The sequence below is a fragment of the Mya arenaria genome, chromosome 4, assembly GCF_026914265.1.
Source record: "Mya arenaria isolate MELC-2E11 chromosome 4, ASM2691426v1".
In the NCBI taxonomy this organism is placed as follows: Eukaryota; Metazoa; Mollusca; class Bivalvia; order Myida; family Myidae; genus Mya; species Mya arenaria.
In genome coordinates this window covers 70,481,587-70,603,659 of record NC_069125.1, presented here as the reverse complement: position 1 = coordinate 70,603,659, position 122,073 = coordinate 70,481,587, and the positions used below count along the sequence as shown (strand labels likewise).

The 122,073-nt window shown below is 36.4% G+C and overlaps 6 protein-coding genes across 9 annotated transcripts; 3 read left to right on the top strand and 3 right to left on the bottom strand.

Moving 5' to 3' along the window:
• Nucleotides 1–24,278: 24,278 nt before the first annotated feature.
• On the bottom strand, nucleotides 24,279–55,964 carry LOC128231051 (DNA-binding protein RFX6-like). The gene is made up of 19 exons (XM_052943471.1): nucleotides 55,724–55,964; nucleotides 42,166–42,259; nucleotides 37,022–37,145; nucleotides 36,729–36,790; nucleotides 36,138–36,215; nucleotides 35,899–35,926; nucleotides 34,461–34,565; nucleotides 34,251–34,328; nucleotides 32,793–32,906; nucleotides 32,593–32,642; nucleotides 31,164–31,264; nucleotides 30,792–30,850; nucleotides 29,693–29,837; nucleotides 28,494–28,588; nucleotides 27,670–27,787; nucleotides 26,614–26,736; nucleotides 26,249–26,360; nucleotides 25,391–25,977; nucleotides 24,279–24,468 (listed from the first exon to the last, which is right to left on the bottom strand). Exons 1-19 carry the CDS (start codon nucleotides 55,962–55,964, stop codon nucleotides 24,323–24,325), a joined length of 2,460 nt encoding a protein of 819 aa, XP_052799431.1. The 3' UTR covers nucleotides 24,279–24,322.
• A 1,149-nt stretch (nucleotides 55,965–57,113) lies between these two features.
• Nucleotides 57,114–78,989, top strand: LOC128231587 (oxysterol-binding protein-related protein 11-like). 4 transcript variants are annotated; one of them, XM_052944601.1, is made up of 23 exons: nucleotides 57,114–57,209; nucleotides 61,769–61,803; nucleotides 62,079–62,187; nucleotides 63,835–63,882; nucleotides 64,278–64,359; nucleotides 64,509–64,588; nucleotides 64,982–65,103; nucleotides 65,446–65,569; nucleotides 65,941–65,982; nucleotides 66,408–66,488; nucleotides 67,907–67,921; nucleotides 69,616–69,671; nucleotides 70,127–70,239; nucleotides 70,581–70,717; nucleotides 70,922–71,007; nucleotides 72,120–72,201; nucleotides 72,382–72,538; nucleotides 72,895–73,005; nucleotides 73,341–73,501; nucleotides 74,374–74,493; nucleotides 74,678–74,839; nucleotides 75,153–75,218; nucleotides 75,634–78,989. In XM_052944601.1, the coding sequence occupies exons 1-23, from the start codon at nucleotides 57,114–57,116 to the stop codon at nucleotides 75,679–75,681; spliced, it is 2,133 nt and encodes a 710-aa protein (XP_052800561.1). In that variant the 3' UTR covers nucleotides 75,682–78,989. The 4 variants fall into 4 exon arrangements, with proteins under 4 accessions (XP_052800561.1, XP_052800560.1, XP_052800562.1 ...); XM_052944600.1 differs by having other exon boundaries at nucleotides 64,979–65,103; XM_052944603.1 differs by lacking the exon at nucleotides 57,114–57,209 and adding an exon at nucleotides 57,216–57,357 and having other exon boundaries at nucleotides 64,979–65,103.
• Nucleotides 78,990–82,334: 3,345 nt separating this feature from the next.
• LOC128229838 (uncharacterized) lies at nucleotides 82,335–83,612 on the top strand. The gene has a single exon (XM_052941667.1). The coding sequence runs from the start codon at nucleotides 82,416–82,418 to the stop codon at nucleotides 83,526–83,528; it is 1,113 nt and encodes a 370-aa protein (XP_052797627.1). The 5' UTR covers nucleotides 82,335–82,415; the 3' UTR covers nucleotides 83,529–83,612.
• Nucleotides 83,613–88,589: 4,977 nt separating this feature from the next.
• LOC128232680 (fatty acid-binding protein 10-A, liver basic-like) lies at nucleotides 88,590–92,967 on the bottom strand. The gene is made up of 4 exons (XM_052946379.1): nucleotides 92,810–92,967; nucleotides 89,999–90,171; nucleotides 89,535–89,636; nucleotides 88,590–88,781 (listed from the first exon to the last, which is right to left on the bottom strand). Exons 1-4 carry the CDS (start codon nucleotides 92,874–92,876, stop codon nucleotides 88,731–88,733), a joined length of 393 nt encoding a protein of 130 aa, XP_052802339.1. The 5' UTR covers nucleotides 92,877–92,967; the 3' UTR covers nucleotides 88,590–88,730.
• Nucleotides 92,968–107,797: 14,830 nt separating this feature from the next.
• LOC128230401 (fatty acid-binding protein, adipocyte-like) lies at nucleotides 107,798–111,811 on the bottom strand. Its single transcript, XM_052942629.1, has 4 exons — nucleotides 111,651–111,811; nucleotides 109,251–109,423; nucleotides 108,683–108,784; nucleotides 107,798–107,960 (listed from the first exon to the last, which is right to left on the bottom strand). The coding sequence occupies exons 1-4, from the start codon at nucleotides 111,715–111,717 to the stop codon at nucleotides 107,910–107,912; spliced, it is 393 nt and encodes a 130-aa protein (XP_052798589.1). The 5' UTR covers nucleotides 111,718–111,811; the 3' UTR covers nucleotides 107,798–107,909.
• Nucleotides 111,812–115,337: 3,526 nt separating this feature from the next.
• Nucleotides 115,338–121,166, top strand: LOC128230204 (trichohyalin-like). The gene is made up of 8 exons (XM_052942272.1): nucleotides 115,338–115,870; nucleotides 116,262–116,320; nucleotides 117,238–117,356; nucleotides 117,625–117,718; nucleotides 117,961–118,071; nucleotides 118,565–118,660; nucleotides 119,327–119,562; nucleotides 119,728–121,166. Exons 1-8 carry the CDS (start codon nucleotides 115,417–115,419, stop codon nucleotides 120,041–120,043), a joined length of 1,485 nt encoding a protein of 494 aa, XP_052798232.1. The 5' UTR covers nucleotides 115,338–115,416; the 3' UTR covers nucleotides 120,044–121,166.
• Nucleotides 121,167–122,073: the final 907 nt, after the last annotated feature.

Sequence of the window (122,073 nt, the reverse complement as noted above, 5' to 3'; positions counted from 1 at the left end):
ATAATTTACCTTTTGTTTTAATAATGCCGGAAATCACCCCTACCAAGCCGGACCTACATTGTCTAGTTTCCTTTCCTTACGCATCTGCTCTTACAGAAATGGCAAGATAATCCAATAATTAGATAAAGGGTATGAAATGAAGCAGTTTCGGGACGTTTTTGTCAATACGTATACTAAATGGTATCCCGGATGCCAGTGCAGTTTTCCGGATTCCAAGTCGGGAGAGGTTGGTTGTTACCTTCATGCATACGTTAATTTTTACCACTGACTGTAATTGTGTTAAATATGAGCCTGTTGTCCTGTATATGTCCTGCCGTAGCGTCTGTTTTATGTGTAATCATATGTTATTCAGACGGTAATTCTTTAAACAAATATATTGTTAATGCTTTGCTTGTGGTGAGCTATCCGGTTTGCGACCCTCATCCCCAAGAACTGGGGATAAGACCAATATAAGAACGTTCAGTATAGTGGAAGTGCCGTATTAAGGACTAATTGTCTTGGATATCGCCGTGCGTTCTAGGCAATAACAATGGTCTTTGTTATTGTGAGCACTGAATAAACTCCTCTAGAGCCCACAACATTAATTTGATATTGTCGGAAACTGTGTCTTTGTCTAGTGTGTTTCTTTTTTAGTGAATGTCCTGCCTTACGAATTGATCATTGTACAATTAAGCAAACACATTCTGAAAGACAGCTCTTTTCGGAGCAATTGTTTAATTCTATACCTAATTTATATGTTCAATCGTAAACTCTTCTTTTCAACACGTAACCGTACATTATATGTCCGTATCGGGCCGGACGTGCGTACAAAGAATCCTGTATTTTTCCGTATTGTTCGATTTATTAATCAGACGTTCTAAAGTTAGGGCGACGTAATTCGACACTAGAATACAAGTATACCAATTGTTATTTCTCTGCGAAACACCGTAAGTTATTTGTTGCAATTTTAATATTTTTAGAAAAAAATATAACTTAATGCTGATCACGCAATCTTACAACGAAACAAACAAGTATTCTTAATATCTAATTTTAATAGCCTGCATAAAAACAAAATACGAAGTCCCTACATACACGAGGATACAACCGGTCATTAGAAATGGTGGCAAAAGGGCGCTATGTACTGAGAATTTTCTGCCTTAAAAACACACCAAACTAATGGTATGAAATACATGAATACTTATTTGTTATCAGTAATTTGATTTTTCCAATAATGCATTATTTAGCCATTTGTTAAAGCTATCACTTAAAATTTAGGTTTGTTATACATGTGTATGTATTGATATTAGAAACGAGTGTCAACGCAAGCTGTGTTTGGGGGAGTACTATTGATGTCAATACAAACGGTGCTTGGGGCATTACCATTTATGTTAAAACAAACGGTGCTTGGGGCATTACCATTGATGTCAAAACAAACGGTGCTTGGGTGATTTACATTAATGTCAACGCAAACTGTGCTAGGGGGATTACCACTGATGTCAATGCATACTGTGCTTGTGGAATTAACATTGATGTCAATGTATACTGTGCTAGGGGCATTACTACAGATGTTAATGCATACTGTGGTTTAGGGATTAACATTATTGTTAATGCATACTGTGCTTGGAGGATTAACATTGATGTCAACGCAAACTGTGCTAGGGGCATTACTACTGATGTCAATGCATACTGTGCTTGAGGCAATAACATTAATGTCAAAGCAAACGGTGCTTGGGGGATTCAGATTGATGTAAACGCAAACTGTGCTAGGGGGATAATCACTGATGTCAATGCATACTGTGCTTGGAGGATTAACATTGATGTCAAGGCAAACTGTGCTAGGGTATTACCACTGATATCAATACATACTGTGCATGGGGGATTAACATTGATGTCAAGGCAAACTGTGCTAGGGTATTACCACTGATGTCAATGCATACTGTGCTAGGGGGATTAACAGTGATGTCAACGCAAACTGTGCTAGGGTATTACCACTGATGTCAATGCATACTGCGTTAGGGGAATTAACATTGATATCAACGCAATCTGTGCAAGGGGGATTTCCACTGATTTCAATGCATACTGTGCTAGGGGCATAAACAGTGATTTCAATGTATACTGTGCTTTGGGCATTAACATCGATGTCAAGGCAAACTGTGCTAGGGAATTACCACTGATGTCAATGCATACTGTCCTTGGGGGATTACCACTGATGCCAATGCATACTGTGCTTGAGGGATTACCACTGATGTCAATGCATACAGTGCTTGGGGGATTAACATTGATGTTAATGCATGCAGTGCTTGGTGGATTACCACTGTTATCAATGCATACAGTGATTGGGGGATTAACATTGATGTGAATGCATACTGTGCTAGGGGGATTACCACTGATATCAATGCATTCTTTGCATGGGCTATTACCACTGATGTCAATGCATACTATGCTTGGGGGATTAACATTGATGTCAACGCAAACTGTGCAAGGGGGATTACCACTGATTTCAATGCATACTCTGCTAGGGCCATTATTATTGATGTCAACGCAAACTGTGCTAGGGGGATTACCACTGATGCCAATGCATACTGTGCTTGGAGGATTAACATTGATGTCAATGCTAACTGTGCAATGGGGATTACCACTGATGTCAATGCATACTGTGCTTGGGGAATTACCACTGATGTCAAAGCATGCTGTGCGTGGGGGAATAACAGTGATGTCAACGCATACAGTGCTTGGGGAATTAACATTGATGTCAACGCAAACTGTGCTAGTGTATTATCACTGATGTCAATGCATACTGTGCTAGGGGCATTAAAATTTATGTCAACGCAACTGTGCTAGTGTATTACCACTGATGTCAATGCATACTGTGCTTGGGGGATTACCACTGATGTCAAAGCATGCTATGCGTGGGGGATTAACATTGATGTTAATGCATACAGTGCTTGGGGGATTAACATTGATGTCAATGTATACTGTGCTTGGGGGATTAAGATTGATGTTAAACAGTCCCTGTGGCCTAGTGGTTAAAGGATCCGCCTACTGAGCGGGAGGTCGTGGGTTTGATTTCTGGCCGTGTCATACAGAAAGACGTTGGTATAAGTAGCTACCTTGCCTGACGCTAGGCATTTTAAGGGTAGTGCTTGGAAAAGTGGTGTACTCAGTACTGGTTTAACCCAGGAACTTTGTACCCCGTGTATCGGTGCTTCACATCGAGCACGTAAAAGAACCAAGGGGTCTCTTCGAAAAAGAGCCCGGTCAAATCCGTATGAATGAATGGAAACACATGACATTAAATGAAAAGTGTACATTTCTTTGAAAGCAATAAAATAGTGTAATCCAATTTAATGATATAATTTTTTTATAGAAAAATGTGTTTATCAATGTCCCGAAATTGATACATGGTTGAACATATCCGACAAGACGTGAATCAGCCGCCTGCCAGAAACACTGCATTAAAATCGAACCATAGAGTAACAACTCGTGCTTCTAAACGTTCAAAACACTCACATACTCGTTAAAAACGTAGTAACGCATACCTTAATGTACAAACAGCTTTCAATATCGTACATTTCCGCATCAAATACAATCGAAGAGGTATCGTCCTCTTCTCGAACAAACCATTTTATAATGTCTATGTTGGCTGCTAAAATGTCAACAACAAAAAATAGCGTCGAACATCCATGCACCCATATCTTGTGAACATTCTTGGCGATTTCAGACAGATGTCGCCTTGGCTATTAATTTATAATCATGGATAATATCACCGAAGTTCTTTATGTCACTGTTAGCCGCCTTGAAACGAGAAAACATTTGAATTATAAAGCTCGAGAAAGAACGTTTTAATCCGGTGAAATTTCATTAAAGCCAAAATCCCGTTTAACAGATGCATTGTCGTTTCAAGTCATTCAAAATATAATGGTGGGTTGTGATGACTGAAGAAAATACTTCAAATAAACCTATGCACATATGATTATGTACGACAAATAGAACACTGCTGATCAGCTATAAAAAGCAAAGTGTCGCGAAATGCAATCGGACTGGGAAAAAATGAAGACAAATATTATTCAAAGCAGTCAATTATTGTGATCGAGCTTGTGTCGCCAGAGCCGCTGCCCCGCAGGTTAAGCTGTCAAACTGTATCACAAGGGCGAAGCTGCTGTCAGATTTGGCATGCGGTTTACGTAGTTGACTGACGTAAGCTTAACTGAATATAGAACGTGTGTAGTTAGTAATGGTGCGACTAAAGCCTCCTTTATAAGTGAAATGATGTCTATTTATTTAAACTGTAGCTTTGATGTACTTAAACCCATCATTTCCAAGTATGTCAGATTTTGTACGACTTATACCCATTGTCATTAATTCAACTGGAACTTTAAACGGTATATAATTATAGTCGAACGAATTCGTCTTCAATCCAACTGAACCAATATAACAATGCAACTAACAAGGACCAACCCTTCGGACTTAAGTTTCTTTACTAAATCCCGTTGAAATGCACTAGGATCAAGGCTAAGCACTAGACGAATGACACACAACAACAAGAGGACAACAAACATTACACAAACATCAACATATCGTGATTGGTTTGTTTAACTGCCTTGTGACGGTCAATATCTGACATATATAGCACATAGTGTATATCAACGTTCTGAACAAGCAAAGGTTCCTACATCCTGGTTGGTGATGATTGAAACAGTCTCACTGCTTTCTGAATAATTCATAGGTTTTCTCCGAAGCAATAAAATGTTTTCTTCATGAAATTGCGCCGCAGTAATGAAACATAAAAGCTCCTTGCCGAAGGACATTTAGTTTTGTTTAAATGACATTAAGTTGGCTTAAAATACAAAACAAAAGTTGCAAAACCAAACAAATAACTTTCTACATAAATAACAGTTTGTCGTTAAGCAATATATCACATTAATAATGTAATAATATAATACGTATATATGATAAAACGCTCTTGTCATAAACACGTCATATGTGTTCTTATGAATTGGAAATAATTGTTTAATAAAAAGAACACTTGAAATTTAAACCCGCACACCATTAATTTTAGTAATTGAATTGGGTGATTGATAAGTTCATTACATACTTGTCCTTAATGTTTTCCTTAACAAAAGAATAACTTGAACAGGATTAAACCATGATTGAGAGGACTTTCATACATTTGATACCGCTGCTATTACTGAATATAAATTATTTTGAAAACAATGTCTAAAGGGAACTTTTTCCGTTATTTATTTTCTGAATAAGTATTATATATTTACTCTAAATATTCAAGTTTTTCAATATCGAGATTGCCCGTCTTTTATCATCCTTGCTTGCAGTAAACGAACTATTCATACATTTTAATGATGCTTTCAATTGACGTCAATAGTCGAATTCTAGTTGTAAAGATACAAGAAATAACGTTACACATAAAAGGTCAGCTTATTTAATTTAAGTTTTACTGAAAACAAAACGTACAATTATAATTAAAACTTATTTTACACAAAAGGATTTCAAAAGGCAATTAAAAAAATAAAAACGCTAATATATTTACCTTATATTAACAATTGACAAGAGAGCCTCCAGGATCCGTATAGCTTTTTATTGAAAAATCACAAATGTATAGCACGTCAAATGCATCGTCTGTAATTCCAGTTCAAACTAATTTCTATGTCACAACTTATTCCCAGGGCAAGTCCTTTGTAAATGCGACACCGTATTGTGTGGAGAAAGAGATTTCTATGGCACTCTCTGATGACCAGGGCGCGCATAGAAAGAAAATTCCAATATCAAAGGTAGAAACCCTCTTGGCGCCACAATACATCGCTGGGGAATATATCGAAACATGTACGCTTCATATTGGTCATTAACGTCATTTGCAATTTGATTGTCCTAGACATGTTGTTTAAGTTCTAACAGCATTGTGCCTCTACAAGGCATTACTGGGAAAATATCAGCAAATCTGAAAATACACTGAGGGCAAGCAATTTCGATTGTGCTTTATGGTGTAACAGATCAAAAGAGATTGTCAACAACACAGTTACATTGCTGAAAACGATACTTTGTCGGAGTCTGTTTGTTCTAGTTCCATCACTTTTGATGTCAACAAGGAAATTGTTCTGTTTTAAGTAAATAATGAAAAATTGTTTTAGTTTTATAGAGATCCTAAGTTAAATAGCTTTTAAATGCAAACAAATGCGCATTGGTTTCTTAAATGCGCAATGCAGTAAGCGCGTAAGTCATTTAATAAAAAGAAGTCCAATTGCAATGTCAAAAGTTTGTCATTTAATTAGGCGTAAGTTCGTGTCCATATAACTGCCGTTCATTTTTTTATTTGACAGTTTACATAAAATTAGTTTTTTGAGTCAACATTGATTAGATCCTTTTACCATTTTTATTAATATATTTTTGGTACTTTAATTACACGATCAGTCAAGCGTATTACAGTGTCAAAGGTCAGGAATGGCATAGAGAGGGGCAGTCCCAATTGATATGAAGAAATTGACAAATGACAATACAAGTTTTAACAAATATATTATTTACATAAATTACAATAAATAGAGATCTTCTTATGTACTATGGTTGAATGTCACTACTGCCACACTGTTACGCTGTTACCAGTCTACCACTCCACTATCTCAATCTCCTGCTAACGTAAACGTCACACAGACGTTACCCGGATGTCGACAATGGCGTCACACAGACACCACATAGACGCATCGACGTCACACAGACGCCGACCACAGGAAATACAGGCGTCACTTAGACGTCAACACTGACGTCACTCAGCCAATCCAATACACGTCCCGACTCTCGACGTCCACGATAGGATATATCAACGCCAACCAAGACGTATCCGTCCTCAGCATCAGCCTGCGTTACCGGTACAAACACGAGGTCCACTGACATCCCGCCCTGTTAGTGTCCGGAAGCCCAACTACGTTGAAAACGTCCCCTGACGTCATGAGCCCCAAAACGTCAATGTAACCGTAACGTGGCAACCATAGCAAACGATGTTCTGCTGTTTACGTATAACCTGACATTCAAAATTACGACATAAGTCATACTATTTAATATATCATTGCTTATCTAAATTATATTTAACAAGCATGATTATACACTTTTACTCTCAACAATCATGCAAAGCAAAACAATAAAATGTCGGTTCATTCCCCGTCAAGGCAAAACTGTGAGAATCTAAACAATTATGGTTTAACACGAATGAAAATAGCTCTCTAGATAATTATATGAGCAAATAATGCTTACAACGCTTACTTGTAATATAAAAACCTGACAATTGCAAAGTACATGTACAAGAGACAATATTTAACTGTATTTACAAACCTAAATTGTAATGCAAGAATGTCTATAAAACAATTATAATGTAATGGCACTTACCCTGGTATCAGGTGTTAATAATACTTAGTATTAATGCACATTCATTCCCCAACAGCTTTTCGGCTGCATAACTGCAGACGTGGCAGTTCCGTCCGTCCACCCAGAGAATGTTACACGTCTGTCTTGGTCAAAAACCTGTTCCCAACTAACTAGAGAATTACACACCCAAAACATGTACAAATTATGATGACGTAAAAATGGTCAGAGCAGTGAAAATTGGTCAAGTGTTACCGTATCGTGTCGATACAATACTACCTAATGATTGATTTTAAACCAATGTTTAAACTAGTACAAGCAAATTGTATTAAATAATAATACCATAATATAAATGTTAAAAGAGATTTGTGACATACAGTTAAGATTAATTTCGATTTTTTCCCTTAAATAACAACGGTTCCAAGGTTTCGGATTTATTCATTATCATTCTACGAATAAAAATAAATGAAAATTATATACTGGATACGATACTCTAAAACTGCAGGTCCTAAGAATTCATGGAAATATCGAGGACTATTAAAACTCTCAAAATTGATTACACGATTGTGACCAAAGCTACATCCTTATATCAATACGTTTGTTTCCTTGGTAAAAACCTGTACCGGTACCCGGTGTCCATTTTGAAAGGTCATAAGAAAGTGCCCAACAGGGCTCGAAGTCCCAACCTCCTGCTTGGGAAGCAAACAGCCATACCAGTAGACCATGTTCAAAAGGAAAGTGTAACAAGGTGGTAAGTTTAAACTTGACTGATTACACGTACAGTAAAACACAAATATGAGATAAAAAGGATATAAATATGATACGATGCTTTTCTGATGTCCTGTATCACGTAGAGCTGATGTAAAATTAATGCAAAGAATGAGACGTTATACCGATCGTCTGAAAGGCGTTATATCGTAACATTCCTTTTATTATATGGCGTGAGACCACAGTTATTTTTACTATATGTTTCATATAGACACTAACCTGGCTTTTGACTTTATACACATCCCAATTGAAAAACAAGGACATGGCATCTCTAGAACAATTCAAGACACAAAATATAATCACAAGAAAACACCATGTTGACCATTGACCCGACTGTCAAAATTGAGTTCAAATACATAACCCTTCCGCCAAGGAGTCAATCGGCTACAAACAACTAATTTTCAGACTTCCACAAGCTATGATTTTTCCAGTATTTACACTGAAAACTATCAATTTCTGCAATAGAGTGTCAAATTCAGTCAAGTTCTCTGCAAAATGAACATTTTTTGCTTCTTTTTCATTCAATTTTAATAAAATATTGATACTTGAACACAAGCACTCTTTTTTCTGTACTCACATCCACATCAACGGGGGGCAGATAACTGTGGTCTTGAGCCATATGCCTCATTTGATGATTTATATTTTAATGCACTGTATTAACCAACGAGATTGCACTTAGTCGGTCAACAACGTTTGAATTTTGTTCCTGAAAATATCACCACTCGCAATAGTCATTAAATGCATTTTCATGAACAAAAAGGCAAATCAGCTTTCAGTATTCTTTAGGGAATATAGTAAAGTATGTTCCTTACAAAATTGTCATGGATTCAAAATAGATATAAAGCTCTTCTGTAGAAGAAGAAGATGCTTTATTAACTTTAAGCTTACAGCCCATGAACATTGAGTATAACTAGATGTAGCCTTATATGGTATGTAGGCGTGGGCTGCTTTTAGAAAACAATCAGGCTATAAGAAAAGTTTCATAATAATCATCAAACGGTATGTAGGCTTCTGGAATTCTGAGAAAAGTCTAGGATGTCTGCGACTGAAGTGTATAATTATGATTCTAATGCAATAAAAACATAATTGACTCAATAATTTAGGGTGTGATAGTCACACACTACATTCGTTTTTTCCAAATGTTTATTGTTAGAACAAATCATTAAGAATTAGCATTATTTGTTTCTCGTTATTTATTGAAAAATCAATATGAATATTTGCTTACCATAGCTAATAGTTCAGGTTAATCATCCCAAACCATAATTTACCTTTTGTTTTAATAATGCCGGAAATCACCCCTACCAAGCCGGACCTACATTGTCTAGTTTCCTTTCCTTACGCATCTGCTCTTACAGAAATGGCAAGATAATCCAATAATTAGATAAAGGGTATGAAATGAAGCAGTTTCGGGACGTTTTTGTCAATACGTATACTAAATGGTATCCCGGATGCCAGTGCAGTTTTCCGGATTCCAAGTCGGGAGAGGTTGGTTGTTACCTTCATGCATACGTTAATTTTTACCACTGACTGTAATTGTGTTAAATATGAGCCTGTTGTCCTGTATATGTCCTGCCGTAGCGTCTGTTTTATTTGTAATCATATGTTATTCAGACGGTAATACTTTAAACAAATATATTGTTAATGCTTTGCTTGTGGTGAGCTATCCGGTTTGCGACCCTCATCCCCAAGAACTGGGGATAAGACGTCTGTACAAACAGACCAATATAAGAACGTTCAGTATAGTGGAGGTGTCGTATTAAGGACTAATTGTCTTGGATATCGCCGTGCGTTCTAGGCAATAACAATGGTCTTTGTTATTGTGAGCACTGAATAAACTCCTCTATAGCCCACAACATTAATTTGATATTGTCGGAAACTGTGTCTTTGTCTAGTGTGTTTCTTTTTTAGTGAATGTCCTGCCTTACGAATTGATCATTGTACAATTAAGCAAACACATTCTGAAAGACAGCTCTTTTCGGAGCAATTTTTTAATTCTATACCTAATTTATATGTTCAATCGTAAACTCTTCTTTTCAACACGTAACCGTACATTATATGTCCGTATCGGGCCGGACGTGGGTACAAAGAATCCTGTATTTTTCCGTATTGTTCGATTTATTAGTCAGACGTTCTAAAGTTAGGGCGACGTAATTCGACACTAGAATACAAGTATACCAATTGTTATTTCTCTGCGAAACACCGTAAGTTATTTGTTGCAATTTTAATATTTTTAGAAAAAAAATATAACTTAATGCTGATCACGCAATCTTACAACGAAACAAACAAGTATTCTTAATATCTAATTTTAATAGCCTGCATAAAAACAAAATACGAAGTCCCTACATACACGAGGATACAACCGGTCATTAGAAATGGTGGCAAAAGGGCGCTATGTACTGAGAATTTTCTGCCTTAAAAACACATCAAATTAATGGTATGAAATACATGAATACATATTTGTTATCAGTAATTTGTTTTTTCCAATAATGCATTATTTCGTCATTTGTTAAAGCTATCACTTAAAATTTAGGTTTGTTATACATGTGTATGTATTGATATTAGAAACGAGTGTCAACGCAAGCTGTGTTTGGGGGAGTACTATTGATGTCAATGCAAACGGTGCTTGGGGCATTACCATTGATGTCAAAACAAACGGTGCTTGGGGCATTACCATTGATGTCAAAACAAACGGTGCTTGGGGCATTACCATTGATGTCAAAACAAACGGTGCTTGGGGGATTAACATTGATGTCAACGCAAACTGTGCTAGGGGGATTACCACTGATGCCAATGCATACTGTGCTTGTGGAATTAACATTGATGTCAATGTATACTGTGCTAGGGGCATTACTACAGATGTTAATGCATACTGTGGTTTAGGGATTAACATTGATGTTAATGCATACTGTGCTTGGGGGATAAACATTGATGTCAACACAAACTGTGCTAGGGGCATTACTACTGGTGTCAATGCATACTGTGTTTGAGGCAATAACATTAATGTCAAAGCAAACGGTGCTTGGGGGATTAATATTGATGTCAACGCAAACTGTGCTAGGGGGATAATCACTGATGTCAATGCATACTGTGCTTGGAGGATTAACATTGATGTCAAGGCAAACTGTGCTAGGGTATTACCACTGATATCAATGCATACTTTGCATGGGGTATTACCACTGATATCAATGCATACTTTGCATGGGGTATTACCACTGATGTCAATGCATACTGTGCTTGGGGGATTAACATTGATGTCAAGGCAAACTGTGCTAGGGTATTACCACTGATGTCAATGCATACTGTGCTAGGGGGATTAACAGTGATGTCAACGCAAACTGTGCTAGGGTATTACCACTGATGTCAATGCATACTGTGTTAGGGGGATTAACATTGATATCTACGCAAACTGTGCAAGGGGGATTTCCACTGATTTCAATGCATACTGTGCTAAGGGCATAAACATTGATTTCAATGTATACTGTGCTTTGGGCATTAACATCGATGTCAAGGCAAACTGTGCTAGGGGATTACCACTGATGTTAATGCATACTGTCCTTGGGGGATTACCACTGATACCAATGCATATTGTGCTTGAGGGATTACCACTGATGTCAATGCATACTGTGCTTTGGGGATTAACATTGATGTCAATGCATACTGTGCTTGGGGGATTAACATTGATGTCAAGGCAAACTGTGCTAGGGGCATTACTACAGATGTTAATGCATACTATCCTTGGGGGATTACCACTGATGCCAATGCATACTGTGCTTGAGGGATTACCACTGATGTCAATGCATACTCTGCTTGAGGGATTACCACTGATGTCAATGCATACAGTGATTGGGGGATTACCACTGTTATCAATGGATACAGTGATTGGGGGATTAACATTGATGTGAATGCATACTGTGCTAGGGGGGTTACCACTGATATCAATGCATTCTTTGCATGGGGTATTACCACTGATGTCAATGCAAACTGTGCTTGGGGGATTAACATTGATGTCAACGCAAACTGTGCAAGGGGGATTACCACTGATTTCAATGCATACTCTGCTAGGGGCATTATTATTGATGTCAACGCAAGCTGTGCTAGGGGGATTACCACTGATGCCAATGCATACTGTGCTTGGAGGATTAACATTGATGTCAATGCAAACTGTGCAAGGGGGATAACCAATGATGTCAATGCATACTGTGCTTGGGGGATTACCACTGATGTCAAAGCATGCTATGCGTGGGGGATTAACATTGATGTTAATGCATACAGTGCTTGGGGAATTAACATTGATGTCAATGTATACTGTGCTTGGGGGATTAAGATTGATGTTAAACAGTCCCTGTGGCCTAGTTGTTAAAGGGTCCGCCTACGGAGCGGGAGGTCGTGGGTTCGATCTCTGGCCGCGTCATACAGAAAAACGTTTGTACAAGTAGCTACCTTGCCTGACGCTAGGCATTTTAAGGGTAGTGCTTGGAAAAGTGGTGTACTCAGTACTGGTTTAACCCAGGAACGTTGTACCCCGTGTATCGGTGCTTCACATCGAGCACGTAAAAGAACCAAGGGGTCTCTTCGAAAAAGAGTTAGGGAATCGCACCCCGACTTCCTTGTATCCCACCACTGTCTTTTCCGCATGCTGTTCCTTCAGCAAAAACAAAGGACCCCGTTGGAAATAAATGCTTGCACTTTCACGGGTTATCTTTGACCGCAAGGTCTAAAGAAATACATACATACATACAATGCATACTTTGCTTTGGGTTTAACATTGATGTCATAGCACACTTAGCTTAAGGATTGCTATTAGGCCACACCAAATTGATATTTCGTTCCTCGGATTTACCGCTCCTATTTTTTTGAAAATGTAAAAAAAATATTTTTTATTTTTTTTTGTGCGCCCGCACCTCCATTTTGATCGCCAAGCAGATTTTTTTAGGTAATAATTTATTAAAAGGCTAAAAATAATCAAGTATAATTTTTCTACGCTAGTTTTTGTGTTTTTGTAAAGGGAAGTTACCGATGCGTAGTGTTTTTATACTGTATCTCGATCGGTTTAGCATGGGTTTCAATAAATTCAATCAAAATGGCGGCTTCCGATATAAACAATGTGGCTCGAAGTTTGGAAATTAAATCTTATTTTTGACAATAAATATGTTTTGAGCATGCTTGAAGTCATTGTTGATCGTCTCATGCACTAAAGGATCATTATTTAAAGAAATCATTATGCAATAAAGCATGTGTATCAGAGACTGGTAGCGATTATATTGCGTAATTAGCGACTCGTTTGGAATGGAAATCGGAATGATCAACTTAGTACTGTACTATTTTATTCAAGTCATAATACAAGGGACCAAAATTTTACCTCGTTACGACGATGCTGAAGATGATATGGAACATGAGTCATTGTTTGGTCCAAATTGATGTATCAAGCTTATTTTTGATCAAATTCTGACAAAACAACAGTTTTGAACAAGTATCTTTTCACAAATAGCGATATAAACACTGGTCTGGATATTACTCAACATAAGTAAGCGTAAGTTTATCACCTTATATTTTGTTTTTATTTGCAGCATAATCCGGGATTGTAATGCACTTGTCAATTGTAACCACTGCCCCGCCCACCCCTCGCCCTTGTTCCAGGGGTATACCGGGGACAGCAGAGGCAATGGGCTGTGTTTTTACCTTACAGGTGGCCCCCAGTGCCTAGTGAATGTGGATTTGTCCTCATATTGAAAATAGTCGGGAATGGGCCTCACATAGGTATTCGGGGTTGCGGGGTCATTTGGCATGGATTTTACCAGCAGTGTGTCCTTGCAGGTCGTGTATTTTACCCGGGTTTTGAGAGACCGGGAGTCAAAGTCCCCGCTATTCCGGACTTAGGGGGGTGTAGGGGTCATATAAAATTGGCTGGTGCATAAAAAACATCTAAATAACCAAAAAAAGTACTCTAAAAAATATCCTTCTGTTTGTTTTAATAAGCACATGTCATTGCATTTCCTGTGATAATAAAAACAAAATTTAGTCTAAAATTGATTCTGATGTTTGATGATGCCTGTGTAAGTGATATTTTTTACAAATACAAAATCAATCCTAAGTTATGTCTAAATACAGTTGCATATGAAGTTAAACTGATTCAGGTAGATTTATATAAGTCGTTTCAAACTTTTTACTAAAAGCAGGGTTATTAAGTATTATGAATGATCGTCATATTAAAGTACGTTTTAATTATATAAGAAATTAGATTTATTCATATAATGTTTGTACTAAACACGGATGAATAAATAGTGTGTATTCCGACATTTTCCTAATGTCCATTAGAGGTTCAGTTTAAGATGGCATTAAAATGGGTTTAAGGGCAATTATTTTGAACAATCATTCTTATTTATATTGAATATAAGGAAAAATATATTTTTCGCTCTTCGCTAACTTCGGTTTTAATGAAAACTGACAAAATTTTATTTTTATTTTTATTTCGCTTGCTCGCTCCAATTTTTTTTTTGGCAAAAATCCGAGGAACTAAACATTAATTTGGTGTGGCCTTAATATAGAAAAAAACATGCTTTATCAAATCAAAGATTCCTATTTCATATATTTTAATTTTCTCCGCTATCGGAGGACTGAGTAACAATTATTTTCATACATTTTACAAGAATTTTTTTCAGGAGCATATCTGTCTCAATACAGTTCTCGATTTTAATAAAGCATCTAGCCAATAAATAACGTAATATACAGAATCTTAAATTGTGACTTTCTTGTAACGGAAAGGATCAGATAAGAATGTTCTAGAATCCTCTCAATTATCAAAAAGCAGATTGCCAGAGACGGGGGTCAAAATAAAGGATAATACATTTTCCAATATTACAAAGCTACAAAACAGAATTGGTCAACACAGTGTGACTAGCTGTTTTTGTTGTTGATACTATTTTTGTGCAGTAAAGAACATTCTGTGAAAAATTAGAAAAAGCATTTTTGTTCGCCAGATCGATGTCCATACTCCATAAAGTTGGCACCATACGAACATATTTGATAGGATGGACTGACTGGAAAAAAACATTCATTTACTTTAAAAGTTGCGTGACTGAAGTGTCATTATTATAATCAATCAGTATGTAGGCTTGTGCAATTCTGAGAAAATGATCAGGCCGTGACTGAAGTGTCATTATTATAATCAAACAGTATGTAGGCGTGTGCAATTCTGAGAAAATGATCTGGCCGTGACTGAAGTGTCATTATTATAATCAAACAGTATGTAGGCTTCTGCAATTCTGAGAAAATGATCTGGCCGTGACTGAAGTGTCATTATTATAATCAAACAGTATGTAGGCTTCTGCAATTCTGAGAAAATGTCTAATATGTCTGTGGATAAAGTGAATAATAACAGTAATTATAAGGCAAATATAATTGGCTTAATGTTTCAGGATATGAATGTCTGTTCGCGCTCTTCATTTTTATAATGTATCAATTCGAATTTTCATTATTTATTGTTCGATATCTTATTACAAATTCAATATCATTTTTGCTAATGCTAGCTTATAGTTTAACCTAAGCATCAAAGATCAGGAATTAACTTTTTGTTTTAATAACGCCGGAAATCACCCCTACACGTCTATTTATTTCCTTATCATCAACCAACAATTGGGGACTAGACGACGGTACAGATATATGTAAGAAGGAGCTGTCAACATAGAGGACGTAATGTTCTATTAAGGAATGATTGCATTGGATATCGTTGTGCGTTCTATTATATGCAATAGCAATGCTCTTTGTCACAATAAGCACCGAATATACCCACTATAAATACCACAACATTAATTCAAAAATGATGTAAACTACGTTTTATCTAGTTAGTTTTAACCTACATCGTGTTTAATGTGATTGTTTATGGACACACATGGTAAGTATCAATGCCACTTTATAGCACGGTACTTGTTTGGTTGCTGGGCTTGTCCATGTAGCTTCTAGCGATTAAACGACACGGGTTTTACCACGAGGCATCATTTAAATGAAGTTAACACGTCGTTAACTATTTGAGGAGGTGGAGATGGGATCACCAGTACCAAGAAGCGTTCAGTTATTGTTGTTGTTGTTGTTGTTGTTGTTGTTGTTGTTGTTGTTGTTGTTGTTGTTGTTGATGTTATGTTCTTAGACCTTAAAAACTGGTTGAAATTGGAGAATGTTAACTTGCTTTTTCAAAAGAGCTGAAACACTAAAATCTAAAAAATATCACTTGCTGTGGAAAGCTGTAATTTAATTGTGCCCTTTTTAACATATCTAGCATCATCATCTAGCCGATCATTTAAGTATAAGATGTAATAAATCATTAAACTCGAAAATAATACATTGAAGATGTTTCACGGATAATTCGTCCATCGTGAGACATTCATGAGTTCAAGTATTCTTAATATCTCATCAAGAACTAAACGCATGCATAACATAAATTACCGGAATGAAAACATTAGTCCCTACATTTAAATAAATGATGATACCGCCATAGCCAATAAATGGTCTTCAGTTTTTCTGGAAATGCTGGCTGTTACAATTATGAAGCATTGTACTGACACCTTTTGGTTAAGGTTATCACACTTTATTAACAATATTTAATAAAAGACGGAAAAACACTCTATAAGGAGAAGTTTATTTCCTGGTTCTCAAGGTTAAGTCTGTTCGGGTATTACCATTAATGTCCATGCACACTGTGCTTGAGGGATTAACTTTAAGTTCAAAGAAAATGCTCAACCAAATAAATATTCCTATTACAATTCATTTCTCCTTCTTCGTACTTTCACAGGATTTCTCTTCCAGACTGATTAACAAACATTTCTCACTTGAAAATGTTATGAATGTTTTACAAGATGGCCTTTTCAAGAGTATAATTATCTCTATCAATGCAGTTTTCTATTTTAATACAGTGTCTAGCCGATATAAAACATACTATACAGTATTTTATATTGCCTCTTCTTTCTTGTAATGAAAATGATGAGATCATAATAATCTAGAATTTTCTCATTTATTTAAAAGACAAATTTCCAGACTCGTCATATCAAATAATAACACATTTTCCAACATTTCGAGGAAAAAAACAGTAATGGTCAAGACAGTGTGTGTCTGTCTGTTTTCTGTTGCTGTTGTTCTTGTGTGCAGTCAGAAACATTATTTGCATTATTATTATACTTGTGTAAATAAATATTTTCTGATCGCCAGTTAGCGCTTAACTGTTTATCGCAAATTATCGGAAAGGTCCAGAGAAAGGAGGCGACCGAGTCGGTAAACTGGTCCTCCTTGTGACAGTATTGTCCGCCAGGTGGAGCGATGTCCATAAAGTTGGCACCGTACGAGCTCATCTGTAAGGACGGTACGACTGAAAAGTAATTCATTCATTTTGAATACCAAACAACAGTAAATGACAAATCAATCTCTGTAATAAAGGGGTCAAACACCAGGGGCTCTATTCAATATGCAACTTAGATTGAACTTGAATTAAAGATTAGAAATTAAGTGTTTTGATTGGCCTGTATATTTAGCTGACCAATAGGCTGAATTGAATCACTGAGGCATGTCTTAGAATAAGGATAAGATCAATATTGAATACTGGCCCAGATGGTCAAAACACTCGGCAAATACAGTGTTTGCATATTAGAATTGCCAATGCGAGCTTGTAGGAGGCCGATAACACATCACTTTAAAAAAAACGCAACAATCATGGTGCTTTTTCATCTGTTTTTCCCCGTTTAAAAAATAGCGCATAAATACCTTATTTAAAAAATGTGGTATTAAGAAAATGTTTAATGATATCAAATATATTGTAATAGGATATAAGATACACCAAAAAGAATACAACTGTGTTAATATTGTTTTAAGTCAAATATGTTACTGTATTTATAAAACATACTTCATATGCGACCGGAGAATGAAGCCCATAAACATATTGTCTTATTTATATTACGATCTGGTTGCTTTAGAAACATACCTACGAATAAAAAATGTCAATTACCGATTCCTAAATGACTTTATGAAAAACCTTAAGTACATTCAATAGATACTTTGAGTGTATATATATATTTTTTTAATCTTTGTCTATGTATTACTTTATTACCTGTGACATTGTTGCTTTTATGATCTAATAAACGGACTGTTATACTTTAGCAGTTCCAAAAAGAAAGAAAAAATAGCGCATAATGTTTTCCCTGTTAAATGTTTTCAACAATTTACTTTTTTTCTTGCATTTTTATCATCTGGTGTCTAGCCCTTTTAATCAAATAAAAGCTACGCAATATAATGAGTGCATAGCTCATTCCTCAAATAATGTTTATCATCTTTTTGTCAAGTTTTTATTTCGAAAATTTATCCTTTTATATTGAAGATTATTCTGCTAAAGTACAAATTGTTTTAAGCATATCATAAGAACAATGTGAACGTTACCCACGTTAAATTTATCTCTGCAATTGTACTCTATTTTGAAAGTAGACAGTTAGTCGCTCCACACATTCAAGGAAATTTTTTCTTCCAATTGCAGGAAACGTCATTTACTTGCATCAATATGAGACAGTAAATTGAAAATATATACTGACAGGAGAAATTGGATTGCACACGAGTCTGCAGATAAGATAAGATAAACATATTGGCACACTGTATTGTCTGCTTGGCTTGAAATATGTCATAACATGTTGTTTGGGCGCTAATAAAGCATCAGGATTTAACAAGACACTGAGTGTATTCTGTGTATAATCATTAAATAATACATAAAAAATGTACACTATAATTTGTCAATGGTCTTCGATTATAATGTTATTCCAATCATAAACAGACTTAATAACTATGCCAGCTCAAGCAAATTTACTGAACTATTTGTTGAGGGGTTTGATGACGGGTTCGATGGAAAAGATGTTGTCGAAAACGGCCGAGTGTAAGAATCAGTGTAATTTATTATTCGCCAAATTCTGAATGCCACGCCGTGGCCGATATAGTCAGGATAGCCTATACAAAACTCAGATAGATACGCAGGCCGTTCAAATGTATTTTCATACGGTTGATACGGTCTGAGCACTGATATATCTTCGTGTTTGATGTCCTGACTGGCACTTAATTCCGAAAAAAATCAAAGAATACCACATGCTCAATGTTATTACAGGGGAAGAACATGAACTCTTTGCCATACTATGTAATTAGTATTTGTATGGTGTGTTCCCTATCAAAAGACCACTCGTCTTTCTGAATTTCTAAAAATGTAGTGATTACGTTGAAAATGTAAGCGTTATGTTCAGTTTGTTTATTGATAAATATCTACAACTTCTTCTTGCACATAAATAAAAATACTCTTAGAATACGTCGTAATAATTCTTGAAAATAGAATCGCGCTTTACGGGAACGTTGACAGTGTTGCACTTATAAAGAATGTCAATAAAAAGTTTCAAATCTCGACAGTTTTTATAAACCTTCAGTAAAACTTTATACATTTTTCATATTTTGTGAAGAAAGCTATAATAACTTATACTTAGTCACTCTCATTGGTGCGATTTATCGCGAGAGTGTTGTGTTGTTTGGAAAACCGGAGTACCCGAAGATAACCGACTTGTCCGGCTTGGTGCCCACTTACAAAACCCACATGCGCTCAGGCTGGGTTCGAACCCGGGACTGTTGAGCAGCATTTTGAAAGGTTTACCAGGATCAAATAGTGATCGTCAATATACCGTGCTTCTAACAGTTACAGCAAAAGGTTTTAAGGGTCGTATAAAATATTTAATATGAACAGTTGCTATTCCTTTGTTTTTCAATTTCCACAGCAAAATCAGTTTCAATAATCTAAATTAAATCTTCAATCTCCTGGAATATATTATACATATAAATATTATTTTCCTACAATACAAACAGTTTCCGTTACCCCGATGTAAACAAATATAACCAATGCAATATTGCGGAAATTTTATCATTATTGCAAAATCCGCATTTCCTTTAAGCAGTTATTGATTTGAATAATAGAATGTCTAGTGAAATGTTTGAAAACATGGAAACAATTACATTAGAACCCATTTATATATCAAACATTGACGTATGTTAACATTTAACAACACTTTGCATAACTTCCATATGAAGGAGTGTTTATTTGTTGTAGAAATGTGATGTATCCTCTGTGTACTTCTCCATACAAATCCACCAAGAATTGAAAACGTTTGTTTTTAAATCATGGCTATAAGAAAGAAATCAAAATATCTGGCTGTAAGAAAAATGATGCCCACCTTCTTATGTAAATTATGAACAAAATATTTGTTTTGCATGGCAGTTCCTCTATGATTAAAGCCACTTACTAAGGGAATGCGTCAACGTTTCAAGGCCCACTCTTTCAAGTCTAAACCTATATTGAGCACGTTTAATGACGTCAGAAATCACCCTTAACATGCCGGGTCTACATGTCAATTTTCTTTTCCTGGTGTTCTCTAATAGAAATGGCAAGAAAACCGAAGATGTAAATTAAATGTAACAAATCAAGCCCGATAGTGCCGTCTTATTCAATACGTATGCTAAATGGAATTCCGGGTTCCAGTGCATTGTTAACAGCGGTTTTCCGGATTCCCGTCAGAAAATAAGCGGTATTCCGTATTATGTAGGAAGGGCTTGGGATTGAACCCTCATGCATAAGCTTATTTAGACCATGGATTGTAATTGTGCTTGATGTCAGTATATTGTACTGTATATTTCCTTTCGTGGCATCTGTTGTATGTGTACTCATACGTTATATAGATGGTAATACTTTGAACCCATATATAGGCAGTGCTCAACAAAGAACTGGGGACTAATCGATTGTACAAACATAGCTAAGAATGGACTGTCAATATAGTGGACTTATTGTTTTATAAAGAAATAGATTCCATGGATATCGTCGTGCGTCCTAGGCAATAGCAATGTTCTTTGTCATTATGAGCACCGAATAAGCTCTCTATAGCCCACAGCATTAATTTAAACTGTTTTTGTCTAGCATGTTTCTTGCTGAGTGTATGTCTTTCCGTGGGGATTGATCCTTGTACAATTAAAAAATATGATCTGAGCTCTTTTGAAAGCGAAACAAATGCATCATACTTAAAATTATTAAAACAGACGTCTCAGTTTAATGCGAGTGTTTATCGGCAAAACAAAGGTAAAACTGTAAATGCCACATTATGACATAATACTTGTTCAGCTGTTGGGCTTTTCCCTGTAGTTTTCCCAGGAATTCATAAACAGAGGTTTTACCACAAGGCATGATGTAAAATGCATGTCATCGTCGTCAACTATTCCATTGATATCTATGTATTGTTGGAGGTGGACACATCACATGGTCTCTAAACGCCAGCTCCACCACTTTACGGTGGTGCAAAGAAAAAAAGCTGTCGACACTTCCGTGGTGGAGCTGTGCCCTATGTTTACATGAACAAACGTGAGTATAATTTATATTTTATTTGATAATTTCATTTAACGGACATTTTTCAAAAAATCGGAGAATCTGGTATCGTGGAAGAACACTTTTACTGTAGGCTGGTTACTATTTCGTTTCAATATTGTGCATATTACATGGTGGTGTATGATACGTTTTTCCAGCACTGGTAAATTGACCGGAAACACACGTCCGGTATGCAAAAACCGGACACACATGATAGATACTTATAGTTCTATGGTAATATTAACACCACTTAGCCGTTTTTTTCGATATAGGTTTCATATAGGTTAAGGTAGTTCGCGTAGAGTTTTGTTTCCGCAATAAGTATGCATAACCAGCATAACAATAAATGATAAACATAGCAACCTTTGTATTCATTCCAAAAGCGTTAACTTTTTTTATATTACTTCAAGCGCAAAACATACGCGACAGCGCCACCACTAGAGCATCAGCGCCACCACTTTTATAAATATGTGCATTTTTCTTTTTAAGAAGTGCTTATCGGTTTCGTTGTGTTCCGGCATAGGTACTATACATAACAGTTATGTTTGCATGCGGGAGAATGTTCTTACGGGGTGTTAGCACCGAAATGTACTTGCTATGCAATCAGATCTCAAAATATGCACACGTCCAATTCGGGAGAAAAGCTCCTGGCACCACAGTTTGCACAATATTGAAACGAAATAGTAACCAGCCTACAGTAGAAGTGTTCTTACACAGTACCACATTCTCCAATTTTCGAAATATGTCCGTTAATTGAAATTATCAAATAAAATAAATAAATCATACTCACGTTTGTTCATGTAAACATAGGGCACAGCTCCACCACGGAAGTGTCGACAGCTCTTTTTCTTTGCACCACCGTAATGGTGGAGCTGGCGTTTAGAGGCCGTGCATTAATACCAAATAGAGTCTGGTTGTTGTGTTTTATCTTTGTTCTAAGGTCTTAAACTGGGATGAAATAATGCAAAATGGTGATGCATTGGATAATGATTAGTTCAAAGGAGTCGAAACACAAAAATATAAGCATATCAATTGATGCTCCCCTTTGAAAAGCCGTTAGTTATAAGTTGCCATTTAAACTTATTATAGAATAAAGTAATAGCCGATTATTGTGTTTTTAGATCATTTAATATTATTTAACTCGAGTACACCAAAATTAAAGATTTTTCACGGAATACTTGTCCATCGTAAGGCATTCTTAAAATATAACTTTCAGTGCTTTCAAGTGGAAATATACTACAATCTGACTCCGAAACAACAAGTATTCCTAATATCTCGATTTTTTATATCAAAAACAAAACGCCTGCATCACAATTATAAACTGTATGAAAACAATGGTTCTTTTTATTATTTAAATAAACGATGAGCCACCATGGCAAAAAACAGGTCATCAGTTTTACGGGGAATGCCGGCTCTATAAATTATGGAGGAATGAACTGAGTATACTCGGTTAAAATAATCACACCATATAAATAACATTAAATAGAAGATGGCTAAACATTCTTATATGATTTAGTTTATTTCCTGGTACTTAAGGATCAAGTCTGTTCTTCGGAGATCACCATTGATGTCAAAACACACTGTGCTTGGGGCTTACCATTGATATAAAAGCACACTGTGCTTGGGGGATTACCATTGATGTGAACGATAACTGTGTTTGGGGATTACCATTGATATCAAAACAAATTGTACTTTGGAGATTAACATTAATGTCGAAGCACATTGTGCTTGCGGAATTACCATTGATGTCAAAGCACCTGTGCTTGGTGGATTACTATAAATGTCAAAGCAAACTGTGCTTTGGGGATTACTATTGATGTCAAAGCACAATGTACTTGGAAGATTACTATAAATGTCAAAGCACACTTTACTTGGTTGATTACCATTGACGTCAAAGCCCAACGTGCTTGGGGGATTACCATTGAAGACAAAGCAAACTGTGCCTTGGGGATTATCATTGATGTCAAAACACACTGTGGTTTGGGATTACCATTGATAACAATAAATACTGTGCTTGGGGATAACCATTAATGACAGCGAACACTATGCTTGGAGGATAACTATTGATGTCTAAGCACACTGTGCTTGGGGATTACCATTTATGACAACGAACACTGTGCTTGAGGGATAACTGTTGATGTCAAAGCACACTGTGCTTGAGGGATTACCATTAATGACAACGAACACTGTGCTTCGGGGATACCTATTGATGTCAAAGCACACTGTGCTTGGGGATTACCATTGATGACAACGAACACTGTGCTTGGTTTGATTTGCTCTGTTCTGTCAGCATCAATGATGAATTGATGCTGACAGAACAGATCACTATTTTTTATATATTTCACCATTTTCGTTCTTTCGAAGTGCTGATCTTCCAGACTGAATAACAAGGGTTCGCAGATGAAATAGTATGAATATTTTATAAGATTACTATAAGAGCATATCTGTATCAATGCAGTTCACGAGTTTAATATAGCGTCTAGCCGATGAATAATGTAATACGTATATAGTATCTAATATTGTTTCCTACTTGTAATAAAAGGGATCAGATCTGAGTTTTCTAGAATCTTCTCAGTTATAAAAAACCCAGATTGCCAGACATGTCAGGGGAGGGGGTCACATGAAAGATAACACAGTTTCCAATATGTCAAAGCTACAAAACAGTTATGGCCAAGACAGTGCATGTCTAGCTGTTTTTGTTGTGTGTTTTTTGTGCAGAAAGAAACATTCTTTGCATGATATTTATACTTTAGTGCATATTATTGTCTGATTGCCAGGCAGTGCTAAACTAAATATAACAGTTTATCGGAAAGGTCCAGAGAGAAAGGGTTTGGCGAAGGAGGCGACTGAGCCGGTAAACAGGTCCTCCTGGTAACAGTATTGTCCGCCAGATGGAGCGATGTCCATAAAGTTAGCACCGTACGAGCTCATCTGTAAGGACGGGCCGACTGAAAAATGATGCATTTAATTTTAATACCAAACAAAAGTAAATAATGAAAGAAAATCTCTTGAACTACCCTATCAATACTTATGTGAAAAACTACAGAAACAAGCTCAGTAGCGAAAGGTTTAAACCTAAACCCCGTTTATGGCACTAGGTAAACGCCAAAGACATGGAACACAAAAACATAAAATCACAAACAAGAAACATGGAAGAGCAGCACAAAACTCCAAACACAGCACAGTGCATATATACTATATAAAAAAACTAGGTATGTTTATCAAGGATTGTTAGGTACCACGTGTGAACGGTCAGTAAAACATTATAAACATGTAATGTTGCGTGCATATGTCATTTCTCAAACAATTAATGACGTCATAGTTTGTTTTTTCGCAAATTTATCATTTTATATTGAATATCATTCTACTATAATAAAACTTGTTTTAAGCGTATCAAACGTACAATTTATGCGTAACCTACGTAATATTTATTTAAACAAATGTTCTCTATTTTAATAGTAGATTCTCTCCACACATTCAATAAAAAAATCTTCCAGTCGCAGGAAAAGTAATTTACTTGCATCAATTGCATACAGTATATTGAAAATAAATATTAACAGGAGATATTGAATTGGAAATGAGTCTGACGATGAGATACGATAAGCATTTTGACCCAATATATTGTCAGCTTGGCTTGAAATGTGTCATGGCGTGCAAATAAAACATCAGGCTTACAAAACAGTGAATGTAGTCTGTGTTAAGTACTCATCGCATACATAACAACTGCAATAACAATAATTATGGACAATTTATAACTAAGCCACCTAGTCCCGTTCTAACTATTACAAAAGCCGGGTGTATACTGGTACATAGCATTATTTGATCAGTCTGTAAGGAAGAACACACACCTAAATGAAAGGCTTGCCTCACCTTGGAAATTGTCATGTGGACTTCTATAGTAAGGTCTGGGAGGTTCGAATGTAGATCTGGCGATTGTGTCTTGGTAGGCATTATTTCTTAAAAGTGAAGTTTTGTTGAAGGTATCGTATGTGGGATTTAGCTTATTGTAGTGTTGATAAGGGTCGTTGAAACTGTGTGTCGGTCTCCCGTCGGTCCAGTAACTTCCACTCACTGATGAAAGGTTGGAAGACAGGTTAGACGGAAATGGAGTTGTCGAAAATGGCTGAGTGTAACTATCAGTGTAATTTGGTATTCGCCCACTTCCGAATGCCGCGCCGTGTCCGATATAGTCCGGATATGAACCAATGCCAAACTGAGGTAGATACGTAGGCCGTTCAAATGTATTGTTATACGGCTGATACGGTTTGAGCGGGGGCACTGATATTGCTCCGTTTTGTGGCCTGATGTTCTGCGAGTAATTACCCACTTGACAAGTCCCCGATTGGAGCATATCTTTGTGTGATGTATGGACCGGTCTGCTAAATGCTGTAGAGGTGGATAGCGAATCTGTTGGAGTTGAATTGAAATTGCTTTCCTGCGTTCTTGTGGTGTCTTGGCTGGTGCTAAATTCTGCAAATCAAATTCGGTAAATCAAAGAATACTACATTCCCAAGGGATACCTTAGACTTGTTACTTTCTGCTACCAAAAACTGTCGGTATTACAGAGGAAGAACTTGGTCTTTTTGTCATATAATGTTATTAGTATTTGTATGGCTTACGTAAATGTCATAGCACTATATGATCAACGTTAATTTTGTATAACTGTTTATAATGGAGCGTCTTCAGTCTTCTTTATGGATATATATGTTTTAATAAATATGGAAAAACATCAAGAAATACAAACCATCATATTCCTCTGCGTGTCGCTTCTTTTTAGTTTTTGGAGAATTGATAGTTTTACTGGAATTGTTGCGCACGACAGACTTTGTTTGAATGACTTCTGGAATTCACAGATATAAAGACAAATAAGAAACAGGCTCACGTACATTAACAAAATGCTAAAACCCCGTTCTATGCCTCCTGACCAATAACAAAGTGTTAGAAAAGACACACCAATACAATGATGGCAAAGTGATTGTTTACCTTACTTCTATAAGAGAAATTTCAGTAACACAGTTGAAATATAAACATTAATGCTGGAACTATTCTATATTATTCACATGTGTTATAGGGATAGAAGTGGTTTTCAGTACCTGCATTTTTCATGTGTTTCTGTAATTCTTTCTGTAACTTTGCTTCACTTTCAGTGTCTTGTTGTGTTTCAATGACGAGGAAGGTGTATTCATCCAGCATAAGATGAACGATGTGAATAGATGCTGAAACAGGCAGTTTCAATTTTTTAATTTATAAATTGTTTCTTTTATTTTACTTTAAACTGCACTCTCACAGATTGAACGTTTTGACAACTTTTTTATTTTTTGTCTTGGAACGAGCCAATTTGTTCAAAAAAATTATGTTTTATGCATTTTTCTTAAACCGTTAGTAACGGTTTAAGCCATAAAACATCAACTTTTGAACGGAAAAATGAAAATTTACGATCTGATTTTTTGTCAGCAATCTTATATCATTGGTTTGCTGATATCTACGCCAAAAATTGCCCTTTTCAAGACAAAAAATAAAAATAGTCGTAAAAATGGTAAATCTGTGAGAGTGCAGCTTTAAAGTATTTTTACTTCAAAAACTGACCCAGTCGAGCGTTTATACACGACATCATTGTATACTTTACCATGAAGTTAAGATGAACAAACTTAACAAATTAAAAAGTTTTAACGACAATAATGCAATTTCATATTTTACTTTACATATAAAGTCCCTTAATGTGTTTATAAAGTCAATCTGTCTGTAAACAAATGTATTTTGTTGAAATACAGAGCAACGCCGTTCCAAAAACATAAAACACCAACGTTGACGAGCGCGAGGATTTGTAAGTTAAGCATTATTGCAATTAGTTTCGTTTAAGATAAAGAAAAAGGCGCAAAGTACATGTGGAACGAACACATATTTTTGAATACTGCTTCGCTCAATATGCACCTTCTGGTGCTGACAAATGCTATAAATGCATATCAGTGGTGCGTATTATTTCTTAAATATCCAATATATACATTTTATATCCCTAGAAAACAGTATGTACGGAAATAAAACCATGGTTATTTCGGTTTTATTTCTGTCTAAGGTGGGTTTTTGCAATCAACCTATTTTACTGACATACCAAAAACAAACTAACCAAAGAACATAGTTTACAGACTAACCAAATGATGTGGAATTAAGCAGCGTGAGCTCTCTCATGAGTAAGCCGCTGAAGGCGCCCCATTGAAGAATAAATTCTGCCGCTTTCTCCTTAAACACATCAGCATTCTCGCCGCTCGGCTGAAACCATAAAAAGAATATTTCCCATCAAACTACCTCACGGCTTTCTGAATTCTTAGAAGTGAAGTGATTATGTTTTAAATCTAAGCGTTATATTGAGACAGTTTGTTGATCATATCCATGACAACCACGTGCTATCGCATATCCATGCGCAATTATTTTCACTAAGCACAAAAGTGTTCCAGCAAAAAATACATTTTTACTTAATTTTGTTTAACTGAGGTGGGAGAAAAAGCATCTACCATAGCCGCTCGTGTAAGATAGTTTCATCCCAACACTCGCGCAGGGTGTTTTGCGAAAACTCGGTAAACCTCGTTTCCGCAAAACACCCTACGCTCTTGTCGGAATGAACCTATCTTACACTCTCGGCCATGGAAGATACTTATAATCTGAGGTGGGAGAAATATATATCTACAACCTCTACTTGCACATAAATTTAATTACTCTTAGAATATGTCCTTATAATTCTTGAAAATAGTAAAGCGCTTTACCAAAGACGTTGACAGTGTTGCACTTAAAAAGGAATGTCAATGAAAAGTTTCAAATCTAGACAGTTGCTTGTATACATTAGGTATATTTCGTGCCTTCGAAGCACCTCTCTTCCAAAACTAGTCAATGGGACATCTGGTATATTGGTGCCTTGTAGGTAATGGCGTTACGAAGTAAAGTGCTCTGTTTGTAATACAGCACACGATGTTTTACTTACCAATAGCACGTTTTTTTCGACGACATTGTCTATCCACTCCGTGTACCCTTCGATGGAGGATTGTTTGCTCAGCAGTTCCTTAAACTCCTCATAAACTAAAATAAAGCATTCAAATAACTGTCAAAATGTACCGCTACATGTCGCTGTTGAGCAGCATGTTCAAAAGTTCACAAATCAAATAGTGATCAGTAATATGCCGTGCTTACAGTAAGTGGTATAAAGGATCATATAAAACAATTAACAGGAATTTTTGCTTTTGTTTCGTGTTCCAATTTCCACAGCAAAATCAGTTTCAATAATCTAAACTATATCCTCAATTTCCTTTGAAACATAATGCATATAAAACAGTAAAATCCCATAATACAAACGGTTTCCGGTACTTAGAATATGAAAACAAATATTACCAAAGCAATATTGCAGAGTTGTTATCATTATTGCAAAGCCAACATTGCCTTAGAACAGATTTTTATTTGAATAATAGAATGTCTGGTGAAATATTTGAAAACATGTAAACAATTACATTAGAACGCATTTATTTATTAAACAGTGACGTATGTTAACATTGAACACACTTTTCTATACAATGCTACCAAGAACTGAAAAAACTTGTTTTTAAATCATGCCTCTTTCACAAAAAATCAAAATATAAGGCTTTAACAAAAATGATACATTCAACCTTGAAAACGGTTGTGTAAATTATAAACAATGTTTATGAATAATAATAATAATAATAATAAAGCAATGCTAAAGTACAGATACTAAATTATATTTCATTTAACGATTGATTCGTAATTTCAATCGCTCGTGCAGAATGAACACTCGGGCTCGTCTTACAATTCTTATGAATAAGTAATCGCATCGAGCGTTTACACTGCATGAACACGCGTATACAAAAAAGATACGAATCAAATCTTGATATTTACTCTTTCTTTCCATGTCTTTGAACTATTCTAAATTGAACAAATAAATATTTCAGGTTAAGTTAAAGGGAAATTCTGTTCTCGAAATTTAACGTCTGTAAATTTGAACGGCGGATATATGAAACGTCGTATACTAATGATCTTATTTGACATCGCGCTTGTCCTATCATAGTGCAGCAATGAACTATTAAATGACGTCATAATACTGAACGTTTACTACCAAATGAACGTCAGTGTTTTTCAATAGTAAAGTTTAGCGCAATCGAAATAGTTACATACATTCCTGCATCTTCACGCTAAACTTCGGGTTATCTGCTGTTTGCAGGAACTCAGATTGGTTACAGATGTCCTCGAAGTCAACGGCAGATATGTCCTTCACTATCTGACCAATCAGCTCTTGGTTGGCGATCACCGCTCTGGAGGTCTAAAACATTATTGAATATGTAAGTTGGTTGGTGTTGTCCTGACTGGGCAAGCTGATCTTGTACTTGTTAATTTTATATATGCAGGTATCAACAATAAATGTTCAGAGGACCAGGAAAAAGTGCCCAATAGTTGTTACAGGGGTTACCTTGGCAAGGTGTACAACTATTTAATGTTGATGTTACCTGGGTAAGCGGTATCAATAATTAAAGTTAATATAACCTAGACAAAGTTAATAGTTGCTGTTGAGGTAATCTTTGCACTGTGGACCAATAGTTACTAACCTGGGTAAGTTGTACCAATACTTAATGATAAGATTACCTGGGCAAGGTATAGTAATAATAAATGTTAAGATAACCTGGACCATGTGTATCAATAATTAATGTTGAGAGTACCTTACTTACTGCCAATAGTTTATGTTACGGTTACCTGGGTAAATTGTACTAAAACCTAATGTGTTGATAACGTGGGCAATGTGTAGTAATAATTAATGTTGAGGTTACCTTATCAATTTGTAGCAATAAATGAAGTTGTGCTTACCTGGACAATATGTATCAACATAAAATGTTGATATTTACTTGGTAAGGTGTACCGAAAATCAATAATGATGTTACCTGGGCAAGGTGTAGCAAAAATAAAATCTTAGAGTTACCTTGGCAATGTGTGTAGCAATAATTAATTTTGAGATTACCTTCGCAAGGTGTACCAATAATTAATGTTGAGGTTACCTGAATGTAGAGTTAATGTTGATATTACTGGGAACGATTTAGCAATTATTGATTTTGATGTTACCTTGGCAAGTTGTAGCAATACTTAATGCTAGGGTTACTGGTGCAACTATACAAATACTAAGGTAAGCTGGGCAAGGTGTTCCAATTACTAATGTTGAGGTATTCCAAAAATATATGTTGAGGTAACCAGTGCAAGGCGTACCAATCATTATTGGTGGGGTTACCTGGGCAAGATGAACAAAGGAGGACTGCCTTCTCAAGCTCAGTATGAAGGTCTTTGCCACTGAAATGGTGACAACGAAATACTTCAGCCCAGACAGCATGTTATTATCCCATACGATACTATATTTAAAAAATATTGGTTTCACGACACAGCAAACATAAATGAGGTCGAATGACAATAAATGGATGACAACCTCGTGTAATCACGCGCACATTCAATGTTGTTACCATTTAATAGTTCAACTATTTAAAATTCAAACACAATTTCTTAATTCACAGGCATTGATCTGAAATTTAAAAAACACACAATATTTTTCATCTTTTTTTTATTGTGTAGAAGTACGCATGAGTAACTTGAGCCCATGGGATCATACCTTCCAATTTTTTATCCAGAATGTTTTTGGAAACCGTTTCCATGGACGATTCTATCCAAAACGGCAGGTGTTTTGCGAACAATCGCATTTCGGCGAGCAGGCTATAAAATATTTAAAGGTTATTGATCATCATTCTACGCAATACGAGATATATTTGGGTGAATAATCAGCTGAGAAAACTCGTTCCATATGGTCTGGTATTGTTTGGTACTCGACCAAAACAAATGTCTCTACTAATGATAATTATGTATTGCTAGTACCTGAAGATTGTTGACTAGAGCATAGCGCATTCAGTTCATCAATCAAATCCCTTTTTTCAGTCAAAAGGTTTTAACGTTGTCTTTATATGGAAATTCTTTACATCATTCTACATACCGTCCAATATGCAGGATTTTGAAAAGCATGTATATAATCATCAAGACTCGTAGAAATATACACTGCCGTCAAAGTTCTGTTCGAACATATGTCAGATAGTTGTTTAAAGTTTAAAGTCATCAATAGAAGGAATAAACGCAAAATTGTGTGTGTGTGTGTGTGTGTGTGCGTGTGTGCGTGCGTGCGTGCGTGCGTGTGTGCGTGTGTGCATGCGTGCGTGCGTGCGTGTGTGTTATCATTTTCATTTGCATATACATTTGTTTTGAAATTTGAACTGATATTTATAGTATTTGTTCCAGACGAAAAATAGCTAAATAATCATTTCAAGAGATTATTAAATAAATCAAAGTCCTTTATAAAATTCAGTACCACCTAAAATTCCACACTCGTAAGAACTGCTTTTTTACAACTCAACAGACCTGACCTTATATTTCGACTGTTTGCTCGCTGAGGTCTTAATCATAAGGAGTTTACATAAAAAATCTAACCATTACTGAGTTAACTGACATTTTGATTGTAAATGATTTTCCAGAGATCATGCAGAGAACAAGAATTGATTATATAAAAAAAATCTAAAAAAAAATCTACGGATATTTTTTCATAAGACAAAACGTTACAAAAGTCACGAAGTTGCTTACTGCTGTATCACCAACAGGAAAGGAATTAATTTTCTCTACATGGCAGTTACTCTTTGATTAAAACCACTTATCAAGAGCATGCTTCAACGTTTGAAGGCCCGCAGAGCATTTGATAGCCCGAATGTCAGAGTTGTCAAGGTAAATTCTAGTTAGCCCAACACGGAGAGGGGCAATTTCAAACGCAAACCAGCGTTGTCCGGTGACGAGCTCAATTTAGCAGCATCGTTAACAAGATTTATGAGCAAGTTAAACAAAATTCACAGGTTGTGCATGATTATTATTAAAATATTGCAGATACCACCAACCTACAGGGAAATGTATTTTCCTTGTCGGTCTTATATTGTGGAACAGTATTACACAACGTGACGAGTTTTATCTGATATATACAAGTATTGTAAAATATTAAAAGCACTTACGTGTTCGGTAAATCTTGTATGGACGACGGTATGAGGACATCCAATAATACCTGAAATTATTGAAAGTTTTCATACTGTGTTTTGATCGTAAACATTACACTCGTTATAATCCAGTTTAGAGACAACCTGTTCTAGATGTATACGACAGTTATTATGCACAAACATGGAGATGAAATTACGACTACAACTAAAGTATTTACCTTATAGAGTATGGAATCACATAGACCAACGATATCCGGCAAGAGACTGCAGGACAGCAAGTCGAGCAGATGTTCAGGCATTCCTTGCCAGAAATGGACCAGGAAATTCTGCACCTTAAATATACAGTACAAGTTAAAATATATTTCTTCTCCACCTTTAACGTACAGTACACCTTCAACATACCATTTATATCCACCTTTAACGTACAGTACACGTTCAACATACCATTTATATCCACCTTTAACGTACAGTACACGTTCAACATACCATTTGTATCCACCTTTAACGTACAGTACACGTTCAACATACCAGTTATCTCCACCTTTAACGTACAGTACACGTTCAATATACCATTTATATCCACCTTAAACGTACAGTACACCTTCAACATACCATTTGTATCCACCTTAAACGTACAGTACACCTTCAACATACCATTTATATCCACCTTTAACGTACAGTACACCTTCAACATACCATTTATATCCACCTTTAACGTACAGTACACGTTCAACATACATTTTATATCCACCTTTAACGTACAGTACACGTTCAACATACCATTTGTATCCACCTTTAACGTACAGCACACGTTCAACATACCATTTATCTCCACTTAAAACGTACAGCACACGTTCAACATGTCATTTATCTCCACTTAATACGCACAGCACACGTTCAACATACTATTTATCTCTACCTTAAACGCACAGCACACGTTCAACATACTATTTATTTCTACCTTAAACGTACAGTACACGTTCAACATACTATTTATTTCTACCTTAAACGTACAGTACACGTTCAACATACTATTTATCTCTACCTTAAACGTACAGTACACGTTCAACATACTATTTATCTCCACCTTAAACGTACAGTACACCTTCAACATACCATTTGTATCCACCTTTAACGTACAGTACACCTTCAACATACCATTTGTATCCACCTTTAACGTACAGCACACGTTCAACATACCATTTGTATCCACCTTTAACGTACAGCACACGTTCAACATACCATTTGTATCCACCTTTAACGTACAGCACACGTTCAACATACCATTTGTATCCACCTTTAACGTATAGCACACGTTCAACATACCATTTGTATCCACCTTTAACGTACATAACACGTTCAACATACCATTTGTATCCACCTTTAACGTACAGTACACCTTCAACATACCATTTGTATCCACCTTATACGTACAATACACGTTCAACATACCATTTGTATCCACCTTTAACGTACAGTACACCTTCAACATACCATTTATCGCCACCTCAAGCATTAAAACATATTGTTTATATTTGATAATGGCCACTTACCCAATAAATAAACAATTAACGAGTATTCAAGATATTCGTATAAACTAGTAACTGCTAATTTACAAACAAAACGTTTTAAATTATATGATTTTATATGTAGACCAGCGATGCATATTGAATTACCTCTTCAAAATTAGCACTAATGACCGTGTCTAGGATTCTCTGGCAGTGAGTTCTGTACATTATGATGAATGTGCGCATCTGAAAACAATATGTGATATAGTAAACATCATTTAGTGAAAGTTACAAATGAATACAATTCATGCAAATCACGAAATGGAAAATTTACAAATGAGTACAATTCGTGACAATCAAAGCCGAGCATGAACACACCTTTTCAAGCTCAGTTCCCGGGGGAAGAATCAGGTTTTCAGCCTTTGGGAATTCCGGTAATAATGTACCTGTCTTTGAATTCAGTGAATATTTTCGACTGGAACCCTTCAATAACAGTTACAAAGTAAGTAATATCTCAATATAAAAGCCATTCTGATAACGGGCATGATAAATGTGTTGTTATAAGTACACACATGACAATGTTTTACTTACATTGCCATTACTTTCATGAAACATTATTGCAAGTTATTTACACTTAAGTACAAATATGCATTTTTCTTTAATCTGAAAATTGATAAATATTTATATTTAAGTAAAAAAAAAACATAGTATTTGCACATGTAATTCTTTCATTCCGAGAGGATCAGCTTTGGTCTACACAAGTTTTAAGCTCATTGCTACCGTTCAAGAAAACAAGTATTTCATTCAAAGTAAAACATTCTTTGATGGAGATTTTATCTAGCACCGGGGGTATGCCTCCAAGGAAAGCTGACGATTACCAGGCCGTTTGTATTTGACATAATCTTATGTGATTTACATTAATCAAGGAATTATTGACAGTGGTGAAGGCTCCAGAAGGCCCTTAAGCCAGGCTGCTACACTGCTCAAAATAATTGTAGACTTTGTGCATTAATACATCTAGGAGAAGTATAGTCTGATCGGCGAACAACGTATTCAGCGGACATATCTTGCAAACCGGATAGGCTTGTCCGGTCAATTTATAAGTTCTGGGAAATTCCACATCGCACCCACGATACCAGATGAGTTACGCGCCATATAGCGACACATCTAATTTAATTTACTCTTTCGATTTTGAAAGTAGTGTTTTGACATTTAGATAAAGAGCAATGAAATATACAATTATACAAGTCTAATCGCGATTTTTTTAAGGGAATGTATTGGCGTTATGTCGTGACGTCAGTAATCAACGTCGCGCGCGTTTTTATTTCATTTTCGTGAAATGTACAAAATTGTTGAAAAAAGTTGTTGTACAAAATAGCTTATTGTATTGCTTAGAGTTTGTATTCAATCTGGATATATTCTGGGAATATTTACACTTGAACTTAGTATTTACACTGTATTTCCTGACGAAATGAATCAAAATAGTGTGTGTTTAATTTACATAACGATGGCTAGTTTCCTAAAAAAACATAATACAATTAAAGAGGCATTACGAAGCCTCCGCAACGATCCTTTCGCAATCTGCTTGGTCCCTTGATCATACAGTTTGATAAAGGCCGTTTGTTCAAATAACTGGTGCCCTCACCCAACACACTAGTAAGACGTGAAATACCAATTACAAACACAAGAGCTGCATTGTGTCCGTTGCTTTCTTGTTCAGTGTATGTCCTTCCCACAGTAATACCACCTGACTCATAATGTGATAACGATTGAGTTCTAAATACGGACTGTCTATTAATGTTTAAGCTCCAAATACCTCTGTCTTTAGCTTGATGCCAGAAAATCTGCAATGGAACAAACATTGAAACGTGAAAAATGATTGAATTAATATAGTGCATTGTTTTCTTGTGAAATACAAATTAAAGATATCCATGGTTAGAAATAAAAATGATTACAAAAGTTAATTACTAATTGAAAGTTTCTCGATTGTTTAAACAAAGCCAAGTACCATTTGTTTACTTGTAGAAGGTCATTTAACAGATTTTAAATGCATACCTTGTGAGTCCTTTCCCTGAATACACCGAGTGATAGTAGATAGATGATTCCTTGATACCGATCCCGTAGTAGTGATACCTTGAGGAAATAATATTATTTAAGGTATCCGAGGTACAATTATATGAATTCTGGAAGCCTGGTAATCAATAGTAGTATGGATCATTTGAACGGGTTTGGTGTGTAGAACAAGAATATTTGAAAAATTAATAGCTATTTTGGCCATGAAATATTTGGTGAATTACAGAACAAATACTGCGATCACGTCATCTATAGTGTACTTTCTGTCCTTTAGTTTACAATACCCTTATCAATTATCAAAGTTATATAAATTCAGCATAATATTGCTAATTGATACGATGAAAAAAAAACCTTATTCGTACACCAGACCACAAATCCATTTATATATGTATATCTAATAAAATACCAGCTGACTGTTGGCAAGTAAAAACATAGCTCAGTGATTTTAAAAAAGGTCGATATCTTGTATGAAGCTGTCAAAACCATATTAGGCTTTTGGCATGTTCATTTCAAGGACAAAATGGTCTTATTTATGTTTCATTAACTTGTTTCACAAACACTTTATATACTGACTTGGACTGGCCTCGCGTACCCAGGCGTCGAGTGGTCAACTTGGGAAATCGCTGTCGTATTATCTGGAATGTTAAACAAACATTTCTTGAATACAATTTTATTTTTATAGAATATTCATAAATGTTGTATTATGTTTTAATATAAGTGAAGTGCCAAGAACCTGCAATGTTGTATCAAAGGACTTTCCTCTCAAAGCAAATCACACTTTGGAAAAAAAAATTGTGAAGAGTGTTTAACATTATTCGTGAAGATGGTCATGCATGTAGAAATGAAGACCGAATAATACATCAGACCTTTCCAAATGTAGCTGCTCCTGCTGGTGTGAACTTCATCTTTTTACAAAAGTCCTGATAGTGTTGGTAGAGTACACAGCGAGGTAGGCACACTCCCTCTGCCCGCTCGTAGTTGTCTGACAACCTGCAACATACACAATGAATAACCCTGTATGTTATGGGTCCTGGTAGGGTTGGTAAAGCACACATCAAGGTATGCAAACAACCTCCCCCCGTTCACCGTCGTCTGAAAACCTGCAACATGCACTTTATACAAAACGGTAGTGTTGGTAAGGCATATAGCTAGGTAGGCACACTACCTCTACCCGCTCGCAGTTGTCTGACAACCTGCAACATCGCTTACAAGAATGTATGTTAATTGTTGGTCCTGGTAGTGTTGGTAAATATACAGCCAGACCGACTTACTCCTTACGCCTGCTCGCCGTTTTGACAACTTAAAAACAAATTGCACCTACATGGCAGGTAAGTGAGTTCTTGTCATGTTAGTTTGGTAAGCCTTACCTATTTCATTTATATCAGTGTGTTGCAAAATAAGACCCAAACACTACCTCTTTGTGAATTCATATCAAGTGCTAGCGTAAGAAATAAGTCTCTGCCGAACTCTTAATTCACACATTCAAACAAAACCTTTACTAGCTCTGATTTGTTCGTTATGGTGCTACCTATACGGTATGATATTATATCGACAATATTTTTAAATAATGTCGTTGCCGAACTTCTGCTTGACAACAGATAGTAACATGTTGTTGTTTTTAATAAAAGTCTCTGAAATGGAACTAAAGTCATTTTCCAGAGGAGCACTATATGTTGTTTGCTGGATTGAACAGGTTTGTTTTTGTTAACATGATAGCAAACATATACAGCAACAACACGACAAGTAGGTGGGTCTGTAGGCAGGGGACATACTGGTAGTCATAAGTTTCATGGTATATCAACATTAAATATTTATATTATATCCTCTCTGTGTATACAGTACATACAATTATTTTGTTTTGACTGATGCATTTCAACATTGAGTTCAATTTCTTCTTGAAAATACAGATGACATAGCCTCTTGACGACATTATATGTGTTTTTTATGTCAATTTCTTCTTGATAATACAGATGATATTGGCTCATGTCGGCATTATATGTGCTTCGTGTCAGAAAAATACCAATATCAGTGTTCCATGGCTGCATTTTATGTGATTCAATTGCTCTTGCTCTCTGCATCAGGATGTTATATCAAATGTTAAATGGCCTCTTCACTTTATGCGGCTTCCTCGTTCTCCAAATCATAGATTACCCCAGCTTCCTTTACACACGATTGGTTTTGTTGATGTGCAACGCAGAAAATATAGTATTAATTCCAATCACTTGCTATACATCTGTGCAAATCCATTAGGCATTGTCTGATCTTGACATGATAGGTTTTGCTATGTTTATTTGAGTGCATGATGTTCTATTTTAGCTTGTAAATTTCCCACTGAATATCGGACACTATTTCAGCAAAAAAGTCCCTCTTAACAGACATATTTGATTGACCGGTAAGCAACGATTAAATTTCCTCTATATAATATTAAATTCATCATTTGGCAAAAACGTTGTTGTCCTTCTCTCGTTCCAATACCTCTGATACACGAGATTGAATAATGGAGAAACTATGTCAAGAACACGAGAGACTGTTAAATAAATATATATTTGATTTTCTATTTCACCGTTTTGTAAAGTTGGTGCTTATATTCTTTGTTCAATGCATATTCATGTATATATTATTGAAAACACATGTGTATTCAATTACTTTGGAAACCACTACCACATGATGGTAAACATAACTATATAAGATACCTTATTTTTCAACTTTCAAGGCTCAAATGTACTCTATTGATCAGTTAAGAATTCTATATATCAGAAATACGAGTTTCTCTCAGGCAGTCTGAGAAGAGAAATTACTCAGGTTGAATAAACTGTCAGCTGCAAATGTTACAATGCCCTTGATTTTTGTCATAGGTGGAACCAAACTAATTTAACATCTAACTATAGTGTAGTCACTTCTGTGTATGACACATATACTTTCAGAACAATGAAGGATTGTTAAGTTATATACTGCCAGTACCATTGCATTGTTTGGTTAATCAAACATTATAATTATGAATTAAAATTCACGGTAAATGAATGTGAGATTTGTTTTATCAAAAAAACACTTTCGGTTTAATTGTTGAAAATATTTTAATTCGTAAATAACTCCCAGATTCTATCAACAAAGTAGTTTGCATTTACTGCTAAGGAAAGGGGAATGTGTCCCAGAAATGCATTAGTAGCGTTCGCGTAATATTTCTCGTCACTGGAGGAGTAGTCCCCATTCCAGCGCCCTGTGAGACTTGGCCGCCACCTGACATGTCCGCGATATAAATGATCATGTTTGTGTGCTCACCAATCTCTACACACGATTATTATCACCCGGGACTCTCTTATTGCAGTGTTTTCGGGGTGACCGTGGTATGTTTGAAACGTGTGATTATAAAGTGTTTTCGCTGCGATCAAAGATGAGTTTAAAACAAAGGAATATTAAATGAATGAATCACATACACCTGTCACAATTTATACCACAAAATGACCACCGAAGTACCCTCTAGACCTTCTGTTCCAGTATTTAAGTCTCCGTTCCACTAGTCTATTTCAATTAGAGGTTACCTTCCGCTTAAGATTCGATGCCATTTATAATGGGGGTTTTTTCATAGGATTAAGTGGTCGGGTGTTTAACATTGTATTCCTTTTGATCGTTTGATTTGTCAGCTGACTAAAAGCAAAGAATAAATTGTCCCCAAATCCGTAAACATATAGGGAGAAGTATTGCAGAAGTGCAGGAAATATAGTTACATATTTTAGGAACTAATAAACTTTCAAAACAATATCTCCTTGTTCTGACTCTTATAATTGTTTATTTAAAGAGTAACACTGGCACATCAATTGCATTCACATTCAATTTAAAACAAATTCGCCTACATATGGTGTCTGATATTTGAAATATGATTATCTCTATTCCACATTCACTCGTTTCCATAGCATTCAAAAGTAAATCGATACTATTTATTTGTCTATTTTCTTAAGAAAAATCATTTATCAGTATTATGAAATTTAGGAGTAAATTAAAGGATTATAAAGTGATAACATTCCTGAGTGGCTATCTCTGGGTAAGGCTAACTCAAATATTTGTACCGTTTATTTACGTGGTCTGACATTTACCTTCTGTGTCTATCTTCGCAGTGTTTTACGTAGGATCATAATTGAATCAGAGTAACATTTAGAGGCAAATCGCAGTTACTGCCATTAGTACATTATCATAACATATCGATCCCTACCATTTTCAAAATGTGACATTGTAATGAAATACTGAATAACATTAAATTTAACCACGAAGCCAAGGAGCCAAACAACCTAGATTTATGTAATGGTGGTATGGCACGAGTACCATGTTTATATTATGGTCATAATAAATAGACGGCACTATCGAGATGGAACGAGTACCTTTTAGTATGGTCACAATAAAAAGACGACACTATCGGGACAGCACATTTGCACAAGCCATTAATGTGGTTTTGCGCCGTCGGCTTTGATCATGGTGCGAAAACTGATGATACCACGTGGTTAAGACGGCACATGTAAACGAAAGTAGGTCGGACATTTTTCAGCTGAACGCTTAAGGTTTTCACTAATTTCTTTTCCCATGAAAGCAATGCAACAAAAGTAAACGAATGATAACTGCAAAGAGTTATGTAGGCACATCCTTACTAAAAACTATCCAGTACTGAACATGTATTGAACATGTGTGACAATTATGTTACTTTGGGCTGGGCTTAGTTTCTCACTTGGGCCACCGAATCATTCTTACTCTTGCCTACATATGAACCTAGTTTTGTGTTTGTTCACTTTACGCTTGGTTTTGTCGCATTGGCCATTTATGGGAAATTATTGTAAGTGAAAAACACTCGTGTCTGGCTGAAAAATGTCAAAAGTATATCAACATTCTGGTAACGTATGGCGTAAAATCACGTGGTATAAAGAGACATGTGGTTTACCGCTTTGAAATGATTCCATTCTCTAAACATAATGAATAAGATCTAAACGCCAATGTGCACAAAAATAACACAGGTTGTACCATAAAAAGACTATTGTTGTTTCAATTTTCTACATATTAATTGATATCGGGAATTCATCTTAGAAATAAGAACTTTTTCTAAAAATGATCGAGTTGAAGTTATTTTAATTCGAAGTAGATGAAAAAGTTCACATACATTTGTCTCAAAGCTAATCATTTATGCAATACACAAGTTTTAACTTTTTTGGGGCATCAATTGTTTACTATATATATATATATATATATATATATATATATATATATATATATATATATATATATATATATATATATATATATATATATATATATATATGTTGTCGTGCATATTTCAGTTCACAAATCCCATTTTCTGACTGAATGTGTTGTTGGCACGTACCGTATACCATCCTCTCCTCTCAATCAGCAGACAGATCTTTACTTCTGTTCTTTATAACACGTAAACCTTATAATAACAGACAATTATGTGATTTATTGTACATCACATAAAGAAAATTTCCATGTATTTGATAGAGAAAATAAGTTTTAATCTGTGACTTTAACTACTTGGAAATCTGATATCTTTGGAGATTCAATGGAAAATATAGATAAATCCGGTTCTTTCGTTTAATAATAAGAAGAAGAAAAAGTCGACGACGATGACGAACAAAAAGAAGAAGAAAAAGAAAATGAAGAAGAAAATGAAGAAGAAGAAAAATATAAAAAATACTACTACTACTACTACTACTACTACTAATAATAATAATAATACTAATAATTAATTAATGAGTATAATAATAATAATAATCATTATTATTATTATTATTATTATTATTATTATTATTATTATTATTATTATTATTATTACATGTATTATTATACTAATAATTATAACTATAATAATAATAATAATAATATTAATAATAATAATAATAATAATAATAATAATAATAATAATTGCAGTATTAATGGCATGTAACCATTAAATCATGTTGGAATAAAGTCATGTTTTGGGTTTCACGTAGAGAAACACTGAAGGTATACTTACCAGTGGAGTGTGAGTGCGACCTGGGACTGCCGGGGTGAGGCCTTGTCTGCGGATCTGCCGCCACCCGCTCTTCCCTCACCGTCTTCTGGCCAGTCTAAAACAATGAAAAATCAATTAACAAAAATGAGAGAGAGAGAGAGAGAGAAAGAGAGAGAGAGAGAGAGAGAGAGAGAGAGAGAGAGAGGAAGAGAGAGAGAAACGTTCATAGTGTAACTACAAAGTGTAGCTATTATGTTATAATTGAAATGTTTTTTCCACGTGCTGCATATAGCGGTGTGTCTCTCGTTCACGGTCACATGCGAACTTTAAATGAAGAAATATAACTTGTTTAAAACGTGTTTTCGTCCTAAAAATAACTGCCTTATCCTAGAGACAGCTGACAGTACCACAATGTGGTAAGAAAAACAAAGTCTTTAAGGCCTCGAATAAAATCATTAAGGCTTATAATTATTCTTCAAACGATAAAGAGAATTAACAACTAGTATATGCACTGCTATGTGATCCTATTTTATCTCTGGTACATTTATAACAAGTGGTATATTATCATAATGGTACGCTATGATTTCATTTCAAACGAGGATCAATCGGTTATTTTATTTTATTCCTTTTCGGTGAATCGTTTTAGAACAAAATATTACTTTGCTGGCCTTTGAGGATAGCATTAAGCATTGATTTAATTTGTGCGGATTTATTGTTGATATACGTATGTCAATTTGCATATTCACTAATATCTTGAGTCTACTTTTGAGACTTAGAGTTTTAATGTTGTTGTAAAAAAATGTTATTTAGGGGCAAAGATGGAAACAATTGCTGAATCTGTTACAAATAACTGGTTCTACAATCAGGCACACATCTTTTCTTAAAAATCGTTACATTTTCGATATTTTGTAACGTTTAAGAATTCAGATTTCTGAGCGTGAGTCCGAAACTTCAGACGCTAGTGAATACGGACCACGAATTATCACATACCAAAATGCAAGATTTAAGCTAAAAAACATAAGTTGGCCTTGATGGAACTGTGATTGGCATTTGGAGATATATATTCAGTCATTAGTTGAACAGAAGTTAGATATTTTATAACAACTTTAAGAACAGACTTAAATATTGAAGCTTTTTAGAATTAAACGACCTATTAAAACATTGGAAACAATGCAACAAACTTATTCTGGTTAGTATGTTTCTGTGACTAGTACAGTTGCAATACCTGTGTGTGGTTCGCATGAACTGAAGAACTGAAAATGCTTCCAGCCACCATAGTGCAATACACTGGCTTTACTCGTGCACCATTTGAAACCCTCTGCGTCTACCAAACCAGTGTGTGTACAGCACATAAACAATTGCGTCATAAATGCTAGGTCGAAAGACAATATTTTGCTTCGATTGAAGACTTTAAACAAAGATAACTATTATATTACTATTGCTTTACAATTTTATATGAAACAACTCAGTCTACGCGGTGTAACGCCGAATAACAGCATCGCCGCATAAACGGAATCGACCATGTTTATGCGACCCCATCTTGTAAGGAAGTGGTTTTGCATGTCTCTGAGTCTACCGACCGCATTGGTGTAAGGCGACCGCATTGGTGTAAGGCGACCGCGTTGGTGTAGTGCAGTGGATAGCAAGTTTCTGCGTCTACTGACCACATTGGTGTGTGGCGCCCGCTGGTGTAAGGCAGTAGATTTAAAAGTATGTAAGGCTGTAAGGCGACCGCGTGTTGTAAGGAAGTGGTTTTGCAAGTCTCTGCGTCTACCGGCCGCATTTGTGTAAGGCGATCGCATTGGTGTAGTGCAGTGGATTTGCAAGTCTCTGTGTCTACCGACCACATTGGTGTGTGGCGCCCGCTGGTGTAAGGCAGTGGATTTAAAAGTATCTGCGTCTCCGGACCACATAGGTGTAAGGCGACCGCGTGTTGTAAGGAAGTGGTTTTGCAAGTCTCTGCGTCTACCGGCCGCATTTGTGTAAGGCGATCGCATTGGTGTAAGGAAGTATTTTGCAAGTGTCTGCGTCTACCGACCACATTGGTGTAAGGCGACCGCATTGGTGTAGTGCAGTGGATTTGCAAGTCTCTGCGTCTACCGACCGCATTGTTGTAGTGTAGTGGATTTGCAAGTCTCTGCGTCTTTCGCCGCATTGATGTCAGGCAGTAGATTTGCAAGTCTCTGTGTCTACCGACCACATTGGTGTAAGGCGACCGTATTGGTGTAGTGCAGTGGATTTGCAAGTCTCTGCGTCTACCGACCGCATTGGTGTAAGGTGACCGCATTGGTGTAAGACAGTGGATTTACAAGTTTCTGCGTCTGCCGACCACATTGGTGTGTGGCGCCCGCTTGTGTAAGGCAGTGGTTTTGCAAGTATCTCCGTCTATCGACCACATCGATGTGTGGCGCCCGCTTGTGTAAGGCAGTGGTTTTGCAAGTATCTCCGTCTATCGACCACATCGATGTGTGGCGCCCGCTTGTGTAAGGCAGTGGTTTTGCAAGTATCTCCGTCTATCGACCGCATCGATGTTTATGTGCTTACATTTTTGCTATGCAGTGTTTTGCAACGGTCTGTGTCTTACAACCACAATGATGTAAGGCAATGGTTTCGCAAACCTCTATTTCTTCCAAGCGCAATTGCGTAAGACATTCTTTATGCTCATGCACCATTTGCAGCTCCCTGCATTTTCCAGACACTATTTATGACTCTTCCCTTTCTAATGCATTTTGATTCCCTTTTTGGCAATCAATGCCAATCATTAAAGTCAATGCATCTGACGTGACCTTAGTTTCTTTAGTGGGTGCATTGCATTAAGGCACCATTATACGGACTAAATTGGATTCAGTTTTATTCCTATGATATCCGCTTTACGACAAAAACAGAAGCCTACCGACATATGTTTCAAAGTTAACATCGGTAAAAATTGTTGTAGTATTTTGCGGAGTTGTCTTCATGTTGTTTGCTCCAACCATGACAATAGAACACAAAGCTCTAATTAAACGCCTTAAGTTAAGTTTAATATCAGTTGAGCATAGTACAATATGTTATATATAACATTAAATGATTTCAATGCCATTGAGACAGACTCAAGAATGTTTTAATTATGAAATATGCAAAGCATGAAACTCAGATGTAATGATATCAATGTTTTAATAATGTTGATAAAATTTGGTATTGATCAAAATTCCACACACGTAAGAGATGATAAGCGTAAATCATATCGCATGTTTGTGTTATGTGTCACCAGTCCCACGCTGGGTCGAGGATAATGAAGAGGTTAGGAGTGGGTAACCTGTCCTCACAAACCAGCATGGAAACAACTGTAACTTGGCTTAAATACTCTCAAGGACCACGATCATGTTGACCAGTATAAAGAGTTACTGGTTTATTAGGAGTGAAAGCCGGGCAGAAGAAAATGACAATGTAAATCATAATTATACAGTTTGATAGAAGCACGAAAGCATGTCTATCGGAGCAAGCAAATACTAATCTATATATGCTTATAAAAATGAGAAATGTCCGTAAGTCATTAAAACGTGCCTGTTTAACGCAAATAAATCAGGCTTGGGGATATGCGTTGTCACAAAGATCGCGCAAGTAACTAACATCACGTATACGTTGGTAATACTCCAACGATCATTCAAGACTAGCCAAGGCATGTGAAAGACCTACCAAGGGTTTAAAATGTTTCCGCATTCTTGATTGCTGGGTATTTTGCAAGTGAAGGTGTGAAAAGAGACGAGATACACAATGGCCACTAGGAAACGGAAAGGTTGCCCGAAATGGCATTCCATCAAGGAGAGTCGGTGTTGTCGGTGAAGCAGCGTTAACCAAATATGTAAGGCACTAACTGCGGGTCTGTAATTTACTGGTCTGGTGTCTTTGCACGCTGCAGCTTAACATAAATCATGTTAAACGCAACCTTTAACTTGTCACTTTTTTGGTATTGAAATAAGCTGGGAACATTTCTAAGAACTGCCCACAAATGTTTTTTTCTTCTAACACTGATATAATAAAATTATAGTCGTAGATACACAAAGAGCTATGTAATATACTGTATTCTTACTAAATGTGAGGCTAGAAGTACCGCCTTCAAAAGCTTAAAATAAAGGTTGTTTCCTTCGAAAACCATTTTCATAAGCAAAACGTTTGTAAATTTATAATTTATGCATTGCCACTTACGTATATCAATGCATAAAATCGCACTTTAACGAAAATAATTAAGCATCAGAATACAGAGCAGCATGAACAAATATGGCGGAATACAATTCTAGATGACATGTTCAAATTTGCCTCGGGTTGGGAAATAAAGCGAAACACATATCATTAGTTTACTCAGATTGAGTCAGGCAGCAAAAGTTCTTATTGAACGCGTTTTTTAGAAAAGCGTGAATGATATGTAAACTCGCTCTTTTAAAGGATTGTATATTCTTACATGCTTCGTAATATACGTGTATGCGAGTAGTGTGGTTGATGCTCTACCACTTACTTCTGTTACAATACAACCGGAACACCTCGGCCAATATTCAACAGGAATTGAAACTTGCCGGAGATGGCCGAGTTGTTACGATTGTGTAACAATAGTACAAACTAACTATAGATTCAAGGTTGAGAATGGTTATTTCAGTATGAAGTATTTCGGCGAACGTTTGTGAGCAAAGTACAAAATTGCCTCTTAATCATAAAATAATTTAAAATCATTGAATGTATATTTGATATTAAAAGATGAAATTTTCTCTGAGCATGCAATGTTAATCTCATATGGAGATGTCGAAATAATGCAGTAATAATCTCATATAGAGATATCCGAATCCTGCAGTGATAATCTCATATAGAGATATCCGAATCCTGCATTGATAATCTCATATAGAGATATCCGAATCCTGCAGTGATAATCTCATATAGAGATATCCGAATCCTGCAGTGATAATCTCATATAGAAATATCCGAATGCTGCAGTGATAATCTCATATAGAGATATCCGAATCCTGCAGTGATAATCTCATTTTGAGATGTCCGAATCCTACAGTGAAATTCTCATATTGAGATGTCCGAATCCTGCAGTGATAATCTCATTATTATTGCAATGTCCAAATCAAGCAGTATTATTCTAATATTGTAATGTCCGAATATCGATCTTGTCAGATATTGAAGTAATAATATAAGTAAGCAAACAAGAAAATTACTCAATGCTTTAAATGCAAAAAAATAGAAATCGCAACAATTTTGTATCAGTTAAAACACATTTTTATTTATAACTAAAAAGAAATGAGAAAAAAACGTCTTTGCTAATAGAATTATATTTTATCAATAATTTTCGCTCGACTAATGTTACAATTTTGCAGTAGAAATGACAATGGCAAACTCACAATGATGGTACAGTATCTATGATTACAGACTTTAGTGATCATTTGCATTGTAAAGGAAATGTGTTGTTTTCTTCGGATAATCTTATTTTTGCCCCAACTCAGAATGAGAGGCTAGAGAGGAATAATTGGGAGAGAGGAAGGAGAGAAAGGAAGAACAATGATAATTAAGTATTAGTTGGCGAAAGAAAGTGGTAACAGAGGCATAATTGAGGTTTGAGGGGGATAAGATCGAGGAAACTTGCTAAGTGTATGGATAGAGAAGCAGAGTTGGAGAAAGACGTGAAATGTAGCGTTAATGTATATGGTATGAGAAGAACATCCATGTTGGAAAGTGTTTTCTTTGTTTTCTTCTACAAATTAATTCCCGTATCTGATCGTTAACAAGTAGGCGGAGATTAACCGTGTTTTAACTTACGTGCAGATAAACATTATTGAACGTTGCGCTTGACAACATGATACAAAACGGTAACTCCACCCATGACCCATGTAATTGTAATTTTACATTAACTCATGAATGTAGCGTGTGCAGGCACTGTTATTAATCAATATGAAGTAAGGAAACATAAAGATGAATGGCAGGCAATACGTAATGGGCGAGAGTGGATACGAAGTACAAGGTGACCGTTTATAAAAGTATGGGTGATGAAATACAGTCAGACAGATCTCGTAATGTACGAAGGTGGCCTCAATGACCAATGAACGATTGGAGAGTTAAAGGATAACGTACCATATACGAACACACGTACTAGCGTAGGCTTTGTGAACTGGGCTCTAAAACTAGCACCGCTAGTTCCGTTCAAATTTCCAGGCAATAATAAAAAATGGGGATCTAAATGAAAGATTTGTTGTTATATAATTATAAGGTAAACGAGTATTCGATGTGCATTTGGTGTTCGCATATATACCCTATTTACTGCAGCTCCATATCGTATAGAGCAGATCTGACGGTGAATACATTTATTTTCGTAGAGAGTACATTTTGTATTTTGTCCATCTACATGATTTGGTAAAGTCGTCTATTTTTCATAGATCGCTCTGCCCTCCGCGCATGTGCGAAATAACTGTTTGACAGTAAAGGTACCGTTTTCTGGAGGCAGTTGTGAAGTTTATGCCATGAACCCGAATTTGAATTAGATTTATAATCAGCTATCAAATCGTATTGACATCTATTCAGTGCACAATTAAAATATTATTTGCGACAATATTCAAAAACAAATATCTTATTGACATTTTTCTTTTAGAATGCTCTTTACAGTATACAACCAATCAAGCAAAGTCAGTACCAAAATGTGCAATCTTTTGTTGATCATTATAAAATAAAATAAAAACTTAAAGAGGTCACCCCAGTTAAGTTCTGTACGATGCAAACATACCTTACCTCAGGTAATTCTAATAACCTAAATATCAACATTGTGTTGATTTGTAAACGAAAAGTATTGACTTCAATCTTGGTTCAAACACCAAAGAAGTTATAATTCATTTTTCCGACCTACAGAAAATGGTACGAGCTTTCCCAGCCTGCGGCCTACGGCTCGCTCCATTTTCTGTAGATCGCCAAAATGAACTCAAACATATGCATACACTTATTGTGGCGCTATATCAATTTCTGTGGAAGTAAGAAAATGTGTAAATGTTCAAAAATTCACATAATGCCAACATGACATTATATCCGAGGTTTAAAGATTTATCATGTACTAAAATTCTGTTAAAATCCTGTCACAAACGATTTTAGGGTTTTATTGGTAGTAGTAACTTGCGGTTATTCCTCAGTCTTCTAGACACATATTCTATAAATCCTTCTGTTTTATACAGTTCAGAGTGTCAGTACTATAATTGCATAGTACCTTTGGTGGTGTCCACACGGTTGTCCATGGGCAGATGATATCTATATCATGTCGTCTAGTAATTAGTGTGTATGGTGTTTGGGCTTTATTCACTATTGTCTTGAATAACGCTGGTTATTAACTTATTATTAATATTCACAGTGCCGTAGCCAGACTTAAAAAACACCGAGGCAGAACGGTCTATGGGGGTCCGGGTGCATGCCCCCCCCCCCCGCCCCGGATTTTTGCAAGAAGCGATTTCTTGCATTCTGGAGTATCTTTGTTAGATGGTTTGTGTACATTAAGGCAAATGGAGTAAGTCGAAAAAGTTATTTTAAGAGCTATAGAAATTGTTATATGCCCAAAAAAACACCGAGGCAAGTGCCTCGGTGTGCCTCAGTGTAGCTACGGCACTGATTCATATGGATTGTGGTGATTTGTATTATGTGTGCCTGCCTTGTAGATTGGTCCTTGGTCCTTGTGTCATTGAACAGGATGACTGTTAGCTTAAGGACTAATTTTCTTGTAGTTACAATTGTATTAGTTCTATACCGTTCCGTTTGTCTCGGGGTCTGGGGGTAAATATGAGAATAGTTACCGATGTATGACTCGGGTGTTCAAGTTCTATACCGTTCTGTTTGTCTCGGGGTTTGGGGGTAAATATGCGAATAGTTACCGATGTATGACTCGGGTGTTCAAGTTCTCTACCGTTCCGTTTGTCTCGGGGTTTGGGGGTAAATATGAGAATAGTTACCGATGTATGACTCGGGTGTTCAAGTTCTATACCGTTCCGTTTGTCTCGGGGTTTGGGGGTAAATATGAGAATAGTTACCGATGTATGACTCGGGTGTTCAAGTTCTCTACCGTTCCGTTTGTCTCGGGGTTTTGGGGTAAATATGAGAATAGTTACCGATGTATGACTCGGGTGTTCAAGTTCTATTCCGTTCTGTTTGTCTCGGGGTTTGGGGGTAAATATGCGAATAGTTACCGATGTATGACTCGGGTGTTCAAGTTCTCTACCGTTCCGTTTGTCTCGGGGTTCGGGGGTAAATATGAGAATAGTTACCGATGTATGACTCGGGTGTTCAAGTTCTCTACCGTTCTGTTTGTCTCGGGGTCTGGGGGTAAATATGAGAATAGTTACCGATGTATGACTCGGGTGTTCAAGTTCTATACCGGTCCGTTTTTCTCGGGGTCTGGGGGTAAATATGAGAATAGTTACCGATGTATGACTCGGGTGTTCAAGTTCTCTACCGTTCTGTTTGTCTCGGGGTTTTGGGGTAAATATGAGAATAGTTACCGATGTATGACTCGGGTGTTCAAGTTCTATACCGTTCTGTTTGTCTCGGGGTTTGGGGGTAAATATGCGAATAGTTACCGATGTATGACTCGGGTGTTCAAGTTCTATACCGTTCTGTTTGTCTCGGGGTTTGGGGGTAAATATGAGAATAGTTACCGATGTATGACTCGGGTGTTCAAGTTCTATACCGTTCTGTTTGTCTTGGGGTCTGGGGGTAAATATGAGAATAGTTACCGATGTATGACTCGGGTGTTCAAGTTCTCTACCGTTCTGTTTGTCTCGGGGTTTTGGGGTAAATATGAGAATAGTTACCGATGTATGACTCGGGTGTTCAAGTTCTATACCGTTCTGTTTGTCTCGGGGTCTGGGGGTAAATATAAATTAGTTACCGATGTATGACTCGGGTGTTCAAGTTCTATACCGTTCCGTTTGTCTCGGGGTCTGGGGGTAAATATGAGAATAGTTACCGATGTATGACTCGGGTGTTCAAGTTCAATACCGTTCCGTTTGTCTCGGGGTCTGGGGGTAAATATGAGAATAGTTACCGATGTATGACTCGGGTGTTCAAGTTCTATACCGTTCTGTTTGTCTCGGGGTCTGGGGGTAAATATGAGAATAGTTACCGATGTATGACTCGGGTGTTCAAGTTCTATACCGTTCTGTTTGTCTCGGGGTCTGGGGGTAAATATGAGAATAGTTACCGATGTATGACTCGGGTGTTCAAGTTCTATACCGTTCTGTTTGTCTCGGGGTTTGGGGGTAAATATGAGAATAGTTGGCAGTTATGTTGGCAGTTACTTATCACGTTTGGGTTTTATAAAAGTTTTATTCGATCTGTATGGTTTACAAAATATGGTCTTGGTATAAAGTAGAAGGGTAAAAGAAAAAGCTCCAATGTATATTTACTTTCAGTGACATTAGTTTAAATAATCTACCTCTTGCGCCGAACGAAAATCGATCTGGCCCTTCCCTGTAGATTCTTAAAATACAGAATTGATTCTTTCTCATTATTTGGATAATGGCAGTTACTTAGTTTCGGAAATAATATAACCAGAAATGAGATTTATTTTTCATGGAGCCTGTGTGTAATAACGTTAGTGCTGGAACGAGCAACAATATCCGCCAGACATAACAACAAAAAAACTCATCTATCTTATCATTTCATCTGTATTATATGCATTTATGACATTTCCGGAAAATGCAACGTCCAAAATGAGGAAATAATGTTTCCTCTCTAATGGAAAATGGAAAGGTTACCCTTCTTTCCTTGTTTTAAAGCTGCACTCTCACAGATTAAAGTGACACTCTTATTCAAAATCAATTCTAACACAAGTAAAACAAACATAAGTTTTGAGTGATACACCCTCAATTACTTACTAAATAATGCATTTATGGAAAATATTAATTTAAATACTACTAACAATATTATAACTCTGTTTTTAATAGCTGAAAACGCAAAAATATTAAATGAGTGGTGAATGCTAAAATATTTACTGTGATCTACTATGGTCTCAGAAGGTAGAAATACCGTATTTGCTGCACATTTCTTTCAAATTAAACTCGTTATCCTTCATAAGAACCATTGTTTAGGACATTTATTCATCTTTTTTGGTATATTAAAGCAATAAATAATTGTATTAATTGTGGTAAATCTTTTTTGAAAATAAGAGTGCATCTTTAATAGTTTTGACATTTTTTTTAAATTCTGTCTTATTTGGCATCAATGCTTTCAATTCAGTCATATTAGATAAGTCACAATAAAAGAGTTCTCAACTGTTCGAAAAAAACAGCCGAAAATTTTCTTAATGCGTTAGTAACGCTTTTAACCATAAAACATCAATTTTCGACCATGGATATGAAAACATGCCATATAATCCTTAGTCAGTTAATCTAATCCTAAGCATTCTTATGTCACTGGTGTCCAGATATTTACGCAAAAAATGACTCATTCCAAGACAAAAAATATATATGAAGTTGTCAAAACGATCAATCTGTGGGAGTGCAGCTTTAAGGGTGCGAAGAAAATCTTGGTCATTTTAGAACAGAACAGAACTCCACACATATCGTCACAGATACACATTTATGAAGTAGACTCTGATAGTCCATGATCATTTTTCATTAGTAAACATTTGCTTGACGCTTTTAAGTTTTATAACTTGTCGAGAATCTTTACAGTAACATAATTAGTAGCAAATATTCAAACTCGTTGTCAGAAAAATATTACGATCCGATCCGTTTACAACTATTTAACAGTTGGTATTTAAACATTTAATAATCATGTATGTAAAGTAATGCAATTCTTTCTCTGAGCAAATGCGTTATGCATGAAAATAGAAAGATTCTTGAACAAACCCAGTAAAATCAAAACCACTGTTCTGTATTCAACAATTATATGGTTTGATACATATTTGGATGAGTATGATATCATCGTAGACTATATTTAGATCTAATAATTGTAAAAAGGCTGCATTCAATAAAAAATGATATTCGTCTTCAAAGTCTTTACAATGTTGGCAAATTCTTTGTTGCAATACTGTATTATTCCACCTACCAGCTTTTATATTGAACCGATGCGACGTGATCTGAACCGGCTTTAAGCAATTCTGAATGGCAGAACATTGACACACTTAAGGTAAGGGTTGAATTCAAAATCAGAAATGTTTCTTTAAAAAAACGATCTTAAAGAGTCTGACAATCTGCCGTTTGACTTTTCAACATAAACCTCTCGTGTTGTCTTTGCTTCGAAAATGACATAAAACCCATATTACTCGTGGCAATATTGTTTCAACATGAAGCGCTCAGTTGTTTTATTTGGAAAATTTACATCATCGAGCATTACGTTGTATATGATTCTTGCAAATTTGGCATTTGGAAACCTTAAAACTTTAAGCCTGTACATGTATTTGGTAATATTGATAATGGAATGCGACAGTAAATCTACTCTGCCCGTCTCTGCATGTACAAAGTCGTTTCGTGTTGTTGTTTTAAACGAGAGTACACATTTTTTTTATCAATTGGGTTTGTATCCTTTCAATTGGCAATCGTTTTGAAAATACCCAAACTTCTGAACCACTAAATAATATAGGCCTAATAAGTTTGTCAAAAGTTTCAATTTATATTCAGGTGTTATATTAGTAAATTTATTCAAGTATTTTCTCTGCTTATAAATGCCTTATGTGCTTGACCAGATTGCGTTTTGGTAGCATGCATAAGTGATTCATCTGAGCTAAAAACTGTACCTAAATATGTAAATTTATTGCCAACCTCCAATGGTGATGCCTGATAGACAAAATGAAGATTTAAAGGTAATCTACACCCTTTCATAAAGACCAGACTCTTAGTTTTGCCTTTATTAACCTTAAGTTTCAACCTGTACACTATTCTAATATATTATTAGATGTTAGTGGCATGCCGTTGTTCGGGCGGGCGATCGAGTTGATGGCTTTGCGTGTGTCCCACAGGTGAATACGTAAATAAAAGGGTAAAATAAGAGTAATAACAATAAATAAAAATAATGTAACTATCCGCTGTAGGCGGATGTGCGTTCATGGTATAACATTCCGTTATAGACGGAAGTACGTCCGTAGTACATTGATGTACGTGTTAGGTAATATGCACATAAGCAAAGCCCGGGCTCCGTCTGGATTAAGAATTTACTGTATATAAAGACCAGGGTTTGAGCATTGAAAGGGATATGTTGCGTCTTTGACATGTTTAGAACGTTCACAAAATACCAGCATGGATATGATGCTTAGCTTTAGTTTAGACAACCGATTTCGTATAAAAAAATCGTTTACGAATATCTTACTCGGAATTGCAAGAGGGCTTTTTGTAGATCGAGGTCACTTCTTTTCAAATTTGAATAATGGTTCCCCGTCAAAGCCATTCTATATGGTTTACATAGTGTCTGAATGGGCTGGTTGCTCACAAATTTGTTAATATCAAAAAATAAAAACGACAAATAGTTGTTAATTTTTTAACGTGAAGTATTTGATGGTGTGCTCATTTAGATATAAACAAGTACAGGTGAAGCAGGTGTCTCTACTCTTATTAAAATACAGCAGATCACACGTGTATCCATACAATGCAGCAGATCACACGTGTATCCATAAAACTTCCAGGGCAGTAACGATTTGAATGTTAAACACGATGACGTTAACAACGTTATTAACTTTATCAAAGTTCTCCACAATCTTAATTGTGCTTTCCGTGGTCAGTTTCACAGTTTCTAAAGATTGAAAAAAAAATCCGCCAAATATCTTGGGTATGGGGTGGCGTATTGAAATGGAAGTTAGAATCTGAAACGTTCATTTGGTACGGGAAAGTTCACTGTTTGCTTTAAATAGATAAACGGTTTCCGAAAAGGAAATTTAAGGAAAGCTTATTTAGAATGGCATTAGTTTTTATAGCGTTATTTGAGTTAATGTTATAAAAGAGTCGCAATAGTTGTTGTGTTCAATTATGTGGAGTGATATATTTTCTGGCCAATACAAAAAAGAGTAATGTTACACACATGAAAAAAACGCAATGTATGTATTAAACTGGTAACAATGTGTACTTATTTATTTATATACTTATTTATTCATCTTGTATGAACATAGTTTAAGGTTCATAATTTTATACTCATTTATTAATTGAAAGCTTTTATTATTATTAATTTTATTATCCATTCATTCATTTTGATCTTTTTATAATCTTCACCATAATTTAACCATAAACCCACTATTTAACTTGGTATCCACTGTTCATAATCACAAAGCACACGTGCATAGATATTTTCTGGTTTTAAACTTCCCGGTGACTGCATGTCTATTATGTTTCACTATTTTTAAGGAAAATTTCGATTTAATCCTAGTTGATGTGATATGTGAGGTTGGAGACTTCCTCCTTTGATCGCAGGTACAGCAATCTTAGAGTCAAGGTCGAATTTAAGTCATTCTATTCAGCAATATGCAACTCAAGCACAGAAGAAATTATTATTCATGTACATGTACATATACCATGCGTATTTGTGTCATAAACTAAGTGTGAACGAGCATTTTTCCGACAAAAAATAAGCGTATGAAATATAATATAACACTTACCGGTTTCATCTATATCAGTTTGTTGATTCGGTGGTTGGTGATCAGCTGTATCCAATGCGTTGGTGGTAAACGCGCCGTCTCCCACTCGTTCCCTTGGGGCCGGCGGGCACCCCCGAGACCCCTCGTCTCGCGTCGTCCACACGGGTGTTTCGTACCCGGCCTGGTAACCGGCTCCCGTACCGGGGATGTCATAATAGGAGTCTGGAATCACAGGCGGAAGATGGAGGCTTAGCGTATCCATGAAAACAACACAAAATATTCAGCAACACTCACGAAGATATAGCGTATTTCTTGTTGTCGTGCTATTCTGTCATATATTCATGACAAAGTGCAGTGTGTATATGGAATGGACGGAACTTGTGACATTAACTCTAAAAACATAGCAAGAGCAATTTGAATGATAAAACTAATATTTGAATTCACTCTAAGTGGGAAGTATGGGAAACGTTATCACAAAATAAGCAAAGATGTTCAACAGTGTCACGTTTATGTTGACAGACGTTTTAAAAAGGCCAAAACAAACAAAGATAACGCAACACTCCGCCTTAACTCAAAGCCAGCCAATTAGATAAAAGGATTTGGTCGCACATTAATAGACACCGAATCGATTTATAATTTATTTCAAAATAATGTCTATCATGAACATAAACATCATATTGATAATAATCATAAATTCCAATATAAAAAGTTCTGCCAAAAAATTCTTAAACGGACGTCTTTTGATTTATTTTATTAAAATGAAAATGGTTCATTCAGGTGAATTATTTTCATCCTTTTTTCCAATACTTCATTAAAAGCTCACTTGGCGCTCGCAGAGGTCGCCCCTCTACACCCCCTATAGTACATGATAGTAAAGCTATAAGCTCTATAAGAGCTTCCAACGAGCTTCATTCATAATCGTTGATATTTCAAAAAAAAATCTTCTATTTCTACTTCGTTACTGCCTATGGCATAAGAGCATCGCAGGTATACAAGTGATGTCATCAAGGTCGAAAAGCCTTATAAAGTGGCATTCCTACAATCAAAATTTAAAACACACACATCGACATGTGCTGCTTAGGCTGTGCATGTCTGCAGGGCGGTACTGAAGCCGTCTACAGAGGTGATCGGCACTGTAGGTTTGGGGGGAGCTTAAGTTCCACTCTCTTATGATCTATAGGCAGGAAGCCATTATTGTACTGTTCGTAGTAGTATTTTGTATATTATCATACCATCAACTATCGTATGTGGGTGAAAGGAAACATACTTACACGGACAATGAACAATTTATGAAGTCAAATTAAAATTAAGGAGTCGGTAATTCGTCAACCTTCTGATAGACTGTGTACCGTAAGGGTTTAACCAATAATTGTTGTCTGCCACCATGTTCCGGCGTTATTTCCCTTGGAAAATGGCAGCTTCCACAAAAAAATCGGACTTCGAACCTCTAGCCTCCCTTTCAGAATCTGAGCGGAAGCAAGTACTTGCTGTCATGCAAAGGGCAAAGGTGAAGTTCAATGAATCTTTGTTTCGTGAACGTCCGTATTTAGATTGACCAAAACAAGGAATTTTAATAGTTGTGACATCACAGAGTCACTAACTGAGGCTCTGAGTCAGTCACTGTCATCAATCATTAACTCAATCTGAAAATAATGGTCAGTTGCGATTTTATTGTTGAAGGTTTTTTTCAAAATGAGTTATCAAATAGCCTAAAAAAGCTGACAAAATCACACATGCAATATCGCTGTGTTATTTGGCGCCCATGTTATTTCTTATCCACCAGCTCATTAGATTATGATTTGATATTTACGTTTGTTATTCGTGTCGGAAAATAGCTCAATGAGCTAACGTTTCTTGTAACCCCATAACCAGCTTTAAATAAAGATTCTTGTATCTTGTACATGGGCTGCCACATTGATTAAAAGACTGTACCACCCATCTTTCAGTGTTGGCTATTATTGTCCATCAGTCTTGCCGTATAATCACCAAATCTGCAGTGCGTTCAGTAAGGCAGTGTTTACAAAATGCTAGCAAATGTTTTGTTTTGTATCCCTGTTGCAATGCAGCACATAAGTCCAAAAAATTGTACGTTGACAGATTTTTTTTAGATTTTTGATATGGCAAATCCATCACGTACAAATTGTTTAGTATCAAAAGTGGGTAGTTGTTCCGATCAGGATTCCGGGTTAAAGCATATAGCGTCTATAAAATATCATAAAAACAAAAAATATTACCAGATAATGTTATTTTATATTAGTTTCGTACACAAAAAATAAATATACAACTTATAATTATGACTTTGACGGCTTTTCTTCATTTCATTCTGTCAAAACATAACGATATATACATGAAGGGCACCTGCAAGGCTTCAGGGCACAGTTTTAAATCGCTCGGAATATTTCGGCCATGGCCGAGTTGTTACGATTGTATAACACATCTATCTCGAAGCTTTGTCGGAGGAGGCCGAGTTATTACGATTGTATCGAGTTGTTCCCCTTCGCATAATTGTTTTTTGTGTCAGTCAACTTTCGTTTTATTGGAAAGGTAAACAACTTGTTTTAATGCATTAAATGCTTGTTTAGTGTAAAATAGCATTTCACTTACATGCTAAAATATGAATATAACTCTTTATGATCAATTTCAACCATAAAATACTTCACTTGAAACAATTTCAATATTTTTAAAACACCCCCGTTTTTTGCACATTCCCGTTTAGACGTTAGGGATTGGAAGAATCCCGTATAACACGTCTAATATTTTAGACTATGCGACACATATGCTGCAAGCGAAGAACCAAACAGCAAACGTTCGCCGCTAACATGTTTACTGAACGCATGGCTGGATCGTAGCAAGAATCAACTTTTTTAGTAATTATCCTCGTACTGGCACATCTCGACTGCTGTCATTTTAGCAATAACCAAGTTACTGAGTTTGTCTGTTTTTCAAAGGAATCAAGAAACACACAAACATCATGGTTCTTATGGAAATTCCGGTTGAGCCGTCTCAAATAGTAAAGTAAAATTTTTTTAACCAACTGTCAATTTTGGATGGCAGCTGGGTTTTTTACTGAGAACACTGTATAGCCGTTTATTATCAGGGCTTCTTAAACCCGACAACTTGCCGGTCTGGACCACGCCAGACTGATTTCAGTCAGAGCAAATGGCTAAAAAATTGGTCCTCTGTTTTTTTCCCTCGCATTGAAAAGGCGAGGGGATATAGTAATGGTAGGCGCGATTCCGTGCGTGTGTGTGTGTGTGTGTGCGTCCGTCCGTCCCACATTCATTTCTTTGCATCTCCTCTTACATTTCTCATGCGATTTCTACCAAACTTTCACAGATTGGTGATCATAAAGTGAAGCAGCGCATATTGTCTGCCTTTTGTGATTTGACCATTTTTGAAAGAGTTATTGCCCTTTGCTTATTTTACATTTAAAATTGGTTTCTTCGCAACTCCTCTTATGTTTTTCATGCAATTTCTACCAAACTTTCACAGATTGGTGATCATAAAGTGAAGCAGCGCATATTGTCTGCCTTTTGTGATTTGACCATTTTTGAAAGAGTAATTGCCCTTTGCTTATTTTACATTTAAAATTGGTTTCTTCGCAACTCCTCTTATGTTTTTCATGCGATTTCTACCAAACTTTCACAGATTGATGATCATACAGTAAAGGAGCCCATATTGTCAGGCTTTCCTGATTAGACCATTTTTGAAAGAGTTATTGCCCTTTGCTTATTTTACATTTAAAATTGGTTTCTTCACAACTCCTCTTACGTTTTTCATGCGATTTCTACCAAACTTTCTCAGATTGATGATCATAAAGTATAGCAGTGCATATTGTCGGGCATTCGCGATTCGGCCATTTTTGAAAGAGTTCTTGCCCTTTTTTTTTTTACATCTAAAATTGGTTTCTTCACAACCCCTCTTAGGTTTTTCATGCAATTTCTACCAAACTTTCACAGATTGATGACTATATAGTGATGCAGCGCTTATTGTCGGGCTATCGCGATTTGATCATTTTTGAAAGAGTTATTGCCCTTTCTTTATTTTACATTTAAAATTGGTTTCTTCGCAACTCCTCTTTAATACGTTTTTCATGCGATTTCTACCAAACTTTCACAGATTGATGATCATACAGTAAAGGAGCGCATAATGTCGGGCTTTCCTGATTTGACCATTTTTGAAAGAGTTATTGCCCTTTGCTTATTTTACATTTAAAATTGGTTTCTTCGCAACTCCTCTTACGTTTTTCATGCGATTTCTACCAAACTTTCACAGATTGATGATCATAAAGTATAGCAGTGCATATTGTCGGGCATTCGCGATTCGGCCATTTTTGAAAGAGTTCTTGCCCTTTTTTTTTACATTTAAAGTTGGTTTCTTCACCACCCTTCTTAGGTTTTTCATGCAATTTCTACCAAACTTTCACAGATTGATGACTATATAGTGATGCAGCGCATATTGTCGGGCTTTCGCGATTTGACCATTTTTGAAAGAGTTATTGCCCTTTCTTTATTTTACATTTAAAATTGGTTTCTTCGCAACTCCTCTTACGTTTATGACTATATAGTGACACAGTGCATATTGTCAGGCTTTTGCAATTTGACCTTTTTTGAAAGAGTTATTGCCCTTTCTTAATTTTACGCATTTCTTATGTTCCTGAGAAACTACCCTTACCATTGATTGGCTTTCATTACAAAAAAAAGTCCCCATGAGGCGGGGGATATAGCTGTCTGTGACCGCTCTTGTTTTATTTTTTAATAATTTCGGTACAAAACTGTCGGTAAAAACATGTTGAAATTCTAAAACACAAACATTGTTTCTCTTTTAGGGCTATAACTTTGCTCTGTGTTAATTGACTATGCTGTTTTATTACATCAAAGACAAGTTGACCCTTTACAATTGTCACTCTTCTTCTACGAAGAGCTTTAATCATTAAAGGATGTTAGTTTTACTCTGCAAAGACATAAAGTTCTTAATTTATTGACCCAGTTGGGCCCTTATTTACTTGATTAACTGCAGAGAATTTATTTTCTTATCATAGAAATGACCAAAGTGCACAGTTTATGTCATTTAAAAAAAAAATGTAATGAAAATTTTTTTGTCACGTTTTGTCGCAAATGGTGACAATGGTGATTGCCAGGGGTAGCCCTGATTCATGTACAGTACATTCATAGTTAAAATCACTTTTCTAGACCAAAACATTTTAACAATGAATTTATCGTCAGTCCGCTTTACACGGAGGTCTGAGCTTACTGAAGAAATACAATCTTGGTGTTCTTTGTAAGAAACACGCAGAAACTCGATCAGAATATTATTTAGAATTAATTTTGTATAATTACAATATAAATCAGCTTTAATTGTACTAATGCACCGCTAGCAATTTGCCACATGGCGAAAGAAAATAGAATTCAAATTCTCTTATTGTGCGACAGAATTCTTTGGTTGTTTCTTAGGGGGAAGGGGGTGTCTGGCAGAGTGGCCCGATCCGGTTGAGATTTCAAAATTTAAGAAGCCCTCCTGTTGTGTATGTATATATGAAATTATAAAAGTTAATTTGTGGTCCTTACCCACAGCACAATAAATTGGATTTTTCACACCATCCACATCATTATCCATGTCACTTTCATTTTTGTGTTGAGTCTTCAGACCTGATTAAGTTAGTTTGCATATTGGTCATGTTGCTAAAATTAATATGGTCACTGCCAACAAGCGACACATTCAATTAATCCCAGTATTGTGGTATCCTGTTGTTGAATTTTGGACCCGCTTTTATATTATTCAAGAAATAGTCTTCAGACTTGATATGCACATTGGTCATGGTTACTAGAAACATGGGTACTGTCAACGTCAAATTTCAGTTTAGCCGTATCCACTGTTGTTGAATTTGGGCAACTCTTTTAAAGTATTTGGAAAATTTTAGGTTTCTAAACTTCTCAACACCAAAAAGGGCATGCACAAGAAGAGCCAAAGAATGTCAAACAACATCGTGATATAAGTGTTATTTGAACATTTATACACTGTCAATTCTTTCCACTTTAAGTAACCTATATTATTTTTTCTTTTCAGGAATTTGACATGAAAGAAGAAACAAAACTGAAAAAGTAAGTCTCATAATTTTTAAAACATTGTAACCTGTGATAAGATGTGATAATGGAAAAGCCCCAATGAATTTAGGTGGTACAAATCTACCAAACATTTAAAGAGCTTGTTGTTTTTAAATCTTTCAATACTATCATTACTCTTCTAGTTAGAATATGGCAAAGAATTAATTCAAGAAGTATCAGTTTTTCACTATCTGTTTTAGTGAATTCATTTTGTTATATCATGAAAGACATTAAAGCCTTAAGCATTAAACCTCCAAGTATTTTTTTTTCAGCTGGCAGCCACTTGAGGGTCAACTGACAAAGTTCACAAATGTGATGAAGGGATGGCAGCCTCGCTGGTTCCTACTCGACCCAGACTCTGGCATGCTCGAATACTTTGAGGTATCCTTATTAATTTAGTGGCCTACTTAGAGATCAGAATTGATAACTGCTTTGTTAACCAGGTTTTCAACGAAAACCGGGTTATTAGAATGAGGTTGTCGTTGGGCGGGTGGGTGGGCGGGCGGGCGTCAAACATGGGTTTCTGTTCAATAACTTTAGTAAGCATTGATAGATATTGATGAAACTTGGTGTGTAGGTAGCTTATGGGAAGAGCTAGCTTTTGAGGGGGGTGGGGCTAAGGTCAAGATCACTGTTACTAAAAATAGAAAAATGGTTTCTGCCCAATAACTTTAGTTAGCAATGATAGATATTGACGAAACTTGGTGTGTAAGTTGCTTATGTACAGAGCTAGCTTGGGATTGCTTTTGAGGGGGGTGGGGCTAAGGTCAAGGTCACAGTAACAAAAAATAGAAAAATGGTTTCTGCCCAATAACTTTAGTTAGCATTGATAGATATTGACAAAACTTGGTGTGTAAGTTGCTTATGTGAAGAGCTAGCTTGGGATTGCTTTTGAGTGGGGAGGGGCTAAGGTCAAGGTCACTATTACTAAAAATAGAAAAATGGTCAAGGTCACTGTTACTTAAAATAGAAAAATGGTTTCTGCCCAATAACTTTAGTTAGCATTGACCGATATTGATGAAACTTGGTGTGTAGGTAGCTTATGTACAGAGCTAGCTTGGGATTGCTTTTGAGGGGGGTGGGGCTAAGGTCAAGGTCGCCTGTTACTAAAAATAGAAAAATGGTTTCTGCCCAATAACATAAGTTAGCATTGATAGATATTGATGAAACTTAGTGTGTATGTAGCTTATGTGAAGAGCTAGCTTGGAATTGCTTTTGAGTGGGGAGGGCTAAGGTCAAGGTCACTGTTACTAAAAATAGAAAAATGGTTTCCGCCCAATAACTTTAGTTAGGATTGACAGATATTGATAAAACTTGGTGTGTAGGTAGCTTATGTACAGAGCTAGCTTTGGATTGCTTTTGAGGGGGGTGGAGCTAAGGTCAAGGTCACTGTTACTAAAAATAGAAAAATGGTTTCTGCCCAATAACTTTAGTTAGGATTGATAGATATTGACGAAATTTTGTGTGTAGGTACTAGTAGCTTTTGTGAAGAGCAAGCTTGGAATTTCTTTTGAGGGGGGCGGGGTCAAGGTCACTGTTACTAAAAATAGAAAAATGGTTTCTGCCCAATAACTTTAGTTAGCATTGATAGGTATTGATGAAACTTAGAGCAAAGGTAGCTTATGTGAAGAGCTCGCTTGGGAGGTGAGGTCAAGGTCACTGTTCCTAAAAATAGAAAAATGTTTTTCTGCCCAACAACTTAGTTAGAATTGATGGATAGTGATGAATCTTAGTGTGAATATAGCTTATATGAAGCTGCAGATTGAACTTGCTCATACAACAAATTAATTGGCTATAATTTCTGATTGCCCATAACAAAAACCTCGTTTCATCGCATTGCGGCGCTTCTAGTTTTTATATTGTTTTTTTTAATTTAAGCAGGTTCTATTAAGCCTTAAAATGCTCTAATTGAGTTTACAAACTTCATTGTTATCATTAAGACTTATTAAGCAGATGGTTAACATCTGATTTGCAGGAGATGCATTGATTACCATGAATAGTGAAATCTGCCATGTTGTTGAATTTCAGAAGGAGGAGCACAAGAAGCACCGTCCCAGGGGGTCCATACATCTTGCTGTAAGCAACACATGTTCATCATTGATAGACATACATGTTTTAATGTTTGTGTCATACTTGCATAACGTAATTGTTATACTTTCATCATTAAATGCCTTCATGTTTGAGGGACATGACATGTGGGAATGTTTATGTCAATCTTTCATAATTTGATGTTTTACTTGTACTTTCACTTCATAATTAAATGTCTTCATCTTGATTGATATGTTTTATAAGTGCCAGGCCTTTGTGCTACTGGCATATTATGCTGCCTGTTGACAACGAACCAGGAACAGTCACATCACAAGCTGATTTGCACTAACGTACCAAGCTATTTGTATTGAATCACCATTTTCCAACTTACTGTAAATTTTCACAGTATTGCAAAATTAGTTGGGTGTTGCATAATATTTCAGTCAGCTGTGATTTCTCCATCAGAGGAAGACTCTCAGACATTTTCTGTCAGTGCTGCCAATGCAGAGGTCTACAAGCTAAGAGGTACACAATTGCGTTTAAATGGCTCACCTAAATTATCTCATGAAAAGAGTTGCTGAAACTATATCAGTTACAGCATCATCTTATTGGTATTTACGGTACATTTGCTGTTTTCCTCTGTGGTAACTATGGCCGCCTTATGTATCCTTCAGCAACATCGACCCGGGAACGCCAGCAGTGGGTGGATAGACTAAGACAGACTGCTGAACACCACAGCAACCTAGCAAACCAGGTACCGTTCGAAGTGGTGCCTGCAAACAAACACATTACACTGTGGTTACTGTTAAAACATGTAATGGTGATCTACAATGGTCAGAAAAAACCTGCTTTTTATATGATTATTCTGTTATGTCATGGTTTGTTAATGGAGATCTGTTTGAGGTCTTATCTTTACCCATCAGCACAATCTTGTAAATTTGCAGTGGCCACTGGGTTTTGTAAAGTTTTAGGTTTTATTTATTTAACAACAAAACAATAATGGAAAACAAGCTTTCAGTCTGGTAATAGCTGGCACTCATTTGTAAAATCTGTAATGCATGTTCTCATTTATGTGTGCATGTATGCTGCTGAGTTTGTTTTCACTCAGTTTGTATTTGTACTAGCATGTCATGTGTTTTTTCAGCAGCAGTCTTTGCCGGCGGAGCTGCAACGAGGGGTGCGGTCTCAGTCTGTCAGCAGTGGAGGTCTTGTGACCCCAACATCCCAAAAGCCTCGTTTGTCAACTTCGGAGAACATTGCCCCGCCCAGGTATGGCAAAATTATATGAATGTAAAACTATGCAGACATTGAAAACGATATGTATATATTGTGTAGGAAATATTTTAAAAATGGAAAATTTCAAAGTTGTTTCTAATATTTCAATATAAATAGAGACAACATTTCCAAGAAGGTTATTCTTATGTTACTGACAACAGTACTGCATAAACTTTAAAAAGTAATGGCAGTGCAAGTACCAGGACCCCGTTTTAACAAGAGTCCTAAGAGTCATTTTGGACTGTACAAAAGCAGTTCTAATATTTTTTGTTATATGGCACCCCCGTACTAATGTAAGTGTGGTCTGACCATTCACACCAAACATGTATATAACAGACTTGCCCCACCCAGCCATCGGGCACCTGTGGCCCACCCACACCTGATTGACCCTTTCCTGGAGGTGAAGGAGTACATGATGGAGGCTGAAGACTACTCTCATGGACTTACAGAGAAAATTAATGTGAGTGTTACAATAACACAGTTCTTGTCAAATTTATGACTATTCATCTAGGTGTTTTGTATCAATATACTAGACTTGGGTGCGCTGCTTTAACTGTTTGGTATGAAGTGCTCAACAATCAAATCTGATGCAAGCGTGTGTTAATACCCCATGTCTTTTTTGGGGGTAACTTTTTCTATGTGAAACTAGATAAGGCTTTTTTGATTCAGGTTGTTGCTTAATGATAAGGGCTGCACAGCGATATCAGAGAGCATTTTGCTTTAAGAGCAAATCACCCCTGTTTTACAGTTTGGAACAACAGAGTGGAGATATTTGATATGGCAGGTAGGATGAGACATAATTCGTTATAATTTAACTTTTGTTCATTTCAGACATTACCATATTCCGGAGAGCCAATTTGTGGTCTGGATTCAGTAAGTTATCTGCAGAATTTTTATGAAATTTTGTTTGTCAGCTGGTCTGTTGTCATAGCCTTGGTGTCAATGCCATTGTGCAAAAACATTAACCTTCGCCATACCTCAAAAAACATGATTGCTACACATATTGCCATGTACAAAACACACATCTATTAACTTCAATAATTGTTGAGCTAAGCCCCTTTGTCGATAATATGATTTATTGTAAAGAAAAACATTTTAATCTTTGCCATTACTTACCAAGTGTTCCATACACAAGTTCTTAGGGTCACAGCACATAATATTTTTTTTAACTAAGCCATATTTTTTCAACATGATGTGTTGTAGAATACTTAAGCATGTCCATTGTTTTACTGTTGAGGTGGTTCCTTTCAGTGTGGAGAAAAAGGTGATAAGAATGGTGAGTTGCATGTATGTTTCAGGATATGTTGCTGCTTAAGGCGACGTCAGCAGCCACGCTTCAGTGTCTTGGCCAGTGTCTCACCATGCTGCAGCAGCGACAGGTAAAACAACATTGTGAACCAGCATTTCACCATCAAACACTTAACTATTGTTCACATACACTTTACAATTGTTTATATACACCACCACGTGAACCCGGCATTTCATTATCAAAAACTATTGTTCACATACACTTTACAATTGTTTATATACACCACCACGTGAACCCGGCATTTCATTATCAAACACTATTCAATTTATCACATACACCACCAATGTGAATCAAGCATTTCCATCAAACACTTTACAATTGTTCACATACACCTCCAATGAGACCCTAGCATTTCACCGTCAAACACTTTACAATTGTTCACATACACTTTACAATTGTTTGCATACACCACTGTGTGAACCCAGCATTTCATTATCAAACACTATTCAATTGTTCACATACACCACCAATGTGAATCAAGCATTTCCATCAAACACATACACCTTAAATGTGACCCCAGCATTTCACCGTCAAACACTTTACAATTGTTCACATACACCTTAAATGTGACCCCAGCATTTCACCGTCAAACACTTTACAATTGTTCACATACACCTTAAATGTGACCCCAGCATTTCACCGTCAAACACTTTACAATTGTTCACATACACCTTAAATGTGACCCCAGCATTTCACCGTCAAATACTTTACAATTAATCACATACTCCTTAAATGTGACCCCAGCATTTCACCGTCAAACACTTTACAATTGTTCACATACACCTTAAATGTGACCCCAGCATTTCACCGTCAAACACTTTACAATTAATCACATACACCTTAAATGTGACCCCAGCATTTCACCGTCAAACACTTTACAATTGTTCACATACACCTTAAATGTGACCCGAGCATTTCACCGTCAAACACTTTACAATTGTTTGCATACACCACTGATGTGAACCCAGCAATTCACTATCAAACACTTTGCAATTGTTCACATACACCACCGATGTGAACCCAGCATTTCACCATCAAACACTTTACAATTGTTCACATACACCTCCAATGAGACCCTAGCATTTTATCATCAAACACTTTACAATTGATTGCATACACCTCCAATGAGAACCCAGCATTTCACCGTCTAAAACTTATCGCCATAAGCTTTATAATTGCTTACATACACCTCAAATATGAACCCAGCATTTCACTGTCAACCTCTTTGCAATTGCTTATATAAAATCACCATGTCATTTTGTCACAGCCAGTTGATTTTGCCTTTGTCACTTTGTCTGCAAATTCAGCACAGAATGGGAACACATAACTGTTATACAAAGCATTTATCATGGTTCACAATGACTGTGGTTGCAGCTTACAGATTTACTGGTTGAGAAATTTGTCCGCATTATTTAAATAGAGCATACTCAAAAATCATTAACATTTGTATCAAAGTAATTACAATTATAAATATTGAATGCTTTTTAGAAACAAATGAGAAAAGTAAGTATTTCTAAGCTTCTCCAGTGCTTCTCAGTGGTTCCTCCAAGCTATTTATGCATGGACTCAGTGGTCGAAATTAGCACAAGTCTGCAGGCCCTGCAATGGTTATTTGTTTGCCAGGCTTGCTCAACATCTATATTTTATATAGCCAGGCTTGTTACAATTTCATCAGCCATGTAGTTATGATGGTTAAGGGCTTGTTGATTCAAAAACCTAATTTGGATGACTGCATAATTGTGTTTATTTTTCAGATCTACATATATTTAAGATCATTATACTGCTCATTATTATTTGTTATTATTTATCATTCAATGTTGTATTAAATATGTTCCTTATCTCCTGAGATTCATTATGATTCAGCTAATGCTAACTTTATTTATCAGGAAGTAATACTTTCTATATCTGGAATTAATCTTCCTAACATTAACATTGTTAACAAATTGTGCTTGTCATAAATGCAAATGATAACATACTATTTGTATGTCAGGCAGTCTGTTGAGCCTGATTGCTCGTATTCATAAAATGAAATAATGATAAAAAAAAGTTTTCAATTGATTTCAAACTTTCCATTTTACTAATGAAAATATGTGGAGACAAGAAGCAGTTTACATTACAGTTATTGTGTGCATGTTCTGTTTACCTTAATTTCAATTGGGTTGCATTGTATTTACCCTATTTATTTACGGGATGTGCATGGTAGGGCCCCATTCTACTGTCCTAGCCCACCCAAACCATGTGTATGAGTCATTAAAGAGTAGAATTGATGAGCTGATGTCTTGTTTACCAGCTGGGATTATTAAGGATGAATGTTTTAGAATTGCTGTTTATCATGTGGGAAAACATTTGCTCAAAGTATGTGTCCACAATATTTCATTAAAATCAGTGCACCGACAGATTTGTTTCCATACACTGATTAATAATAATTCTAAAATATTCAATGTTTATATTTACACTCATTTGTTTGAAAATTTTCCCCTTAGCAATTGAACTTAGATGTCACATACACTTGACTGCAATAAAACATCATTTGACCAGTCACAAGCACCATTTTGTATTTCAAAGTTGTTGTATTATATGATTATCAATGGAGCAGGTTCATTCGTCTAAGGTAGTGAAAAATAGGAGTGCGAGCATACACGCTAGGAACAAAATTAGTATACTGTCATCTTTTATATCAAAAAAGTGATAGATGTTTAAATTGTAAGGAAAAGCAATGTCATCTGCTTGACCCATTCTTGTGTAATGATTGTTTCCACAATAAAATAGAAGCTCTGTATTGCCTGGCTTCTTATTTTTGAACCGCCATAAAACATCAGGAACTTCACAATGACTGTTCATTGCATTTTATGATACTGGTATATATACTGTACTAATTGTGTGGATTGGTTATCCAAATGCAATCAGTTAAGCAAGAAAAATTTAAGTGACTGTATATAACCTAATTTTAATGCTAAGATCCACCTACATCATTCCATTTACATCAATTTTCTTTCAATACCTGCATGTTTTGAAAATATAATTTGTTCGAAATTGACCCATGTGTTTAAAAAAGTAAAAGGTGATATTTAACAGGCTTCATGCACATGTATGTCAACATTGTAATAGCCACTGTATGTTCATAGATTGCACAATAGTACGATTCCAACACTACACGACTTCAATGTTCTCTGACAGTAATGGTGTTTTGTTTGTAGGAGGCTTATGGTATCACAGCTGGCGGGCAGAGTAGCGTTAGTGCTTCCCTAGACATGTAAGTGTTGTCTTGTGTAATTGCACCCAGATTTAACAAGTATGTGAACATTATTGTGGTCCCATGCATGTAGTTAGATACTGGCAATGTCCTGATTTATGACATTGTTATAGCAATGCTTGTTAATGTTTGCACTTTTGAAATGTCCTTACATTCATTCTGTTTTATTCAAAAAGTTATATGCTAAGCAATTGATCTGAACTATGACCTTTATTTGCACCCATCGAGGCATCATGAAAACCTCAGTAAAAACATGTAGATGTATAAATGGTAAGACTAATACTAAATAACAAAAATACCTAGTATTGTTAGGTTTCCATTGAAATTGTTGGGGGCTTTTATAAGAAATAATATGTGAACAACAATGGCAGAAATATTTGTGTATTTGACTAGAACAATGGCAGGGATATTTATATGAAGTGTATACATATTGGTTTGTTCTGTACTGTGTGCAGGGCCCCCCGTAGGGACAGCCGGACCAAGAGCCTGGCCGAATCTGTCCACTCCCCGGTGGGCAGCTTCACCTCCGCCTGCGACCTCCCCTTCCTCCTCCCGGAGACCAACCCAGGCAAGTTATTCAGGATATTCTATGTGCCATTTTAAAGTGAACATAAATATACATAGATCCAGCTTAACTTTGTCCACACTTGAAAACAACACAGGTTTAACATTCAGAGGATGAACCTTGACATGTTTTAATTAGGACACTTCTAAAATGGCATGACAGGTATCATAATTCTTTATTGGTCATAAATGTTTTCTGTTTAATAGTAGTTACTGGTATCTGTATTCTTACTGATACTATGTTGTACTTGAATTTGAACTGTGAGCTGAAGAGGTATATTCAATATTGAATCCTATGCTATGAGTGGAAACTAAACAATGATACTATGGTGTGGGTGTTTCCAGTGGTTGTGGTGGACCACGATGAGGAAGAGGAGGATGTAGCAGAGTACAAGGACACAGACCTGGAGGGGGTGGAGGAGCACAAGTCCATCATCCTGCATCTTCTTTCACAGCTCAAACTGGGCATGGACCTCACAAAGGTAGGCAGGAAAATGGCTCACATTGTTTTCACCTTCAATATTAGGTTTTGATGACTGTGGTAGGTTTCTAATTATTAAATGACTGCATTTCACTGAGATATTGTGTATTTTCGTCTCATAATGTGAACTTATTCTTTTGATCTACTCTCATATCCAGGTGCTTCAAACTAGTTCTTCTTGATGATTGATACCTATATTTGACAGGTTGTGTTGCCAACATTCATCCTGGAGCGGCGTTCCCTGCTGGAGCTTTTTGCAGACTGCATGGCTCACCCAGACGTCTTCCTCAGGTATACTGTTTACTTCTGTGTAAACAGTTATCTACTGTCTGTATGATTGCTTAAGTAACTCCTGACTTATGGCCCTTGACCAAATTTGACCAAATTGACCTTGTCTGCACTAACTTCCATTTTTATCAGACTTATATATTCAGTTATGTTTATGGGCACAATATCTTGTATTAGTTTGAAAACCCATCTGATTTCTGGATTATGTCCCTTTAATTGTCAAAAAATTACTAGATTGACCTTGTCCATTCCCTAACTGTACAATTTAACTTCCATCCTAATCATGATATCTCTTTTTGCTAATGTCCATTTCGTTCAACTATTTTACCCTGACACAAGAAAGTTGCAAGGGGGCAGGCGGGATGCAGGTATACTGGACTCAGCTTGTCTGTCAGTCTGTAGACACAATCATGCCAGTGCTTCTACAAAACCCTGGGCTTGATAAGGATGAAACTTCACAGGAGTGATAAAAATGAAGTTTAATGATGCATGCAGACTTTTTTCACAATTACGGACCTTTGTTGTTGTTGTTTATTGATAATACCTCGGTATCTACAGAGAGATTCTTGCATTGGCTTTGTGTTCCAAAGCCCTGGTTGAATGTAAATGAAACTTTACCAGAGTGATTGATATTAGGCCTAGTTGTGAATGCCTTCGGTGAGGTTTGCTAAAACAATGTATTACTGAGTTATGGTTGTCTTTTCTAATATAGTGTTCATTGAGATTCTTGTGTGCACTTCATCTTCAAACACCCTGGATGGAGTGGGAATGAATAATTTCAAGCTTATTTGTGCATGCTATTCATAGGTTTTTGTCTTCTTCTTCTTTTGAGTATTTTTCCCAGAAATATAGCCATTTTTTGTTTTTTTTTACAATATAGTGTAAATGGAGATTCAATAACTATAATAAGGTGTCAAAGCTGTGTGAGGGGTATTTTTATCACTCCTGTAATAGCTCTAGTTTGTAATTCATTCCAATATATTGATGGCTCTTGTGTAGGTATACTTATCCAATGAATTGAGTGGTATTAGTCAGTTAATACCAAAGATAAAGGAAGTGTTCCAAGTATTATGCTGTTCGGAGCAATAACTGGCATTGTTCCTGGCTTTATACAGGATAACTTGCCTGTCTTCGCCAGAGGAGCGGATGATGGCCGTGCTGGAGTGGTACCTAACCTCCTTCCATGCAGGCAGACAGGTAAATATGAAATGTTGTTAAACATGCATGCTAAGAATCAATTTTGCAAGCTATTCAAAAGTTAAAAGTAGGTTTTGTTTTTTGTTTTCATAGGCTTCATAACTTAGTATTTGTTTATAAATTTAACAAAATTGATATGTTGCAAAGCTTTAAAGCTTTGTTTTGTTATTCAATCCTCAGGGTTCAATAGCCAAGAAGCCCTACAACCCAATCATAGGTGAGACGTTCCACTGCTCCTGGCGAATCCCACCGGAGCAGATCGGTGAGACCTCTGGGGATGGAGGGGAGCCATATCTGCTCTCATACACTGCAGAACAGGTCTCACATCACCCGCCCGGTAATTATGGGGATAAAACAACTTAATGTGTGTCCTGGGGAGCTATGACAGTGTTGCTGTTATTATTGATGTCAATGAAGTACTACTACCTGGTAATCATCTGGTGAAAAACAACTTATTGATGGTACTTGTGGGTAATGACAGTCTTCCTCTTGAAAAACTGCAACCTGGTAATCATGCAGTCAAAATAAATGGATGAACATGGAACTAGCTTGTACAATAAAAATATAGAATTAGAAATAAGATGGAATTAATTTCTTGATGTTACATCATGATACACAATATAAACAATGCTCATTTACTGTAGAATAATGATTGCCTTGTATACATAATTTGTCATTAAAATTCTTTCACAGTTTCAGCCTTCTACTTCGAGTGCCCAAAAAAGAGAGTTTGCGTGAATGCCTCAATATGGACCAAGTCCAAGTTTATGGGCATGTCCATCGGAGTGGTCATGGTGGGCAAAGGTATTATAGGACAGAATTAAGATTTACATAGATTTTTTTTTAAAAGAATAAGTAAAGTTTACATCATTTGTAAAAATAAGTTATATTAAATTGAAAATAGACTTGTTTTCATCATTTGTAAAAATAAGTTATATTAAATTAAAAATAGACTTCATTTCAAGAATATATTCAGATTGAAGTAATAAGTTTTACAGATACTGAAAAGTGTTTTTGTGTTCTGTATACGTAAGTGAATTACAGGTTGGTTTTCTTAAAATTATGTTCTCTGCAAAATACTAAATTTGCCTTTGTACTGCATTGTACATTGACATTAATTGTGTTATATCATCCCCTAGTTGTATTGAAGCTGCTGGACTTTGATGAGGAGTATGTGTTCAGTCTGCCAAGTGCGTATGCCCGCTCCATCCTCACCACGCCTTGGGTCGAGATGGGCGATCGCATCAATATGACATGTCCACAAACCAACTTCTCTGCAGGCATCATTTTCCATACAAAGGTATGAAAAACATGCATGTTGTCAATATAAACATTCATTTGAGTGATAAAAGCAGCTGCTTTCTTTGCTTGTACCATCTATTTTGGTGCATTACCAATAATAAAGTGTAATATTAATATGTTAATATAATTTCTCCTGAAGTTTCAAAACAGCCATATTTTTTTTTAGAGAGATTTTACAACAGGCAATAATGACAAAGTGAAACCACAGTATGTGAGTGAAACTGAATGTAAACAAACAACTCAACAAGGGAGAAATGACTTTATGAATTACAATGAATACTTTAAAAAAGGTTTGATGAATGCCAAAAGGAAACTTTTGAATGAAGTGATAAATTTATTGCAATAATGATCAAAGGCAAAGAAATATTACTATTTGGAAAATGGAAAAAAATAATATATTCATTCTCTTATTCTCTGAATGTCATCATAGCTGATTTTTTTAATTGACTGTGGAGGAAGGTAAACCAATTAAATTGTCTCGAAAACATATTTTTCCTATGACATATTTTGTTCTGCAAGCAAATTACAGTTTGACATGGCAGTGTATCAAAAAAATATGATTAATCATATATATCGGTAAATCAATTCTGTATATTCAATAAGTTAAAGGTTTTCATAGCAATAGATATGTGTGAATACATTTTTTCGTACTTGCGTCTAAAAATACTTTCTGAACAAATCCCCTGGAATGGTCTCCAGAAATATGGCATGGATTCAAGGCCATTATGATCCAGTTGTCAAAGCATGGGGGAGGAAAAATGAATGTTGCAGTGCTTAGGAAAAAACATCTTAAGGTGAAATCTGGTTGTCTAAACTTCCTGCATACATATATCTCAGAAATAGTGTCAATAATGCAGGCTTTAATTCCAGCCGTTTTATGGGGGTCGTCTACATCGGGTGTCAGCGGAGGTCAAAAACGGAAACACAGGAAATATCACCTGTAAGGTGCAGGGCGAGTGGAATTCTAGCTTTGAATTCACCTACACTAATGTGAGTAATGTCAGCTTTGCAAAACGTTTTTCTAGCATTTGATACAAAATAAAATAAAATTTTGCAAAATACGACTATATAATTTATGTTTTTAAACAATTTCAAATTGTACAGGAGTACATGCATCTAAAGCAAAGTTTAATTATAAAGATTTAAACAGTTAATACAAGTTTATTTCTTCTAGGGCAACACAAAGACAGTGAATGTGGAAGATAACAAGGTGTGGAGAAAGAGGGTGCGGCCCGTGCAGAAACAGGGCGATTTTGAGTCACGGAAACTATGGCAACATGTTACCTCAGCATTGAAAGTAGGCGACATCAACACAGCAACAGAACATAAGAAATTTGTAAGTACCTGAACAACAGACCTTCATGAATTATAGATATTAAATGTATTGGAAGTAATGCTGTTTCAGGATTTCAACAGCTATAAAATGAGGAAAACAAAATGTTTCCTTAAATGCTAACAGATTATAATTTGAGGTGTTTTTTGGAGGGAAGAGGGGCTGGAATGATAGCTAGTTCTTATTTTTGTTATATTCTGAGGACTAAACATTCAGTGGCTATGCAATTGATGTATTATAAATATATGACTGTTCTCTTTATTGAACCTTTTAATATGCGCAAATTTGCATAAGACTACATGTACTGTGATTGTAGTTGGAGGAGAGGCAAAGGGAGGGAGAAAGACACCGTAAAGACACAAATACTGCCTTCCCAACCAAGGTATAGAGTCGTTCAATTTATTCTACCTCAGTTAACATAAAAAATACAAACTTTTACACCTTTAAAATAGTTCTAGATCTACTTTAGGATAATTGTCACCTTTTAAACTGTACTTAAATGTTGCTTAGTTATATACAAACATGAACATTTACTGCAGCATAATGCAAGTCAAGTATTTTCATTCAAAAAAAAAAAAAAAAAATGAACACTCTCTGGTTTCATTAATTCTAGCCCCAGATCGATTTATCTAATGGCTGTAAAGGAGTTGCATTCGTCAAGTCCTGCTTCGTCACATTCTGACATATCATTAAGTAGTGATGGTATTTTCTTTCAAAAAATTTAATAAATGTTTTATCATACACATTGACGTTTAGTCTGTGTATTTTACCTATCCTATATGTATACTATTTTTCAGTTCTTCAAGAAGGTTGGTGATGCCTGGCTGTACAAGGATATGTTGTGAGGAAGTGGACCGTTCTGCGCTGATGGACATGGTACCACAGACATGCTGGACCAACTACTGCTCTTTCTCACCATCTTCATGGTTTTATTTCTAGACAACTGTAATATCTTGTGCCTTTTGCTTCTTCTTCTTGTGGGTCTTTTGTAAAACATAGACAAACTGATATGAGAGTGTAACATCTCTTTCCAATGTGCGGTATTCAAGGTTTTTAGCTCGACTATTCGAAGAATAGGTGGGCTATACTACTCGCCCCAGCATCAGCGACAGCGTCGGCGTCCGGTTAAAGTTTTAGGGCAAGTTGGGATTTTCACTTATAAGTCCAATACCCTACATTCAATTGACTTAATACTTCACACAGTTGTTCAGGACCATCACATGATGAGGTTAGATACCTCCATATTATTCTTTACACAGATTATGGCCCCTGATTGACTATGGAACTTAGGTTAAAGTTTTAGGGCAGGTTGGGATATTTATTGATAACTTCCATACCCTTCATTATCCTAAATACAAGTTATGGCCATTGATTGACTTAGGTTAAAGTTTTAAGGCAGGTTTAAGGGCAAGTTGGGATTTTCACTTAAAACTCCAATACCATTCATTCAATTGACTTAATACTTCACACAGATGTTCAGAGCCATCACATAATGAGGTTAGATAACTCCGTATTATCTTTTATACAAATTATGGCCCCTGATTGACTTTGGAACTAAGGTTAAAGTTTAAGGGCAGGTTGGGATATTGTTTAATAACTTCTATACCCTTCATTCGATTGACTTAATACTTCACACAATTGTTCAGGACCATCACTCAATGAGGTTACATAACTCCATATCCTTAATACAAGTTATGGCCCCTGATTGACTTAGGTTAAAGTTTTAGGCAAGTAAAAGTTAAGGGCAAGTTGGGATTTTAATGAAAAAACATTTTTATATATCGTTCATTAAATGCACTTAATAAAATTCAAAATTATTTACGACCATCTTACAACAAGAAACATAACTCCGTTTTAAGCCTAAATACAAATTATGGCCCTTGATTTTTTTTTTTCTGATTTTTTTCTTATTTTCTTTGAAAGGCATTTTGTATATATTCTTAACCACATTTTCATAATGGGAAATCAAGTTATTTGAATGACTTGCGTCATTGTTTGAGCGGGCTGGTGGGAGGGCAGCATCAAAGTCACCTAATGTATTGAATAATTTTAGTTAGGTTTGACATAAAGAGACCAAACTTGGTATTATTACATCGTTATTGTATTCTAAGTCAAAGCGGCGTAGTCGAGCGCGCTGTCTTACGACGGCTCTTGTTTTAAGGAGTACTAGGGACCGGTAGGCGGTAAATTGGCATCGTTCAGTATACTTCAAATTTTATTTGTTAAAGTTTTTATTTGTTAAGTAAATCTGTAGGTAATGTATGAATATTTGATATGCAATGGGAAGTTGCGTTACACCTCTCTGATAGGTATTGAGTGATTCAGATGTCAGATTCAATGACAGATAATAAACATTTTTGTGTTCACTGTGTAGGGATCATCTTGTACAGGGCTGGTAGCGCTACAACACATTTTCATTTCCAGTCTCTTACAGAGACATTTCTTCTCAAATTTTACAAAACTTAGGAGCACTGCTTATTAGCATAATAACTCAACTGAGTTCAATTACCAGTCTGATTTACCAGTCTGATCGCCATTGTTGCTTATGCTGTGTTTTCATTTATGACCTCTTAATGATGTGCATTCCCAACAGGAGACACATCACATAAGCGAAATTCTAGTTTTGGTTTTACCAGCTTTTTTATCTTCATCCATTCGAACTAACATATCTTAGATGTACAATGCATACAGAATGAAATTTTTAAATATTCATGTCATAGAGTGCTCCATTCTTTATCATTATTACCTTAAATACTGCACACTTGCAATCAACACATGCAATTGATCTTGCTAGCTTAGCTTTTTAGCTCACCTTAGCACAAAGTGCTCAGCATGAACTATTGTGATCATCAATATTTTCCTTCAATTTAAACCACTGGGACAATTTTAACCACACTTTAAAGGAATGTTCCTTGGGTGGTCCTATTCTAGATCCCTTTAAGTGGTTCCATGGTGAACATTGCTAGCCATTCCAATGAATAGGAAAAACTTCGAAAATCTTCAAAGAAACTGCTGGCCGAGATTCCAAATATATTTACAGAAGTGTTCCTTAGATGATTCTGTATCAAATCTTGACCCCATGTTAATTTGTAAAAAAATTGAAAGGACTGGCAGGGGTAGGGCTACTTTTTTACTACATGTATATGAAAAAAAAATGAAAATCTTTTCCTCTGAGTTTGCTGACACGATTTTAAAATAAGTTCACGGAAATGTTCCTTAGGTGACCTTTTATCAAATTCTTTCACCCCCATTCGGAACCCTTGGCAATTTTCCATCGAAAACAACGTCGGATGTTATGGACAGTGTACAATGTCATCTTTACATTTAACTAACTGCAAGTAGATGGCGTAGTAATTTGAATTTAGCAGATAAACTTTATGACTTTACTTTTGGAAATCTTCCAACTTCATTAAGTGATTAACATAAAAACAATGTGCTCCTTTGTGGCAAGTTATATAACTCCCAACTTATTTTTTTAAGAGTTATGGCCCTTTTGTAACATTTTAAACAAATACATATGTTTCATGTTTTTTTATACGCCTGTTTAAAAGACTGGACATATTATGGTTTCATCTGGGGCATACAGGTGCGAGGCGTCCAGTATTTTGTCTAATCAAAGACATCTTGGCACTCTTGTTTCTATTTGTAAGTAATAAGAAATGCATTTGACTAAGGATATCATTTCTATGTTTAGCGTCTTCGGACAGATTTTGGGCTTCCTGTTCGAAAAAAACTACATATTTTAAATTACTGAATGCAAGTTTTATTTGAACTCTGCAGTGGTAATCAATCTAACAATCGTTTAGTATTCAGGGTTTTTTCTGGGTTTTGTTTGTTTTTAGATAGGTTTTTCGTACTTAGGGTTGACGCTAAACATATTTTTTTTTTTAGTATGGCTTAAGTACACAACTTCAGAAAAAGTATTCATGAAGGACATTCACTATCAATTCACTCCGTTGTGATTTATAGTTGCAACTGTTACTATATTTTCATAATTATTATAAATATTATTAATTATTTATACTCAATTTATGTTAGTGGAGATGTTTTATGTCAAAATATGAAATATATTCAGACATCTATTACTTTGTGAATTTTAAATTATTCTCATTATTCACGTTCTATGATATGTGCAATAAAAGATTACCTTATCTGTCTCGTATATACTGGAGAAATGCTTTTTCCTACTATTATAGCCCTCATCGCAATCTTGTTTAAATCATATTCTTAATATACTCTCCGTATAAGCTGGGACTTTGATACTGAAATATTTCTCTTAGGCAAGCATGATCGAGTACTTTTAGTCAGATGAGCTGTTTGCACTACAATACCTGTACAAAAATCACAAAGCCATGCTCATCATGAAAGTGCTACTGAATACCCATCTATGAAGAAGGAGCGTCTTGTTGTTTTATGACGTAAGCATCAGTGGTGATAAAGCTCAAAATTTATCTTGAAATCGGAGTTGAGGGCTTTCAATTTCAGACTGTTATACAGTTTGTTTTTGCTAGATTATATATGCAACAGAAATATTAAGAACCGTATAATGGCTATACACTGTATGAGAAATGACTTCAACAGGGGTTGGGGGTACCCTACCTTGGGCCTGATTCCCTCATGTTGGGATTTTCGGTCCGTTATTATCATGAGATACTCCTACGCACAGGATACAGAAGGTAGAAAGCTCAGCTCTCTATATGCTTATCAAATATGTATAACTATAATACAGAAGCTGAACGGCCATGTCCAGTAGCTCAATCTCGACTAAAGTCACAGCTGTAATGATTGTCTAATGCAAACGTAATTGAAATGTATTGTGACTCATTGGAAAAGATCTGATTAACAGTCAACACTGAAAATTCAAGCAATAGTAATTAATTGTAATTAGTATTTTATAAATTTGCATGGAATTACCAATAATATGAACAGCACAAGTCACTTAGAAATTTAATCTCATGCACTATAATTATAAACTTTCATATGAATTCTTCTTCGCAGATCAAAGCTGTAGAATAAGAAAGCGCATAGAAAAACTGCATGAATGACAGCTCCGTTGAATTTTTGACGCTTTTCTCTTTAAAATTCCTATTTTTCGGGCATTGTTGGGGAAATAAAGAACTTATAGGCCTATTTTTCAAATTGCACACCCCGCTCTCTTCAGATTATTAATATAAACATTGTTTGATAATACTACATAGAGTTGGATCATTGTGTTTGGACTCGCTGGCAGTTTCAACCATTTTACAGTTGTCCCCCCATCTGGTGCGTACGTTTTGAACCTTTCCTGAAGTGGCTCTAGTATGATTATCCCAATGAAAGGTGTCCCAAGGTCATACAATGCTAAGTTCAAATAAATATTCACCCAGGACAAAAATGCTGGTATTTGTGCGATGAATGGGACTATATTGTAGAATGGTTTTGTTAGTGGAGAAAGCTGGGGTAGAAATCGCAACGAAAAACTGAAAGTTTCGGTAAACAAACTGCAAATGTCAGTGTATATCGTACTATTCCGGACACGGTCTCGTTCTCAATACCTTTTAGTTGTGAATTGTTTTTTTTATTCACCGACGATGAAACAGAACATTTTGTCAATGAACGTGTGTTAAACATGTAAACAGGGTGAAAATGATACTCTGAACGAACCATCTCAAGCTCTGGAAGTTTACTTAAGAACTGGGCTTTGAGCAAATCTGCATAAATAAATGACCTCTTTAATAAATTTTATGCTTCTTACCAGACATTACAAAGCCTAGAATACGGAGAGTATATGTGTGCTATTAAATTGAACGATAATCCATTCGCATGTAGCTAGCCAAATCCTGTGGCGAGAGTACAGAAGAGCTCTCCGACCCCCTGGGCTTGCAGATAGTTCCTTACCAATTAAGGTTGGTTCCCAGACCATCTTGAGGGAAACAAAGCCCCTCATCCATGCTATAAAATTTGCGATATTGATATTTCAGTATGAACGTTTGGAGTCGAATGGAGTATTATACTTACCATACATTCAGATAAAATCTAATAATTTTATGACAAATACCTATATATTATTCAATACGTCTTTATGGTGCATGGCACAGAATTCATGTCGTCGACATTTGTTTGTTAAAATATTTATTTGAATTTCAATTTATTAAACATAAGATAAACACTAAAACAATATGAGAAAGATGAGACTTAGACATTCACTATAATTGCATTACAGAACCTTTTCGGCAAAATGGGATATTTTTGTGAATATATTGAAGCATTCTTAGCATTTGATCTCTTCTTCAAGTACAGATGAAAACTTTCCCTTTGTTTTTATCATCTATATTGTTAAAGCTTATTTGTTTGTTTGTCAAGAATTCTCTTAAAGAAAGATTAAATATTCTTAATATTAGAACGCTGTTGTGTTTAACTTGTTCATCCTCTGATTTATATAAATGACAACACGTGTTTCCCCAGATACTGATACGACCGTTTATTTATGACTTGTACAATGTACATCGTCAACAACAAACATATGCATAGTAACAAAATGAAAAACAATTGAATATATACTAGTATACTAAAGTATTACAATTGAACGCGGTATATCAAAGTATATATCTTATTAGTTGTAAAATCTATATTTGATAAAACTATGCAGAGTTGGTAAAACCTCAAAGTGGGTGATAGTTTTATTTGTTTCCAAAATATGTTAATGGTGTACATTCCAATGCAAGATAATTCTGATATGGTACCTGGTTGTGAATCTATGTTTGTGAATCTTGCAGATTTTTGCATTAAAATCTGGCTCCGTACAATCTTATTGCATTTGGCCATTTATTTTGGGTTATTGTTCTGCCATCGTGGTTTCAAAAAAAACAACTGCAGAACAACACTAAAAACATGTCTTAAGAATTAAGATTTTAAAAACGATAAAAAAATACTAAAAAAACTTTAAAAATTGAACATTTTAGAATCACTTTATATTAAGTGCATTCATATTCTGGCTTCAATTGAATAATTCCATATCAAAATCTTAGATTGATTTCATGGGCTGCATATTTATTTTTCATCATTTCTAGATTACCTAATTAAGTAATTAATAAAGAAACCACAACTTGGTGTGACAAAGTCGCAACACATCAAACAAATGTTAATTAAGACTACTATTCACTAATCAGAAACATCACACAATTTGAAAGCGGTATTCAAACTGTTCTATTATCATCCGATTATAACCATCAGTTTGCCTCAACTACACTAATTCAAATTCAATTACCTAATAATTAATTGTTTGCATAAACTTGTGAATCCTCCAATTGGATTATTTGCTCGCTCCGCCCACCCTTAAGTCCAATCAAATTCAAGTATTGAAAAAGTACTGGATTCCAAAATTAATTTAAATCGACTCCTTTACTATTTATTTCATAAATGTTTTATTGCGCTATTCACTTTTGTGAACGTAATTAATTTGCACGGTCATTCAGTGTTAATCATTACTACTTCACGGACTTACAATATTTAAGAAACAGTTCATATCTGGAATATTTAACAAACATTTCACATCAGAACCCTCCGCACCATCTGCTAGCAACGTGTGTCGTGACGCGACATGTGGCAGCAAAGAACGTGCTACGAGCAGAGTAACGTTCTTGACGTCACCATTCAGTGCCAGCTAAACGTGTCTGCCAAGAACGTGACGGAATTCAGCACGATGTACGGACATCCGTCCTACCCACAGCAACCCGCCGCCCGCTCTATGACCGGCAGCTATTACCAGCCACCCGCACCGGCTACCGCCGTCTCCTACCAGCCAGCTTTCTCAGATTCGGACACATGTGCTCCCATGGCTGACGTCCACGCTGGCACATCTAAACGTTATGAACAGGACTACGATACTTATTGTGATTATGAAAGTGCAAAGTATGGATTACATTGTGCCAGTGGTTACCTCAATTCAGTTTCACCAGCAAACAATGTGAATGCCAGTGACTGTCTTTACTATGCATCGTGCATGAACGACTCTGGATACGGTAGTCCGGGCAACGTTCAGTATCGGAATATTCCATCAGCATTTTCTCCGTGCGGCCAGACACAGCAGGTGAGGACCCCGAGTCCTTGCACGCGCGGGGATTCTCGGGACGCGCGTCAGCTCTGTCGCACCCAGTACTCACCTACAAGCTCCCCAGACGAGCTGTCGGAGGAGACCAAGATCGCCATGCGTGAGAAGGACGTCATGCAGAGGCTGTTTTCCTTGCGTGCCGCCGACGTGGAGGGGGCAAACAGCGTGGAACATTACTACCAATCACAGACAGCCGTCATCGACCTTGAGCGCCATAACGTCCTTTGTCAGATGGCATATGACCGAAAGAGCTCCGAGTCCATCCACGTATACTACAACCGGAAACTTCAATCGCTTCTTGAATGCGTCGAGGAAAAGCTGAGTGCGCTCGAGTCCGGCAAGCACCATGGCGGAAAACGACAGACGACAACTCAGGTGGAAAAGAAATCCAGATTGCTCCCAAAACACGCGGTGAAACTCATGGAAACCTGGTACAGCGAGAATCTTGAGAACCCATACCCGTCTCGTGAAACCACACTGACGATGGCGGCAGAGGGCAGCATCACGGTAGAGCAGATCCGGAAGTGGTTTGCGAACAAGCGGAACCGGTCCCGCAACAGCCGACTGAAGGCCAGTGATCTGGGCGCAGACGAGTGTGCATAAGATGAACTGACAATTCAAGTGCATATAAGTAGTGATGTGTTTTACAGTATTAAGGATATTTTGTGTTGCTAAATGCATTATATGATAAGATTGAAAACTGTTTTTCAAGTTATAAACAAAAATATTGTAATATGTGAATTGTTATTTTCAAAATACGTTTTATTCATTTTGATGTATTATTGCATAATGTTTATGTGACTTAATAAACGTTTGTTTATTTTGCATATTGTTTATTGAAATTTTCTTTATGAGACAAATTTTGTAAACAGAAATCGCCATAGTAAAATTTAACTTATTCGTGAGAGTATTCCGATTGGGTGATCAATAGTAAAGTTAGAGAGTTTTTTGGAATTTAAGTGCCATAACACAGGGTCATAGCTAAGGAGTCATTAAAGGTTCAGAACATTGATAGATGTGCCAAAGAAACGTGTAAGTTTGAATGCATTATGTTTAACTCATTTGACTTTGATGGTCAAAACAAGAAAATACCATATGCTTTTTGTAAAGATAAAAAATATTGGCGATATTTTGTCGCTTTTTATTAAATGGGGAATATGGGGTCGCGTAGCGATCTTTTGAAAAAACTAACACATATATATATATATATATATATATATATATATATATATATATATATATATATATATATATATATATATATATATATATATATATATTACACTTAATACGTTTCTTTTGTGTATCTATTTTTATTCGAAGTGTTCCGACATAATATTCTCATATACATAATTATAATGAGTAAGTTTTGTTAAAGATTCGATGAAAAAATAGCTAAATTAATCAGAGAGGAGACACCTTCAGTGTGTATAAAGTGTCCTGAAGGACAGGTTTTCAACTTGAAAATGTCAGGATTATCGTCATTGTAAAAAAGGACCGTATATCGCTGAACGGAAGACCATAGTTTTAACTGAAAGCAAGTCTTCGGACGTAATGTTGAAATTATCATTTCACGTTCTGTTCACATTCCCAGATATTGATCCATATTTAAACTTGACATAAAACCAAGTTTCAGGAAGTTGAGTATAAGTGCTAACAAAGTGTTTCGAACATTTGACCTTGTGAGCTACTACTTAAATGTACTTGTCATATTCAAATCTGATCTAAAACTCAAATATACAACATTCTGGGCTCAAGAATATTGGAGCGTTAACATGTATATTCACCAATAATAAATAAACTTGGAAACTTGGAAACCAAGTGACTTACTTGTTGGTCTTACATAACACATGATGATTTTGCCATAACAATTTACAAAAGTTTCGTAAAACATGAGATAAAATATGCCATCAAGAACATTTACATGATGTTGCTGTCCTTGTTTAGAGTGTTATAGTGACCTAGTCCGTTTTTTCAATGGAAAATCCTGAAACATTTATTAATCGATTGTTATCTTAGTGTAAGTAATGGGTATATACTGTTACTGAAGCGATATGTTTTAATATTGAACTTGATTATTAATTTGAACAGAATAGAACATTTATAAACCATAAGGTCATAAATGTCGTACAAAATGACGACAAATGCAATCATTCATAAAAGTTAATTTATATTATAAGAATCCTTTTTGCCAAACGTAATAACAAACATTTCATTATGTGTTATTCAAAGCGAATTGAATTGATACTATGATATTCTTAACAGAACTTGTCATATAACTATTAAACACTTTACTTATAAACTCTTTTTATTTTAAGATGCATTGTTTACAATTATTCTAAAAGTCTGTATGTGGTAAATATTGAACACATATCTTTGTGTTTGAGGTATATGAACAACAAAATTGCAATTTTAACAAATATGTTGCTACCAAGTCTGTATTTAAGATACATTAATTATTAATAATAATAAATAATAATAAAACTATAATATTAATAATATTTATTATAATAATAAAACAATAAGTTATTGTCGTTTCAATATTCAATACTATACGCATTATAATTATTTAAGAATATATAGTTTATTTAGGAATTATATAAATCCAAGCTCTTTGGCATCCGTATCATGTTATTAAATAATTCTATATATACATCCAAGCAGAAATGCTTTTTCCAGTCAGTTAAAAACCCACTCTTGCTAATAAACATATCTACAGATAATTTATACGAAAGGAAACTATAGTATATTCTAAGTAAATTCTTTAACCGTATATACTTATCACAGAAATTTTCTCAAAGTTGAAAAACAAATCGTCAGATGCATATTTTTAAAAACTTGCTTGGTTTCATGTACGGTGATGTAAAAAGACAACTGCAAAGAGCTTTCTATAATTGTCTTCATTTTCAGTCTGAATATGCATGCGCAATTTTTACATTCTTATTATGTGATAATATTTGATAAAGATGGGGACAGCACTTATTTCATGTAAAGCTTTTATGCGTAAAATATACGTTGTAAAGACCAAAGAAGTTGTACAAATTAAAAAAAATACTTGGAATTACCTCAGACAGCAGATACAAACATTTTTTTTTATTTTTTTTTATCGAACTTGGTCGATTCATAATGCCAATAAACATTGTATCCAAGCCTGCTTAAGATTCAATGCGACATTCCTAAGCAAGAGAGCGGACATGAGCATGTGATGCCACGAACGACAACAACGACGGCCATGATCCCTTTATGTCTGGCATGCTATACAGGCAACATGAAATTGACATTGTGACCTTTTTTACCCATCCAGACCAATAAATGAACTTTACCTAGATTACATAAATACAATTATTTACAAAATGTCATGAAGATTGGTTATTTATTTAACCGGACGTAGCCCATGTTCGAACCTAGACAATTATAAAAAGGTTTTCCAATACATGTTCATAGGTATTGGTTGTAAGTGTAGCCGCTAAAACTTCAACAAAGTTCTGAACAATTGGCCCGATGTTGTTGTGTTTTCTTTTTATACTTGACCTAATGATCTATCGTTTGACAAAACTCATTGAACTATACGTTTACCTAAATTTGATATAGTCAAATCTTTGACATATATGTTATTGAAGTATCGATAGAGCTAGCTTGAATGTGGGTGGTTGTTTCACTCAAGCCACTTTTACGGTGTACGCGGTGGACGCCGACCAATCACGTTATTTATGATGATACATTGTGTTTGTATAAATGTAAGTTAATGCATGAAGAACAGATTGACATGTGGCAGGGTAGAAACCCTCGGGTAATAGTGCCGTATTTGATAATTGCTTGTATTTATTGATTTCACAAAGTCGTCGAAAGATACATACCGGGTATAAGGATTTAAAATTGAAATACATTCTTCTGTTCGCGCCCTTTCATTGTCTGAGTGAACAACTGGCGTATAGCCAGATCCGCTCCGACAATGGTGGGCATGTTTCGGCATTGCCCCACCATAGAATTCCGCGAATTTGATCTGTCGCCTATATTGTCGAGCCCGATAGGGTAACTTGAGCAATCTGTAATAAAACATTATCAACCTTTGAACTACTGAGCCTATGATTAATAGGAGTCATCCCATAAGCAAAATGCATACCAAGAGTAAGGTTTATACCACAAGGCGTGGTCGGGAGCAATATTTCTAGTAAAGGTCACCAGATTCCTAACCATTGACATAATAAATCCCAAATTTATAGGATGGCTCAAATGATAATGAACAACGTCCATCAATCTACATCAAGTTAATCACGAGTTATTTCTCTTCGTTCTAAAATATCTCAGCTGTCCCACCGATTTTTGCTGTTTCTATATTTCTTAAGTTCGCACGGCATACATTTGTATATGTGTTTACTATGGAATGCTTCTTATAAGGACAAAGAGTGAAGGTGGTCGTGTCTGGACTGTAACTTTCTTTTAAATGTACAGATTTAAAAAAAACTTGCCACATGTCTTTGAAAAATCAAGAGGACGTGTTGCGTGCACAACCCATGTCCCTACCTCTGAGGTCATGGTCAAAATGAGTGATTGTTTAGAATGGAATGCTGCATATAAGGACATAGAGTATAGGTGTCCATGTCCGAATTTTCTTCTGGCAACTTTAGGTTTAAACCCAGATCTAAAATACTTTTTATTCAATGCCCTTCATACTTTACACAAGTAGGTTAAATAACTCCATATTTACTAAAATACAAATTATGGCCCTTGATTCATTTTAATTTTACTTTTTTATTGCTTTTTGCACATTTTTATTTTTTAACCAGTAAAATCCTGGTTATTAGAATGACGTACGTCGTTGTTTGGGCGGGCCGGCGGTAGGGCGGCGTCAAATTCACCTACAGTATCGAATAAGTTTCTATTTTTCTTATAGGAAGAGCTTCTAGAGACCTTTCATGGGATAGTGTTTGGGGCCCCGAAATTCATGGTCAAGGTCACTGTTACTAAAATGAAAAAAAAATGGTTAAGTTTAGTTAGGGTTGACATATTGTGACCAAACTTGGTATTTATGAATAGTTTCTGGGGACATTTCATGGGATTGCGTTTGGGGCCCATTGGGTCAAGGTCACTGATACCGAAAATAAAAAAAAAACCAGCTAAGTACTGAATTATTTTAGATAGGGTTGACATATTGTGACCAAACTTAATGTGTATGCAGAGTTTATGGAAGACTCCCATTGGATTGCGGTTGGCCCCTAGTCACGGTCAAGATCGCTGTTACTAAAAATAGAAAGCACTGTATACAATGATAACATCAACTAGTTTTACCGACTGAACGGCCTGTCCACACGCGCACGGTTCCTCTAGTTGACATACCACTGTAAAATGGTAAGTTCTTACACGAGTATAATCTAAGGATAATTGTATACATTTAAAACAGCATAATTGTAAATTTTACTCTTACATTTTCTCATTTAGTATGTATACGGCAGCCTTTGAACATATGAGCGATTTACACAACGCAAGTAGAAGTAAACAACTGGTATAATGACATTAAACATTGAAAATACATTGTAAGACATTTCATAACGGACTTAAATGGAAACTTGGGTCGTTCGAAACTTCGGATATCTCGAGGTTTTAGCTCGGACCGGCGTACTCGAACGATCAGTTTTACTGTATATTTATTGAAAAAAATGCGTGTATTATTATTGTTGTATTTTATCTTTTATCTAACATGAAACATCTCATATTACAAAAAAATAATAAATAAATAAATAATAATTTAAAACTAATTCGAATAAACCAAATGGTCAATTGCTGGTTGTGCCTATGGGTCTGTCTCTAAACCCGCGTAAAGGTCACTATAGCTGTGGTCCCGCCGATCGTCAATGTCTGAAACAAGGCAATGTACATTTAGGTTAAAAGGACCTGTACTTACTCGCATTTTGCATTTTAAACTCGACTCTGGACAGTTCAACGTAAGCATCCGTGTCAAGAACGGACAAGCAGGCGCGTATCGTTATATCACGTATATTAGCAGCGCTGCAGAGTTTTTTTATAAATGATGTTTACTATATTCCAGTATATTGGAATTCATGACATACACGTTCTCGAGAGATCAAACTTCGTGTAAATTATTAAATGAATATTCACCCTTTTTATGACATTCCAGAGTATGTAAATCTAAGTAGAAATCGTGATTTCTATTTGTGCTAACTATTCCTGCAATTACGCCGAACATTATGGTCATCAACATCAGAGATAGCTTACAAGGCAACTGTGAATACAGTGTAAATATTCGTATTTGATTATCCCCGTGCCTACCTGCACCGTTCTACTTGAGACGAGTGCAGGCTTTGCACTATTATATGCTTTATATCATTCATCAAATAGTTTAGATAAAAGTCTCCATAAATTGAAATGATGAGCCTGGAGCTGGAATCAAAATTTAGAAACCACTGTCTAGCCATTTTACAAGCGGAGCGAAAAAGGCCATTATCATGAAAGACAGGCGGCAAAAGCTGGCCTTTTTTTCAAATTAATAAAGTTTCCAATTTACAGAACTATGCCAAATTTAGTTGGTTTCAGTTTTGAATGGTTTCAAAGGCTTCTGAAACAATATGTTACGTGGCGTGTAGTGCATACCGACACGAGTTTGTCCCCCTTCACTTCGCGCGTGACGGTCGTGATGACGTCACCTGCCTTCTGCGTCTCCACCATCTTTGCCCCGTCCATTGTAACCATGCACTGAAAATACATGAAGCCAGTTGCCACAAGGTTAAGAAGTTCCAAGTATTAAAGATTGTTGATACAAATGCTTATATCTGCAAAAATAGTTGTTTTTGATACATCTTTTTTGCACCAAACATACACTTTCTGTATATCGTGATTTGCAAGCTCGCGTCCGAGCGTTTGATGAATGTTTACTCTTAATAATTCACAAACGCAAGAAAACTAGAAAATAATTATTGATACTAGTTGTAAAATGTCTGTCCAGCATCCACATAAATTGAATACTAATAATAACCATAATTGATATATAGTTTTATTGGAACAAATTTCTATTGTTATACAATGATGGATAGCGTTCCAAGGCAACGGTTACCTACCTTCAGGTCCTGTCCGGTGAGCGACTTTGCCTCGAACTCCTGACCCACTGTGAAGGCCGTGTCCTTGACCTTGTCACTTACGGTCGTCTTGAGCGTCCACTGGTCCCCGGAGTTCGTGATCTCCAGGGACGACTTGCTGTTCTTCGCTATTTCCTTCAGATTATCAGGAACAGCTGCAATAAGGTAACAATCGTCTGGAAGTATAGACCTAAAACACATTGCACTGAATGTTTATTTGTATGGTGTGGAACTGAGAAATAATTGGAAAAGGATACCAAAGTTTTTCATTGCACCGCTTGTTATACACACGATACTAGTCATAAGTTTTGACTTTACCTTTTCAAATCAAATCGTTCTGGGATTTCCCCGAAATATAGATCAGATGATTGCTCTTCGCATGGCAGTCACGTTAGCATTACATTAATTGACATAAATAAGCAAAATTGGCTGCTGAGTTCTCTGGTATGTCCCCGGCCACTGACCGCTACTGGTCAATCTGACCGGTCTCAAGACCTAGCAGATTACTACTATTTTAACTATGATAATGAATGTCAAGGCTGTCGATGTTCACTACCACACTGTGATATGAAAATGTATACACTGCGTAGATATTATATATTTTTTCGACAACAGACTATATTTGAGGATGATAAGAAATACGTCTATTTCCAATAATTGATTGTTTGTTCCAATCAGCCAAAAATACAAACAATGTCATAATATATAAAAGACTCATGGCTATATATATATGTGTGTATATAAAGCTTGATTGTCTACTTCGTCAACATGCAGGTGGAGATCTATTTAAGCCTTAACCAAACAAATCAAAAGTCACCTGGCTGTCAAACAAAAAGCATTTCTTTTCCATTAACCCTCAAAACCATTGTTTAAATTACTGCTTTTTTACAATAGACTACGCAAACAACCTCTAAGTGCATTAAACAGTTCGAAACAGTTTTCTTCAAGGAAGATTTAATATTGCATTTTCAAATCAAATCGTTCTGGGATTTCCCCGAAATAGAGATCAGATGATTTTGGTAGATGGTCTTGAAGATTGTTTTAAGGACCCCGAACTTGCTGCATTTGTGCACATGCGTCATCACAAGCCATGATAAGGTAATCATATTTAAGTTATATCCTGCTGTGGATATTATCAGGAATACTGCGTCATGTTATCTTTAGTAAAAAGTCATTTAAATTACTATCGGAAGTACTACAAAGATCGACGATTGTCGAATGGCGCATGGAAAAAAATACTATGCGAAAAGCTGAATCAATTGCAAAAAATCAACTTCCGGAGAAAGGTTTCAATCTCTACATGGGTAACCAGATCCGTGCTTTAATAGGGAAACCTAGTGGGCAACCTGGTAGAACCCAAAAGTGTCAACTAAGTACAGCAAAATGCTGTGAAGACAACGGAAGCCAGTTTTTGTGGGCAAAAGGCAGTCAGTTGAGAATTGAGAGGTTGGCCAAAAAGTAGTTACGGCTTCCATCATAAGGCTGCTATTTCTTTAAAAAAATCATTTAACCCGCATTACCGAAATGTTAAACTGCGTTCCCTCAAACAAGCGGTCGTTCGAGAACCGGCGTTCCCTCGAGGTCGGAGCTTGGTCCCGAACTTTTTTCCTTCTATTTTCATACAAAATATACCCACGCTTCCTCGAAACCTAATTATGTCGAGCAGTCGAGCAATATCCTCGGTCCCAAGTACACAAATCGTGCACTTTTCCCGAACGCGTGTTCCAAAATAAACAAACAATTGCTAGGTGTTAAAATTTTCGCAAGTTGTAAAAATTGCAATGACAGTTAAAAGGCAATTTGATAAGGTGTGAAAAACCGTTTTTCACTGTTAACGCATGACCGATATTAGTTGATATGTGCATTTGAGATGATAATTATGAGAAGTTAATGACGAGAAGTTAACGCTTAAGATGTGGTCAGAAGGTTCTTTGAATTTACTGCCGATGCTGACCGTGATCTTCAGACGCTCTGTACGCTGTCACGTGATATTACGATTGAACAGTTTCGCGAAACCGACAAGATGCGCTAATCAACAATCCTTGATTTTGCGAAATTTAAATCTGACTTATGTCACAATATGTACTGTCATTCAAATGTTGCTTGTTACGAAAATGTGATTTTTTGTTAAAATAAACATTTCTATTCATTGTTTTTTTTCTTTTGCGTTTTACATTTAGTTTACGTCAACATTTGAACATATTAGCGATTGCCACAACGCAACACATAATCGGTGTCTAAGTAAACAGTCTGTTTGACGACTTCAAACTTAAAATACACTGAAAGATATTTCATATCAAACTGGAAAATTGAAAATCGGGTCGTTCGAAACATCGGTTCCCTCGAGGTTTTTGCTCGGTCCCTGGCGACCTCGAGCGATCGCAGTTTTACTGTAGTAATGCCTGTTTAATCGCTAACAGCAGATGATTTTGGTATAATTTCAGGATTGCAATTGCGACCAGGCAAGAACAATCAACAATCGTTATGATTTCCGTTACTATTTGTTATCTCTACTAAGTACCAAATCAAAAACTTTTATTTATGAAACGGCCTCCTAGTTACTAAAACTCAAAAGATACATTAAACATAAGTGTTCAAATGATACCAATCAATGGTACTGACAATGTAAGGCCATCGAAGCGGTCCTCCAGATATGCAAACATGGCTGTACGCGACTGTCCATGGCAAAGGATTCTGGCCACTCGATATTCTCACATCTAGTTTTTTTTAGTTTTTATTTTATGATCGTGTATGATTGATTTGTGGCAATCAAATCCTTAAAACTACTCTTACCTGCAGTAGTAAAGTACTCATCCAGGTTCTCTGCGGAAAAAAATTCCCAGTTTCCAACAAGAGCCATGACTGTAAATCTGAACACTGTCTGCGTGCAAACACAACTGTTTCTCAGGAGAGCCGAATCGTAACTAGCTTGATATCTGAGGCCACTGCAATATCGGATCAAAGCGCTTAAATCGTTGAAAGGCTTTCAGCCTGCTACGTTTTGTGAGTATAGTCATGTAATTGTAAAACAAATTAACATAAACATCTCAGAGGAGTATATGCATGCTCATGAATTTCTTCGCAAATATCATTATGCTGATACTCAATTAAATCAAATCATGGAGTAACAGTGACTTGAAATACTAATTTAATATGTGGAATACACAAATACTGACTTAAGTATTGCATATTAAGCTATTGAATATGAAACCTTGTCTGGAACTTTAGTTTCATAAACAATGCACTGTCACGAATAAGGCATTTTGGTAAAATTTACTCTACTCTTGAAACATGACTGATTCGTTCCATCTTACTACCAGGGTATGTCCGCTTAACCAAATGCCTCCAACAAAATTTATTTGACAGGTTAATAAAGTGTATGTTTAAGGTGTATTTCTACAATGACAGGATCCTCGCGCAAAATTCCTCTGGATCGAATCACCCACATACTATTTATTCCCTGTATGTACTGACGTATCGTAGTATTGTCCTAATCAAATGTCACTGGTGGACAAATGAACAGATTTATATCTGTAATTTGAAAATATGCATTTGCAACATGCTCAAGACTGTTATAACTGAGACAAATGAGAAATCTTAACACACTTTCCGTTCCATTCCAAAAGTAGCAGGCCGAAAGCCTGTCAAGGCTTTAAGCGCTTTGAGCTTGATTGTTTGATAACGTGTATTATATCCACTTAGTAGTGGTTAAAGTTTGTTAGTATGTTCATACACAAATAAATTAGGCAAGCGATACAATCATATAACCATTTATTTTGTGTAAGAACATACAACCAATCCTAATCAAAAATGCCAAGTAATAGCCGATTTAAGCCTATTTTAACCATAGAAACTATATCGATGAATGAATAACAATCATCAAAAAACTGATTAATCGGCTGGAATGAAATATTATCATTTCATTTAACACATTTATCTTACGCCAAATGGGCATTTAATTGAATCTTTAATACGATCCATGATTTTTTCCTGCTTTTACCGAGTTTTTTTCGGGTAAATTTCAAGAGAACAAACCTGTCCGAATCCGATGATCCAGATTATATATTTAACAGCTAGAATCTAGCTCTCCGGCTTCGGCAAAAATGTAGACACAGATAGACACAGATATAAACATTTTGATTCGGTACGTGTTCATTTTGAAATTTGTGTAACTCGTCGATAGTTAAAAATGCGATTCTATGATTTTAATTGCGTAAATATGCAAAAACGCAGCTTTTTCGCACTTTATTAACTGCTCCTTACAGGTCCTAAGCTAACTTCTCGTAAAGAACGCAGCTCCGCAGTTTTGAGAGCAGATTTGTAATGTAAATAAGGTCGTTGACCACAGCAGTTCTTACAGCGCCCGGTTTGATCCGCCCGTGCGAGCATTAATTCGTCAAATAATAAAAATGTAATGTCGATCTGTCGATGGAAGGTTACGATTTACGGTTATGAAAGTTTACAGGCTTCGTGCCCAACAGCCTAATAAATGGCGTATCAATTTGGATATGGTGACACTGCGATGAGGAAAAATAGTCAGACACTTATAATATAAGTACTAGTTATGTTATGTGTTAATTAATATAAATGAAAGGAATTTCTTACATGTATACAGTCAAACCATCTGATGCAAATACAGAAGAACTAGTTTTGAGGGGATTGAAGGAATTCGACGTCACCAATCTTAAGAATCAGAGTCCCGTTTTATTTAAGGATCTTAGTCGAAACGTTAAATATCGTAAATTAGTGAGAAATAAAAATTGATAAAACGCAGATTTGTTTAATATTTCGAATTTTCTGCATTTATAATGAATTCAGCGTTCTCCGATCGAGAGCTTTTGTTATGAATCATTAATTACCATTTCCTAATTATTCTCGTCAGCTTTCCAGATTCCTTTTTTTGTTTTGCGTTACTATCTGATATAGCATTCGTTTCCAGTTTCTAAACAATGGAAGTATTTGGAAGTATGACAACCGTTAGAAAATTTGGCAAAGTTTCATGAAGATTGGTTAATTCTTTGACTGGACGTGTCCCAAATTCGAACTTGAGTAAGTCACTGTAAAAGTAGTATTTCCAATACATTTCCATGCATATTGTTAAGGCCCGGTCACACCGCCCGAACTTTGTTGGAGCGTTCCTTGAACGGTAGGGAGAGGGGACCGAATTTCGACAACGCTCGTCACCGCGCACAAAATGGGGAAAAAATCGAAAACACGGGCGTTGCCTTAGCGGTGCACCGCTGAAGCCGGCGTTGCTATAGCGTTGGCTTAAAGGTAGCGAGCGTTGGTTTAGCGGTGACGCGAGCGTTGATAGAGCGGCGTTCTGCGCATGCGGGCGTTGGCTCGGCGGGGGTTTAAAGTTGGTTTAGCGGCATACCGCTTTTGACTACGGAGCTGAACGGATCGCTTTGATAGAAGTTCTGATAGATTTTTGATAGAAGTCGATAGTTGAAGTTCATCATGCCACGTGGACAAAAGAAGAGGAAGCCTGGAGAAGCAAAGGCAGCAGCAAAGGACTAGTGCACCAATCATAGCAAGTCTCTCAGCATCCATGGTAGTACAGTTTTACTGTAACTTTGAGCAATTTCGATGTAAATGAGGTCTGCACTCAACGGCAGCTCGATTCCAAATGGGCTCCTGGTCCATTTCTCCCCGTATGTATAGCCAAATTCTGGTCCCGCTCCGACACCTCCATACCAACGCCAAACCAAAGTTCATCACCGCAATGGATCGCTGCTTCAACGCCCGACACCGTTCCAGCAATCCCGTGTCCGCTCGTAAAACGCTTACAACCGCTCCACCAAAGTTTGTGCAACGTTTAATCACCGCCCGGGCAAAGCTGGCGAAGCAGCGGTGGTCCAGCGTTCCAGATTTCTGCGTTGGCCTAGCGGACCCAAGCGTCCACGAACTTGCATCTAGCGGTGCCAAACTTTGACTGGGCGTTGTTGGAGCGGTGGTGAACTTTGCCGGAGCGGAAAATTGCCCGCTCCTCACCGCTCGCAATATTTTGTGCAGCTCAAAACTTTCGGAGCGGTAGGAGGGACCATACGCGGTGGCCGAGCGTATACGGCGTTGCCTTAACGGGGGCCATCTTCTGGTGAACGGTAACGAGCGGTGATGATTTTTTTTCACCGCTCCAGGAACGCTCCAGCACAGTTCTTGCGGTGTGACCGGGCCTTTAGTAAGTGTAGCCGATAGAACTTCAACACGGATTTTTATGACCCCTAAGGTGGCCATATTAAAATCAAACCGTCCCGGGTGTCCGTCTGTGCACCGTCTGTGTCCGTCTGTGCGAGCATTTGCCAGTCCGTCGTCTGTCCGTCCGTCTGGTTTTCCATGTCCGAACTGTTTGTCCCTACCTCAAAAATCAAGGTAAAAAAAATGCACATATGTTCGGTACATAAAGATGATGTGTATAGTGAAAGACCAACATTCCTACCTAAAAATTTAAGGTCAAACTAAGAGTTTAAATGTTATGAGATGCTGCATGTACATGACGTATAATTGTTCGTGTCATGGATGTACCTTTGTCATGCACGGAAGGATTTAAAATAAAAGGGCGCTTGTGTTCGGTACATAAAGTCGACGTGCAAGACCCGCGTCCCTACCTCATGGGTTAAGGCCACACTTACAGGTTTATCGTTATGAAATTCTGTATGTATGCATATATGTATTCAGTATATATATATAGTTGGTCATGTCCGGGCTGTATCATTAGGGATCTTTAAAATAAATTGGCTCGTTTACTTGGTACATAAATATGATGTATCGCATGCAAGTCCCACGGCCCTACCTTAAATTTCAGGTCACACTGAGAGTTAAATGATTATGGAATGTTGCATATATTCACCTAATTTTGGTCGTGGGTAGACTGTACCTTTGATAATATCCGTGTCCCGGCTGTAACTTGCATATACTTTAAAATGAAGTGGCACGTGTGCTCGGTACATAAAGGCGATGTTTCGAGTGCAAGGACCATTACTCATAGTTCAAGGTCACATATGGAGTTTTATCATTATGGAATGCTGTTTTTTGAACATGAATAGAGTATACTTAGTATGGTCCTGGCTATAGCTTTTGGATGCACTGAGATGTTTTAAGTCGTTTTGCACTGTGTTCGGTACATGATGACATTGGGTTGCCTTTACGACTCCGGTCCCTACATCTTTCCTCATCACTCTCTTGCACCTAAGAGTATTCATCCGTCCCGTTTCATATTAGGATCTTAGTTGTAGCGTCAACAATCTTAGATCTGTAGATCATTTCCCAAACGCAGATTTGTTTCATTTCTCCAACGTTCTGCACAATTAACCTCAAACCTTAGCTCGCTCGTAATCAATCATTTAGTACTTAATAATTCTTGTCAGATTCCTAGTTTTATTTAGGACATTTCATACTTTGAATCAAACAAAGCATGCGTCTTCAGTTTCTATGGATTTTTTTTTAAAACTTCGACAACCGTTAGCAAATCTGACAAAGTTTCATGAAAATTGTTTTTGTTTTTTTTAACTTGACCTAGCCCATATTCCATTTTCATCAAGATATTGTAAAAGTAATATCTCCAATACACTACAATTTCAACAATGATTTGTTTGCCACCAAAGGTGTACATTTTAAAATTGCATCTCCGCCTGTGCTAGCGTCCGTCCGTACGTCGTCCGTCCGTCCGTCCGGTTTTCCGTGTCAGGACTGTAATTATGTCCCTACCTCGGGGGGTCAAGGTCACACTTAAAGGATTATCAATGTGGAATCGTTTTCCGTTTGCGGGCTCTAACTTTTCCATGCAGGGAGGGGTTTCAAAATAACTTGTATGTTATAGAATATGTGTGTGGTACATTAAGACGACGTGTCGCGTAAAAGACCCACGTCCCTACCTCAAGGTTAAAGGACACACTAAGTTTATATTATGGAATTCTCAAAAGGTGAATGTTGAACATGAAAAACTGGACGTTAGAAAAACGAAAAATATTTAATAAAATTCAGAAATTTCGTCTACAGTCATAGCCGACTAAATATTTGAACTCAAACCATCAAAACGAAGCTAACGATGTAAGTTTTATCTACAAAACATTGAATTTGTACGGAAAATTCGCAATTATTAGTATGACGGTGACAAAACACACGGAATATACACTTCAGTTTTCAATAATGCTCAGTAAAAAGTTGTAGTTTACAGATAGAAAGTCGATTACACTTGACGAAACCGGAGGAGGCACGTACATAATTCTAGACTTATGGAGGTAAAGTTAAATATCTACAGGCGCAAGTGTATACGCTGAATATAATACAACATGTACTTGTTTGATAAAAGGGATAAATACCCAACTATTTCTTGATTAACATTTTTATGGTATACTGACATTGATATACGATTATCTGTGTGAAGAGGAAACATCCCTAGATGCAGTCAACGCATCGCTTTCGGGAATGTTTGAGTGCGCGCGCGAAGACAAGTATGCATTACCAACTCTCCCGGAGTGTCGCACCAAAGACAACCAGGTTGCCGCTCAACCGGAAGTATCTTTGGTCAGTGAAGTTGAAAATCACTACACAAACACAATAATTCAAGAAGTGTTGTCTAATTTGTTGGTAATCAAACTTTCATTGAATGCTCATATCACATCACCTACCAGCAGCATCTTCCAAATCCGTAATAAAAGAACGGGCATCAAATCTCATAGAAAGGTTTGCTCAAACTTGAAAATATAGATATGGACAATAAAATATCATCCGATGTATTAGTTGGACTGTTACAATCAATATCGGACGGCATAAAACATTAACACGAGTCACAGAATATGTTGCTGCCTTCGACAACAGTAAGTATGTCCAAAAGCGAAACCGCTCCAGCTGCGCAATTCGATAACACTCTTTATTCAACAACACCTATGAATGCTTAATGCACACGCGCTTCTAATGCAACGACTGATTCCTCCCCATGCCCATCCGGAAGTGTGAGTAAAACACACCCACGTACTTTCGGATGTGAATTGTGAACAACACAAAACGATGATCATAGGCGATTCCGTATTGAAAGGATTTGACAAACGTGGGTTTTCATCTACAGTTGACCTAAATACGCTACTGGATGTTACCGTTACAAAGCTATGTACAAGTCTCAAGCCACTTCTGCATCCGTGTATAATAAGGTTACTTTATACATTGGAGGCAATTACGCTACAGACCACCGTAGTCAAGATCTCGGAGACACCGCAAGGGATCTGTGTGACCGTCTAACTAACTTGCAAGGGCAATGATGTGAAGTCTATGTGTGCACTGTTGCTCCAAGACAGGATGTGGATGTCGCGCGCGTCAATGGTATTCTACAAGAAGTGTGCGAAGCTACGTTATCTGAACCAGCCACCGTCTACAGGTCGTACGTGTTCGGGGACGGACAGTTAGAAACTATTTCCTACGAGATGGCCCTCATCTTTTCTGGTGTGGCACTTCTGAAATGTACACCCACTAACACAAAACATCACTTTGTGGACGGCGAACAGGCGGGCCGCATCCATACCAGAACTGGACGTTAAACAGCAACAGAGACAATCATCAATAACGTTTTCTGCTCAATAGGTCACAGAAATAATCACACAACCAGAGATTGCTGCCGACAATATCGCCGCTAGGAACTAAGTGTCATACATTTAAAATTCAATACTTAGGAACCTTATGCAGTGAGTGCAATAAGCAAATGACGCATTTGAGAAATCGATTCTGAAAATCATCATGATAAGAATGCGTGTAATAATTTTATACATTCAAATTGTTAAGAAAATTGTTTGAATAATTCGCATAAGTCTACACTAACTTCTCAGACGCAGGGCTCTCCTGGAACGAATAACTGTGATAGTCATTTTGAACACAAAACATATTTCAATACTAGTTTTGGTAGAAGAGGATTGCATGTTGTCAGTTTAAATATTCAACATTTAATGCCAGTGATAGATGAGATAAAAATGCTTACTTCATTTTGCTAATATAGATGTTTTAGGATTACGTGAAATGTGTTTGCATGGTAGAATCAGCTATGACAATCACTGTATATATATAAACTATTCCATTGCTCGCTGTGATAAAGGGGTGGTGGAATACTTGTATACATAAAAAGTTCAATATTCTTTACGAATAGTAAATACTTAAATATACAAACTCAAGAGGCCGTTTGGATTGAAATAATGTTTCCTAGAACCCTCTGTTTCCTAATTAACTTTGTGTATCGGCCTCCAGACTGAACAAAGGATAGGATATCGACATGTGCAGTTTTCTCATATAGATCAGTCTGTAGAATATCAAAATATAGGAGACTTAAGTATTAAATTTGATCAATCTAAGAAATCATTTCAAAATGCTTAGTGGCCTTGTTTTTGAATTGTCAAATGGATTATCGCACCTTGTTTCCAGCCCAATCAGGATGACGAAATCATCATCTATCCTAATCGACCTTCGTATTATTCAAACTTTGTCCCTCAAGGATCAACACTCGGACCCTTACTTTTTCTAATATACATCAATGATATGCCTTTAATTTCTTCCAATTCATGTATTGACTCATATGCAGATGATTCCACGTTATACAATATAGGTCCAAGTATATTGAGCATTCAATCAGACCTACAAAAAAGTCTTAATAGTGTGAACTGTTGGTGTAAGACAAATAATATGTCAATCCATCCATCGAAAACCAAATGTATGATTCTATGTAATAATTATAAGGCAAAACATGCAATGTAACTTGAATCATCAATAGATGGAGTGTCAGTAGAAAACGTGAAATGTCAAAAGGTCCTCGCGGTACATGTTGATCAGACATTGTCATGGCATACACATGGTAGTACAATAGTGAATAAGCTTAATTCAAAATTGGCACTTCTAAGAATAATAGCATATTATCTAACAGACGAGATGAAATTGTTGTATTAAAATGCATATATCATGTCAAACATGGAGTACTTTTGTAGTGTCTGGGGACTTACACATTCCTCAGATACCACAAAAATCACAAATATTCAGAAAAGAGCGATTAAACTAATAATGAAGTCTGGAACTAGCCACAGTGGAAACATATTCAAACAGTCAGGGTTGCTATCTTTTGAAGACAGGTGCTATTATCATCTTTCCTTACTTGTTTTCAAAACCATGAAATGTTTGACTCCTTCGTACTTCACAGAACTGTTAACATTTGCCAAAAACGAGCACTATAGCTTGCGTTCTTCAGATAACAAGGATCTTTCTGTTTACACGCTGAATATTTCAATATAATCTTAATATTTACCTTTGAAGTTCGCAAAATTATCAACGACATGAATTTAAGGCGTCTGGGCTTGATCTAATAGGACCACAGATTCCCAAATGCTCTGGTGATGTTATAATTGGACCAAATGATTCAATAATTAACGACAGCATTTCGAGTGAAGTATTTCCAGATCAACTAAAACATGCGTGTATATTATTCCATTGTACAGAGGGTCAGTCATAAATGATCTTTACAATTATAGACCTATCTCAATTGTTACTACAATTGCCTAAGTGTTTCAAAAACACATTGTAAATCTACTAAGACGTTTTCTAGACAAAAGGTTCATACGTTCCAAAAGGATGCAAATAGGGAGTTAGAATTCCTATACACAAGAATAGCAAACCAAATATTTTTTGAAAGAGCTACAAACTAATCACGCTATTACCTGTTATTTATAAATTATTTGAAAGAATACTTAATGAACGCCTAACCCTTTGGTCGACTGAACATAACAAACATTTCCAAAATAAACAGCAAAACGAATATCAAAAAGGACTTGAGTCACTTACAGCATCATTTAAACTACATGAAACTATTGCAATAAACTATGAATACGGATCAAAGTCATACGTTGCAATGCTTGACACTTCCGGTGCCTTTGACGATGTGCATCTCTCCGCATTATTCATTAAACTTATGAACTTTGGAATACGCGGGACAACACTGCGAACACTCATTAGCTGCTACACATCCATAGTTATGCACTCGTGAACGGATTTTCATCAGCGCCATTCCCGGTACTTCAGGGGTCCGTCAGTGTGGTATATTATCCACTTGGCTTTATTTGTTATTTATAGACAAAATTCTATGTGATCTTGAAGATTCTCCTCAAGGCTCATGTGTCGGCACTCTTAAAACAGGAAATCCGACGCTAGCTGATGACCTTACATTAATAGCGTCAAACAAAGCCGCCCTCCAATGGCAGATACAACAAGTCACCAAATATGCAAACACTTTGGGATATGAAAGTAAATGTGAATTAATGATATTTGAGAGGAAAAATAGCGAATAAGATTTTGTAAAAATAAGCAACACCTTGCTACATTCAACGGATTCTACAGTACATGTCGGTATTACACTTCACAAAACAATGAAATTTCCCATGCTGTTAACGCAAGAATAAGTAAAGAACAAGCATCACTGTTTTCACTAATGACTATACGGGACAACTCCTATGACGTTAATCCTCTTGTTATGTCCAGTTTGATAGAAAAGATAAGAAACCGTGCAGTCCTATATGGTGCAGAATTATGATCATCTCTAGCAATGACTGACGTACTAAAGCTCGAACCTTTGTACGATTATCGGCAAAAATGTGGCAAAACTTACCCACAAGTTCGCGAACTGACATGGTCCTTCGTCTCCTTGGATGGATTTCCATTCTTGCCGATATAGACATTCGTAAACTTGGATTTTTTCACAAACTGAGTACACTAGGACCGCAAACTCTCGTACGAAGAGTATTTGATTGCATAAAAGAAAAACTAGCACAAAGCAGATTCGTACCTGATATTAATAATATATGGTTTAGGACACTACCTCCGTGAATAAAGAGCTACGATGTGCATCCCACCTAAGTCTACATGGAAACGTATCTGGCGAACTTCAGTCACAAACTACTATAAATTACAGACGCTCGTACGCATTACCGGTGACCCAGAATTCAATCGATTTATAGACGTTCATCCTGAAGTACGTCCATCCGTTCTATGGTTGAGTGCTACTTCGAGAGACCATATCCGCAATGCCTCTACAGTTGTTCGAGTAATCGCTGATAAAAAACCGTCTATCGACGAAGCCTTGTGCCGACATTGTGGTGAACGCAGTAATGACATCGTGAAACATGCATTGACGAAGTGCACTGCATTTATGCATGACAGGGGACATTCGCTAGAAATGCTACCCATACCGCAAAACCATGATGCTGATGACATTTTGAAACTTTTGCTATCTCAGGATACAATACGTACAGTCGATCGGGATAATCTATACAGCTGCGTAATAGCATCTCGTGACTATATTCATAAAATTGTAGCCCGAACTGTCTATTAACTCATAATTATGTTATAAAAAAACACACTGCTTAAAATGCATGATGTATCACATACTATTATAATCTGTGGCGATAACAAGTATATATCCTCGAAGTGATGTTTAACCTTCATACTTATGAATATAAATATATCTACCATTGTCAACATTATCGCTTTGTTATTTAACTTAATATTACTGAATTATACATAAACATTCGTATTTAACATTATTTAAACAACATCAATTCCTTCCCATATACTCCGTACTTCCAAAATTTCGAAAATTGTATAAGGTAGAGCCTGACTTTATTGAAGAAGCACCTTTAATTGCTTGATTTTCGTTTTTCGGCAAGCCTTTTCCTACAGGTGCGCACTTCTATTTCGAGCACCCTTAGAAAAAAGCTGTTTTACAGCTATTAACGTGAAACTGAAATAAACAACGTTTAGCTGAATGTTTAGATATTCCTCTTTTCTGGACCTGATTTGTTTCTTGGAACTATAAATGCCATACATTTACCATGAAACATATGAGCACCTCGAACAACTGGTGAATTTGCTCGTTTTTTTTCTAAATATATAAGTGCTATTATAACAAAACTATTGTATTTTTCTTCTTTACTTCTATCAAATATTTTTTTCGATTGTTTGTATTGCTGTATATATGTTCACTCCTATAATTGTTAAATCACTTACGGGTGGAAATAAAGAGTATATGTATACTAAAATGTTAGTAGAGTCTTGATTGAAAGATATAGTGACTGGTGAAATTGTTGGAATTGTTTTATTAAAACTCCGTTAAGCGTTTGACCTTATTGATCACGATATTCATCTTCAACAATTTCGAATGTATCCCTTTTCTGTTTCAAGCCTTAGGCCATGACTTCATATTTACTTCATCGAAGATAATGTATAAACGTTTATGATAATAAATCTACATTTCAAAATGTTAAAAAGTGGTTTTCTGCAAGGATCCATTCTCGGTCCTCTTCTCTTTTTCAATGTATATCAATGAAATGATTATTTCTCTGAATAAATCCTGCATTGACCTCTTTGCTGTTGATTGCACTTTGCATGCATCTGGGTATAGTGTGACCGTAATTCAACAATATTTGCAGAATGATTTGGATGCATTTGCTTCCTGCTGCTCTTACAGCAATTTGTTAATCCATCCTGTAAATCTAAAAGCATGGTTATTTCTTTTTGTTAAAACTAAACAAATCACTACATTATCGGCTGTAAAGAATGATACAAAGCTTCAACAAGTCTCTAGCCATATAGTTATCGGTGTTATCACTGATGATCGATTAAACTGGAATGGTCAAATTAACAAAGTAAGTGTCGTTACATAAACACTAAAATCACAGTTCTAAAATGTATCAAGTTTGACAAGAAAGGGCATTTTTACAACGCTTATATTCTATCAACAATGGACCACTGCTGTATAAAATGAAGCAGAGGTATAAAATCACACACCTTAAAAATATTAACAACACAGAAAAAAATCATTTAAAAAAAAATTTTCTTACTCCGTCTGTCCTTCATTTAAAGTTTAAGGTTGGCTATATTTTGATTATTTCATGTTGGTGTTACTATCTTTACATATTTGCTTGCGCTCATGCCAAAATTTCTTAGTGAAGTTAAATTTCATTTACAACAATATTAAAGACTTCCACCCACAACGATATAAGTTAACATTGCTAAAAACAATTATGGTTATCGTTTACTTACATATTCAAGATGGATGGAATTCTAATCCAGCTCTTATTCGACAAACCTCTACATTAAATAATTTTAAAGCATTAAACAAAACATACCTTTTGACCGATTGATAATTGAACAATGAATACTTGTAGTTATATTATGAATGTTTGATGCATTATAAGAAATGCTGATGAGTGTTTGCGTAATTTGCATCTATGTGTATTGATTGATGGTCTATTCTTGATACAATTCTTAAATGCATGTATTTGTATAATATATATTTTGTCGCAGTTGAAGACCACATGGTAAAGAAGATACTGGCGTACCTTAATGTGTTATCTTCATAAAATAAAGTTGTTATTATTATTATTATTATTATTATTATCATTATTATTATTATTATTATTTTTATTATTATTATTATTATTATTATTATTGAATGTCACATATATGTACATGAAGTATAGTTGGAACTTCATGCACGCTAGAATTTAAAAAAAAAATGCGCATATGTTCGGTACATAAAGTCGACGTATCGACGGCCCGCGTCCCTGTCTCAAAAGTCATGTACACACAGGTTTATCGTTATGAAATGCCGAATATATGCTAAAATTGTGTGTTGCATGCAGGTCCCACGACCTTACCTTAAAGTTCGAGGTCACACTAAGAGTTTAATGGTTATGTAATGCTGCATATATTCAAATAAATAAAGTTGTTCATGTCCGGGCTGTATCTTTGAGAGATTTTTAAATAAGTTGAAACATGTGTTCGGTACATAAACGGGATATGTCGCGTGCAAAACCAACGACCCTACATGGAAGCTAAACGTCACACTGAAGAGTTAAAGCATTGTGGAATGGTACATTTATGCACCTAAGGGGACTATCCGTGTCAATTCTTAATTTTTCATGTATGGAGGGACTTGGCAATTGTATTCGGTATCAAAAATCGATGTGTTGCGTGCAACACCAATGTCCATTTCTCAAAGTTCAAGGTCACTCTTAAGAGTTTTATTATTATGGGTTGTGACTCTGGCATGCACGTAAATCGTCTTGCCACACATTTTCGGTACAGAAAGAAGATGGGTATCGCACAACACTCCCGTCCCTACATCTTTCTTCATCACTCCCCTCGACTTGAGGTTAACCATAAGAGATCTTGTAAATTGCTATAGTTAATGTTCTCCCTTCCTAAATGTAGACATATAGTTGCATAAACAATTGAATCGGATGGCATTTCGGGGACATTCGTCACTTACTGTGACAGCTCTTGATACAATACTTGACAAAACTCGATTGGCTCACTTTAAGTGTTACTAATGTTGGCAACGTTTGACTTACAGTAAAACTGCGGTCGTTCGAACAGGCAGTCGTTCGAGAACCAGCGGTCCCTCGAGGTCGAAGCTTAGTCCCGAACATTTTCCTTCTTTTTTCATATAAATTATACCGACGGTGCATCAAAACCTAAACAAGTCGAGGAGTCGAGCACAATAGCCGGTCCCAATTGCACAAAACCTTATGACTCCCTCGAAGGCATAATTTCACACTTTATCCCGAACGCATGTTCCAAAATAAACAACCAATTGATAGTTGTTAATTTACATGTATTTTACTGAAGTTTCAATAAAGCTTGAATGTGGCTTATTATTTACAGGCATACTATGAACGCCGACCAATCACATTAGTATAAACATTACGATGATTGTGTTTTTTTATATTAATGCAGGTTAGTTCATGAGGAACATGGCGAAAGTCAGACAAGTGGCATGGAAGTAATATAAGATGGACTCTCCGTTGATAATGACTTGTGATCTCACAAAGTCTTCAACATTAAAATAGCTTCTTTCAGCGACTGTGAGTGTACAAGTGGCGTAGAGCCAGGTCGGCTTCGAAAATGGTGAGCATTCGACATTGTCCAACCACAGAATACCATGAATTGGATGTGTTGCATATTTTTACACAATATGACCTGCTAATAGGGATAAATTGGTCATGGACAATGTACACACAATGTCTAAAGACGATATAACAAGCCATTTTCAAGTTAATGAAAGGAAACCGTTATCTAGTTATCCCCCTAGCCAACATGCATACCCAGTTGAAACACTATACAACAAACCATTCACATGTTATTGATCGAAAACCATGTTTCGAGTTAAGGTCACAATGATTTGACCGTTGACCAAATGGACGCGAAATCACTAGGAGCAATCCGCTCTGCTACCATGATTCATGATGTACATGCAGAATCTGAGGACTCTTCTACAAGTAATTCGCAAGTTATTGATTGAAATCATTTACTAGTAAAGGGCGCCACGACTTTTAAATTTCATCTACTGACCCAAAGATCAACATTACTTATCTACTAGCTCTTACTTATATTTATACGAAGTTTAAGGACTTGACAGTCTTTCAAAAGTTATTGAATCGAATCGGTAGTATGACGCCAACTACCACGAAGCGGACGATGACGACGCCGCAGTCGATGTTACCACCCATGTTTGGCTGATACTGCATGGTATTCTGCTCAACAATTGTATAGAAAAGTATCGCTGACTTATATATTGGTTATATTTGAGAAATTAAAACCCTTGACAGAGCCTATATATGGTATTATCTACCACCCGCAGCGAACTGTCTTTGTTCTTTCTCACTTCTCCCACCTCAACTTGCTGTTCCAGCACAAAATAATAATAGTATTTCTATAGTTTTCGCAACAAAAACATATTGGTAACAAAACCTACGTGTATCATTTTTTCAACCTTTATCTGACATATTTATTACACATGAAAAGCTCATAATAATTTAAAATAATACAAATGAACCAAATGAATCATTTGGTTGTTCCCTTGTGTCGGTCACTAAGCCCGCTTGAAGGTCACTGTAGCTGTGGAGCCGCCGAGCGTCATTTTCTGAAATAAGGCAACGTACAATAAGGTTAAATGGCCGTGTCCTTTCTCGTCGTTCCATACCGTATTTTAAACTCCACTCTGGACAATTCGAAAAGTCAGTATCCGTGTCCAAAACGGACAAGCGCTCGCATATCGTTATATCACGTACAGTAGCAGCGCTGCATAATTTCTAATTAATGATGTTAACAATCCAAGTACAATGAATCTCATAATATACTCGTTCTCGAGAGACCGAACTTCGTGCAAATTATTAACTGAATATTCACCATTCTTTTATGGCATTCCAAATGCTGTTAATCACGGTAGAACTCTGTGAAATCATGATTTCTGTTTGTGCCAATTATTTCCGCAATTACGGCGAACGTGGTCTTAATTATGGTCGGTGGCTTACAATGCAGCTGCTATTCGTATTCGATTACCAGTGTGCCTACATGTCCGCTCTATTACGACGAACGCAGGCATAAAAGTCTCGTTTAACTGAATAAAATATAATACTTTTCTAAAGAATGAGTCTGGAGCTGAAATCGAAAATTAAAATCTGCCACTGTCACAATTTCACAGGCAGAGCGAAAATGCCATTTCCATCTGTTCGTGAGCTTAGAAAGAGATCAAAACCCCGACCAATTGGTTCAAAAGAATAAAGTTTTCACTTTACAAAACTATAATTAGGTTTCAGTTTTGAATTGTTTCAAATGCTTCTTTAAGTGGTGGGTAATGCATACCGACACGAGTTGGTCCCCCTGCACCTCGCGCGTGACGATGGTGGTCACGTCACCTGCCTTCTGCGTCTCCACCATTTTCTCGCCCTCCATGGTAACCACGCACTGAAAAATACATGAAGCCAGTTTTAGGGGAAGCTTAATCTACATCAACCAACTCATTCTGTTTTTAGAGGTTTTCAAATCATTAAAATTAATTATTTGAAGAGCTTTTAAAAAGAATGAGTTCATGAAGAGTTGTCGTTCCATACAAATGCCACGAAAAAAGAGAGGCAAGTTAAAAATAATGTTCAAGATATACAGATGCGTATTCCTGCAAATTTGTAATTGTTAAATAAATATTATTTACACAAAACAAACAAGTATTACGCGATTAACAAGCTCGCGTCCTATCATTCGATGAATGTTTTCTCTTAAATGATACTTCACAAACGCACGAACACTAGGCAACAATTATTGATATTAGTTATACTAGTAGTTCGTTTGTCTAGAATTCACGTTAATTCAATATAGCAATAATGTATGCTTCTAAATAAAAACTCATTTGTATTGGTAGGCAGCGGTCCACTACCTTCAGGTCCTGTCCGGTGAGCGACTTTGTCTCGAACTCCTGACCCAATGTGAAGGTCGTGTCCTTGACCTTGTCACTCACGGTCGTCTTGAGCGTCCACTGGTCCCCGGAGTTCGTGATCTCCAGGGATGGCTTGCTGTTCTTTGCCACTTCCTTCAGGTTGTCGGGAACCGCTGCAATAAGGGAACCAACGTTTCGGCGGGATATTTCATAATACTAACAAAAGTAGTTTTCGTTCAACACATGCTTTACATTCTACGAAATAAATAAGCATGGTACTAACATATTTATTTACTTTTCGTATAACATATATATGATTGTAACGTTTGTTGTTGCTGTTTTTACCTTACTATCAAAATACTCTTCACAAGGCAGTCAAGTTATCAAAACATGGATATAGACATAACCTTAGTAATAGGTTCGGGGATAATAAACACTCGGCTGCTGGATTCAGTGGTGTATCTCCGGTCACTGATCGCCACTGGTCAGTCTGACCGTTCAAAACACTAAACATACTACTATTATATTACTTAGATGATGTAGGTCAAGGCTACCAATGTTCATTACTACACTGTAATCACTGCGTAGATTTTTTATTAATAAATTACTATTTTTTCTTTATACAAATGCATTATTTTACTTTTTTTAAGGATATCGCTCTAGGACCATTTCGTAGAACTGGTTGTTCTACGTTCATGTCTGGGATCCGTTTTCACTCGTAACGTTCACAGGGTTGAATAACGTTAATTTCTTGCATCTCTTAAGAGGTTGTTAAGAAATACGTTTTTTTTATAATATTGAGGGGAGGTTTTCAAACAGGGATGAGCTTTTCTGTTTTAATGCAATAAAACCCGACCAAAATTACAAGAACTCTCCATGTATACATATCGTTTTTCTGTCATACGAAAGAAAATATATCAAAGACCAATGGCTTTAAGAATGAAGCTTGAAGTTCTTTCTCGTCAACCAGATAAAGAGGTACATATGCCTAAACCCATGAAATAGAAAAGTAATCATTGCTGTCAACCATGGAACACTTCTTTCCCCTTTACCAAATGAATCACTGTCTTATCTCAATGCCCTTGTTTGAATTAATGTTTTATAACATTTGACAACTCAAACAAGCTCTGAGTGAATGAACATGTTTGCAACCACAGTCTTCTCAATGAAGTTTTTGATTTCGATTTTTGAACGATATTGTTAATACGTTTTCCTGCAAGTAAAATACAGGCTCGATGAGTTTTAATCCTTGGTTTCAAGTGTTTTGCAAATGAAATTGTTTTATCAAATGCATGTGGCCCCTGAAATGATAGCTGCGTTTGGACACGTAAAGCTTTCATTATCACACGCCCGGATACGCAAACGAATAAAAGTCATATCGAACTCTGGATGTTATCAAGGAGACTGGGTCATGTTGTATTAATAAAAAAAGGCATTCATCTCATAGAGTATTTATATGCATAACCCCTTCACACACCCACTCCATGATATATGGCCGAAGTGTTCAGCGAATTGAGATAGTTTTATCAAATGCATGTGGACCCTGAACTAGCTGAGTTTGCGCGTACCCGTAAATATTTCATCATCACACCACATGATAATGCAATCGTTTACAAGTTGTATCCTGCAGTGGATGTAATCAGGAAGACTGAGTCATGTTGTCTTTATAAAACAAGCATTCATCTGAAGAATTAATTATTTTCAACACACAACCACAAACCCCCCTCGGCATCCCTTAATTGTATCTTGTTTGTCTCTGTCCCTAATGATTCGATTAACGATGTGTTGATGGGATATCTATTACAGAGCTTTGCAGCTAAATACAGTTTTTGGGTTGGCGATGCAGTGGTTCCCGTCCATGTACCAGTTTATCTTTGTCGCAGAGATGCATCAAGTATTAGTGTAAGGTAGTAGCTACGTACAGCTGCAATCACAGGTATTATGTGTGTAAAGCAGCAATTACGACTGCAATCACAAAGCTGCTTGGTCCGTTACTTTATGTTATTCTTCGCATGCCCGATTGACTATAATGTAAAAATGTGATGCCTGGTCCATCGGTAGCGGCAGGTTATAATTTATTGGTTCATACTTGCAACCGTTTCATCAATAATCACCATAAACTTCGTACCTCGGAGAGATTTTCAACAGAAAATTATACATACACTAGTTCACAGTGTTCACTGCGTTCAAATACATGTAATACCAATTAATGGCAATGACAAGACATGTCCACCCGAAAAGGTCCTATCAATATGTAAACCTGGTTGTACGCGACTTTCCATGAATAAAGGGTTCTGGTCGCTGTTTTTTTCACAAAGTTCGCATTTACCGTTTTTGAGGTTGGGTGCAACTAATTATGCATGATTAATCGACGTTAAAAAAAGTTAAAGCTACACTTACCTGCAACGGTCATGTACTCATCCAGATTCTCTGCGGACACATATTCCCATTTTCCTACAAGAGCCATGACTGGAAATCTGAAAACTGTCTGCGTGCAAACACAACTGTTTCTCAGGAGAGCCGAAATGTAACTAGCGTGATATCTGCGCCCACTGCAATATCAGATAAAGGGAGTGTATTTTATCCGTATCAGTGTTGGCTATCGCGACATCACCAGGAGTAAATGGCCAGACACATATCATAGTGTAAGTACTAGATAAGTTATATGTTAATTAACGTTAATGATAGGAAGATCTTACATGTATGCGGTCAAACCATTTGATTCAAATATAGATAAATCAGTTTTGAAAAAATGACGACTTTCGAAGTCAGAAATCTTAAAGGAAAATGATCATGGTCGTTACTTCATTCTTTATCTTAAACCTATTACAACATAACAGATGACAAACCGCAGATTGTTTTTTAACTTCTCCAACATTCTGCGATTAAAAAGAAATCTAATAAACTTATATAACTAATATCCAATCTGAGCGCACTTGAAGTCTATCGTTTAATTAGTACCCTTTCTTAATTAGTATTGTCAGAATCTTTGTTTTTAGTTTTATTTTGCTTTAATGTAAAGCATAGCATACGTTTTCAGTTTCTAACAATGAAAATATTTGAAATGTTCGACAACCTTATAAATAGTTCATATGTACACATGTAGTTGGGGGTAACCCCAACCCCTGCCGCGCCCGTACTACCCTCTCGAGTCCCGAGTAATGATACTGAACAGACCCTGAATACGCTGTACCGAACGGGGTTGGGACAGAGCATCGCCTTGAAGATTTTACTTTTAAAGAACGTTACAAGACGTTGAAGACGCCGCAAAAGTTTATGAAACATGACTACAAGGAAGCAGATGCAATTTACCAGAATTTCAAGTTGGAAGTACCGGGTTTCAAGTATTCTACAGTTATTGAAAAAAACAACAGATTTTCAGCTCAAGGTCACCACAACCTTGGCTTTTGACCAACTGACGTCAAAATAGTAAGGGTGCTGGTCAAGTTTGAGGGACCTCATCCAGGTTTTTTATCAATTGCATGTTTTGCGTATTTTCACCTTACCGTCACATCGACCTTGACATCTGACCCACTAAAAACAATAGGGTTCCGATCTGTTGGTTACCAACCTGCCTACTAGGTTAGGTGTCTTGGCCCATAGTGTTCTTCAGATATTGAATGTAAACTGATTTTCAAATGTAGTTCACCACGACATTAAACTTAGACCAACTGACCCGTCAAAATTCATATCATGGTCTTGACCTACCTACCTAGTAAGTTTAAGATCCCATGGCCTAAGTGTACTTCATATATTGATCAGAAACCGATTTTTTCTGCTGAGGTAATCTCAAGGTCTGTTGGTTATGAACAATCTGTTTGCAAAGTTTAAGGCCCCTGGCCCTTAGCGTTCGGAAAACCCGGGGGACGGACGGATGAACGGGCGGAAGATCAGATAACTATATGCCACCCTCTGGCGCATAAAAATCCCAAGTGCTGTTAAAACAAAAATTATAAACTTAAGGTTTAATGTTTCTATTTATGTGTTAAGTCTGATGCAAGCTTTGAATGAATAAGGGAAATTTTAAACTCTTTTAGTAAATAAAGGATATGATAATAAAAAATGAGCTGGTCTTCATAAAACATCTTAAGTCATTTCGTAACTAATGTCGATTTCTAAAATGTTCATGGTCAAAATAAGAAAAAAGGTGGGGGGTTTAATCAAGTAATGTGTATTGCCTAACTTCAATGAAAAATAAGTATTTTAGATATTAATTAGTTATTTTGTCATGACCAGTGAGATACTTAACCTAAGGAAATGACTTAAGTAAGAAAATGACATAAGTAAGGAAATTACTTAAGTAAGAAAATGACTTAAGTAAGAAAATGACTTAAGTAAGAAAATGAATTAAGATGTTTTATGAATACCAGGCCAGGAGCATGTATGAGAACAGAAATTCATAGTTATTATATCTAGTTTAATAATACTTATTATCAAAAATGAGCATTTATAATATTCACAATAAACTTCTCATGATTGCAAACTCAACAATTAGCAAGTATACGATGGTCTGAATAAACAAACTGTTTTGTATTGACAGGAAGGTTAGAAGTAGAACAAAAGCAGCTTAAGTATGTTTTAAATATTTTCAATTCAGTATAAAAGATAATGATATAATTCCAAAAACTATCGCGTTCGAAACTCGCTGTAAGGGTTTTGAATGGATAAAGTAGCGGCCGTCAGAACTCGTGATAAAAGTGACAGACAGACGTGCATTAGAAATTAATGTCGCTCTGAATATGTTAAAATTGAACATACACGGCGTAAGTGCATTATTTGTTCATGCTCGTTGCAAGGTGTGGTGGGTACAGCTTTCCTGAGCTTTTTACATTTCATAATATTGAGCTGAAGTTTTAACTCTGGTTTTAACTCTGGCCTAGCATATCTTTGTGAGCGGGTGTGCAGTTACTAAGCTAATGTTTCATTTGTGGACAATTCGAATGAAACATTAATATCATAATATATTCATCTTTGAAAGGAAATTACTTACACAAATATACTGTGTTGTACAATTTATACGTGAATTTCTTGAATTGCATTAACCATTTTACTTACCATTTTCATTAATGTGCAAAATTAAGTAATTGTGACTTATACTATGTGAAATAGATATGAGCTGCCAATAACGAATCCGATTAAAGTATCCCGTCTGTGGCACAACTATATGTGTGTTCATTGTGTATTCTTATCCCTAAGGTAAATAATAAATTATTTATGTTTGGCATGAAATGAAATGAATTGAAAACCATGATAACTTCTCTTAACCTTTTGGACATTTCCAACGGCCAGTTTGAATAAAAAAAATGCATGAATAACAATAACAAACCTGCCATTAAAGTACATTTTAAATTTAGCGCGCACATCGTCAGTAAGAGATTTGAATATTTCGTAAGTCAAACCACTACCATATTGCTTTATGTATTAATATTTTTCATATTTGAACGTAGATGTAATTACTTTTTAACAAAATAACCATATCACCACTGTTAATAGAATATATCAATTGAAAGTTAAATCATATTAATTTGTAGAAAGGGAAATAATAAGACAATGGTACGGAGATGTAAATTAGACCTTGACATGTCAACAGTTGTTACGTTTTCAGGAGACATTCACACAATAAAATACCATCTATAAACATGCTTAAGCTACAGAGTAAACTGTTTTATTATTTCAAAAGCTCTATATACAAATACAACGAGGTGTCTAACTATATTAACATTCTTTAATATGAAAAGCTTTTTTCACTCTTTTTTCAGATTGTCAGAGTTCAGTCATCAACAAGGGCAGTGACGCTGACAGAAGCAAGCACTGCGAAAGGAAAAGAACATGTATTGCTGCAACTCGTCAATGATTCTAATATCATATACCAAACAATTGGACTGGGATAGGATATGTCAATGATTTCTATTCTGCGAAATTACATATAATATGTATTATATATCATTTCATTATCTTTCAAAATACAAAAAAAAAAACTGAACAATGTATGTAACAATTTGGACCGCTCCCAACTGTAGCACGCAAAAACCTTGTTTAAAGACAAAGAAATGTTCCACTACAGGGAATATAATGTTTCTGACAGCATTACTCACTGTAAATCATTTCGAAGAGTGAAGTTGTTTACAGTGGAAATAATGTTAAACTCTGCTAATAATTGTTCAAGATGAGCGGACACCAGGTCGTCTACGGTCCGCGGACGGCAAAGAGTGATCAAAGGTTTGATGCGGGCAGAAATCTTTCGAATAAAGATACGGAAATCGAAAACATAATTCGGACATGGAAAGGTGAAGTAAAGGAAAGTAACACTTTAAATCCAAAGGATGAAATGAAGATTTTGAGAAACTGGGGATATTTAAAGAAAAAGTTACCAGTGAATCAAGTCATTGACCCATTTATAGAGAAGTGCGTGGTGACACCAGAACAGTGGCTGCAGATAAAGTCAAGCGGAAAGGGCGACGCGGACCTCACAGAAGACCTGTTGTACGTGATTCTGAAGCGACCACCGGATGTGTACCCGTCCATGCTGGCGGCCCTCAGGGCACTCGGCCTCTCGCAGGTGGCACAGCAACTTGAGGGGACACGAGAAAACATCTCCCTTTCATCCTCACTCTCTTCCGGTACGTTGTCTTTTATACGGTACACATAGTCCATCACATATGTTGCATACCGAACGTTCCTTTGACATAGTCCACCAGAAACATGCGGAACAAATAATAATGATTGTAAACTATTTTGCGCCTGGGTACCGTATGTCTAATTTTGAGTTCCTCACTTTTGCGTATCGCCCTCTTTAATCCCAACGCGTACCAAAAAAGATGGGTTACACCCTCATAAATATATATATTATGTTCCAGTCATTTTCACATTCAAATTATTATACAATTTGTTTTCGACTGGTGCCATGCTTTTGATTAAAATTTACTTATTTCATATCTCATGTACCTTATTTAAAGGTATTTCAAACACGGTTACATTTCGATCCTCTGTAAACCTCTTTCCATAATGCAGGCGGTTCCCTACGGCAGATTGGGCGTCCAACCAAGGTAGGGGGAACCTTTCCCCGCCCGGTGAGTAGTAGGACTTTTTATTACCTTATGGGCATACAACGTTGTCATAAGAAAATTCACTTCCCTTTTCAAATCATCGTTTAAAGGCGAAACCATTTTGACTTATCCAATTGATATTTAAAATGATAACATCTAAATTCTCTCTTCTCATTGCAAGCCCCATCAATTTTTCACTTTTATATCTGCAACTGGTGAAAAGTCTTCCGGGAGTTGTCCGAAACATATAAAATTGTATTTGGAAGCAAATTCACAAGTATGTATTTGGAGGCAATTTTACCAGTATGTATTTGGAGGCAATTTTACCAGTTTTTACCAGTATGTATTTGGAGGCAATTTCGGGCCATTTTTGCCTGTTAGGGCATTTGTGTGATATTTGGTGATCAACAGGAACGGTCGCTTAAAAAAGACTTAAACTATTTGTTTACATTGTATGAGAAGCAAGTGCGCAAAATTCCGACGAACAAAACATCAGTTTTGAGTGGCCTTATTGTGCTGAAGTTAATCAAATTTCCTTTCAATTTTGTTCACATGCCATGATATGACAAATGAAATGTACCGATAACCTGCGCCTTTCCCGTACTTTACCAACCCGGTATCAAGTTCGTCCAAACAAATCATTCACCTGTAAGTTACGATATCAAATATCAAGCGTTACCCTAGTCTGTGACCCGTACACTGATATTTGGAATTCAGCCATTTCACTTTTATTCTTGGCGTTTGTTTTCAATAATGTATTTACGCAATATACTATACGAGTATAAATGGATTCGTCAATTCGATGTTACAGAATTTATTTGTTCACTGGTTAACTGTATATCGTGGACATAATGATACGCCGAGTCAAACTGATGATTACATTATAAGAAACACTAAAGCTTAGGATTACGCAAATGTAAAAAGTATATCGTCAACGTCAGGTTGAAAGCATATCAGTGGCGGATCCGAGGAATGGAGCGGTGGGTGCCATCTGTGAGGAACCGGGGTCCGCCGGGGATGTTGTCATCGACACGACCGTCCGCCAACACGACCTTGAAAGGTAGGTGGACCACAGTTTTTGTGAGTGATGCATATCAAGGGGTGAATGCGAAAAGGTTCTAAGTGACATTAAATAAAGAAAAAGATAGAACCTTTTCGCTTTCGCCCCTCGATATGCTGCATATACTTCACTACTACATTTAACTGCTTCACTTATTGAATTACTACTTGCAATTTTCTGGATTCAGAAGGGGGGTCTATCACTTGCGAATGACAATTTGCAAAACCACTATTAAATTTGATTCGAGTGTTACAAGTATGTGTTTCAGAATGAAGGACGAGATTCGGGAAGAGTTGCGGCAGCTGCGGGCCAACATCGAGAATGGTCGGGAGGCGGACAGAGCTCAGCTCACTTCACTACAGGTGCGAGATTCATTAACAAGACACGTGGTTATGGTGGTGTAGCGGTGTTACTTTTTTTTCTTGTTGTTCAATTATTCTATATTACGTTGTCGACAGTGTTAACTCATGGAGAATATCTCCCTGGAATACAGCCCTAAAATACGAAACGTGCTCAATCGTATTTCCCTAATTTTGTGGTAAAATGTACTTATGTACAGGTATATATTTTATTGAGAAATATCCAGTCTGTGTTTTTCTCGCAGCACAAACACGATGAACTGCAAGGCGATCTGGAGAAGGCCACAGAGGAGAGGGAGAAACTCAAGGCGGATATAGAAACGTTCGCAGAGCTGGTAAACAGTCTTAAACAACAGGTAAACATTGCTGACTTGCTAAAGAAACATACTCTACCCTCAGGCTGTGCAGAGTTTATTCTCAATTTAATCATATCGTGACGTTCACTTCATTTCATTACGCTGTCAGAGGCGGACCCAGGATTTGACTTTAGAGGGGGTACGTGTAATCTTTTGACCTGCACCCCTCTCTCAGAACCGAAAATTATATGGTTGAAGTGTTGGCAGGAGTGTTTGGGCTTATCCCCCAAGAAAAGATTAACAATTTCTTGTCCGAAATGGTGCATTGTGTGCGAAGTTTATTCCTTTTTTCTCCTATATTGAAAGTAAAAGTAAACTTGGACCTGGATCCGCTAGTTGTTGTGGCTAATGCAAAGGGCAGTCTGAGCTGACCCCTAGATGCCCTAACGTAACGTAGTGGGATTCGATTTTAATGAGAGTCTCTTCTTGAAAAATGTTACCGAAAAAGTTTGTACAAATTGGTGAAACTAAAGAACATTATCATTGATGCCAGATGGAGAAGAAACAAGAGCAGTTTGAGGCGGCGGCGGAGCGTAACAAGGAATTGGAGCGACAGCTGAAAAGCAAGACTGGACAGATACAGGAAGAGGTGAGGATAGAAACAAGTCGAGTCTCAATACTGTAATATCAGCTGACAGTTGTATTATTAGTGTAAACTGGTTATCCCCAATCCAACTGTTCAGTTTGTACTTGTCGTATGTTCTGTATGGGTTTATCTCTTAAACAGGTTTCATATAATTAACTTAAATTCCATTGGTCTAAAATCTATCTTTACCTGTTCCATATATTCTAGTTCATGCTTTTTGGAAGTCAAAGATGTGACTGCTCAATATTTATCTATTAGTTCTTCATCGAATTTAAAAGAATTCGTATCTAAATAGTTATACTGTATCATAGCCTGGCGAGTTATATTATACTATTATTGCTTACATTATTAATTTATCATCTAATTCAATATGTTTGTATTGTTTCTATTTCGTGTCATTATTCACTTGTATTGTACATTTTAATATGTCTTTTAAACGTTGGTTGTGTGTTGTATAATAGTATTGTATTTATAGGTTTATATATATATATATTTAGAAGAGGGTTGTTTGTCCCATTCTACATTAGCATGCACACATTCATGACAATCACATTTCTTCCGTTTAACTGAAGTTGCCAATCGTATTATCCGTATAAGTAGTGTTTTCTCTTAAGCAAACTGCTTTAAAAGGTTAAACAAAAACAATGCGCTGTGCATTTCATTTTTCAGTTGGAGGAAAAGGAGCGGGAGCGGGTGGGTCTGGAGCACGTGCTCCACGCCAAGGAGGCGGATTACCGGGTGCTGCAGGCGGCCTTGGAGCGCCTTAAGGTTGATCACGAGGAACGCCACGGCCGCCTCCGCTCTCTCACGCGCGACAAGGTCATTTTAGAGAAGGAGGTGCAGCTTCTCAACAAGGACAAGAAAAACCTCGAGGTGAAGATTAAGTCGCTGGAACAACATATGAGGTAAGTGAACTAGCAATTAACGCTTGTCAGGTTTTGGGCATATTTAACAAAGTCACGTATTTCATTCACGGTATACAGTCAATTTCATTTACACTTGTCTGTCGTTGTTTACACATCTTTTGAGGTACAAACATAGTAATCCATTAAGAACATGTTTCTTTTCAGAATATTGCAGGAAAAGCACATTCGGGAGACAAGCGATATCCGGCAGGAAATGGAGCGACAGAAGACGCTACTGGAGGAGGCGGACCGTGAGAGACAGGACCTTGAGAGACAGCTCTATGACAGCGTCCGTAAAAATGAGGGGCTGCGGCGATCCAACACGAGCCTGGAGGAAAGCTTGCAGAGGACCACAGATGAGAAACTGCATCTACAACAGAGGCTCAGGCAGGCGGACATGACCAAATACGCACGTCCGCCTTATCTTGCAGGAACCAGGTCTACACGCGTCGGTTGGAACCCAAAACATTTGAAACGCTAACATATGAAATATACTTATGTCGGGTTGCGCCTTTCCCTTGTTAAGTTTTAATTCAAACCAAAAGTAACCCTTCAAATGAGTTTAACCTAAATATGACTAAGACCGATATTTATACCAAATTAAATGAAACATTAAGTTGCAAATATGATTTGAAGAGGGCTAACATATTGCTCTTCTTTACAATTAACCTATACTAGAGACCTGATTTTTGACCGAGCATGTTTAATTATTGTACTGGATTTTCATTTTATCAGCAAAATGATTTTTTTATTCATATTTAACAAGATTATTATCATGCAATACAAACATAGATATGAATAGCCATCATTATCTTCCCGTGTGAATGTTTAGACTATGAACAGAGCACGCGTTATTGCATGATGGAATAATGATATCTGTTTGCAGAAATTCATCCAAAACTTAATCATACTTTTACATATGGATATATACGCCCTACCTCTCCTTAAACAGCAACGTTGCTAGCAGATTGTCTCGCATCTAGTACAGTTGGGCAGAATTTTAAATGAATATTATTTGATTAAGCTTATTAAACCCCAAAACTTCACAACCATAAGAAACAATAGGAGATAATAAATGTAACCTTTGACATGCTATAATATTGCGTTATTTGAGCCATCGGGGGCGAATCTACGGGAGGGGAGAAAGGAGATTATGGTAAGGGGGATAAAGATAAGCAGTGGAGAGGGAAGGAGAGAAAGGGAATAAGAAAGTGGCAAAAAGGGAATGGTAAGAGAGAACGGTTGGGAGACAAGGGGGAGTGTTGTTGATAGTAGGGAAAGTTGTGGAGGGGGGGGGGGACAAAGGAAATGGAAGGAAGGATAATATAGCGGTGGCTCTGAGGGCCGGGTATCGACATCAAGCACCACAAGTCCCCGCACTAATTCATCCAAGATTTTATTTGAAGGGAATTGTTTGTATAATTAAAAATGGGGTTTATTAAAATTGTGTTAATTGCAATATTTATATAGGGATTTATTAATATGTTCTCCCTTCCAGTTTCTGTGTCCGTCTACTTCTATTATTCATAAACACGTACTATAACCCTACCATTGCTTTACTGTAGCGTATTTGACCATTTCAATAAAAGGTGTAAAATAATTAACCATTTTGGATTTTTTCTTCAGTCGATGATATTTTTATTTATAAGACTTATATATCATGTTTTAGTTGTAAACTTGCATGCTTTTATCAAATGATGAATTGACTGGAAATTAAAACAATAGCTCATCGCTGTTGTGCAAACCGCCGTCATAACTATCTTGCGTCTTTACGATATAATATTGACTATTTTGGTCGAAAAATATATCAAAACATTAAGTTACATAAAATAAAACCGGCTATCTTTTACACCTCTGTAAAACACGTTCTCATTGAATTTGAATACTTTTGTAATTTAGGTTATTTGATAAATCATCAACTAATATAGTTAAATTAAAAACTGCAGTTTTCATCATCACCATCATCACCTTTAGCAGCAGTAGCAGCAGCAACGTCGTCGTCACGAAAGAATACACAATTTCAGACTCAGCGAAATATAAATTGCGTGGAGAGAAGTATTTAGTTTAAAATGTTTGAAGTGCATTTAAAAAGAGTACCATGGTGAAGTTTTTAGCGTTAAAAGGACATTTCAAACGAGAGAAGCGCTACTCACCGTAACCCGTCCCCCAACCCGGCTACATCAAACATCGTGAATGTGCATAGGTCAGACAGAGATTGCACAAAATCAACAGATTAACAGATAAAGCGGTAGCATATTGTAAGTATACGTAAATAAATCCTATCAACGGGCATACGACAAAAATATTTAAGAACAAGAAACTCGAATGACTACTGAGCGAGTGTCAGGAAAGTTCAAATACTCCTAGTATAACACTTCCAGTCTTATAAGCAAGAATGAGTTGTTGTTTTTCGATCGTTCGTTGATAGTTGTGTCCGTTTAAGTTGAGTTATTGAAACACGGTACTGATTTCTTTGAAGGGACAATCTTTGAGATTAAAGTTTTCGGTGAA

Bases quoted from the DNA above. Each gene is read 5' to 3' on its own strand.
- LOC128231051 (XM_052943471.1), bottom strand. From the start codon at position 55,964: ATGGATACGCTAAGCCTCCATCTTCCGCCTGTGATTCCAGACTCCTAT. The intron at 30,851-31,163 runs GTATGATCCCAT...TCACCATTTCAG, and splicing joins TCTGGATAAAAAATTGGAAG to TGGCAAAGACCTTCATACTG. The intron at 24,469-25,390 runs GTGAGGCAAGCC...ATCATTTTTCAG, and splicing joins TCCACATGACAATTTCCAAG to TCGGCCCGTCCTTACAGATG.
- LOC128231587 (XM_052944600.1), top strand. From the start codon at position 57,114: ATGGCAGCTTCCACAAAAAAATCGGACTTCGAACCTCTAGCCTCCCTT. The intron at 65,104-65,445 runs GTATGGCAAAAT...TGTATATAACAG, and splicing joins GAGAACATTGCCCCGCCCAG to ACTTGCCCCACCCAGCCATC. The intron at 73,006-73,340 runs GTATTATAGGAC...ATCATCCCCTAG, and splicing joins AGTGGTCATGGTGGGCAAAG to TTGTATTGAAGCTGCTGGAC.
- LOC128229838 (XM_052941667.1), top strand. From the start codon at position 82,416: ATGTGGCAGCAAAGAACGTGCTACGAGCAGAGTAACGTTCTTGACGTC.
- LOC128232680 (XM_052946379.1), bottom strand. From the start codon at position 92,876: ATGGCTCTTGTTGGAAACTGGGAATTTTTTTCCGCAGAGAACCTGGAT. The intron at 90,172-92,809 runs GTAAGAGTAGTT...ACCTTATTGCAG, and splicing joins TGAGTACTTTACTACTGCAG to CTGTTCCTGATAATCTGAAG. The intron at 88,782-89,534 runs GTATGCACTACA...GCCTTGTTTCAG, and splicing joins AGGGGGACAAACTCGTGTCG to ACATTGACGATCGGCGGGAC.
- LOC128230401 (XM_052942629.1), bottom strand. From the start codon at position 111,717: ATGGCTCTTGTAGGAAAATGGGAATATGTGTCCGCAGAGAATCTGGAT. The intron at 109,424-111,650 runs GTAAGTGTAGCT...CCCTTATTGCAG, and splicing joins TGAGTACATGACCGTTGCAG to CGGTTCCCGACAACCTGAAG. The intron at 107,961-108,682 runs GTATGCATTACC...GCCTTATTTCAG, and splicing joins AGGGGGACCAACTCGTGTCG to AAAATGACGCTCGGCGGCTC.
- LOC128230204 (XM_052942272.1), top strand. From the start codon at position 115,417: ATGAGCGGACACCAGGTCGTCTACGGTCCGCGGACGGCAAAGAGTGAT. The intron at 117,719-117,960 runs GTGCGAGATTCA...TTTTTCTCGCAG, and splicing joins CTCAGCTCACTTCACTACAG to CACAAACACGATGAACTGCA. The intron at 119,563-119,727 runs GTAAGTGAACTA...GTTTCTTTTCAG, and splicing joins TCGCTGGAACAACATATGAG to AATATTGCAGGAAAAGCACA.